Source organism: Ranitomeya variabilis, chromosome 4 (assembly GCF_051348905.1).
Source record: "Ranitomeya variabilis isolate aRanVar5 chromosome 4, aRanVar5.hap1, whole genome shotgun sequence".
NCBI lineage: Eukaryota > Metazoa > Chordata > Amphibia > Anura > Dendrobatidae > Ranitomeya > Ranitomeya variabilis.
In genome coordinates this window covers 720,873,468-721,017,646 of record NC_135235.1, presented here as the reverse complement: position 1 = coordinate 721,017,646, position 144,179 = coordinate 720,873,468, and the positions used below count along the sequence as shown (strand labels likewise).

The window sequence follows — 144,179 nt, the reverse complement described above, 5'->3', positions numbered from 1 at the left end:
TCCTACTCCTGATTTGTTTTGTGCTGACAGGTCTAAATTTCTGAGTTTTAAAAACAACTGTAAACTGTTTTTTGCTTTGAGACCTCGATCCTCTGGTGATTCCATTCACCTAGGTTGGCTGCATTAGTATTATTTGCACCTGTGTATTTGCTATCTTTACTTGGGCCTGGTGCACCCTGGTTAGTGCAATTGTTGGAGGCCTTGAACAGGTAAGCATCTCTGCCTGTTTTCTGGTGTTTTTTTGTCTCAGAGGGATCCTGCTGGTTCCTTGATGAAACCGTGTGCCTTCTTTTCCCATAAATTTTCGCCTGCTGAACGCAATTATGATGTCGGTAATCGGGAGTTGCTGGCTATGAAGTGGGCGTTTGAAGAGTGGCGACATTGGCTTGAGGGAGCTAAGCACCGTATTGTGGTCTTGACCGATCATAAGAATCTGATTTACCTCGAGTCTGCCAAACGGTTGAATCCTAGACAGGCTCGATGGTCTTTGTTTTTTTCCCGTTTTGATTTTGTGGTCTCGTATCTTCCGGGTTCTAAGAATATTAAGGCTGAAGCCCTATCTAGGAGTTTTTTGCCTGATTCTCCTGAGGTCCTGGAACCGGTCAGTATTTTGAAAGAAGGGGTGGTTCTTTCTGCCATTTCCCGATTTACGACGGGTTCTTCAGGAATTTCAGGCTGACAGACCTGACCGCTGTCCAGTGGGGAGACTGTTTGTTCCTGACAGATGGACTAGTAGAGTGATTTCTGAGGTTCATTGTTCTGTGCTGGCTGGTCATCCTGGTATTTTTGGTACCAGAGACTTGGTTGGTAGGTCCTTTTGGTGGCCTTCTTTATCACGTGATGTGCGTTCTTTTGTGCAGTCCTGTGGGACTTGTACGCTGGCCAAGCCTTGTTGTTCCCGTGCTAGTGGGTTGCTTTTGCCGTTGCCGGTCCCTGAGAGGCCTTGGACGCATATTTCTATGGATTTTATTTCTGATCTTCCCGGTTCCCAGAAGATGTCGGTTATCTGGGTTGTTTGTGACCGGTTCTCTAAAATGGTTCATTTGGTGCCTTTGCCTAAATTGCCTTCCTCTTCTGATTTGGTTTCGTTGTTTTTCCAGCAAGTGGTTCATTTGCATGGTATTCCAGAGAATATTGTGTCTGACAGAGGTTCCCAGTTTGTTTCTAGGTTTTGGCGAGCCTTTTATGCTAGGCTGGGCATTGATTTATCTTTTTCCTCTGCATTTCATCCTCAGACAAATGGCCAAACTGAGCGAACTAATCAGACCTTGGAGACTTATTTGAGATGCTTTGTGTCTGCTGATCAGGATGATTGGGTGGCCTTTTTGCCATTGGCCGAGTTTGCCCTTAATAATCGGGCTAGTTCATGCTTTTCATCTGGCTCATCCTGATCGGCCTGGGGGCTCTGGTGAGGGTTCAGTGACCCCTCCTCAAGGGGGGGGTAGTGTTGTGAATTCTGCTTTTGGGCTCCCTCCGGTGGTTGTAGGTGGTAATGCAGTTCTCCCTGAGTTGCAGTCCTGGTCAGGTGTTTCTGCTAATTGCAGTTCTGACTGGGGTATTTAGGCTTGCAGGATTCATTGGTCCTTGCCAGTTGCCCATTGTTTTTGGAGGTTTTGTCCTTGCCTGGTTCCTTCCTGCCTTGCTGCCAAATCTGCAAAGATAAGTGTCTGGTTTTTGTGACACACATGCTGTGTGCTTAACAATTTAGTGCTATTCAGTGTTTTTTTGTCCAGCTTAGATTGTATCAGTATTTTCTTAGTCTTGCTGGATTCTCAGGAGTTGCAGATATACATTCCATGTCTTTAGTTAGATTGTGGAACTTTTTGTATTTTCTGCTGTGGATATTTTTAGAGTTTTATTACTGACCGCTTAGTATTCTGTCCTATCTTTCCCTGTTTAGCTAGAGTGGACTCTTTTGCTGAAATCTGTTTTCTGCCTGTGTGTGTCGTTCCTCTCCTATTCACTGTCAATATTTGTGGGGGGCTGCCTATTCTTTGGGGTTCTGCTTTGAGGCAAGATAGTGTTCCTATTTCTATCTATAGGGGTATTTAGTCCTCCGGCTGTGTCGAGGTGTCTAGGGTTGTGTTAGGCACACCCCACGGCTACTTCTTGTTGCGGTGTTAGTTCAGGGTCTGCGGTCAGTATAGATTCCACTTCTCCTGAGAAAGTCTCATGCGGCTCCAAAGCCACCGGATCATAACACAGAGCAGAACCACATGGTTGCGGAGTGGAGAGTAGAACGGAGCCTCTAGTTGCGGAGCAATGAGCAGATCTGCAAGGAGCGGAGAAAGGCAGAACCGCAAGGAGTGGAGCAAGGTAGAACCGCAAGGAGAGGAGCAAGGCAGAACAATAAGGAGAGGAACTGAGAGCAGAGCAAAGCCGCAGTGTGCAGCGAACAAAGCAGAAGTAAACACAGAGCGGAGCAGAAGGATACACCCAGCAGGGTAGGAAAGGCTACAGACAAGGTTACAAGTACACATAGGTATAGGACTGAGTTCAGACTGGGTCAGGTACAGGAACAGATTTAGGATAGAGGGTATGGGCCAGGATATGCAGCCCCCTGGAGGCGGAACTGAGAGTCATACGTACAGGACTGAGTTCAGACTAGGACAGCTACAGGAACAGATTCGGGATAGAGGGTACGGGCCAGGGTATGCGGCCCCCTGGAGGTGGAAACAAGAGTCACAGGTACAGGACTAAGTTCAGATTAGGTCAGGTACAGGAACAGATTCAGGATAGAGGGTATAAGCCAGGGTATGCAGCCCCCTGGAGGTGGAAACGAGAGACACAGCTACAGGCCAGGGTATGAAGCCTCTATGGGTGGCTAAAACAAGAGACACAGGAATACAGGACCTGGCAACTCAGCAGCAAGACACTAACTGGGAAAGAGCGTTGCTCAGGCATTCCCCTAGGGGTGGGAATGCCTTATGTACCTGAGGCCTCTTGGCAATTGGCTGGGGACACCTTGGGAAGGTGCACACTGACTCTATAAGAACCAGGAAGTGCCAGCGTCGCCCACCTATGCACACAGCCAGGAAGTATGTAAAGAGCAGGCAGGAGACATGCGGCACACAGCATGGAGCCAGCAGAAGACAGAACTCACAGCATGGCCCGGAGTAATGAGTAAGTAGATGTGTAAGGCAGGTAGGGGATGGGAGGCCATGCAGTGATGCCGGAAGGATTGTTACACTGACTACTGTAACCATGTTATCCAGGTTCAGGAAGGAAGCACATGCAATGATTTCTTGTTGGTAGGTCAAATTTACCAATTGCTTGACATGTATTGGCTATGTGATGACATGAAAATTAGGCCCAGACTGTAGACCCCTTGGAAAGGATGATGTGCTATGATAAAAGCCCTTATGCCCTTCCATATATTTGATCTACCCAGCTGGGATCAAGTACTCTGAGATGACCACCTACCCCAGAAGGTAAAAGGGAACTACATACTCCCTGAGGGACCCCATATCTACATAGACACCATTGGAGTCTCACAGGGAATACCTAATGAGTTCAAAGCCAGAAATGAGGTAACAGCTGGATTTGAATCAATCATTCCTATGATTGGGATAAACAAGAATGTAAAATGGATAAACTACCTATACTATAATCGGTAAAGGTTTGTTAATTTTACTAGTATGCTATAAGGGGACTCATTGAGCAACTAGGCCCACATCCATCATGGCCTTCCAGACCAGGATGGCCCTAGACATCATCCTGGTAGAAAAAAGTGGAGTCTTCAAAATGATGGATACTAACTCCTCCACTTACATACCTAACAACACAGCTTCAGATGGGAGCATATCCAGAACACTTAATGGCCTTACTAACCTATCAGAAGAACTAGCAGAAACTCAGGGGTAAAGGATCAATAGAACGTCAGGTTTGGGTGGTGGGATGGGTGGCAAAAAGCACTCACAAAATTTAGAATAGCTATTCTATGTATTTTGATTGTATTAGCCTTAATTCTATGATGCATAGCTCCATGCCTTAAGAAAATTATGATAAAAACCAAGGAAACCATGGTGATGACCATGCACACCAACTTCGATGATCTTCTAGATGAAAGATGCTGCTGTGAAACTGTAAGGAGAAGAATCCAGCTAGGCGTGCTTCCTCTGTGACGGGTCCAGAACCATTGAGACTGTCACATATGTTGCAGTGGGGAAAGCTTAAGGCCCTGGACCGTTCCCGGCAGTTGCGAGAAGGAGGAGTGGTTAAGCTGAGGGAACTGCAGCGTGCGAATAATTTGACAGTTACGGTGTGTATGTGCAGTGTTCAAGAGGTCAGAGTAGAGGCTCCTAATGTGGAGTATCCTGAGAGAGCAGGCCTAGGACTTGAAGGCCAGAGGGTGATAAACGGAGACTGTCGTCAGAGCCTTGTACCAATATCGCTGACACTGCTGACTCTGAGACAAAGGGCCGGGGTATGGGACAAAGCTTCGTGCTTACGCAGACTGGAGAGTCGTATCACCCGTTGTGAGTTTTATCCTCAGAAGCTTCTAAACAGACCCCACATAGGGAAAACCGCCGTGCAGGACAGAGACATTGCCTTGTGTATTCCTTCTCCTTCCAGACCCAAAGCCGGCATCAGGACCACAAGGAAACATTGCCCAACAGGACCCAAGATGCCATCTTCTCCAGGACGCCATTCTCTCCAGGACAATGCCGAATTTCCACCGCACCATTGCCTTGGTGCCTTTTGCACCCACGGACTACACTGAGGACTGCGTCAGATTGATAAGTCTGTTTCCTCTGAACGTACACTCACTGGCCACTTTATTAGGTACACCTGTCCAACTTCTTGTTAACACTTAATTTCTAATCAGCCAATCACATGGTGGCAACTCAGTGCATTTAGGCATGTAGACATGGTCAAGACAATATCCTGCAGTTCAAACCGAGCATCAGTATGGGGAAGAAAGGTGATTTGAGTGCCTTTGAACGTGGCATGGTTGTTGGTGCCAGAAGGGCTGGTCTGAGTATTTCAGAAACTGCTGATCTACTGGGATTTTCATGCACAACCATCTCTAGGGTTTACAGAGAATGGTCCGAAAAAGAAAAAAAATCCAGTGAGCGGCAGTTCTGTGGGCGGAAATGCCTTGTTGATGCCAGAGGTCAGAGGAGAATGGGCAGACTGGTTCGAGCTGATAGAAAGGCAACAGTGACTCAAATCGCCACCCGTTACAACCAAGGTAGGCCTAAGAGTATCTCTGAACGCACAGTGCGTCGAACTTTGAGGCAGATGGGCTACAGCAGCAGAAGACCACACCGGGTACCACTCCTTTCAGCTTAGAACAGGAAACTGAGGCTACAATTTGTACAAGCTCATCGAAATTGGACAGTAGAAGATTGGAAAAACGTTGCTTGGTCTGATGAGTCTCGATTTCTGCTGCGACATTTGGATGGTAGGGTCAGAATTTGGCGTAAACAACATGAAAGCATGGATCCATCCTGCCTTGTATGGAGCATCTTTGGGATGTGCAGCCGACAAATCTGCGGCAACTGTGTGATGCCATCATGTCAATATGGACCAAAATCTCTGAGGAATGCTTCCAGCACCTTGTTGAATCTATGCCACGAAGAATTGAGGCAGTTCTGAAGGCATGTTCCGTTACTACTTCCTACGTGTATGCTGTCTCCTTACAAAACCATGAGATGAATGTCATATCCGCCTCTCCCGGAATATGTCTGCCTGAAACATGCCAAAGAGGGAGAGAGTAGGATCTGACTTCCTTCTGCACAAGTCTGTTAAGAGGGGGGTCTATCTACTAGAGATGGGTCGTCTAATAAGCAGTGAAGAAAACAATTAAAAAAATACATCGTGCACTAGGACAGATCGATAGGCTTGACGAGATTAGGGTTTTGATTTTGCATATCTCCAAAGGGGGGCTGTTAACGATATGTAAAGATTGAAGATATCCAAAAATGGACGCTTTGCTCAATATGTATAAGAATCACAGATATTAATGTGTGTATGTGCTCTAAATCATACCTTTCAACAGGTTATATAACACTCAAGTGGACTCTGATATGACAACATGTCCACTCAGCTAATAAAGAATGAAGTAATACTTAGGAGAAAAACAGAATCATAAAAGCCAATGCATATTAACTAAAGCCCTCCCAAAAGAAGGAGGACTTGGGGGTTTAACCACAGATTTACATTGATAACCTATAAAAGGATGTGCCTTCCGATCAATAAACGGATTTGCTGCTAGTGACTGTGTCGTCAATCACGAGTGGTTTTTCTCCATGCGCGTAAAATATCTCTCAGCGATACAATTTGGCCACAGACAATTAAGATCACACCCTAGCGCGACCCCTTCAACAGTCCTGATGAAGAAGACTGCAGCACTTTGAAATGCGCTGACTGAATAAAGGAAAAACTGCAAATACTTTCTGTCTGGACTTGGATCTATTATATGTGATATCAGCAGTGCAGATTATCAAGCAAATTCTCGTTATCTGTGATTTCTTGGTCTGATGATCTGTTGGACCTGCAGCTGCTGGATTTATAAGCCATAGAAATGTTGTTTATACACAACTAAATCAGGTTAGCATAACCTTATTTATCATCTTCATCTCCTTCCGATTAAACCCTATTGCACCGTTTTTCTCCTTCTAGTTTTATCTACATTCCCTTTGGGAACTGTTTCTGCGATGTCTTGTGGTATGATCAATACAGGTCAAATTATATAAATAGGGGAGGTACACAAGCAAACTAATTATGATAACTGAACGGCAGATATTCTAATGTATACACATTATAAAAAAAATAATATGAATACAAATTTCTCAACTGGAATATTTCATTCAGAGGTACCTAGGATGTGGTATTTCAGTGTTCCCTTTATTTTTTTGAGCAGTGTATAATGATACCATGTAAAACTGAAAATATCAAATATAAGTTCTACTGATGTCTCTTTGTAAAAACTTTGTGTAATTTTAATAAAAATGACCAATTTGAATAAAAATGATCTATTTAAAAAAAAAAAAAAAAAAAAAAGGAATTCGACCTACTGGTAATTCTGTTTCCAGAAATCCCTCAGGACAGCACCATGGAGGTAGTCCTTCCTTGACCTATAGCGTGACATGATCACAGAGAGGTTGAAAGGCCACTCCCTCCTCCACCCTCCAGTGTTTTTTCAAAGTACCGCAGAAGGATGGACGGAAATGGTCTAAACGCGCCCGTACAAACATCTATGTAGGAAACCCTTTAACTACTTCATATTAATATTGAGCCAATTTGACTTGATGGATGAACAAGTTGAGATAGAGAGAGACGGCACTCATACAATAAAAAGGGATCGAAAGCGCTCAAGTAGGGTATACAGACCAAAATATCCAAAAATAGAAAAAAAAATTGGTACTCATATAGCAATAAAGCATGAAAAAGTTTTTTTATTGTGCATCCATAAAGTTAATAGTTGAACACTTTCGGTCCACATTCAGACGTTCATCAGAACTGGTTCAGTAGACAGAATGAAAACCTTGACGTGTGTTGTCATATCAACAGTAGTTTCAAGTTGCCAGGATAGGTCCTGTGTATTTCAGCGCACAGACTTGTGCGACCGAAGTCACGGAGGATATCTTCAGCGACTTCGGTCCCACAAGTCTGCGCGCTGACATAAACAGGACCTATCCCGGGATCCAGGCAACTTGAAATTACTGTTGATACGACAACACACAAGGTTTTCATTCTGTCTACTGAACCAGTTCTGATGAAGGTTCAGATGTGGACCGAAAAACTGTCAACTATTCACTTTATGGATGCACAACAAAAGAAACTTTTTTTCACGCTTTATTGCTATATGAGTGCCAAGTTTTTTTCTATTTTTTGATGGATGAACAATCTGACAGAAAATCGATCTTGTGTAAGCCTAAATACAAACATAGGGGAGGGAAATAAGGGTGCCGTCCTGAGAGACTTCTGGAAACAGAATTATCAGTAGGTCCAATTCCCTTTTTCCATTACGTCCCTCCAGACAGCCCCATGGAGAATACCAAAGAAAAGTTCCCAGGGTGGATACAGAAACCAAGGACCAAAGTTCAAGCAAGAACCAGGCTAGATATAGAAGTGATCTGAAAGATCAAAAGAAATATTGATATCTAAAGAAATCCAAAAAGATAAATCACCGAAGTGAGTGTCTCATATACAGCTCTGGCAAAAATTAAGAGACCACTGCACAGTTTTCTAAAAATCACCATCTCTACATGTCTGACAGCCATTCCATTCCATTTTCAGTTGAATTCCAACCAGAGTACACCTCATTCTACTTAATGTGCTTCTGATTAAGTGATCACATGAACCAAATCGTATTTAACGAAGGAAAATATAAAAAAAACACTGCTGTGGTGTTCATACTCCTCTTGCAATAGGCAAGCTGCATGGCAAAACAAGTGCTAGTAATATCCCAAAAGTAATAGGAATGAAAAAATAACTTTTAACCATGTCAAAGTGGTTGAAAAGTCTTGAGTGAGGAAAAGAAGGGCTCAATTCTGGCTTTACTAGCAGAGGGATACAGTGAGCGCCATGTTACCTCCATCCTTAAAATTTATAAAATGGCAGTCCATTACAAGGTGAAGCAGCAGACATTGAGGACAACAAAGATACAGATCGACAGAGGGCAAAAGTGAGTCTCCAGTGACTGGGCTGACCGTTATCTTATTTGAAGGTCACTCAGCAACCACTCAGGATGACATCAAGTTACCTACAAAAGGAATGGCAAATGGCAGCTGGGGTGAAGAGCATGGCAAGAACAGTTCTTAACAGGCTCCTAGAGGCAGGCCTCAAGTCATGTAAAGCTAGCAAAAGCCTTTCATCAATGAGAAGCAAAGGAGAGCCAGGCTGAAGTTTTCCAAAGACCACAAGGATTGGACCATAGAGGACTGGAATAAGGTAATCTTCTCTGATGAGTCTAATTTTCTGCTTTGCCCAACACCTGGTCATCTAATGGTTAGACAGAGACCTGGAGAGGCGTACAAGCCACAGTGTCTTGCACCCACTGGGAAAATTGGTGGTGGATCGGTGATGTTCTGGGGATGCTTTAGCAAGGCTGGAATTGGGCAGGTTAATCTTTGCGAAAGACGTATGAATCAAGCCGCATACAAGGTTATCCTTGAAAAACACTTGCTTCCTTCTGCTCAGGCTATATTCCCCAACTCTGAGGACTGGTTTTCCAGCAGGACAATGCCCCATGCCACACAGCTAGGTCAATCAATGTGTGGATGAAGGAGCACCACATCAAGACCATGTCATGGCCAGCCCAATCTCCAAACCTGAACCCGATTGAAAACCTCTGGAATGTAATCAAGAGGAAGATGGATAGTCACAAGCCATCAAACAAAGAAGAACTGCTTAAATTGTTGTGCCTGGAGAGGCATAAGGTCACCCAAAAGCAGTGGGAAAGACTGGTGGAAAGCATGCCAAGAAGCATGAAAACTGTGATTAAAAATCATGGTTATTCCACCAAATATTGATTTCTGAACTCTTTCCGAGTTAAAACATTAGTATTGTTGCTTCTACATGAATAAGAACTTGTTTTCTTTGCAATATTTGAGGTCTGAAAGCACGGTTTCTTTATTATTTTGATGATTTCTCATTTGCTGCAAATAAATACAACATTTTTAGCTTTAACGACTTAGTGACAGAGCCAATTTGGTACTTAATGACCAAGCCAATTTTTATAATTCTGACCACTGTCACTTTATGAGGTTATAACTCTGAAACGCTTCAACGGATCCCGCTGATTCTGAGAATGTTTTTTCATGACATATTGTACTTCATGTTAGTGGTAACATTTCTTCGATATTACTTGTGATTATTTATGAAAATAACAGAAACATGGCAAAAAAATTTAAAATTTTGCAATTTTCAAACTTTAAAATTTTTATGCCCTTAAATCAGAGAGATATGACACACAAAATAGTTAATAAATAACATTTCACACATGCCTACTTTACATCAGCACAATTTTGGAAACAAAACATTTTTTTTGTTAGGAAGTTATAAGGGTTAAAAGTTGACCATCGATTTCTCATTTTTACAACAAAATTTACAAAACCATTTTTTTAGGGACCATCTCACATTTAAAGTCACTTTGAGGGGTGAACATGACAGAAAATACCCAAACTTGACACTATTCTAAAAACTACACCCCTCAAGGTGCTCAAAACCACATTCAAAAAGTTTATTAACCCTTTACGTGCTTCACAGGAACTGAAACAATGTGGAAGGAAAAAATGAACATTTAACTTTTTTTTGCAAACATTTTACTTCAGAACCAACTTTTTTTATTTTCACAAGTGTAAAAAGAGAAAATGAACCACAACATTTGTTGTGCAATTTCTCCTGAATACGCTGATACCCCATATGTAGGGGTAAACCACTGTTTGGGCACACAGCAGGGCTTGGAAGAGGAGCACCGTTTGACTTTTTCAATGCAGAATTGGCTGGAATTGAGATCGGACGCCATGATGTGCCTAAACAGTGAAAACCGCCCACAAGTGACCCCATTTTGGAAACTAGACCCCTTAAGAAACTTATCTAGATGTGTGGTGAGCACTTTAAACCCCCAGGTGCTTCACAGAACTTTATAACGTAGAGCCGTGAAAAAAAAAAAAAATCGCATTTTTTCTACAAAAATTTTTTTTGGGCCCCCAAATTTTTATTTTCACAAGGGTAACTGGATAAATTAGACCCCAAAAGTTGTTAGGAAATTTGTCCTGAGTACGCCGCTACCCCATATGTGGGGTAAACCACAGTTTGGGTGCACGGCAGAGCTTGGAAGAGAAGGAGTTCCGTTTGACTTTTTCAAAGCAGAATTGGCTGGAATTGAGATCGGACACCATGTTGTGTTTGGAGAGCCCCTGATGTGTCTAAACAGTAGAAACCCCCCACAAATGACACCATTTTGGAAACTAGACCCATTACCGAACTTATCTAGATGTAAGGTGAGCACTTTGAACCCCTAAGTGCTTCACAGAAATTTATAATGTAGAGCTGTGAAAATAAAAAATCCATTTATTTCCCTCAAAAATGATTTTTTAGCTCGCAATTTTTTATTTTCTTAAGGGTAACAGGAGAAATTGGACCCCAAAATTTGTTGTCCAGTTAGTCCTGAATACGATGATACCCCATATGTGGGGGGAACCACTGTTTGGGCACACATCGGGGCTCGGAAGGGAAGTAGTGATGTTTTAAAATGCAGACTTTGATGGAATGGTATGCGAGTGTCATGTTGCATTTGCAGAGCTCCTGATGTACATAAACAATAGAAACCCCCCACAAGTGACACCATTTTGGAAACTAGACCCCCCAAGGAACTTATCTAGATGTGTGGTGAGCATTATGAACCCCAACGCTTCACAGACGTTTATAATGTAGAGCCATGAAAATAAAAAATCATATTTCTTCCACAAAAATGATCATTTCACCCCCAAATTTTTACTTTCACAAGGGTAACAGGAGAAATTGGACCCCAAAATTTATTGTGCAATTTATGCTGAATACGCTGATACCCCATATGTGGGGGGGACCACTGTTTGGGCGCATGGCAGAGCTCGGAAGGGAAGGAGCGCCGTTTTGGAATGCAGACTTTGATAGAATGGTCTGTGGGCGTTATGTTGCGTTTGCAGAGCCCCTGATGTACCTAAACAGTAGAGACCCCCCACAAGTGACCCCATTTTGGAAACTAGAGACCCCAAGGAACTTATCTAGACATGTGGTGAGCACTTTGAAAGGCCAAGTGCTTCATAGACGTTTATAATGCAGTCGTGAAAATAATTTTTCCCCCCCACAAAAATAATTATTTTAGCCCCCAATTTTTTATTTTCCCAAGGGTAACAGGAGAAATTGGACCCCAAAAGTTGTCCAATTAGTCTTGAGTATGCTGTTACCCCATATTTTGGGGTAAACCACTGTTTGGGCGCACGGCAGAGCTCAGAAGGGAGGGAGCACCATTTGACTTTTTGAGCTCAAAATTGGCTGTCGCTTTTGGAGACACCTTGATGTACCTAAACAGTGGAAACCCCACAATTCTAAATTCAACCCTAACACACCCCTAACCCTAATCCCAACCCAAACCATAACCCTAATCAAAACCCTATCCCCAAAACACCCCTAACCCCAACCATAACCCATCACAACCCTAACGCCAAAACATCCCTAACCCTAATCCCAACCCTAATCAAATCCCTAAACTTAACACACACCTAATCATAATCTCAACCCTAATGTCAAACCTAACCCTAATCCCAACCATATTCTCAATACACCCCTAACCCTAATCCCAACCTTAACCCTAATCCCAAACCTAACCCTAATCCCAAACCTAACCTTAATCCCAAACATAACCCTAACCCTAATGCCAACCTAAACCCTAATACCAACTCTAACCCTAATCCAAACCCTATCCCCAATCCTAACCCTAATCCCAACTCTAACCCTAACTTTAGCCCCAACCCTATCCCTAACTTTAGCCCCAACCCTAACTTTAGCCTCAACCCTAACCCTAGCCCTAACTTTAGCACGAACCCTAACCTTAGCCCCAACCCTAACTTTAGCCCCAACCCTAACTTTAGCCCCAGCCCTAACCCTAACTTTAGCACCAACCTTAACCCTAGCCTTAACCCTAACTTTAGCCCTAACCCTAACTTTAGCACCAACCCTAACCCTAGCCCTAACCCTAAATTTAGCCCCAACCCTAACCCTAACTTTAGCACCAACCCTAACACTAGCCCTAACCCTATTTGGAAAATGGAAATACATACATTTTTTGTATTTTATTGTTTTTTTCCTAACTAAGGGGATGATAAAAGGGGGGTATTTATTATTTTTTCTATTTTGATCACTGTGATAGGATCTCACAGTGACCAAAATAAAACAAGAGGAAGAATCTTCCTCTGCCGGCTGGCAGATCACGGCGGGCGCACTGCGAATGCGCCCACCATTTTCTTCCCGGAGGAAGAAGCCGGCGGCCAGGAGGGGACGCAGGAGGACCCAGGGAAACCGGTAAGTATAATAGGGTCCCCGATCCCCCTATTTCTCTGTCCTCTGATGTGCGATCACATCAGAGGACAGAGAATGACATAATGCTTTTTTTTTGCGGTCGCCGGTAAATGGTTAATTACCGTCGATCGCAAAACAGGGGTCGGTAAAAATCGACTCCGATCATGTTCTTTGGGGTCTCTTCTACCCCCGGCAGCCGAGACCCCAAAGAATTGCCAGGTGCCGGCCGGCAGGCGCTCTGCGCATGCGCCCGCCATTTTTTTCCCGGAAAAAGATGGCGGCGCCCATCAGGAGCCACGAGGAGCATCGGGGTGAATATCGGGGGGTGACCCCATTTCTCTGTCCTCTCACATCAGAGGACAGAAATTAAATGGGAAATCGCTTTTTTTTTTGCGGCAGCAGGTAAACTGTTATTTACCAGCGATCGCAACCCGAGGGTCGGAAAAACCGACCCGAATCATGTTCTCTGGGGTCTCGGCTACCCCCGGCAACCGAGACCCCAGAAAAAATCAGACTCTAGAGGCGCTATACACTTTTTCCACAGCATTAATTAACAGCACTGTGGTTTAAGGACCCTTAACTGCTGCCGTTAAAAGGCGTATCGACGGTCATTAAGGGGTTAAGGTTCGGAGACATGTTTTCAATAGTTTATAGAATAAAACATCAATGTACATTTTATTTAAAAAAAAACCTATAAAGAGAAAAATCAGAGAAACTTAAATTTTGCAGTGGTCTCTTAATTTTTGCCAGAGCTGTAGGTCTATAATGGCAAACTTCAGTATGAATGTGGTAAACAAGTTATGCAGCAGAAACGGAGTGAAACACACCAGTTGTACCCCAACATCAATAATGAACCGCAGTGAGTAATTGCAGTTATTTTGATAGATACCGTATTTTTCGGACTATAAGACGCACTCCAAATTTTGGGGTGAAAAATAGCAAAAAAAAAAGATTTTTATAAGATGGGGGTCCGTCTTTTTGTCCGAATATAAGGTATCTTACCTGAGGGCTGGTGGTGTTAGAGTGGGGTCACAGGAGGCATGGTCCCTTATTCAGGAAGTCGGTGACAGAAGTGGGGCAATGCTATAGTCCGGGGGTATCCAAGCAGTGTGTTGCTGCGTGTCTGGTGTTAGCGGTAAGGCAGAGCAGAGTGCATTGCATAATGGAGCAGGATCCCTTCCTCAGGATGCAGGCGACAAATGTGGCCATGCTGTGGCCCGGTGTCCATGGCGAGCAGAGACGAGTGCATCATTGGTTTCTCAGCAGCCATTTTCCTGAGGCCGCACGTGTGCATATTAAGATCTCAGCGGCACTCGGCTTCAGGAAAATGGCTGCCGAAATCTCAATCTGCGCTCGTGCGGCCTCAGTTGGCCATTTTCCTGAAGCCGAGGGCCGCCGAGATCTCAGTATGCACACGCGCGACCTCCAGCAGCCAGTTTCCTGAAGCACATAGCCTCAGGAAAATGTAGCGTGAGAGGTCAGCCGAGATCTCAATCCGTGCATGCGCCACCTCTGGCAGCCCACGGCTTCAGGAAGGTGGCCCCAGGGAGACCAATGATGCACTGTTCACTGCTCACCACAGACACCGAGCTTCAGCAAACCTATGTTCGGACTATAAGACGCACCCCCCCCATTTTCCTCCCAAATTTTTTGGGAAAAAAGTGCGTCTTCTAGTCAGAAAAATATGGTACTTATAAACACTGCAGCCTCAAAATAGGCCTAAAAAACCTTATTGCCCAGCAAAAGTATGGTTATAGCCATCGCCACAACTCAATAAGGACTGTACAGATCAATATAGGCTGCATGTGCTTAATAACATGGGACTGCTCTTTCATCGGTTCTCCTGGGCTTAGATGAAACCTTGATCACAGACCAGCTTACCAATACTACAAGGAAACAATCAGGACAGAAACCCTGAACTTCTATTCCGCATCCTTAGATGTCTAGGCCTCAAGTAAGGGCGGATATTATGGAAACTAAGGAAATATGCAGTGTAGCAGGTTACATCTCCTGCCATTACCAACGTCGGGCTTCTCTTTAGGACCACTGAAAGGGAAATGTAGATCATCACTCCTTTGTTACACTGTCATGGTTCCCAATGGCAGGGACATAGGCAAAATCAGGACTAGCTCTAGGAAGATGGAATCTAAGCTGACTGCGATGCTGAACCTAACGCACAACTAACAATAGCCGGGGAACGTACCTGCGTTTTATCCCTAGACGTCTCGCACCAGCCGGAGATCTAGCTACCCCTAGTAGAGGAAACACAGACCTGGCTTGCCTCCAGGGAAACCCCAAAAGATGATAGTAGCCCCCAATATATAATGACGGTTAGTTAAGAGGAAAACACATACGTAGTATGAATACAGGTTCAGCAAAGAGAGGCCCACTAACTAGATAGCAGAAAATACAAAAGAGGACTTCGCGGTCAACTCAAAACCCTACAAAATACCATCCTGAAATAACTTTAAACTCCGATATCAACTCATAACACCGGAGTGGTCATTTCAGTTCACTAGAGCTTCCAGCAGCAAGATTCATATAAATGCACGCTGGACAAAAACATTCAAAAAATACAAATGATCCAACTTAGCTGAATCAGCAGACTTTGGAGCAGGTAACAAGCAACAGAGGGACTCTGGTAACATTGATAGCCAGCAATTGAATGACTGAGAAACCAGACTATATAGGAAACTCCCATTTCCTGATGGGAACAGGTGCACCGGAGATAGAAGACAGAAGTCAGCCAGTACCACCAGTAGCCACCAGAGGGAGCCCACAAACAGAATTCACAACAGTACCCCCCCTTGAGGAGGGGGCACCGAAACCTCACGAGAACCACCAGGGCGATCTGGATGAGCCCTATGAAAGGCGCGGACCAAATCAGAGGCATGAACATCAGAGGCAGTCACCCAAGAATTATCTTCCTGACCGTATCCCTTCCATTTAACTAAATATTTAAGTCTCCGTCTGGAAACGCGAGAGTCCAAAATCTTCTCCACAACATACTCCAATTCACCCTCCACCAGAACAGGAGCAGGAGGCTCAACAGAAGGAACAACCGGTACCTCGTACCTCTGCAACAACGACCGATGGAAGACATTATGAATAGTGAAAGATGCTGGTAGGTCCAAACGAAAAGATACAGGATTAAGAATCTCCAAAATCTTATAAGGACCTATGAACCAAGGTTTAAACTTAGGAGAAGAGACCTTCATAGGGACAAAACGAGAAGATAACCACACCAAGTCCCCAACACGAAGACGATGACCCGCACGACGACGACGATTAGCAAACTGCTGAGTCTTCTCCTGGGACAACTTCAAATTGTCCACCACATGACTCCAAATCCGGTGCAGTCTATCCACCATCGTGTCCACTCCAGGGCAATTCGAAGATTCCACCTGGCCAGATGAAAAACGAGGGTGAAACCCCGAATTGCAAAAAAAAAGGAGAAACAAGAGTGGCAGAACTAGCCCGATTATTGAGGGCAAACTCTGCCAACGGCAAAAAGGCGACCCAGTCATCCTGATCAGCAGACACAAAACACCTCAAATAAGTCTCCAAGGTCTGATTAGTTCGCTCCGTCTGGCCATTCGTCTGAGGATGGAATGCAGACGAAAAAGACAAATCAATGCCCATCCTGGCACAGAACGCCCACCAAAATCTAGACACAAATTGGGATCCCCTGTCAGAAACGATGTTTTCCGGGATACCATGTAAACGAACCACATTCTGAAAAAATAGAGGAACCAACTCAGATGAAGAAGGCAATTTGGGCAAGGGTACCAAATGAACCATTTTAGAAAAACGGTCACACACCACCCAGATGACGGACATTTTCTGAGAAACCGGGAGATCCGAAATAAAGTCCATAGAGATGTGCGTCCAAGGCCTCTTCGGAATAGGCAAGGACAACAACAATCCACTAGCCCGAGAACAGCAAGGCTTGGCCCGAGCACAAACATCACAAGACTGCACAAAAGTACGCACATCCCGAGACAGGGAAGGCCACCAGAAGGACCTGGCCACCAAATCTCTGGTACCAAAAATTCCAGGGTGACCTGCCAATGCAGAAGAATGAACCTCCAAGATGACTCTACTGGTCCACTCATCTGGAACAAACAGTCTCCCAGGCGGACAACGATCAGGCCTATCCGCCTGAAACTCCTGCAAAGCACGTCGCAAGTCTGGGGAGACAGCAGACAATATCACCCCATCCTTAAGGATACCCGTAGGCTCAGAATCACCAGGGGAGTCAGGCTCAAAACTCCTAGAAAGGGCATCTGCCTTCACATTTTTTGAACCTGGTAGGTATGAGACCACAAAATTAAACCGGGAGAAAAACAACGACCAGCGCGCCTGTCTAGGATTCAGACGCCTGGCAGACTCAAGGTAAATCAGATTCTTGTGATCAGTCAAGACCACCACCTGATGTCTAGCACCCTCAAGCCAATGATGCCACTCCTCAAATGCCCACTTCATAGCCAAGAGCTCCCGATTACCAACATCATAGTTTCGCTCGGCAGGCGAAAATTTTCGAGAAAAGAACGCACATGGTCTCATCACTGAGCAATCGGAACTTCTCTGCGACAAAACCGCCCCCGCTCCAATCTCGGAAGCATCAACCTCGACCTGAAAAGGGAGTGAAACATCAGGCTGGCGCAACACAGGGGCAGAAGAAAAGCGGCGCTTAAGCTCCCGAAAGGCCTCCACAGCCGCAGAGGACCAATTGGCAACATCAGCACCCTTCTTAGTCAAATCAGTCAGAGGCTTAACAACACTTGAAAAACCAGTTATAAATCGACGAAAGAAATTAGCAAAGCCCAAGAATTTCTGAAGACTCTTAAAGGAAGTAGGTTGCGTCCAATCACAAATAGCCCGAACCTTGACAGGATCCATCTCAATAGAAGAAGGGGAAAAAATGTACCCCAAAAAAGAGATCTTCTGAACCCCAAAAATACACTTTGAACCCTTTACAAACAAAGAATTGGCCCGCAAAACCTGAAAAACCTTCCTGACCTGTTGAACATGCGACTCCCAGTCATCAGAAAAAATCAAAATATCATAAAAAAACACAATCATAAATTTATCCAGATATTCACGGAAAATATTGTGCATAAAGGACTGAAAGACTGAAGGGGCATTAGAAAGACCAAAAGGCATTACCAAATACTCAAAATGGCCCTCGGGCGTATTAAATGCAGTTTTCCACTCATCTCCCTGCTTAATCCGCACCAAATTATACGCACCCCGAAGATCAATCTTAGAGAACCACCTTGCCCCCTTAATACGAGCAAATAAATCAGTCAGTAATGGCAAAGGATACTGATATTTGACTGTAATCTTATTCAACAGCCGATAATCAATACAAGGCCTCAGGGAACCATCTTTTTTACCCACGAAAAAAAACCCTGCTCCTAAAGGGGATGAGGATGGACGGATATGTCCCTTTTCCAAGGACTCCTTAATATACTCTCGCATAGCAGCATGCTCAGGCACTGACAGATTGCACAAACGACCTATAGGAAATTTGCTGCCAGGAATCAAATCTATAGCACAATCGCAATCCCTGTGAGGAGGGAGCGAACTAAGTTTAGGCTCCTCAAAAACATCACAGTAGTCAGACAAAAATGCCGGAACCTCAGAGGGAGTAGATGAAGCAATGGAAACCAAAGGTACTTCCCCATGAGCCCCCTGACATCCCCAGCTTAACACAGACATTGTTTTTCAGTCAAGGACTGGGTTATGAGTTTGTAACCATGGCAATCCAAGCACTAAGACATCATGCAAGTTATACAACACAAGGAAGCGAATCACCTCCTGATGGTCTGGAGTCATACACATAGTCACTTGCGTCCAGTATTGTGGTTTATTCCTAGCCAATGGTGTGGAGTCAATACCCTTCTAAGGGATGGGGACTTCCAGAGGCTCCAGACTAAACCCACAGCGCCTGGCAAAGGACCAATCCATAAGACTCAGGGCGGCGCCAGAATCCACATAGGCATCCACGGTAATAGATGATAACGAACAAATCAAAATCACAGACAAAATAAACTTAGACTGTAAAGTGCTAATTGCAAAAGACTTATCAACCTTTCTTGTGCGTTTAGAGCATGCTGATATAACATTAGCAGAATCACCACAATAGAAGCACAACCCATTTTTACGCCTGTAATTCTGCCGTTCGCTTCTGGACAGAATTCTATCACATTGCATATTCTCCAGTGCCTGCTCAGAAGACACCGCCAAATGGTGCACAGGTTTGCGCTCCCGTAAACGCCGGTCAATCTGAATAGCCATTGTCATGGACTCATTCAGACCTGTGGGCGCAGGAAACCCCACCATGACATCTTTAACGGCATCAGAGAGACCCTCTCTGAAATTCGCCGCCAGGGCGCACTCATTCCACTGAGTAAGCACAGACCATTTTCGAAATTTTTGACAATATATTTCAGCTTCATCATGCCCTTGAGAGAGGGCTATCAAGGCTTTTTCAGCCTGAATCTCCAAATTAGGTTCCTCATAGAGCAACCCCAACGCCAGAAAAAACGCATCCACATTGAGCAGTGCAGGATCCCATGGCACCAATGCAAATGCCCAATTCTGGGGGTCACCCTGCAGCAAGGAAATAACAATCTTAACCTGCTGAGCGGGGTTTCCGGCGGAGTGAGATCTCAGAGAAAGATACAATTTACAATTGTGCTTAAAATTCAAAAAACGAGATCTATCTCCAGAAAAAAACTCTGGTATAGGAATTTTAGGTTCAGACATAGGAGCATGTATGACAAAGTCTTGTATATTTTGAACCTTAGAAGCAAGATTATTCAGATTTGAAGCTAAACTCTGGATATCCATTTCTCAGCAGCTGAGATCTGAGCCATTCAGGGATTAAGAGGAGGGAAAAGCAGCAGACTGCAATTATGGCTAGACAGAACTTCAGAGTAAAAAAAAAAAAAGGTTTCAGAAACTTCTTTTCTCTCTTTCTTCAGCCAATACATTTAACACATTGTGGGCCGGCTATACTGTCAATGGCAGGGACATAGGCAAAATCAGGACTAGCTCTAGGAAGATGGAATCTAAGCTGACCGCGATGCTGAACCTAACGCACAACTAACAATAGCCGGGGAACGTACCTGCGTTTTATCCCTAGACGTCTCGCACCAGCCGGAGATCTAGCTACCCCTAGTAGAGGAAACACAGACCTGGCTTGCCTCCAGGGAAACCCCAAAAGATGATAGTAGCCCCCAACATATAATGACGGTTAGTTAAGAGGAAAACACATACGTAGTATGAATACAGGTTCAGCAAAGAGAGGCCTGTTGTGAATTTGGATTCTGGGCTCCCCCGGTGGCCGCTTGTGGAATTGGACTTGTCATCCTCTTTCCTGTTTCACCTGATTCCATCAGTAGTGGGTGTCGCTATTTAAGCTCATTTCTCTGGTGGTTTCTTGCCGGTCAACAATGTTATCTGATGCCTCTCAGTGCTTGTTCCTGCTTCTAGACAACTACTGATAAGTTGGACTTTTGTCCATGTTTTGTTTTGCCTATTTGTTCCAGTTCGCAGCTGAAGTTTTGTTACTGTGTCTGGAAAGCTCTCGTCGATCAGGGATTGCTACTCTGGCGTTATGAGTTAATGCCAGAGTTTAAGGTAATCTCTGGATGGTGTTTTGTTAGTATTTTTCTGCTGGCCATGAAAGTATACTATCTGTCTTCTGCTATCTAGTAAGCGGACCTCAAATTTGCTAAGACTATTTTCCTGCTGCGTTTGTTGTTTCATCTGAACTCACCGTCATTATATGTGGGGGGCTACTGTCTTCTTTGGAATATTTCTCTAGAGGTGAGCCAGGTCTTATATTTCCCTCTGCTAGCTATTTAGGTCTTAGGCCAGAGCTGGGCATCTAGCGATTAATAGGAAATGCTACCTGGCTATTTCTAGTTGCGCGGCAGGCTTAGTTCATGGTCAGTATAGTTCCATCTTCCGAGAGCTTGTCCTTCTATAGGCTTGCTATGATCTCTGCCTGCAGAGATCATGACAGTTTGACCGGCCAATAAAGTGTTAAAGACCCAGGTTGAGAAAGGAGAGTTATAAGAAGTCTGCTGGAATTTTTTTTTTTTTTTTTTTTTTTTTTTTTCCTCCAGTCTGCCTTGCTGCAGTCTTTTTTCTCTCTCTCCTCCTAATCTCTGTATGCTCTGTGTGCACCTGACAATAATGGATCTCCAGAGTGTAACTGCGGGTTTGAATAATCTCATCACGAAAGTACAAAATTTACAAGATTTTGTAGTACATGCTCCGGTATCTGAGCCGAGAATTCCTTTGCCGGAGTTCTTCACAGGGAATAGAGCTAGCTTCCAGAATTTCCGAAATAATTGTAAGCTTTATTTGTCCCTGAAGTCTCGTTCAGCTGGAGACCCTGCTCAGCAGGTTAGGATTGTGATTTCCTTGCTCAGGGGTGACCCTCAAGATTGGGCCTTCTCATTGCCAGCAGGGGATCCTGCGTTACGCGATGTGGATGCGTTTTTTCTGGCCTTGGGCTTGCTTTATGAGGAACCTCATTTGGAACTTCAGGCAGAAAAAACTTTGATGGCACTATCTCAGGGGCAAGACGAAGCTGAAGTTTTCTGCCAAAAATTCCGTAAATGGTCTGTGCTTACTCAGTGGAATGAGTGCGCCTTGGCGGCAACTTTCAGAGAAGGTCTCTCTGATGCCGTTAAGGATGTTATGGTGGGGTTCCCTTTGCCTGCAGGTCTGAATGAGTCCATGACAATGGCTATTCAGATTGATAGGCGTCTGCGGGAGCGCAAACCGATGCACCATCTGGCGGTGTCTATGGAAAAGACGCCAGAAAGTATGCAGTGTGATAGAATTCTGTCCAGGAGCGAGCGACAGAATTTTAGACGGAAGAATGGATTGTGTTTCTATTGTGGGGATTCTACTCATGTTATATCGGCATGCTCTAGGCGTACAAAGAAGCTTGATAAGTCTGTTTCCATTGGCACCATTCAGTCTAAGTTTATTTTGTCTGTAACCCTGATTTGCTCTTTGTCATCCATTGCCACGGACGCCTATGTTGACTCTGGCGCCGCTCTGAGTCTTATGGATTGGTCCTTTGCCAATCGTTGTGGTTTTGATTTAGAGCCTTTGGAGACTCTTATTCCTCTGAAGGGGATTGACTCCACCCCATTGGCTAATAATAAACCACAATACTGGACACAAGTAACCATGCGTATCAATCCGGATCACCAGGAGATTATTCGTTTCCTGGTGCTGTATAATTTACATGACGATTTGGTACTGGGATTGCCATGGTTGCAGTCTCACAACCCAGTCTTGGACTGGAGAGCTATTTCTGTGTTGAGCTGGGGATGTAAGGGTATTCATGGGGACGTACCTTTGGTTTCTATTTCGTCGTCCATTCCCTCTGAAGTCCCTGAGTTCCTCTCTGATTATCAAGACGTCTTTGACGAACCCAAGCTTGGGTCGTTACCTCCGCACCGTGAGTGCGATTGTGCCATAGATTTGATACCGGGTTGTAAATATCCAAAGGGTCGTTTGTTTAATTTGTCTGTGCCGGAACATGCTGCTATGCGGGAATATATAAAGGAGTCTTTGGAAAAGGGACATATTCGTCCATCTTCTTCTCCCTTGGGAGCTGGGTTTTTCTTTGTCTCAAAAAAAGACGGCTCTTTGAGACCATGTATTGATTATCGGCTTCTGAATAAGATCACTGTTAAGTATCAATACCCATTGCCATTGCTTACTGATTTGTTTGCTCGTATAGAGGGTGCTAAGTGGTTCTCTAAAATTGATCTTCGTGGGGCGTATAATTTGGTGCGGATCAGGCAGGGGGATGAGTGGAAGACCGCATTTAATACGCCCGAGGGCCACTTTGAGTATTTGGTCATGCCTTTTGGTCTTTCTAATGCCCCTTCAGTTTTCCAGTCTTTTATGCATGATATTTTCCGCGATTTTCTGGATAAATTTATGATAATATATCTGGATGATATTCTGATTTTTTCTGATGACTGGGACTCTCATGTCCAGCAGGTCAGGAGAGTTTTTCAGGTTCTGCGGTCTAATTCTTTATGTGTGAAGGGGTCTAAGTGCGTTTTTGGGGTCCAGAAAATTTCCTTTTTGGGGTATATTTTTTCTCCCTCTTCCATTGAGATGGATCCCGTCAAGGTGCAAGCTATTTGTGACTGGACTCAGCCCTCCTCTCTTAAGGGTCTTCAGAGATTTTTGGGCTTTGCCAACTTTTACCGCCGATTTATTGTTGGTTTTTCGGATGTCGTTAAACCACTGACTGATTTGACCAGACAAGGCGCTGATGTTGCTAATTGGTCCCCTCATGCTGTAGAGGCCTTTCAGGAGCTTAAGCGCCGTTTTGCCTCTGCCCCTGTGTTGCGTCAGCCTGATGTGAATCTGCCTTTTCAGGTTGAGGTTGACGCTTCGGAGATCGGTGCTGGGGCAGTGTTGTCGCAGAAAGGTTCCGACTGCTCCGTCATTAGGCCTTGTGCCTTCTTTTCTCGCAAATTTTCGCCCGCAGAGCGGAATTATGATGTTGGGAATCGGGAGCTTTTGGCCATGAAGTGGGCGTTTGAGGAGTGGCGCCATTGGCTCGAGGGGGCTAGGCATCAGGTGGTGGTATTGACTGACCACAAAAATTTGATTTATCTTGAGACTGCCAGACGCCTGAATCCTAGACAGGCGCGCTGGTCTTTATTTTTTTCTCGCTTTAATTTTGTGGTGTCATACCTACCGGGTTCTAAGAATGTTAAGGCAGATGCCCTTTCTAGGAGTTTCGACCCGGACTCTCCTGGTAATTCTGAACCCACAGGTATCCTTAGGGAGGGAGTAATTTTGTCGGCCGTTTCTCCTGATCTGCGGCGGTCCTTGCAAGAGTTTCAGGCGGATAGACCGGATCGTTGTCCGCCTGATAGACTGTTTGTTCCGGATGATTGGACCAGCAGAGTCATCTCTGAGGTACATTCTTCTGCATTGGCAGGTCATCCCGGAATTTTTGGTACCAGGGATTTGGTGGCAAGATCCTTCTGGTGGCCTTCTCTGTCACGAGATGTGCGAGTCTTTGTGCAGTCATGTGACGTTTGTGCTCGGGCCAAGTCTTGTAGTTCTCGGGCTAGCGGACTGCTGTTGCCCTTGCCTATTCCTAAGAGGCCTTGGACACACATCTCGATGGATTTTATTTCAGATCTGCCTGTTTCCCAGAAGATGTCTGTCATCTGGGTGGTCTGTGACCGTTTCTCTAAAATGGTCCATTTGGTTCCTCTGCCCAAGTTGCCTTCTTCTTCTGAGTTGGTTCCTCTGTTTTTTCAGAATGTTGTCCGATTGCACGGTATTCCTGAGAATATTGTTTCTGACAGAGGTACCCAATTTGTGTCTAGATTTTGGCGGGCATTCTGTGCTAGGATGGGCATAGATTTGTCTTTTTCATCTGCTTTTCACCCTCAGACTAATGGCCAGACCGAGCGGACTAATCAGACCCTTGAGACATATCTGAGGTGTTTTGTCTCTGCTGACCAGGATGATTGGGTTGCTTTTTTGCCATTGGCAGAGTTCGCCCTCAATAATCGGGCCAGTTCTTCCACCTTGGTGTCCCCGTTTTTCTGTAATTCGGGGTTTCACCCTCGATTTTCCTCCGGTCAGGTGGAATCCTCGGATTGTCCTGGAGTGGATGCGGTGGTGGAGAGATTGCATCACATCTGGGGGCAGGTTATGGACAATTTGAAGTTGTCACAGGAGAAGACTCAGCGTTTTGCCAACCGTCATCGTCGTGTTGGTTCTCGGCTTTGTGTTGGAGATTTAGTGTGGCTGTCTTCTCGTTTTGTCCCTATGAGGGTCTCTTCTCCTAAGTTTAAACCTCGGTTCATCGGCCCTTATAGAATATTGGAGATTCTTAATCCTGTTTCTTTCCGTTTGGACCTCCCTGCGTCCTTTTCCATTCATAACGTTTTTCATCGGTCGTTATTGCGCAGGTATGAGGTACCTGTTGTACCTTCTGTTGAGCCTCCTGCTCCGGTGTTGGTTGAGGGTGAGTTGGAGTACGTTGTGGAGAAAATTTTGGACTCTCGTGTTTCCAGACGGAAACTCCAGTATCTGGTCAACTGGAAGGGTTACGGCCAGGAGGATAATTCTTGGGTCAATGCATCTGATGTTCATGCTTCTGATCTTGTTCGTGCCTTCCATAGGGCTCATCCTGGTCGCCCTGGTGGATCTGGTGAGGGTTCGGTGCCCCCTCCTTGAGGGGGGGGTACTGTTGTGAATTTGGATTCTGGGCTCCCCCGGTGGCCGCTTGTGGAATTGGACTTGTCATCCTCTTTCCTGTTTCACCTGATTCCATCAGTAGTGGGTGTCGCTATTTAAGCTCATTTCTCTGGTGGTTTCTTGCCGGTCAACAATGTTATCTGATGCCTCTCAGTGCTTGTTCCTGCTTCTAGACAACTACTGATAAGTTGGACTTTTGTCCATGTTTTGTTTTGCCTATTTGTTCCAGTTCGCAGCTGAAGTTTTGTTACTGTGTCTGGAAAGCTCTCGTCGATCAGGGATTGCTACTCTGGCGTTATGAGTTAATGCCAGAGTTTAAGGTAATCTCTGGATGGTGTTTTGTTAGTATTTTTCTGCTGGCCATGAAAGTATACTATCTGTCTTCTGCTATCTAGTAAGCGGACCTCAAATTTGCTAAGACTATTTTCCTGCTGCGTTTGTTGTTTCATCTGAACTCACCGTCATTATATGTGGGGGGCTACTGTCTTCTTTGGAATATTTCTCTAGAGGTGAGCCAGGTCTTATATTTCCCTCTGCTAGCTATTTAGGTCTTAGGCCAGAGCTGGGCATCTAGCGATTAATAGGAAATGCTACCTGGCTATTTCTAGTTGCGCGGCAGGCTTAGTTCATGGTCAGTATAGTTCCATCTTCCGAGAGCTTGTCCTTCTATAGGCTTGCTATGATCTCTGCCTGCAGAGATCATGACAGAGGCCCACTAACTAGATAGCAGAAAATACAAAAGAGGACTTCGCGGTCAACTCAAAACCCTACAAAATACCATCCTGAAATAACTTTAAACTCCGATATCAACTCATGACACCGGAGTGGTCATTTCAGTTCACTAGAGCTTCCAGCAGCAAGATTCATATAAATGCACGCTGGAAAAAACATTCAAAAAATACAAATGATCCAACTAAGCTGAATCAGCAGACTTTGGAGCAGGTAACAAGCAACAGAGGGACTCTGGTAACATTGATAGCCGGCAATTGAATGACTGAGAAACCAGACTATATAGGAAACTCCCATTTCCTGATGGGAACAGGTGCACCGGAGATAGAAGACAGAAGTCAGCCAGTACCACCAGTAGCCACCAGAGGGAGCCCACAAACAGAATTCACAACATTAGACACAGGGAGACTTGACTCTGGAATTGATGAAACTAAGAGGTGGGGGAGGGAGGTTGACACGAGATTATTTGAAACTGCCTCTGTACAAGTCATTAGTACAGACATTATATATGTTTATATATGTGTCAATTATTTATTTATTTATTTTACACAGCCAGGACAGGCTATCCAATCTGTTCTCAGCCGGGGTAAAAAATATAAAGGCCTAAAAAGCAATCTTCTCTGTGATATATATACACCCAGCCTGCTATGGTGCCAGGAACTCTACTCTATAGCTAGAGAAAATTAGGTTTCTTTCCATCACAGAGGGTGATTATCTATTGTGAGGCAGTGGGACTATGGGTTCTCAACTGTAAGAGTCCTGGATACAGATTCTTTATCTTAGGAGCTCTGACTGCTGTAAAAGCAGTGAGTATGGGATCCTCAGCCACATGACGCAGTGCTGCTGATTCGCGACATGGTACAAAGAAGGCCATGATGCCGTCCCTGGTAAACATAATACTTATGGGACAAGAATCTGTCTACCGGATGTTGATCAAGGAAACTAGTCTGATTGCCGTATGTGGAGTCGGAAAGGATTATCTCTTTTTTTTTCTTTCTTTCCATCTCGTGGGATTTCCTGCTCCCAGAACAGTAGTATATCCTTTTATAGGATGATCCCAAAAGACATAAGTCTCCTTTCAAAGCTAACTATGAAAGAGACTTGCCCTTAGCACTCAAGGGCAGTAGCTCACTTGAGATTACTGTTCCAAACAGAAGAAATACTAAATTACTAGGCCAATCTGAGCATAGCTGTTCCCTTGGCCAAGCCCAGTTGCAAAGAATGAAGCAACAGAAGAAGGATCTTGATCCAGAAACACAAGGACTCTATAACTGCAGTTTAGGCCAGAAACAAAATCTGAAGTGGTAGGGCAACGATACAAGGTGCGGCCACACTGCCAAAGTAATGAGCCACAAGGCAGAATCTAAGCCAGAGGCCCACAGCCGAGGCAAAAAAGCACAAAGCCGGAGTTACTATGAAGCACAGAGGAAGTATAAAGCAAAGAGGCACCACAATGCACTATGAAGCACAGAGGCATTATGATGCAAAATGATGCAGAGACACTATGATGCTAAATGATGCACAAAGGCACTATGAAGGACAAAGGCACTATGAAGCAATATGAAGCACAGAGGCATTATGATGCACTATGATGCAATATGATGCACAGACAGACTATGGCCATTCTTGACGGTGCGAAACAAGAGTCCAGGCCCACAGTTACATGAAAGAGAGCAATATATCAGAATTCAGGATAATCCTCCACTCTGAATAATACATCACAATTGTCAGACTGGCCCCAACTGAAAGAGCTAATTAATGAGCTGCAGCTGGAGGGCAGTCTTCATGAAGACAATGTGCTGCATTAACACCATGTGTTCTGCTATGGCTGGAGTAGTGAAGTTTCAGAGAACAGTGAAGCACTTGTTTATTAAACTAAAAAATGGGAAACGTGCTTCACAAGAGTCACTCTGAAGCCCGATCATAAGGCCCTGTGCAGACATGACATGCAACTAACTGAATTCAAGTCGTGAGATGTAGCCCGGGCATATGGCCTTAAATTAGCCTAGAGTTCCTAGGCCTAGCTGCATATATGTGAAATCAAACCTTAGCACATGAGGCTCTAGGCCCAGCTTCAGCACAACGGCATGAGACCAGCATTAGCCCAGAGGCCTAGGCCATGAACACATTCCACCGTGCACTTACTGGTGCTGGCTCTACACCCATTAGAAAAATGGGGGGAGCTGGTAATGCCGAGAGCCCACCATGGAGGCAAGCTGCATCACATCAGGAATGCTGCGTTACTGCCAATGATGCACAGGCTGGCTGTCGGACATCTCTCAGAGAGGTTTCGGCCACGGCCCGCTTGACAGGGGGAAGAGAAGGCCGAGATCCCCCTTAGCCTGTGGACGTTGTATGCAGGGCTGTGAAGTCTACTAAAACACCCAAACTATAGTGCACCCCAAAGGAGTGATAAGGGGGAATATACGGGTGCAGTCATGGGATCCGGAAAAAACGGTTACCGGTAAGTAACCTTGGTGTTTTCCCTTCCCAATGACAGCACACCTGAGAGACTTTTGTAGAATGAAACACCTTAGGGAGGGACCACCACTTGCAGCACCCTTCTACCAAAGGTTAGGTCACCAGAGGATAGATCTAGCCTGTAGTGTTTGAAAAAGATCAAAGGTGAGGACCAGGTAGCGGCCTTACAAATCTGATCAATTAATACCTCAGCCTTCTCTGCCCAGGAGGTAGCCACGACTCTGGTGGAGTGAACCTTGATGCTTTCAGGAACTCAGGAACTGGAATACCACTCACAGAGTAGGATAAACGAATGGCCTCCCTGATCCATCTAGCAATGGTACCTTTAGCTACCCCGTACCCTTTTCTGCTACCCTGGAAGTCTACAAATAGGGACTGATCTTTCATCCACTGACTAGTCATGGACATGTATTGTAGCATGGACCTCCTCACGTCTATCGTATGGAACATTGGCTCCCCTAGGTTCCAAGGATTATTGCAGAATGATGGTAAGGTGATCTCCTGACTCCTATGGAACTTAAGGACTACCTTGGGGAGATAGACCAGATCTGGTCTTAGAACTACTCTGTCTTCAAAAATTTGAGTATATGGAGGGCATATAGACAGGGCCTGTAAGTCACTCACCCTACGGGCCGATGTTAAGGCTACCAGCAATACTGTTTTAAGTATGAGTAACTTTGGTGATAACTCCTGCAATGGCTCAAAGGGGTCTCTGGTTAAAGCCTCCAAGACTAGATTCAGGTCCCAGGGATGGATCTTCGGGATAATGACAGCCTAGACCTACTACAAGACTTTATGAACTGGGACAACCACCTATTGGATGCTAGGTTGCAGTTATATAGGGCCTCCAAGGCTGAAACTTGAACCTTGAGGGTGCTAGTTGCTAACCCGAGTTGCAACCCCACCTGTAGAAATTCTAGGATAGGTCCCACTGGCGCTACATCCCCTAAAGGTTCCCTCAGGAAGTCTAGGAACTTTTTCCATGTTCTACCGTAGATTCTGGATGTGATAGGTTTCCTACTCTTCAACAGGGTGGAGACTAAGCCTGGTGAGAATCCCTGGCGACTCAGTAGTGCCCTCTCAAATTCCAGGCTACCAGATGGAAGCCCTTCACTTGGGAGTGGTCCACTGGTCCCTGGGTAAGCAGGTCCGGAACCTCTGGCAAAATCAATGGATTTCTAATTGACATCTGCCTTAGAAGGGAGAACCATGGCCTCATCGGCCAAAACGGAGCTATGAGATTTACTTTTGCTTACTCTCTGATCTTCTGGACTACTGTTGGAATCATTGCAACCAGGGGGGGGGGAACATGTAGGCCAGTGAGAACTTCCAGGCTATTTGTAAGGCATCTACTGCAAATGGATGTTCCCTTGGATTTAGGGAGCAGAACTTTCTCACTTACCTGTTGTGTGAGGTGGCAAACAGGGCTATCTCTGGTTTGCCCCAAGCTTGCACTATTTGTTGGAAAACCTGAGGGTTTAAGGACCATTCCCCGTCTCAAGTCTCTGCGACTCAGGAAGTCTGCTTGTATATTTTCAACGCCCCTTATATGTAGTGCCGTGAGATATAACAGGTGTTGTTCTGCTAACTGGAATAGTAGATCTGATACCTCCATGAGGCCCCGGGACCTCGCCCCCCGGTGGTTGATATAAGCTACCATTGCTTGATTGTTCATCATGACTCGAGTATGGCAGCCCCGAAGCAAAGGGAGAAAATGTCTCAAGGCCTTTTCCACTGCCCACAGTTCTTTCACAGTCGAACCGTGATTCCTTTCTAGCGAGGACCAGGTTCCTTGTACTGAGTGGGATCTCAGGTGTGCTCCCCAACCTGTACCACTTGCGTCGGTTGTGATAATGTCCTCGACTGTTTTTTGCCACAGGACCCCGATATCAGATGCTCCTTTCCAGTCCATCAGATTAGGGAATCTCTTACGGCCAAGGAAAGATATAGTTTCCTTCTAAATGTCCTTTCAATGATTTTTGTGCTGACAGAACTTCCCACTGCAGCTGTCTTAGGTGAAACTGTGCCCACCCTACAGCTGGTAGACATGTTAACGAACCTAGTAGGGACATTGCGTTCCTCAGTGTCATTGCTGGCTGTTGTATTGCTGTACAAGCCAGGCCCCTTATCTTGATTATTTTGCTCTCTGGCAGGAGGCAGAGCTGTTGCCCGGAATCCAGTATTAACCCTGATTGCACCTTTTCTGGCGCTAATCTTGACTTGGGGGTATTTACTATCCATTCTAACTCTATTATAATTGATGTCACTTCTCTTACTTGATGTGTGCAGTGGGCCTACGACCTCCTTACCACAAGGAGATTGTCCAGGCATGGGACGATCACTATGTCCTGGAATCGAAGGTATGACATTACTTTGGCCATCACTTTGGTGAAGACCCTGGGAGCTTTAGGCAGGCCGAATGGAAGGGCTGTATACTGATAATGTTTGACCTGACCTTGGACATAGAGCGCTACCCTCAGGTACTTCTGATACTCCCGATGGATTGGTATATGATAACAGGCATCTTTTAAGTTTATCACTACCATGAAGCAGTGCTGGAACAAGATTTTTATTGCAGTGTTGATTGACTCCATCTTGAAGGAGTAATTCTCTACCCACTGATCGAGCTTCTTCACATTGACTATGATTCTCCAAGAACCATCTGGTTTTTGTATCAAAAAGAGGGGGGAGTAAAATCCACTTCCTTCCTTCAAAGTCGGGACTTCCTGTAGAACGTGTTTCTGTACAAGTCCCAAGATCTCAGTCTCCAGAGCCAGTTGTTCCTCCTGGGACTTGCTTCGGGGTGTCATTGTAAAATTTTTTACCAAAAAGGAATTGACCATCACACAGGATGGAACACAGTCTATGTTTGGACGGTAAATGCCCCGGACACCCTTTAATCCACAGGGTTCGCCTTGCCGCATTGGACAGGTCCGCTGCTCTGGCTGCTAATCTTTCAGATTCCGCTGAGGAATCTGCTAAGAAAGCTGCTGCTCCATTCACTAAGGTCATATTTGCTAGGATATCATCTCTTGGCACTTTATCTGTTGTGAATTCTGCTCTTGGGCTCCCTCCGGTGGTTGTTAGTGGTAGTGCAGTGGTCTCTGGATTGTAGTCAGGGCAGGTGTTTCTGCTTATTGCAGTTCAATTAGGTATTTAGGTGTGTATGATCCTTCAATCCCTGCCAGTTGTCCATTGTATCTTGAAGGGATTGCATCTCTGTCTGGCTCCTCTTGCCCTGCTGCCATTTCAGCTAAGATAAGTGTCTGTTTTTTTGTTCTCTGTAGCACGCATGCAGTGTGCTTTAATGTGCAGTGCAATCTATTGTGTTTTTGTCCAGCTTAGACTTTGTTAGGATTTTTCTGTCATGCTGGATTCTCTGGAGATGCAGATATACATTCTATGTCTTTAGTTAGATGTAGTATAAAGTATTTTCTGCTGTGGATTTTTCTAGAGTTTAATACTGACCGCTTAGAACTCTGTCCTATCCTTTCCTATTTAGCTAGAAGTGCCTCTTTTGCTAAATTCTGTCTTTTCTGCCTGTGTACGTATTTCCTCTTAACTCACAGTCAATATTTGTGGGGGGCTGCCTATCCTTTGGGAATCTTCTCTGAGGCAAGATAGTATTTCCCATTTCCATCTTTAGGGGTATTTAGTCCTCCGGCTGTGTCGAGGTGTCTAGGCCATGTTAGGAACATCCCACGGCTACTTCTAGTTGCTGTGTCAGTATTAGGATTGCAGTCAGTACAGGTACCGCCTACTCCATAGATAGTCTCATGCGGCTTCAGGGTCACCGGATCATAACAGTACAACTGGCCCACAATGAGTTAAATGCATCTCAGAAGAAGGGAAGAAAAGTGCTGAGCCTTTTTTTTTGCAGTCTGTTTTGTCTTTACTTCCCTCTTTTCCCCTGGGTGACTGAAGAGCTGTGTGCTAGCATGGATGTGCAGGGATTAGCTTCTCGTGTAGACCAACTAGCTGCTAGGGTACAGGGTATTTCCAATTATATTGTTCAGACTCCGATTTTAGAGCCTAGGATTCCTACTCCTGATTTGTTTTTTGGGGACAGATCTAAATTTTTGAGTTTTAAAAATAACTGTAAACTGTTTTTTGCTCTGAAACCTCGTTCTTCTGGTTATCCCATTCAGCAGGTTAAAATTGTCATCTCCCTGCTACGTGGCGACCCTCAGGATTGGGCATTTTCCCTGGAATCTGGGAATCCTGCCTTGCTTAATGTAGAAGCCTTTTTTCAGGCTCTAGGGTTATTATATGATGAACCAAATTCTGTGGATCATGCTGAGAAGACCTTGCTGACCCTGTTACAGGGTCAAGAAGCGGCAGAATTGTATTGTCAGAAATTTACAAAAATGGTCTGTGCTGACTAAATGGAATGAGGATGCTTTGGCGGCAATTTTCAGAAAGGGTCTTTCTGAATCTGTTAAAGATGTTATGGTGGGGTTTCCCACACCTATTGGTCTGAGCGATTCTATGTCTCTGGCCATTCAGATTGATCGGCGCCTGCGTGAGCGCAGAACTGTGCGCGCTGTGGCGTTGTCCTCAGAGCAGATACCTGAGCCTATGCAGTGCGATAGGATTATGTCTGGAGCGGAACGACGGGGATTCAGACGTCAGAATGGGTTGTGTTTTTACTGTGGCGATGCTTCTCATGTCATTTCGGTCTGCCCTAAGAGTACTAAGAGAATCGCTAGTTCAGTTACCATCGGTACCGTACAACCTAAATTTCTGTTATCTGTGACATTGATCTGCTCATTGTCATCATTTTCTGTCATGGCGTTTGTAGATTCTGGCGCCGCTTTGAACTTAATGGACTTTGAATTCGCTAGACGTTGTGGTTTCCCCTTGCAGTCTTTGGAGAACCCTATTCCTTTAAGGGGCATTGATGCTACAACTTTGGCTAAAAATAAACCCCAGTTTTGGACCCAGGTGACCATGTGCATGGTGCCAGCCCATCGGGAGGATTGTCGCTTTCTGGTGTTGCATAATTTGCATGATGCTATTGTGCTGGGTTTTCCATGGTTGCAGGTACATAATCCGGTGTTGGATTGGAAATCTATGTCTGTGACTAGTTGGGGTTGTCAGGGAGTTCATGGTGACGTTCCTTTGATGTCAATCTCCTCTTCCCCCTCTTCTGAAATTCCAGAGTTCTTGTCTGATTTTCAGGATGTGTTCAATGAGCCCAAGTCCAGTTCCCTTCCACCGCATAGGGACTGCGATTGTGCTATTAACTTGATTCCAGGTTGTAAGTTTCCTAAGGGCCGACTTTTCAACCTGTCTGTGCCTGAACATACCGCCATGTGGAGTTATATTAAGGAGTCTTTGGAGAAAGGGCATATTCGGCCATCTTCTTCATCATTGGGAGCGGGATTTTTTTTTGTTGCCAAGAAGGATGGCTCCTTGAGACCCTGTATTGATTATCGCCTCTTGAATAAGATCACGGTCAAATTTCAATACCCTTTGCCTTTGCTTTCCGATTTGTTTGCTAGGATTAAGGGGGCTAGTTGGTTTACTAAGATTGACCTTCGAGGGGCATATAATCTTGTTCGTATTAAGCAGGGTGACGAATGGTAAACTGCGTTTAATACGCCTGAGGGCCATTTTGAATACCTTGTGATGCCTTTCGGGCTCTCTAATGCTCCATCTGTTTTTCAGTCCTTAATGCATGATATCTTCCGGAATTATCTTTTTTTTTATCAATTAGTGTTTATTGAAGATTTCCAAAACAATACAGTACAGTCAAACAGTAATAACAGTAACAGAGGTCAACTAAAAATGACCAGAAATAAGTGAGGAGAAAAACAAAAACAAACAGAAAGGAAGAAGTAGGAAGTAGGGGAGAGAAGCGGAGGGGTAGGTACGGTAGGGGGATTGGGGGGGAGGAAAGGAGTGTAGGCATTCACAAGACATTATCTAGCAGTTCAGTTATAGACAAGGGGTCCTGGCAAACTATGGCAGAATAAGAATATTACAAACACAAAAACAGACATGTCAATTATGCTTACTTATTCCCACACAAGTAAACAGTCAAACAAGGTGGTGCGGGTCAATAGAGGAATGACCGCTATGTAACCAAGGGTGCCAAATATTTTGTCTTTTGGTTTTGGCAGTCATGGAGTGAGCCAACAAGAAATAACCATTAACCCTGTTATTTAAATGGGAGTTGAAGAAAGGCGAGTCTGGGGAATTATGAAGTAGATGACGTATCTGCAAATATTGATAGAAATATCTCCGGACATTCGGGAAGTTGGAGGCCAAGCGGTCAAAGGGGATAAGGCCAGTGATATCAAATATCTGCCGTAATGTTATGATTCCAGCATCAACCCAAGGCTGGAGATTAATAAATGGGATGTGTGTCTCAAGGGCTTTTAGGGATAGGGAGTCATGAGATAATTTAATCAAGGAAGGGACCAGTGTCCTCCAATAGTGGAGCGCGATTTTCATGGTTGGTAAGGCAGGGGAATAATCAGTGATTGCAATAGATTCAGCCTCAAGAATCGTGCGGGTAGATCTAGTTTTGGCATAGTAGTTTTCTATGTGGAGCCATCTATGGTCTTTGTCTGCCTGCCACCAGTCTCTAAGTCCAGTTAGTATGGCCGTTCTATGGTACAGCCTGGGTTCGGCATTGCCAGCCCTCCCCGTTTGTAGGGATAGTACATCAAGGTCCTAGAGATTCTAGATTTTTTGTGTGACCAAATATAATTGTATGTCATAGTTTGTAATTTCAAAATCAAACGTTTGGGGATTTTTAATGGAATAAACCTAAGGAGAAACAGTATTTTAGGCAGGATCATCATTTTGAAAACATTAATCCTGGCAATCCAGGTTGTCATAACTTTGTGAAAATGGTCAAGTTGTGCCCTACCTGTGTAATCAATTTAGAGAAATTCTTCTCAACAATCTGTTCAGAGCCCGTCAATATAACTCCCAAGTACGGGATACCCTCTGTCATCTATTTAAATGGAAACTCAGCCTCCATTTTCGACTTGGCCGCGCATGGAACTGCCACCGGAAACAACAAGGACTTCGTGGGATTCAACCTGTAGTATGACACATTACTGAATTCCCCGAGTTCCAAGGTAATAGCTGTCAAGGATGTCTCCAAGTTGACACAGGATAGAATAACATCATCAGCATACAAGCCAATTCTGTGCTCCATCTGTCCAACCCTGATGCCGGTGATATTAGTAGAGGTTCTTATGCATTCAGCAAGCGGCTCCATGCACAGTGCGAAAATAATAGGAGAGAGTGGGCAACCCTGACGAGTGCCATTCGTGATCTGAAACGGACCAGATAAAAAACCGGACGTCAAGACCCTGGCACAAGGAGTCGAGTACATAGCACAGATTGCTGAGAATATTGGGCCCGACAGTCCAAACCTTTCCAATACTGCCCCAAGATACCCCCAGTGCACCCTGTCAAAAGCCTTCTCAGCATCAAGCGACAGGAATGCACTGGGTAGGCCAGACAGCTCGGCTATTATAATCAGATTCAGCATGCGCCGCACCCCATCTTTTGTCTCACGTCCGGCCACAAAACCCACTTGGTCTGGTGAAATTATAGTTGGGATAATAAGCTTTAGTCTGGACGCTATAATTTTAGTGAATATTTTGACATCCGAATTGAGCAGAGCAATGGGTCTAAAGTCATCAGGGTGTGTGAGGGGTTTCCCAGGCTTGGGTATGGTAGATATGGCAGCTTCCAAACCAGGAGCCGCCACAGTACCCGAGTCTCTATATACCGAGAATAATCTCTGCAAATATGGAGTCAGCAACAGATAAAAGGATTTCTAATAGTCATTCGTCAGCCCGTCTGGGCCTGGGGCCTTATGAGATTTAGTTTGTTTAATCGTCAAGTTAATTTCTACATCTGTGAAGGGAGAATTAAGGTAGTTTAGCTGCTCAGATGTAATATGGGGTAATTTTATAGAGTCTAGATATTTATAAATAGATTGGTGATGCGGTTGGGGAGTAGAAGGGTCATCTTTTAAGTTATACAATCCAGTATAATATTCTGCAAAAGCTTGGACTATGTCCTGAGAGTTCCTGAGGGCCTTCCCATTTTTGTCTAAGATATGGTCCACTCTTGATTTAGCTTCCCTCTTACGTACTCTGCGCGCCAGGAGTGCACCTGCCCTACCACCCACGGCATATAGATTAGTCTTGAATTTCTTCATGTTATGTGCATATCTGGCCAGGAGATTTTCTCTCAATTTAAACCTAATCTGATAGATCTCCTCGGAGATAGAAGGCATGGGAGCAGACTTGTTGATATTGTCTAAATATTGTCTAAATATTGCAGGTGGGAAATAGCCCGGTTCACTATGTATTGATTTAGGCCTTCGCCGGAATTTTTTGGAGAGTCTGAAAACTATACATTTTTGGAAAGGTTATAGTATAAGCAATACGAAAAACAATGTTTCCATTTGCCCCGAGTCCCACGTGACCGCCATATTGGATTTTACAAAATGGCTGACGTAAAACCAATTTTCGTTAATATCTCAGCTTATAAATAACATAAAAATAAAATTTGACAGCTAAACATACATTTTAGGGCTAAGAAATGCAATATTACTAGTTGCAGATGTGTTTTAGATATTTACTACAGCAGTTTTTTATAATTAATTAGTATTGACATAATAATACATAATGACAGGAATCACATGTTTTTTTTTTCTTTTATTACAGGAGTTGAACATGACAGACAAACCACAAGCTACTGAAGTCACTTGTGAAGGTGAGGCACCTATCAACTGGAAGCTATGTATGCTCTGTCAGTCTTCCAATGGCAATGAGAAGTTGGTGCAAAATCCTCGGATACAGTCTTACCAGCGCGTTTTGGACATAGTAGCAGAGAGGGCAAGTTTACAAGATGGCAACTATGTTGATATCCATCGACGGATTAGCAACAGGAAAGACACAATCGCTACACATCAGGCAGTCTACCATCGAAGTTCTTACACAAATGCAATTAACAACGACCAAATACAACGAGCCCGGGACCGTTATGCACATGCATTAGCTACTGGTAGCCACATTACCAAGAAACGAGGATTAAAAAGAGGACGTGCTGAAATGGACGAATCAGGTTCATTAACATCTGACTCTTCATCACCATTCACGAGGTCACATACATGGCCACTGGATAAGGAAAAATGTTTCTTTTGTCAGAACGATGAGAATGAGAAGCTTTATAATGTGAGGACAGTCAACGCAGGGAAATCGTTGAAACAAGCTATTGAAACATCAGATAATTTAACACTGAAAACAAGACTGAACACATGCATTGCACCAGGGGATGCACATTCTATTGACGTCCGGTACCACAAAAGCTGTTGGACAAAGCATGTTTTTCATGGACAACGAGAACGTAGTACCAACAGAACAGACCACAAAGAACCCTTATTACAACGTGCAAGTCTGCTAGAGTTGCTAAACCTAGTGGATATTCAAACACAGAACCAATCATATCTATCTATACAAGATATCGAAACCACTTATTTGAATATGCTTGGTATAGAAGGCGTGGAAAATCACAAACCTACATTCACTAGAAAGTGGCTCAAAGAAATTATAATGAATGCCTTGCCACATCTGAAATCCTGTCTTTCAAAAAACAGAAGGGAATCAGCAGTTCTTTATTCACCAGAAGCCTGTGAGGAAATCATTGTTAATTCTGCAATGGAATGTCGTAGTGATGATGCAGACAACATGCAGACAATCTACAAAGCAGCACAGTTAATTAGGAAAAGCATTGCTAATTTTACAACGGAAGTCAATGATAAAAACACCATAACGGTCACTAGTGACATACACGACGTTCCAGCAGAATTATATTCCGCTATCCATTGGATCATAACAGGGCCGATTAACAGCCTTGAAACTCAAAGAAGGACCAAAATTGTTGACCGAGCAGCACTCACTATGAGTCAGAACATCATGTATGAATTCAAATCAAAACGCCAGGTCAACTACAAGCCAAAAACCGAATCATCAGTATTCAGACAACCCAACGCACGAGAAAACCCACAGGTCCTGGGGCTAGCTCTGACTGTTCATCACACCACTGGCGATAAGAAATTAATGAATCTTCTTAGTTCACATGGGTTTTGTGTTCCCTATGGCCGTACCCTACGAATGGAAACTGCTTTGGCTAATGCTGTTGTAGAAAACACCCGAGAGTTAAAAGGTCTTTACGTGCCACCATTCTTGAAGAAGGGTACCTTTGTGTTCTTTGCAGTTGATAACACAGACTTTGCAGAGGATACCCCTGATGGGAAAGGAACCACACATGGAACTATTACTGCTGTATATCAGCAAGTAGATGCTGTTGGACAACAATCACGAAGAAGCAGACACACTGTTGATCTACCAAGCTGTCTTGGCAACACAACGAAACCCACCGGATGCAAGGATGGTTTTCTTCTCCCCTGATACCGATGTACTGGTGTTGGTCATAGCTAACTATGACCTCATGCTGAAGAATACATCGATTTCAATGGTCTCTGGGATGATCGAGATAGAGCCAATAAGGCGAGTCATAGGGGCAGACAGAGCAAAGGCTTTGACAGCCTTCCATGCATTCACTGGTGCTGACACAACTGGAAGGTTCTCTCGAATTGGCAAAGCAATCTGGCTGCAAGCTTACATGAACGCAACACCAGATGTAATCAGTTCTCTGCAGATGCTTTCGACTGAAAAAGAAGTGAGCGAAACTATGTTGTCAACTCTTGCTACCTTCGTATGTTTTGCTTACTCTCCAAAAGGCATTTTTATTAAGAATATTCCCGAACTGCGATGGCATCTATTTTGCAAGCATATGGCAGAAAGTGACAGGTTACCTCCTACACTCGGAGCTCTAAAACAACATGTCCTCAGAGTCCATATCCAAGCCAGAGTGTGGGGACAAGCTAACATTGCTTTGCAGGATTCTCAGCTGGATCCCGAGAAGAATGGCTATCACAAAGGGTTGGATGGACAGTTGAAACCAACCATGACAGATGTTCTTCCAGCTCCAAAAGCAATAATCGAGATGATTAGTTGTCAATGCAAACATGACTGTTCTTCTTCAAGGTGTTCGTGCCGAAAAAATAACTTATCCTGTACCGATCTTTGTCAGTGTGACAGCGAGTGTATGAATGACGAGGACACTCAGACCAAATATGAAACTGATGATGACAGTGATGGTGGCGATATGTAAAGACACTCTGGTTGTTCAAAAGTTAAAAACATTAACTCTCTGCTTTTCGAGTTCGAAAATTTGTTCAAATATAAACCGATACAATTTGTAGTCGTATATAGAGTATTTATTTAGATACCACTGCATTTCTTAGTACTCAAAATGTATGTTTAGCTGTCAAAATTTAAGTTTTACGTTACTTACAAGCTGAGATATTAACGAAAATCGATGTAAATCAGCCATTTTGTAAAATCCAAGATGGCGGCCACTTAGGACTCGGGGCAAATGGAAACATTGTTTTTCTTATTGCTTATACCATAGCCTTTCCAAAAATGTACATATTTGAAACTCTCCAGAAAATTCCGGCGAAATTACATAGTGAACCGGACTAAAAGTAATACCTCTCTGCCACTCTCCCTCTTCCTTTTCAGGTAGGAAGCTTGTTTAGCTTGTCTAATCACTACTTTATGTGCCAACCATAAGGACTCATCAGAAACCTCTCCATTATCATTTATCTGAAAGTAATGTTCCAACTCTGAAGAGACTCTATCTAACACCTCCCCATTCAGCAGCAATGCGTCATTTAATCGCCACCTAAAGGATGGGTTAGCTTGGTGTGCTAAAGTAAGAGTTAGGGTGAGGGGAGCGTGATCAGACCACGTTATTAAGCCTATAGTTGCGGATCTACATCTGGACAAGGTTGCACTATCTGTTAGAAAATAATCAATACGGGAGTATGTGGAATGCCTGGAAGAGTAAACGGTATAATCCCTCTCAGATGCATGTGAATATCTCCAATAATCATGCAGGTGGAATTCGCCTGTGAGGAGAGTCAAGTCCCCTCTAGGTCGTCTGCTACAAGAAGAGCAATCAAGGTCCACATGCATGGGGAGATTAAAGTCACCACATATTATATTGCTGCCCTTCACATTCACAGAGACTTCATGAAGGGTTGTTCTCAGGAATTTATGTTGTCCCTCATTGGGAGCATAAAGATTTGTCAACGTGTGTAACTCACCATTCAATAGGCACGTGATAGTTAAGCACCTACCCGTGGGGTCATTATTTTGCGCTATCAATTTAAAAGCGATTGTACTTTTCACTATGATGCACACACCAGCCTTTTTGGTTGGGCCATTAGCAAATAGAATGTGTGGGAAGAGGGGATGACGGAGCCTAAAATTATCCTCGGCCAACAAATGGGTCTCCTGCAAGCAGATAATATCTGCCCTCGACCGCTTCATCTCCCTCCACATCATAGATCTCTTCTCAGGGGAGTTTAAACCCCTGACATTCAAAGAAAGAATTTGTAAACTCATGGTACCATTATACTAAAATCTATACTGCTGGTATTACCCAGTGACCCCACTGGTGGTGTACCGAAACTTATATACAAATAACTGCCAGTTCCATAATAACTATCAAAAATCAGTATAGACAGAGAATGCCCGGGGATTTGGAGAGAAAAAACCTGGAGGAAAGAAAGGGGAAGGGCAAGTATGTAGTCGCATCGGAAGAAGACTCTAAATGTATGCCAGACAGAGTAAAAAGAACCAAAAAATAAAAAATAAAAAGTAAAAACAAAGGGAAAAAAAAGCCAAAAACCCCCCAAAACATTGGTCAATATACGAGGAATCCTCGTAGGAACGTCCGGAACAGTCCAGACAGTCCGCAGAACAGAATCTGCGTGGAGGGGTCGAAGTGAAAGGTTCACAATCCAAAGGCCCACTGAGGGGTGCAGTAGGAGGGCTCAGCAATCCAGACACCGTCCGTGTGGCACTGTCAATCCGTAGACCAGTCTGAGGCTATTTTCCTTCCTGTATCCGCAGGTCTGGGAGCAAAGGGTATTTTCCAGGTATTTTCCTCTGCCTGTTTAGGGGAGGAGCAGACGACCGTGCGTCCTTCATAAGTGATAATCAAACGCACAGGATTAAACCCCCATCGGTAACGTATGTTGATGTCCCTCAATGCTTTACAGACATGGGCGTATTCTCTCCTTTTGGCCAGGGTAGCAGCTGACAAATCCGGGAAGACCTGGAAATCCCAGAATTCAGGGGGTAGGTCAGGGGGGCTCCTTATCCGCCGCAGGAATGTCTCTTTAGTAGTGTACAAATGAATCCGTGCAAGGATGTCTCTAGAAAGAGATGGATCTAGATGCTTGGGCTTGGGTGTTCTATGTACCCTGTCCGCCAGTAGATCTCTCGAGGAAAGTGAGGGCAGGACAGCCTGCATAAAATTCTGGAGGAAAGCAGCTAAATCTTTATCTGCAACATTCTCAGGGATTCCTCTCACTCGAATATTGTTCCCCCTGGATCTGTTCTCTAAGTCGTGCAATTTATCAAACGCCCCTGCTAACTTGCCTTTTATAGCTTGGTTTTCATCCACCAGAGCGTTAATTACAGAGACATATTCAGACATTTTGTTTTCCAAATGATCCGTGCGGGCCCCTAAGGAGTTAATGTCTCCTCTTATCTCCTTCAACATGTCCTGCATATCCTCTTTTAGTGAGGCGCGTATAGATGTGAGGAATTCTTTCATATCCCTCTTGGTCATAGGTGCAGAGCTGCTATATTGTGCTCCCGCTGAGGTCTCACCTCTTTCAGAATCCCGGGAGCCGCGGGAGGAGTGTGATGATCTGGCGGGAGAAGCCGCCGCCATTTTCCCTGCGGCAAGTGCGGTTTGAGACCGCGGAAAGAAGTCTGGCAGGCGAGGCGGAGAGGCCTTCTTATGAGATCTGCCTCGGGTCATCATGTGCCCAGTCGTGCTGCGGTGCTAGCGGTAAGCGCCTTAGCGGTCAGGAGAGTCAGTGAAAGCCGGTATGAGCCGCGTTATGTCTGGTGGTGCCAAAGCTCATCACCTCATTTTAGGTCCAGCATGACAAGGTTAGGTGTGGGACCAGCCCAGGACAGTGTACTTGAGGGTACAACTCAGTGATGATGTTGTAGAAGCAGAGAAAAAACATACAGGAAGCACACTGTCTCTGATATATGTCTTATTGTTCTCCTGGGTGCTGCTGCTGGAAAAGGGGTGGGATTCCAAAGAAGTAGTTTATCTTCTCTTATGGAGGAGAGTGACAGTGGTAGAGGATCAGCTGCTGTTGACTAGAAGGGATATTGTCAGCCCCCCTTATCTCTCACACTGGAGTCGTGTTTGCTCAGCAAAGGAGGATCTGTCCTGGCCCCCCCACTGTGAGAACTGGGCTATTGCAAGTGTGTGCAGGCTGTAATCACCTCTCTGCTCAGGGGGAATCTCCTAATAGATCTGGCTGTGAGCAGAAATGGATTAAGGAAACCTCTGGAAGATGATAAAAGAGCTGGTGTTTCTGCTGTTAGATGTTTGGGCAGCGAGAGGTGCAGAGAGCAAATTACAGGCCCTTCTGCACAGGGGAAGCACAGGCCTGTTACACTCACCAGGCCTCAAGGCTCAGGCCGCAGAGATCCCTTCACAGTCTGTAAAAGCTATTTTCTTGTGGTCCACCAAATGCAGCACACTCTCATGGAGGCTTGGACGGTAAGAAAAGATGATTTACAGCAGCAGTGTGGCCGATGGATGTTGATTTCCAGGCTGGAGATCAGGAGCTCCTAGAAGAAGCTTCCTCTCTTGATGGTGCCTAAGCCACCTTCTGGAATTATCTTGATAAATTCATGATTGTATATTTGGATGACATTTTGATTTTTTCCGATGACTGGGAGTCTCATGTGAAACAGGTCAGGATGGTATTTCAGATCCTTCGCGATAATGCTTTATTTGTGAAGGGGTCTAAGTGTCTCTTTGGAGTGCAGAAGGTTTCTTTTTGGGGCTTTATTTTTTCTCCCTCATCTATAGAGATGGATCCGGTTAAGGTTCAGGCCATTCATGATTGGATTCAGCCCACGTCCGTGAAGAGTCTTCAGAAATTTTTGGGCTTTGCTAATTTTTATCGCCGTTTCATTGCTAACTTCTCCAATGTGGTTAAACCCCTGACCGATTTGACGAAAAAGGGCGCTGATGTGACGAATTGGCCTCTGCGGCGGTCTCTGCCTTTCAGGAGCTTAAACACCGATTTACGTCTGCCCCGCTGTTGCGTCAGCCAGATGTTTCTCTTCCATTTCAGGTTGAGGTTGATGCTTCTGAGATTGGGGCAGGGGCCATTTTATCTCAGAGGAATTCTGATGGTTCCTTGATGAAACCATGTGCCTTCTTTTCCCAAAAGTGTTCGCCTGCTGAACGTAATTATGATGTCGGCAATCGGGAGTTGTTGGCTATGAAGAGGGTGTTTGAGGAGTGGCGACATTGGCTTGAGGGAGCCAAGCACCGTATTGTGGTCTTGACCGATCATAAAAATCTGATTTACCTCGAGTCTGCCAAGCGGCTGAATCCTAGACAGGCTCGATGGTCTTTGTTTTTCTCCCGTTTTGATTTCTTGGTCTCGTATCTTCCGGGTTCTAAGAATATTAAGGCTGATGCCCTCTCTAGGAGCTTTTTGCCTTATTCTCCGGAGGTCCTTGAACCGGTCGGCATTCTAAAGGAAGGGGTAGTGTTATGAACCTGGTGGTTAGGAACACTTGAAATGACCTGATAGGTAAACCAGAAATATCGGACAAGCTCTGGGAATGTGGGAACTTTACTGACCGCAACCCTGATCCTATCAACACACACTATAGGCAGCCGTGGAGCGTTCCTGACTCTGCCTAGACGCCTCTTCACAGCCTGAGAGCTAGCTACCCCTAGAGAGAAACAAAGCCTCACTTGCCTCAGAGAAATTTCCCCAAAGTATAGAGAGCCCCCCACAAATAATAACGGTGAGTTAAGGAGAAAACACAAACATAGAAATGAAAACAGGTTTTAGCAAATGAGGCCCGCTAATAACTAAATAGTCAGAAGATAGCAAGGGAACTGTGCGGTCAGTATAAAATACTACAAAATTATCCACGCAGAGAATACAAAAAGACCCCCACACCGACTCACGATGTGAGGGGCGCAACTCTGCACCCCAGAGCTTCCAGCTAGCAAGGAAATAGCATATAAGCAAGCTGGACTGAGCTGATCAAGTACTGAGAAACATTTTCCAAAAGCAATGAGCAAAAATGAACAAGCATAAACTTAGCTTCTCCAGGAGGAGACAGGTCACAAGAGAAGTCCCAGAGAGACCTGAACCAATACTGAATACAATGACAGCTGGCAACAAGTAAAGATCCAGGTGGAGTTAAATAGGAACCAGCATAGCAGAAAACGAGGCAGCTGGGAGCCCAGCTAAAGACCAGCCGTATCACTCAAAGCCACCAGAGGGAGCCCACGAACAGAACTCAACAGAGTACCATTCATGACCAGAGGAGGGAGTCCGAGAACGGAATTCACAACAGTACCCCCCCCTTGAGGAGGGGTCACCGAACCCTCACCAGAGCCCCCAGGCCGATCAGGACAAGACAAATGAAAGGCACGAACCAAATCGGCAGCATGGACATCAGAGGCAACAACCCAGGAATTATCCTCCTGACCATAGCCCTTCCATTTAACCAAGTACTGAAGCTTCCGTCTCGAAATACGAGAATCCAAGATCTTCTCCACCGCATACTCCAATTCTCCCTCGACCAACACCGGAGCAGGAGGATCAACAGAAGGAACCACAGGCACCACATACCTCCGCAACAATGACCTATGGAACACATTATGGATGGTAAAAGATGCTGGGAGGTCCAAACGAAATGACACAGGATTGAGGATTTCTGAAATCTTATAAGGACCGATGAAACGAGGCTTAAACTTAGGAGAGGAAACCTTCATAGGAACATAACGAGAAGACAACCAAACCAAGTCCCCCACACGAAGTCGGGGACCCACACAGCGACGGCGGTTAGCAAAGCGTTGAGCCTTCTCCTGTGACAACGTCAAATTGTCCACTACGTGGTTCCAAATCTGCTGCAACCTATCCACCACAGAATCCACCCCAGGACAGTCAGAAGGCTCAACCTGACCTGAGGAGAAACGAGGATGAAAACCAGAATTACAAAAAAAAGGCGAAACCAACGTAGCAGAACTAGCCCGATTATTGAGGGCGAACTTAGCCAATGGCAAAAAAGTCACCCAATCATCCTGATCAGCAGAAACAAAACATCTCAGATAAGTTTCCAAGGTCTGATTAGTTCGTTCGGTTTGGCCATTCGTCTGAGGATGGAAGGCCGAAGAAAAAGACAAATCAATGCCCATCTTAACACAAAAGGACCGCCAAAATCTGGACACAAACTGGGACACTCTATCAGACACAATGTTCTCCGGAATACCATGCAAACGAACCACATTCTGAAAAAACAGCGGAACCAAATCAGAGGAGGAAGGTAACTTAGGCAAGGGCACCAAATGGACCATCTTAGAAAAACGATCACAAACCACCCAGATGACAGGCATCCTCTGAGAGACTGGAAGATCCGAAATAAAATCCATGGAAATATGCGTCCAGGGCCTCTTTGGGACAGGCAAAGGCAAAAGCAATCCACTGGCACGAGAACAGTAAGGCTTGGCCCGAGCACAAATCCCACAGGACTGCACAAAGGAACGCACATCCCGCGACAAGGAAGGCCACCAAAAGGATCTAGCCACCAAATCCCTGGTACCAAAAATCCCAGGATGACCCGCCAACACCGAACAATGAACCTCGGAAATAACTCTACTGGTCCATCTATCCGGGACAAACAGTCTCTCCGGTGGACAACGGTCAGGTCTATCGGCCTGAAATTCCTGCAGCACCCGCCGCAAATCAGGAGAGATGGCAGACAAAATCACCCCCTCTTTGAGGATACCAGCCGGTTCAGAAACTCCCGGAGAGTCAGGCACAAAACTCCTAGAAAGGGCATCAGCCTTCACATTCTTAGAGCCCGGAAGGTACGAAACCACGAAATCGAAACGGGAGAAAAACAGCGACCATCGAGCTTGTCTAGGATTTAACCGCTTGGCAGACTCGAGATAAATCAAATTCTTGTGATCCGTCAAGACCACCGCGCGATGTTTGGCTCCCTCAAGCCAATGTCGCCACTCCTCAAATGCCCATTTCATTGCCAACAACTCCCGATTACCAACATCATAATTCCGCTCGGCAGGCGAAAACTTTCTAGAAAAGAAAGCACATGGCCTCATCACAGAGCCATCAGAGCTTCTCTGCGACAAGACAGCCCCTGCTCCAATCTCAGAAGCATCAACCTCGACCTGAAAAGGAAGAGAAACATCCGGCTGACGCAAGACAGGAGCCGAAGAAAACTGACGTTTCAGCTCCTGAAAGGCCTCAACGGCCGCAGAAGACCAATTTGTCACGTCAGCACCCTTTTTGGTCAGATCTGTCAAAGGCTTAACCACACTAGAAAAATTAGTGATGAAGCGACGATAAAAATTAGCAAAGCCCAAGAACTTCTGAAGACTCTTCACCGATGTACTGTAGGTTGAGTCCAGTCATAAATGGCCTGGACCTTAACTGGATCCATCTCAATAGTAGAAGGGGAAAAAATAAAGCCCAAAAAGGAAACCTTCTGGACTCCGAAGAGACATTTAGAGCCCTTTACAAACAAGGCATTGGCACGCAGGACCTGAAATACCATCCTGACCTGCTTCACATGAGATTCCCAATCATCAGAAAAGACCAAAATTTCATCCAGGTACACAATCATAAATCTATCCAGATATTCTCGGAAGATGTCGTGCATAAAGGACTGAGACACGGAAGGGGCATTAGAAAGCCCAAATGGCATCACCAAGTACTCAAAATGGCCTTCGGGCGTATTAAATGCTGTTTTCCATTCATCGCCCTGTTTTATACGCACAAGATTATAAGCTCCTCGAAGATCTATCTTGGTGAACCAACTAGCCCCCTTAATCCGAGCAAACAGATCGGACAGCAGAGGCAAAGGGTACTGAAATTTGACCCTGAATTTATTAAGAAGGCGATAATCTATACAGGGTCTCAGAGAACCATCCTTCTTGGCCACAAAAAAGAACCCTGCACCCAAGGGTGACGAGGACGGACAAATATGCCCTTTCTCCAAAGACTCCTTTATATAACTCCGCATAGCGGCATGTTCTGGTACAGATAAATTAAAAAGTCGACCCTTAGGGAACTTACTACCAGGAATCAAATTTATAGCGCAATCACAATCCCTATGAGGAGGTAGGGCACTGGATTTGGGCTCATCAAATACATCCTGGTAATCCGACAAAAATTCAGGGACTTCAGAAGGAGTAGAAGAAGCAATTGACACCAAAGGAACATCGCCATGTACCCCTTGACAACCCCAACTTGACACAGACATTGCTTTCCAATCCAGGACTGGATTATGAACCTGCAGCCATAGCAGACCCAACACGACAACGTCATGCAAATTATGTAACACCAGAAAGCGAATAACCTCCTGATGTGCAGGAGTCATGCACATGGTCACTTGAGTCCAGTACTGAGGCTTACTCTTGGCCAATGGCGTAGCATCAATTCCCTTTAGTGGAATAGGGAATTGCAAAGGCTCCAAGATAAAACCACAGCGCCTGAATCCACAAAAGCCATAACTGAGTAGGATGACAGAGAGCAAATCAAAGTAACAGACAAAATGAATTTAGGCTGTACAGTACCAATGGTGACAGACTTAGCGAACCTTTTTGTGCGCTTAGAACAATCAGAGATAACATGAGTGGAGTCACCACAGTAAAAACACAACCCATTCTGACGTCTGTGATTTTGCCATTCAATTCTGGTCAGAATCCTGTCACATTGCATAGACTCAGGCTTCTGCTCAGAAAACACCGCCAGATGGTGCACAGGTTTGCGCTCCCGCAAACGCCGATCAATCTGAATGGCCAAAGACATTGACTCATTCAGACCCGCAGGCGTTGGGAACCCCAACATAACATCCTTAAGGGCTTCAGAAAGACCCTTTCTGAAAATCGCTGCCAGGGCACTCTCATTCCACTGAGTGAGCACAGACCATTTCCTAAACCTCTGACAGTAAACCTCCGCTTCATCCTGACCCTGAGACAGAGCCAGCAAAATCTTTTCTGCCTGGTCTACTAAATTAGGTTCCTCATAAAGCAATCCAAGCGCCAGAAAAAACGCATCCACATTTAGCAATGCAGGATCTCCTGGCGCCAGGGAGAATGCCCAATCTTGAGGGTCACCACGCAACAAAGAAATAATAATTTTAACTTGCTGAGCAGGGTCACCAGAGGAGCGGGGTCTCAGAGCAAGAAACAATTTGCAATTATTTTTGAAATTCAAAAACTTAGATCTATCTCCAGAGAACAAATCAGGAATTGGTATTTTAGGCTCTGACATAGGACTGTGAACTACATAATCCTGAATGCTCTGTACCCTTGCAGTGAGATGATCCACACTAGAGGACAGGCTTTGAATGTCCATATCTGCAGCTGAGTCCTGAACCACCCAGAGATTAAGGGGAGGAGAAAGGCTAAACACACTGCAGAGAAAAAAAAATGAGCTCAGAACTTCTCTTATCCCTCTTTTGCGATGCATTAACACTTTATGGCCAGCTGTACTGTTATGAACCTGGTGGTTAGGAACACTTGAAATGACCTGATAGGTAAACCAGAAATATCGGACAAGCTCTGGGAATGTGGGAACTTTACTGACCGCAACCCTGATCCTATCAACACACACTATAGGCAGCCGTGGAGCGTTCCTGACTCTGCCTAGACGCCTCTTCACAGCCTGAGAGCTAGCTACCCCTAGAGAGAAACAAAGCCTCACTTGCCTCAGAGAAATTTCCCCAAAGTATAGAGAGCCCCCCACAAATAAAAACGGTGCGTTAAGGAGAAAACACAAACATAGAAATGAAAACAGGTTTTAGCAAATGAGGCCCGCTAATAACTAAATAGTCAGAAGATAGCAAGGGAACTGTGCGGTCAGTATAAAATACTACAAAATTATCCACGCAGAGAATACAAAAAGACCCCCACACTGACTCACTATGTGAGGGGTGCAACTCTGCACCCCAGAGCTTCCAGCTAGCAAGGAAATAGCATATAAGCAAGCTGGACTGAACTGATCATGTACTGAGAAACATTTTCCAAAAGCAATGAGCAAAAATGAACAAGCATAAACTTAGCTTCTCCAGGAGGAGACAGGTCACAAGAGAAGTCCCAGAGAGATCTGAACCAATACTGAATACAACGACAGCTGGCAACAAGTAAAGATCCAGGTGGAGTTAAATAGGAACCAGCATAGCAGAAAACGAGGCAGCTGGGAGCCCAGCTAAAGACCAGCCGTATCACTCAAAGCCACCAGAGGGAGCCCACGAACAGAACTCAACAAAGTACCATTCATGACCAGAGGAGGGAGCCCGAGAACGGAATTCACAACAGGGTGGTTCTTTCTGCCATCTCCCCTGATTTGCGACGGGTTCTTCAGGAATTTCAGGCTGACAAACCTGACCGCTGTCCAATGGGGAAACTGTTCGTTCCTGATAAATGGACTAGTAGAGTGATTTCGGAGGTCCATTGTTCTGTGTTGGCTGGTCATCCTGGTATTTTTGGTACCAGAGATTTGGTTGGTAGGTCTTTTTGGTGGCCTTCTTTGTCGCGGGATGTGCGTTCTTTTGTGCAGTCCTGTGGGACTTGTGCGCGGGCTAAGCCTTGTTGTTCCTGCGCTAGTGGGTTGCTTTTGCCTTTGCCAGTCCCTGAGAGGCTTTGGACGCATATTTCTATGGATTTTATTTCAGACCTTCCAGTTTCCCAGAGGATGTCGGTTATCTAGGTGGTTTGTGACCGGTTTTCTAAGATGGTTCATTTGGTGCCTTTGCCTAAGTTGCCTTCCTCTTCTGATTTGGTTCCATTGTTTTTTCAGCATGTGGTTCATTTGCATGGTATTCCGGAGAATATTGTGTCCGACAGAGGTTCCCAGTTTGTTTCTAGGTTTTGGTGAGCCTTTTGTGCTAGGTTGGGCATTGATTTATTTTTCTTCCGCATTCCATCCTCAGACAAATGGCCAAACCGAGCGAACTAATCAGACTTTGGAAACTTATTTGAGATGCTTCGTGTCTGCTGATCAGGATGATTGGGTGGCTTTCTTGCCATTGGCCGAGTTTGCCCTTAATAATAGGGCTATGTTGTGAATTTACTTTTTGGCTCCCTCTAGTGGCTACTAGTGATTTGACTCTGGGTTTGTCAGTCATTCCTTTTATGCTCACCTGGGTCGTTAGGTCAGGGGTGTTGCTATATAAGCTCCCTGGACCTTCAGTTCAATGCCTGGCAACGTTGATATCAGAGCTAATATGTAGTGCTCTTGTCTACTTATCCTGGTTCCTGCTTGATTAAGCTAAGTCTGCTTTTTTGCTTTTTGCAATTCCTTATTGTTTGCATTTTTTGTCCAGCTTGTATATTATCTGTATCCTGACCTTGCTGGAAGCTCTAGGGCGGCTGGTGTTCTCCCCCCGGGCCGTTAGACGGTTCGGGGGTTCTTGAATCTCCAGCGTGGATTTTTGATAGGGTTTTTGTTGACCATATAAGTTATCTTACTATATTCTGCTATTAGTAAGTGGGCCTCTCTGTGCTAAACCTAGTTCATCTCTGTGTTTGTCATTTCCTCTTACCTCACCGTTATTATTTGTGGGGGGCTTGTATCCTACTTTTGGGGTCCTTTCTCTGGAGGCAAGAGAGGTCTTTGTTTTCCTCTTCTAGGGGTAGTTAGCTCTCCGGATGGCGCGAGACATCTAGCGACCAACGTAGGCATGTTCCCCGGCTACTTCTAGGGTTGGCGTTAGGAGTAGATATATGGTCAACCCAGTTACCACTGCCCTATGAGCTGGATTTTTGTACTTTGCAGACTTGCTGATATCTCTGAGACCCTCGCCATTGGGGTCATAACAGTTTGCCAGGCCAGTACTAAATGTTAAATGCATTGCAGAAGTGGGATTATAAGAAAGAAAGTTCTGAGTTTTTTTTTCTCTCTCTCATTTTTTTTTTTTTTTTCTTTTCCCCTTTACCTTTGAGTGGCTTGTGATTGCTGCAGACATGAATGTCCAGACCTTGATTACAAGTGTGGACCAGCTTGCTGCTCGTGTGCAGGGCATACAAGATTATGTTACCAGAAATCCTATGTCAGAACCTAAGATACCGATTCCTGAACTGTTTTCCGGAGACCGATTTAAGTTTAGAAATTTCAGGAATAATTGTAAATTATTTTTGTCCCTGAGACCCTGTTCCTCTGGAGACTCCGCTCAGCAAGTGAAAATTGTTATTTCTTTTTTACGGGGCGACCCTCAGGATTGGGCTTTCTCGCTGGCGCCAGGAGATCCGGCATTGGTTGATATTGATGCGTTTTTTCTGGCACTCGGTTTGCTTTATGAGGAACCCAATCTTGAGATTCAGGCAGAAAAAGCCTTGCTGGCTATGTCTCAGGGCCAGGACGAGGCTGAGGTGTATTGCCAAAAATTTCGGAAATGGTCCGTGCTGACCCAGTGGAACGAGTGTGCATTGGCTGCAAATTTTAGAAATGGCCTTTCTGAAGCCATTAAGAATGTGATGGTGGGTTTTCCCATTCCCACAGGTCTGAATGATTCCATGGCCCTGGCGATTCAAATTGACCGGCGGTTGCGGGAGCGCAAAACCGCAAATTCCCTCATGGTGTTATCTGAACAGGCACCTGATTTAATGCAATGTGATAGAATCCTGACTAGAAATGAGCGGAAAATTCATAGACGCCAGAATGGCTTGTGTTACTACTGTGGTGATTCTGCACATGTTATCTCAGCATGCTCTAAGCGTCTTACTAAGGTTGTTAGTCCTGTCGCCATTGGTAATTTGCAACCTAAGTTCATTCTATCTGTAACTTTGATTTGCTCACTGTCATCGTATCCTGTCGTGGCGTTTGTAGATTCAGGTGCTGCCCTGAGTCTTATGGATCTGTCATTTGCCAAGCGTTGCGGTTTTGTTCTTGAGCCATTAGAAAATCCTATCCCTCTTAGGGGTATTGACGCTACGCCATTGGCAGAAAATAAGCCGCAGTTTTGGACACAGGTTACCATGTGCATGACTCCTGAACATCGGGAGGTGATACGTTTTCTTGTTCTGCATAAGATGCATGATTTGGTTGTTTTGGGGTTGCCATGGTTACAGACCCATAATCCAGTCTTGGACTGGAAGGCAATGTCAGTGTCAAGTTGGGGCTGTCATGGAATTCATGGAGATTCCCTGCCCGTGTCTATTGCTACTTCTACGCCTTCGGAAGTTCCGGCGTATTTGTCTGATTATCAGGATGTCTTCAGCGAGTCTAGGTCAAGTGCATTGCCTCCTCATAGGGAATGTGACTGTGCAATAGATTTGATTCCAGGCAGTAAGTTTCCTAAGGGAAGACTGTTTAATCTGTCGGTACCTGAACATACCGCGATGCGTTCATATATCAAGGAGTCTCTGGAGAAGGGGCATATCCGTCCTTCTTCTTCCCCTCTTGGTGCGGGATTCTTTTTTGTGGCTAAAAAGGACGGATCTTTGAGGCCTTGTATTGACTATCGGCTTTTGAATAAGATCACTGTCAAATTTCAGTATCCTTTGCCGTTGTTGTCAGACTTGTTTGCCCGGATTAAAGGTGCCAAGTGGTTCACCAAGATAGACCTTCGTGGTGCGTACAATCTTGTGCGCATTAAGCAAGGAGATGAATGGAAAACCGCATTCAATATGCCCGAAGGTCATTTTGAGTACTTGGTGATGCCATTTGGGCTCTCTAATGCACCTTCAGTTTTTCAGTCCTTTATGCATGACATTTTCCGGAAGTATCTGGATAAATTTTTGATCGTTTATCTGGATGATATTCTGTTTTTTTCTGATGATTGGGACTCGCATGTGGAACAGGTCAGGATGGTTTTCAAGATTTTGCGTGAAAATTCTTTGTTTGTTAAAGGCTCAAAGTGTCTCTTTGGTGTACAGAAGGTTCCCTTTTTAGGGTTCATTTTTTCCCCTTCTGCTGTGGAGATGGACCCAGTCAAGGTTCGAGCTATTCATGATTGGACTCAACCCTCGTCAGTTAAGAGTCTTCAGAAGTTCTTGGGTTTTGCTAACTTCTACCGTCGTTTTATCGCTAATTTTTCTAGCGTTGTTAAACCATTGACGGATATGACCAAGAAAGGCTCTGATGTGGCTAACTGGGCTCCTGCTGCCGTGGAGGCTTTCCAGGAGTTGAAGCGCCGGTTTACTTCAGCGCCTGTTTTGTGCCAGCCTGATGTCTCACTTCCCTTTCAGGTTGAAGTGGATGCTTCGGAGATTGGGGCAGGGGCCGTTTTGTCGCAGAGAGGCCCTGGTTGCTCTACTATGAGACCTTGTGCCTTTTTCTCTAGGAAGTTTTCGCCGGCAAAGCGAAATTATGATGTGGGCAATCGGGAGTTGTTGGCCATGAAGTGGGCATTTGAGGAGTGGCGTCATTGGCTCGAGGGTGCTAAGCATCGTGTGGTGGTCTTGACTGATCACAAAAATCTGATGTACCTCGAGTCTGCTAAACGCCTGAATCCTAGACAGGCCCGCTGGTCATTGTTTTTCTCCCGTTTTGACTTTGTGGTTTCGTATTTACCAGGTTCTAAGAATGTGAAGGCCGATGCTCTGTCTAGGAGCTTTGTGCCTGATGCTCCTGGAGTCGCTGAACCTGTGGGTATTCTTAAGGAAGGAGTTATCCTGTCAGCTATTTCTCCAGATCTGCGACGTGTGTTGCAGAGATTTCAGGCTGGTAGGCCTGACTCTTGTCCACCTGACAGATTGTTTGTGCCTGCTAAATGGACCAGCAGAGTCATTTCCGAGGTTCATTCCTCAGTGTTGGCAGGGCACCCGGGAATTTTTGGCACCAGAGATCTGGTGGCCAGGTCCTTTTGGTGGCCTTCCTTGTCAAGAGATGTGCGGTCTTTTGTGCAGTCCTGTGGTACTTGTGCTCGAGCTAAGCCTTGCTGTTCTCGTGCCAGCAGGTTGCTCTTGCCCTTGCCTGTCCCGAAGAGACCTTGGACACACATCTCTATGGATTTCATTTCGGATCTTCCGGTGTCTCAGGGCATGTCTGTCATCTGGGTGATATGTGATCGTTTCTCCAAGATGGTCCATCTGGTTCCTTTGCCCAAACTGCCTTCCTCTTCTGATCTGGTTCCTGTGTTCTTCCAGAACGTGGTTCGTTTGCACGGCATTCCTGAGAATATTGTGTCGGACAGAGGATCCCAGTTTGTTTCCAGGTTCTGGCGATCCTTTTGTGGTAGGATGGGCATAGATTTGTCGTTTTCGTCCGCTTTTCATCCACAGACTAACGGACAAACGGAACGAACTAATCAGACTCTGGAGGCGTATTTGAGGTGTTTTGTCTCTTCTGATCAGGATGATTGGGTGACCTTCTTGCCGTTGGCTGAATTTGCCCTTAATAATCGGGCTAGTTCTGCCACCTTGGTTTCGCCATTTTTCTGCAACTCTGGTTTCCACCCTCGTTTTTCCTCGGGACATGTGGAGCCTTCTGACTGTCCTGGGGTGGATTCTGTGGTGGATAGGTTGCAGCGGATCTGGAATCATGTGGTGGACAACTTGAAGTTGTCACAGGAGAAGGCTCAGCGTTTTGCCAACCGCCGCCGCGGTGTGGGACCCCGACTTCGTGTTGGGGATTTGGTATGGCTGTCTTCTCGATTTGTTCCTATGAAGGTCTCCTCTCCCAAATTTAAGCCTCGATTCATTGGTCCTTACAAGATATTGGAGATCCTTAATCCTGTATCCTTTCGCCTGGATCTTCCGGTGTCGTTTGCCATTCACAACGTATTTCATAGGTCCTTGTTGCGGCGGTACGTTGTGCCTGTGGTTCCTTCTGCTGAGCCTCCTGCTCTGGTGTTGGTTGAGGGCGAGTTGGAGTACGTGGTGGAGAAGATCTTAGATTCTCGTCTCTCCAGGCGGAGGCTTCAGTACCTGGTCAAGTGGAAGGGCTATGGTCAGGAGGATAATTCCTGGGTGGTCGCCTCTGATGTGCATGCGGCCGATTTAGTTCGTGCCTTTCACGCCGCTCATCCTGATCGCCCTGGTGGTCTTGGTGAGGGTTCGGTGACCCCTCACTAAGGGGGGGGTACTGTTGTGAATTTACTTTTTGGCTCCCTCTAGTGGCTACTAGTGATTTGACTCTGGGTTTGTCAGTCATTCCTTTTATGCTCACCTGGGTCGTTAGGTCAGGGGTGTTGCTATATAAGCTCCCTGGACCTTCAGTTCAATGCCTGGCAACGTTGATATCAGAGCTAATCTGTAGTGCTCTTGTCTACTTATCCTGGTTCCTGCTTGATTAAGCTAAGTCTGCTTTTTTGCTTTTTGCAATTCGTTATTGTTTGCATTTTTTGTCCAGCTTGTATATTATCTGTATCCTGACCTTGCTGGAAGCTCTAGGGCGGCTGGTGTTCTCCCCCCGGGCCGTTAGACGGTTCGGGGGTTCTTGAATCTCCAGCGTGGATTTTTGATAGGGTTTTTGTTGACCATATAAGTTATCTTACTATATTCTGCTATTAGTAAGTGGGCCTCTCTGTGCTAAACCTAGTTCATCTCTGTGTTTGTCATTTCCTCTTACCTCACCGTTATTATTTGTGGGGGGCTTGTATCCTACTTTTGGGGTCCTTTCTCTGGAGGCAAGAGAGGTCTTTGTTTTCCTCTTCTAGGGGTAGTTAGCTCTCCGGCTGGCGCGAGACATCTAGCGACCAACGTAGGCATGTTCCCCGGCTACTTCTAGGGTTGGCGTTAGGAGTAGATATATGGTCAACCCAGTTACCACTGCCCTATGAGCTGGATTTTTGTACTTTGCAGACTTGCTGATATCTCTGAGACCCTCGCCATTGGGGTCATAACAGGGCTAGTTCGGCTACCTTGGTTTCGCCCTTCTTTTGTAATTTTGGTTTTCATCCTCGTTTTTCTTCAGGGCAGGTTGAGCCTTCTGATTGTCCTGGTGTGGATTCTGTGGTGGACCGGTTGCAACAAATTTGGGCTCATGTGGTGGACAATTTGGTGTTGTCTCAGGAGGAGGCGCAACGTTTTGCTAATCGTCGTCGGTGTGTTGGTTCCCGGCTTCGGGTTGGGGATTTGGTCTGGTTGTCTACTCGTCATGTTCCTATGAAGGTTTCTTCCCCTAAGTTTAAGCCTCGGTTTATTGGTCCTTATAAGATTTCTGAGATTATCAATCCGGTGTCTTTTCGTTTGGTCCTTCCGGCATCTTTTGCCATCCATAATGTTTTCCATAGATCTTTATTGTGGAAATATGTGGTGCCCGTTCTTCCCTCTGCTGATCCTCCAGCTCCTGTGTTGGTTGATGGGGCGTTGGAGTATGTGGTTGAGAAGATTTTGGATTCTCGTTTTTCGAGACAGAAGCTTCAGTACCTTGTCAAATGGAAGGGTTACGGCCAGGAGGATAATTCTTGGGTTTTTGCCTCTGATGTCCATGCTGCTGATTTAGTTCGGGCCTTTCATCTGGCTCGTCCTGATCGGCCTGGGGGCTCTGGTGAGGGTTCGGTGACCCCTCTTCAAGGGGGGGTACTGTTGTGAATTCTGCTCTTGGGCTCCCTCCGGTGGTTGTTAGTGGTAGTGCAGTGGTCTCTGGATTGTAGTCAGGGCAGGTGTTTCTGCTTATTGCAGTTCTATTAGGTATTTAGGTGTTTATGATCCTTCAATCCCTGCCATTTGTCCATTGTATCTTGGAGGGATTGCATCTGTCTGGCTCCTCTTGCCCTGCTGCCATTTCAGCTAAGATAAGTGTCTGTTTTTTTGTTCTCTGTAGCACGCATGCAGTGTGCTTTAATGTGCAGTGCAATCTATTGTGTTTTTGTCCAGCTTAGACTTTGTTAGGATTTTTCTGTCATGCTGGATTCTCTGGAGATGCAGATATACATTCTATGTCTTTAGTTAGATGTAGTATAAAGTATTTTCTGCTGTGGATTTTTCTAGAGTTTAATACTGACCGCTTAGAACTCTGTCCTATCCTTTCCTATTTAGCTAGAAGTGCCTCTTTTGCTAAATTCTGTCTTTTCTGCCTGTGTACGTATTTCCTCTTAACTCACAGTCAATATTTGTGGGGGGCTGCCTATCCTTTGGGAATCTGCTGAGGCAAGATAGAATTTCCCATTTCCATCTTTAGGGGTATTTAGTCCTCCGGCTGTGTCGAGGTGTCTAGGCCATGTTAGAAAGGAACAGATGAATGACCTCGGGGAGACCAAAACATCCAACACTGCGGAGACACCATCACGTGTTTTTCAACGCAGTGATCCAGAACACTGCCCCCATCCCTTATGGGAAATATGCAAACGCATGTAAAGTAAGCTGCGGAGACACCATCACGTGTTTCTCAACGCAAGCAATGAATAGCCAGGCCTTTCTCCGGGAAGGAACAACCACGGGAAGGGCAGCATCCAATAAAGGAGAATATCCAATAAAGGAAGACCACCTATGCCAAGCATGGTATCCATCCACAAACAGCTGTTTTGGGGTTTTTGCCCCTCATCAGTGTGGAGTAGGAAACTGGCTATTAGGAGCAGTGCCTGGTGAAAGGCTATGAAGGAACAGATGAATGACCTCGGGGAGACCAAAACATCCAACACTGCGGAGACACCATCCCGTGTTTCTCAACGCAGTGATCCAGAACACTGCCCCCATCCCTTATGGGAAATATGCAAACGCATGTAAAGTAAGCTGCGGAGACACCATCACGTGTTTCTCAACGCAAGCAATGAATAGGCAGGCCTTTCTCCGGGAAGGAACAACCACGGGAAGGGCAGCATCCAATAAAGGAGAATATCCAATAAAGGAAGACCACCTATGCCAAGCATGGTATCCATCCACAAACAGCTGTTTCGGGGTTTTTGCCCCTCATCAGTGTGGAGTAGGAAACTGGCTATTAAGAGCAGTGCCTGGTGAAAGGCTATGAAGGAACAGATGAATGACCTCGGGGAGACCAAAACATCCAACACTGCGGCGACACCATCACGTGTTTCTCAACGCAGTGATCCAGAACACTGCCCCCATCCCTTATGGGAAATATGCAAACGCATGTAAAGTAAGCTGCGGAGACACCATCACGTGTTTCTCAACGCAAGCAATGAATAGCCAGGCCTTTCTCCGGGAAGGAACAACCACGGGAAGGGCAGCATCCAATAAAGGAGAATATCCAATAAAGGAAGAACACCTATGCCAAGCATGGTATCCATCCACAAACAGCTGTTTCGGGGTTTTTGCCCCTCATCAGTGTGGAGTAGGAAACTGGCTATTAGGAGCAGTGCCTGGTGAAAGGCTATGAAGGAACAGATGAATGACCTCGGGGAGACCAAAACATCCAACACTGCGTCATGCGGCCATGTTAGGAACATCCCACGGCTACTTCTAGTTGCAGTGTCAGTATTAGGATTGCGGTCAGTACAGGTACCACCAACTCCAGAGATAGTCTCATGCGGCTTCAGGGTCACCGGATCATAACATTTATCCCTCAGCTGATCTTCTATCTACTGTAGCCAGATCATGAGAGCATGGGCAGTACATGTCCCAGCTATTGCTGGTTTTAATCCCCCTGCTGTCACTTCCCACATGTGTCTTAAAAAGCCATCTGCCTTTTTATCAAGTGGGTCCTTTAGTACGCCTGAGTCCTCTAATGGCAGGGATAATTTTTTTTTAAGACCTAGCCAATTTTAGGGATTTTTTTTCCCAAGCTTCGGAGTCTTTCTCCTCAAATGGGTACCTCCTCTGATGAAGAAGGTAAAGTACCCCACCTCTCTGGCTTTTTCCATTCCTTATCAATTAATGCCTTTATTTTCGCATTGACAGGGAACGTGCATTTCCTTTTTTCCTCCACACCTCAGAACATAACATCCTCTAATGACCTAGGTGTTTTTATCTCAAGGCCCATTGCAGACCTGACTGCTTTGACAAGTCTCTCTACATCCTCAGTTGGGAAACATGGTCGGCCCGCTATGTCACTGTCCGAGGAGGATTCTGAGGACTGGGGAGAGGAGGAGGCAGAGGGAGACAGGATCTTTCCCGACCTTCCTGCCCTAGAGAGGCCTCTGAATCAGTAGGCACCTTGCGGCTCCTTTTTTCAGCTTTTTTAAGGGCTTCCTTTAAGGAGCCTTTTACTTCTGCCTGTATTATAGCCCTAAAGCTAGTGGTGAAATCAGGGGTCTATTCTATTCTATGGTCTTATTGATAAAGTCAGCACAGAGATCTTTATGCCACTGGACTGCCAGCGGGATTTTGCAAAGGGCACATTCTCTGCTTTGTTTTACAGCTAGACTTCCTCAACCCCTAGTGATCAAGCAGAAAAATGGACCCTGTTACCATAAGGGTGACATTCACATAGATCACTCACCACTGCTGTCAGTCTAGGGTACCGGTTTCTAAAGCTGATCAGATGCGCGTACATTGTCCCTTCTGGACATTGAGGAGTCTTGCCGGTCAGGACGACTGCCGCTCCTACCACTCAAGCTGCTAATTCTCCTGGTATGCTGTTTGCTCGGCAAGGCATCTGGTGAGAGCTCATGCTGCTGTTGCTCTTGATGCACCACTTCCATGATGCCTGCGTCTTCTGTGGTCATCCCTCTTTATGAGGGATCCACTGCACTCACCTCCTCCGATGCCCATCGATTGTCCCTTCCCCAACACGCCGCCAGGATAGTTTTAGCCAGATGGTGTTTACTCCATGGGGGCTTCCATCTTGGATCCGATGCCCACTCGATGTCACGCGGACACACCCATTCCCAGCATGCCTTGCGTGTGACGTTAGACGTGCGTGACCTGGAAGCGGCCGCCCCTCCTGGAGCTCGTGGACACCGGCAGAGGGGGAGGGTGGCGCGGCAGCCACGGAAGAGCCCTGTACTCCTGACCGTGCTGCACCCACATCCGCTCGGACGCTGAGGCCACGGGACCTGTGGACAGCGCCTCCATCACCCGAAGACCAGCGCACAGGCCCTGCCTGTTCTTCCTCGCCAGGAAAGGAGTGGGTAAGTAGACTTGTGACTGCCGTCTTTAGCACGAGGGTCCGTGTCAGGACAGGAAACCCAACTGAAACAAGGGAGAGGTACTGCCCTTTTATTTTTCAGTAGGTTCTTGTCCTGACAGGGTGGATCCCCTCTCTCAGGTGTGCTGTCATGGGGGAAGGGAAAATATGATGTGAAGCATTTAGTGAGCTGTACCCTGAGACAAACCTGACATTGAAAGTTCAGAGTAAAGCTATCTAACAACATATTTTACAAACTTTATTCTTATTTGCCACCAACCCAAGTTAGTGTAGAGAGGTTGTTCTCCAGCCTTAAATTAATTAAGTCAGATTTGAGGTAATCTATGAAGGAGGATCTGATGGAGGTGATACTATTTCAAAGAACAAATTCATAGACTGCACAAATGTTATTTTTTTTGTTGAAAACTTTTTTCCCCACTTACTTCATAGTGTATATATATATATGTAATATATTAAAAATATGTAAAAGTTTGTGTTCTTAAGTTGTATTCCTATAAATATATTTTACGTTCTATCTAAATGGTTTGATTATTGTATCAGAATTATTAAAAGCCTGATGTAACCATTTTACTACAGTAAATTTATCACTTAAACATGAGCCATGTATGAGCGAGTCAAAGTTGTGGAGTCGGAGTCATGGAAACTGAGGAGTCAGGGTATGTTTCCACGTTCAGGAAACGCTGCGTAGAGCCGCAGCGTCAAACACGCAGTGTTACAGCATAGTGGAGGGGATTTCATGAAATCCCGTCTCCACTATGCATTAAAAGAAGCATGCGGCATACCCGCGGAAACGGACATGCGGCGCGTCCTTTTAAGAACGCAGCAGCATGTCCTTAATTGCTGAAACAACGCAAGAAAAATGCAGGTGACCTGCCAGTGACCTCAGGTGCAGATTTAGTCAGGATTTTACCTGCATAAAATCCTGACAAAATCCTGAACGTGGACACATACCCTGAGTTGGAGGTTTGGCTTACTGACTCCACAGCCCTGGTTGTACAGACTATCTTCACTCTAGCAGCAACCTCTCATACAACCATCCCCTGTAAGGACAGGAAAAAAAAACCTGGAGGGTGGAGCATGGAGGGGCCTTTTAAACTCTCTACAATCCTGTCCTGCTACAGGTCAAGGAAGGACTACCTCTACAGTGCTGTCTCAAGGGGCGTAATGGAAAAGTGTGTCTTATAGTCCAAGAAATCTGATTTTAAGTTCTAAAATAATTTTTACTTTCTTATTCAATAATAAGTCTGGCTGTTCTATGTTTTTGTACAATTTGTCAATAACGTATATTGCTACTCTGAGTTATTTTTGATGGTCAACAACATAATATTTTCCAGTAATTCATATTTTACCCTTCGCCATGACAGCACCCACTGGAGAGATAGGGATCCGCCCCAAGGAACAGGAAACCTACAGAGAAATAAAAGGGGCGGTCCCCCTCTCCTCAGTTTAGGTTTCCTGTTCCCAGGGGACAGGATCTCTGGATTCTCCGAAAACTACAGAAGACTATACCTGGGCCAGGAGCATCTACCTGTGCGGTCTCTGCGCGAACGGCAGGGGATGCGGTCCAGATGCAGGGTCGGGGGAGATTCCGTTAGACGGCTCCCCCCTCGTCTGTCCGGCACACGTGTGGCTGGGTCCGGGAGGGGCCGACCGGTCTCACGGGTCAAAACGCTGCGGATGCGTGGCCAGAAGGAGGCTCCAGACACCGACCGGCATTTGGGGGTCCGGGATCTGTGGCACAGAGGCAGCAGCCGGTACACATTACTCCTGAGCGCGGGCCGAGGTGAGATCGTGGCCGCGCATGCGCAGAGTGGTGTAATTCTCCATTACTTGCCCAGGAAGTGCTTATAGCACTTCCGGGTCACTCAGCACAGCGGTGAGGGAAAGCGCGGTTTCACGCATGCGCAGTAGCACCGCTAGGGAGTGAAAGAAAAAAAAAACGGATTTAAAAAAAAGGGGAGGCCTATAAATGGGGGATGGTTGCGAGCGCACAGGCGATGCAACATGTCATCCCCAGGCAAGACGGTGGACCCAGCAGGAGAATTTGCCAGCAGAAGGTCCTCGGACGCCAGCCATAGGAACGATGCCGTGGATTCAAGATCCAGAGCGGCGTCTCGGCCACCTGATCCGGTATAGTACAGCTTCCCTGGGTGATTGTGAAATCCCTCTACCTATTAAGCTGACACTCTTTTTCCGCATACATTTTTCCCCCCAGGCCAAAAAGAAACAGAAATCCAAGCACAAACAATGTGCATTATGTGATCAACACCTCCCCGATTCCTACTCTAAAAAACTCTGCAAACAATGTATTAAAGACACCATGCAGAGTCCATCTATGTCCATCACAGATATACGGGCCATAATTAGGGAAGAGTTACAGGCCATCACCCAAGCCAATGTACCCCCTAAAAAAGCTAGTAAAGAAAAAGTATTATCTAGCTCTGAGTCTGATGAGGAAGGCGTAATATGTTCGGACGACTCCTCACATGTGTCATCTTCATCTTCTGTACCATCTGATATTGAAGGTCGATCCTGTTTTCCCCTTGATGGTGTCGACAACCTAGTAAAATCCATCAGAAATACGATAGGTTGTGAAGATACAAGGGATGACCAGACAGCGCAGGACATTATGTTTGCAGGGTTAGCAGAGAGGAAAAGGAGAGCTTTCCCGGTAATCCCTGCGGTAAAAGTATTAATCAAAATGGAGTGGGAAAAACAGAACCAGAGAGGTTTTCTTCCATCAGCCTCCAAAAGAAAATACCCCTTTAGTGACGATGAGCTGACATCATGGACTAAGATTCCTAAAGTGGGCGCAGCAGTCGCATCCACTTCAAAGCAGTTAGCATTACCAGTGGAAGATGCAGGTCTACTCTCTGATCCTCTGGATCGGAAAGCGGAGACGTCTCTAAAAAGATCATGGGAAGCTTCCACTGGCATATTTAAACCAGCAATTGCAAGTACATGCACCGCAAGATCCATGCTGGTCTGGATTGATCAATTAGATCAACAAATTGAGCAGAAAGTCTCCAGACAACAATTACGGGATGCGATACCTCTGATTAGAGGAGCAGCAGCCTTTATGGCAGATGCTTCAGCTGATACTCTACGCCTTGCAGCAAGATCAGCAGGCCTAGTAAATAATGCTAGGTGATCCTGATGGATGAAAAGTTGGAAGGGGGATACACAGTCGAAGGCCAAGATCTGTGCTATCCCTTGTGAGGGTGAGTTTTTGTTTGGAAAAGCTTTGGATGAGATCCTTAAAAAAGCAAAAGAAAGGAAAAAAGCCATCCCTGACCCCTCAATTCCTTTCTATAGGAAGACCTTTAGAAGAAGACCATTTGGCAAAAGGAGACAGAATGAAAGACCTTCGCGGTGGGCAACAAAAGAAGAGAAACAGAGGGGTACTATGTTTAAAGGCCCCCCTTCCGTAGAGACAATAAGTATTAAAACACCAGTCACCCCAGTAGGGGGTAGGCTAAAACAATTCTTTCCTCAATGGGAAAAAATAACATCGAATTCCTGGATCCTAAACATCATTAGAGAAGGGATTAAGATAGAATTCCTCCAAATTCCCCAAGATTCTTTCATTATAACAACCCTCAGCTCACCCATACAACAAAAGGCCCTTGAGCTTGAGATCCAGACTCTCATTCATAAAAATGTCTTAGTAAAAGTGCCAAAGGGGCAAGAGGGTAGTGGGTTCTACTCTCCGTTATTTTTAATCCCTAAACCCGACGGTTCTTTCCATACAATTATAAATCTTTTAAGATTAACACGTTTATTAGAAATTATAAGTTTAAGATGGAATCCATTAGATCAGCCATTAAGCTCTTTTATCCAAATTGTAAGATGGGGGGTATTGATTTAAAAGATGCTTACTACTATCTCCCTATCCATGCTAGATATCAAAGATACCTCAGAGTCACGGTAAAACTCGAAGTGGAGATTCATCATTTCCAATATACGGCCATGCCAATTGGTCTCTCCACGGCACCAAGAATCTTCACCAAAGTGATGTTAGAGGTGATGGCCTATCTTCGTCAAAAAGACACTTTAATCATCCCCTAATTGGATGACTTCTTAGTTGTAGGAAACTCATCCCTTCAATGTGCAGAACGGTTAGCTGACACTGTCTCATCTTTACAGGATCTAGGCTGGATCATCAACTTCGAAAAGTCCAGACTTATTCCACTTTCCCTCCAAACATTTCTAGGGTTCCATCTAGATTCTACAAAACAAAGATGTCTGCTCCCTCAGGTAAAAGTATCTTTAATAGTGGGAAAAGTAGCTGCTGCCATTCAAAAACCCCGAATGTCCCTGTGGGAAGGGATGTCCTTATTAGGATCCCTTTCTTCTTGTACTCCAGCCGTCCAGTGGGCACAATTGCATACCCAAACATTACAACATCAAATTCTTCGGGAACAGAAAAAATGTCTTGGTCACCTCGAATCAAAAATAATATTATCACAGGAGGTCCTAGCTTCCCTATTATGGTGGCTAGATACTAAACATTTGACGGGGGGTGTCCCTAGGGTAATAACACCATCCCACACCTTGACTACTGATGCTAGTCCCCACGGGTGGGGCGCACATATGGGAGATAGTTTTTGCCAGGGGATATGGAATGAAGAAGAGGTTCTATATTCATCAAATCTAAAAGAACTGAATGCAGTAAACTATGCACTGCGTCAATTTCTCCCACAGCTTCGAGGAAATCACATCAGAGTCTGTTCAGACAACACTACGACATTGACCTACTTAAACAAACAAGGAGGTACTCGATCGGACGCTCTGATGTCTTCCGCAGAGAAAATCTTGATCCTGGCCGAAAAACATCTGTTGTCTCTCTCTGCGATCCACATCAGAGGAGAGAACAATCAACAGGCAGACTTTCTAAATCGACACACTCTACATCAAGGAGAATGGTGTCTGAATCCTCACATTTTTTTTACAAGATAACACTACTATGGGGCCGGCCCCAGATAGACCTATTTGCGACAAAACAAAACCGACAAGTACCAAAATTTGCATCCCGATCCCGTGCAGATCACCCAGACATATTAGATGCTCTTCAGATACCTTGGCATTTCAGTCTGGCATATGCTTTCCCTCTGATAATTCTGCTTCCACAAGTCATAAGGAAGATCAGAGAGGATCAGACCAGAATAATATTGATAGCACCATTTTGGCCCAAGAGACCGTGGTTCTCGAGCCTGCAATCCATGTCGGTGACGGATCCATGGGTCCTTCCCTCAATCCCAGACTTGCTCTTTCTCTTTCAGGGACCTTTCTTCCACCCCCAAGTGGACAGTCTCCATTTGACAGCCTGGAATTTGAAAGGCAGATATTAAATTCCAGAGGGTTTTCAAAAGGTCTCATTGATACACTCCTGCTTAGCAGGAAACCATCTACTACGAAGATCTATACTAAAATATGGAAAAAGTTTCTTCAGTTTCATACAAGTTCAAACCCCTCAGAAGTACCAATTAAACATATCTTAGAATTTCTACAAAAAGGGAAAGAGTTAGGTCTGTCGGTTAATACTCTAAAGGTCCAGGTGTCCGCTCTGGGTCCCCTCTATGGGCCATAATGTTGGTGGTGATAAATGGGTGTCCCGTTTCATCACGGCCTGTGAACAAGCTACTACTGTCCACATACCAAGAGTAACTCCTTGGGATCTAAACCTAGTCCTAGACTCTCTAACGGAACCTCCATTTGAGCCTATAGATACAGCGTCTCTAAAACACCTATCGTTAAAATCGGCCTTCTTAGTGGCACTAACATCGGCCAGAAGAGTCAGCGACATTCAGGCCCTATCAATAGATCCACCTTTCCTTCTAACATTTCAAGACTAATTTTAAAACCAGACCCCTTATACCTTCATAAGGTAGCAGGAAAATTCCACAGGTCACAAGAAATACACCTTCCCACTTTCTTTAATGATCCCCGCACTCCTGAAGAACAAAAGTTTCATACTCTGGATGTCAGGAGAATAGTTTTACAATATATTAAAAAAACTAGTACTTGGAGGCAGAGTAGGGCTCTGTTCATATCCTTCCAGGGCAAAAAGAAGGGGTATGGAGTCACAAGAGCCACGTTATCCCGGTGGATAAAAGACGCTATCCGGTTGGCCTACTTCAAAAAAAATAAGGAACCTCCAGAAGGCATCAAAGCACATTCCACCAGAGCCATGGCTTCTTCCTGGGCCGAAAAGGGGAACGTTCCAATTGAGGACATATGTAAGGCCGCAACATGGTTGGCTCCTTCTACTTTCTATAATCACTATAGGCTTGATCTGTCATCAAATTCTGACCTACACTTTGGCAGGACTATCCTCAGCACGGTGGTCCCCCCCTAGGTGTTGGTCTCTGGAAATCTCTCCAGTGGGTGCTGTCATGGCGAAGGGTAAATAGCCGGATTACGTACCGGTAATGCTCTTTTAATGAGTCCATGACAGCACCCAGTCACATCCCTCCCTAATAAATTAAAAATCAATTGAATTACTTCTATGAAGTTTATAACCTTATGATATATCGTAAATATTTGACTAATACTGGCAGTCCTCCGGGTACTCTGAAATTAAACTGAGGAGAGGGGGACCGCCCCTTTTATTTCTCTGTAGGTTTCCTGTTCCTTGGGGTATGTTTTAGAGCAAGGAAAACAACACTAGTAAATATAACTTTTACTCCAAAAAAATTAGGCAGTGTTTACAAAAGTATATAAAATATATTATAAAATGAGACAATTATCGTACATAGAATTACACAATAAAAGGGATTATAGATGAAAATAAACTTACATTTGTCTTATATCATGGCTGGCCATGCGGTGTGGGGGAGGGGAGATACATCACAATGCATCACAGAGAGTCTCTTAGCTAGCTCCCTGGGCAAAGACTGAAGCAAAATGAGGTTGCACCGTCTTATACCCCTCGTCATGAAATCACTGAGTGGGCTGATTTATGGAATGCACCTCTACTTTCCAAAGAGACTCAGAACTTTATTAAAACTCATATCCCTCATAGCTTACACTGAAAACCTTGTAGAGAGACTACGAAAGTATTACATGTCTTCTCACAAGGTTAGCTTCCATTTAAGTCTAAACATCAAGTAGGAGTATGATCCGATTAAGTAGAAATCTATATCTCGGATTCTGTTGGTACCGGAAATTAGAAAACGCACTGGTGTGTAAGACTATTTGTCAACATTCAGAATATGTAACTGTTATATCTCTATCACTAATTGGGGTCAAGTTATTCCCTACTATTAAGTTTTTACATGAACAAAAGAGCACGTTTCTACAACTGCCTTCAACCAGCTGCATCCAGAGGGAGGGGGATGAGTGGTTTAAATTACACAGTGGTTGAATTACACAGAGCTGGCACGCAGAGGAGAAGTGTATTCACCCACAGGCAGCTGGGGGGGAAGAGAGGGGAGTCATAAAGCCCACAGCGTGTGTCTGTAAAGCCATGGAGCCTTCTAGAAGTATACTCATAATATGGCATTTATAGTATTGATAGATTGCCTTGTGCAGGCGTGTACTACGGAGGACAGAGAATGAACTTCAATCCAATATTGCAGCCAGCGGGTAAGAAAAGGGTGAATCAAACACCCGAAAACCCCACCCCTATGGCTGAAAATTGTTCCCTCCAAATTCAGGTGACAGAGTCCCTTTAAAACCCTAGAACGCATGACGTTAAAAATATACATATTAACGTATTGGGGGCCTTTTAGGCCCCCATGCACATAATGTAGAAAAATACACTTAAATAACTTTCACAAGTTTATTTCAAAATTGCTCAATAAAATATGAATATTGGACACAATTTTAATTATAATTTTTCACAGAAAACACCAAAAAACATTTTTTTTTCCCAAATTTCACACAAAGACATGAAAACACACAAAAACGCATAGAAATCTATAGCAAACTAGCTGCAGCTACATTTTTATTCTAACTTTCTTTTCTATTATATTAGTCTTCCAAACAATTCTGACATGTTATTTTTTCAGAAGAGTGTTCTTTGCAAACAGTTTCCTTACAAGTGGAACAATATCGCTCAGTTTTCCTCTCTATGTTTCTTGGACACATGAAACAACGCTTTCGTTTTCTTTCTCCTGGCTCTGGAATAATCTGAAACTGTACGCCACACCGTTTCATTGCTTCTTTAGTTTGCTTTGGCAAGCATTTCAAGTCGCTTCGCTCTATCATGTGAGGCATTACAAGTTCATGACAAAGGTCCTTCAAGAATATACGTCTCCTGTCCTTCCTCTGTGCATGAAATTCCGGATGAGTTTCTGTATAAATAATGAATGAATTTAGGGCTGCTACATCAAGCATATTTGAAAATAGTACTACAGGCCATCGTTTTGTTTGCCTCTTACACGAATATTCTCCCACCATCTCATCCAATTTATCTACACCTCCTTTTGTTGTATTGTAATGCAGGATGATTTCTGGTTTCAATTTTTTCATTGCTGTCAACACTGCAATGGTGATGCATGGTACTGAGTAAAATTACAGATTTCTCCTTCTTCGCCTTGTAAGATACCAAAGTCGCTTTGTTATTGAATCCAAAGACACTCTCATAAAGTGCTCGCTGACGATTGTGTTTGAGTGCTGCTGGAATTTCTCGTCTGTTTTGCTTTATAGTACCAACAAGTGTAATAGCTTTTGCAAGCAGAAAATTGCCTAGTTCAACATTGGTGAAATAATTGTCCATGGTAATGTTTCTACCTGAAATGAATATTGGAACAGCAAGAGTTTTGACTATTTTAGACCCCAGATCCTTCTGTACTGGTGCACCAACCTCTTTGCCACAGTAGATTACGCCATTTATGCCATAATAATTTGCAGAATCACACATCCAGAAGATTTTTATTCCATACTTGGGTGGCTTGCTGGGCATGTATTGTATGAACTTGCAGCGTCCTCTGAACGGTACAAGTTGCTCATCTACAGTAACATTAGTACTAGGATTGTAAAGTTTTGTGCAATTTTTGATAAATATGTTCCAGATATAACTGATAGGGGCTAATTTGTCTGTTTCAAACCTCGCTGCATGAGTTCGCTTATCATCAAAGCGAATGATTCTTCTAATTTCCTCATATCTGCCCACTGACATTGTCGCCTCAAGCCTTTGCAAGCTTCTTAGGGTACCATCACACAGTGGCACTTTGATCGCTACGACGGTACGATCCGTGACGTTCCAGCGATATCCATACGATATCGCTGTGTCTGACACGCAGCAGCGATCAGGGACCCTGCTGAGAATCGTACGTCGTAGCAGATCGTTTGGAACTTTCTTTCGTCTCTGGATCTCCCGCTGTCATCGCTGGATCGTTGTGTGTGACAGCGATCCAGCGATGCGTTCGCTTGTAACCAGGGTAAACATCGGGTTACTAAGCGTAGGGCCGCACTTAGTAACCCGATGTATACCGTGGTTACCAGCGTAAAAGTAAAAAAAAACAAACCGTACATACTCACCTGTCGGTGTCCTTCAGGTCCCTTGCCGTCTGCTTCCCGCTCTGACTGTCTGCCGGCCGGAAAATAAGAGCACAGCGGTGACATCACCGCTGCGCTCTGCTCTCACTGTACGGCGGCACTCAGTCAGAGCAGGAAGCAGACGGCAAGGGACCTGAAGGACACCGACAGGTGAGTATGTACGGTTTTTTTTACTTTTACGCTGGTAACCACGGTAAACATCGGGTTACTAAGCGCAGCCCTCGGCATCGTTGGTCGCTGGAGAGCGGTCTGTGTGACAGCTCCCCAGCGACCACACAACGACTTTCCAACGATCACGGCCAGGTCGTATCGCTGGTCGTGATCGTTGGTAAATCGTTATGTGAGACGGTACCCTTAGAAACAGAAACTGAATCAGATTTCCTCTCAACAGATTATCTTATCACAGTGTATACTGTCCTCAGTACGCTATACACAGCTCATTACTGTGTTCCGAAGGACCTGAGGTGATGTCATGGCCTTATCACTCCCTCCAAAAATCACATGACATCCTCACATGTTATTATCCACACCCTGGCCCCTCCACCAGCATTACTGAGTACAAATAAAGTAACTTGAGACACAAACACTACTGAGAACATGAGACACCTAAACCAAAAATGCCCTCTCGGCCAGCAGAGGGCATACCTCTAAGCCAAAACATATAAACCTATAAGAACAACCTGGATAAGGAGATGGGATAACAGATATATACAAAATATATACACAGAGTTCGCAACCAGGCAGAAGAGGTATCAAAAAACACATTTTTATTATTAAAGTATCAAATACACAATATTACAATAAATGCATATGGACAAAAAACGGTGATTGGAAAGGCGTGCCAACAACATCACCAGCATAAAAGATGTAACTAGATGCTGGGAAAGGGCACACAAAGTCCAGGCGTCCTAACTGCCCACCCACGCCGGGATATAACCCTAGTTCACAAAATATAAAAAGAGAAAAAATAATAGTAAAGAAGAGGGTTACACAGATGGTCAGCGCTCCAAAAGAACATCATAACAAGAAAGGGTATAAGATAAATAGTAACCCCATGGAGTTAGTCCAACAAGATAACATGGAACCTTATCTACAAATATAAAGGTACCTTCACATTAAGCGACGCTGCAGCGATAGAGACAACGATGCCGATCGCTGCAGCGTCGCTGTTTGGTCGCTGGAGAGCCGTCACACAGACCACTCTCCAGCGACCAACGATGCCGATCCCCTGGTAACCAAGGTAAACATTGGGTTACTAAGCGCAGGGCCGCGCTTAGTAACCCGATGTTTACCCTGGTTACCAGCGTAAAAGTACAAAAAAACAAACACTACATACTTACCTTCCGCTGTCTGTCCCCCGGCGTTCTGCTTCTCTGCACTGCGGCCGGAAAGCACAGCGGTGATGTCACCGCTGTGCTGTGCTTTCCGGCTGGCCGGCGCTCACAGTGCAGAGAAGCACAATGCCAGTGGACAGACAGCGGAAGGTGAGTATGTAGTGTTTGTTTTTTTTTACTTTTACGCTGGTAACCAGGGTAAACATCGGGTTACTAAGCGCGGCCCTGCGAATACATCGCTGAATCGGCGTCACACACACCGATTCAGCAATGTCTGCAGGGAGTCCAGCGACGAAATAAAGTTCTGGACTTTCTGCAGCGACCAGCGATATCACAGCAGGATCCTGATCGCTGCTGCCTGTCAAACTGAACGATATCGCTAGCCAGGACGCTGCAACGTCACGGATCGCTAGCGATATCGTTTAGTGTGACGGTACCTTAACTGTGCTCAATCAGAACAGGGCATAGAGGTGTGTATGTCACCGGCACATCCAAGTCCTAGTAAGGATACATGCATGCTGTTGATGGTAAAGGAACATTACCTTGGGACATGGTAGTAGCCAAAAACCGGCGTGGTGTGAGCAAAAGAGAGCCTCGACGTACGTTTCGCCGTTGCGGGCTTTCCCACATTAAGAACATGAAAAAGGCTTCTCCCCTGTGTGAGTTCTCTGGTGGCTAGCCAGATCAGTTTTATGGTTAAAACATTTCCCACATTCTGAACAGGAAAAAGGCTTCTCCCCTGTGTGAATTCTCTGGTGGTAATCAAGAACCGATTTTCGGTTAAAACATTTCTCACATTCTGAACAGGAAAAAGGCTTCTCCCCTGTGTGAGTTATGTGGTGTATAACAAGATGTGATTTCTGGTTAAAACATTTCCCACATTCTGAACAGGAAAAAGGCTTCTCCCCTGTGTGAATTCTCTGGTGCTTAAGCAAATCTGATTTCTGGTTAAAACATTTCTCACATTCTGAACAGGAATAAGGTTTATCCCCTGTGTGAGTTATGTGGTGTATAACAAGATGTGATTTCTGCTTAAAACATTTCCCACATTCTGAACAGGAAAAAGGCTTCTCCCCTGTGTGAGTTCTCTGGTGGCTAGCCAGATGCGATTTACGGTTAAAACATTTCCCACATTCTGTACAGGAAAAAGGCTTCTCACCTGTGTGAGTTCTGAGGTGGCTAGCCAGATGTGTTTTACGGTTAAAACATTTCTCACATTCTGAACAGGAAAAAGGCTTCTCACCTGTGTGAGTTCTCAGGTGCTTAAGCAAATATGATTTCTGGTTAAAACATTTCCCACACTTGGAACAAGAAAATCTATTGTCTGCTGTGTGAATTATTTGATGTTTAAGAAAAGACTTTTCAAGGGGAAAGCTATTTCCATATTCTGAAGGTGAAAATGGCTTTTTTGATTTAGGAGCAGTTCGTTTTTTAATGCTTATTTTACTAATTTGCTGTTCCTTAGTAGTCGGTAATGAATCAGAAGACAGGACCTGTTTCAAAGGATCAGATGACAGATCTTTGCTTTGAAGGGATGATGGTATATCTGGAGTAATAGCATTCACTTCAATTGTATCCTGTGGGATTTCAAGATTATCTGATTTCAAAATTGAAGATGTCAGCTGTCCCTCTGATCTCCTGGTACAGTTATCTGCCAAAAATAAAACCAATTATTTTTCAATAAATATCCTCAAACTTAATATTGAAAAACATTTCAATTTAAACTGTCAGTGGAAATGGCAAATTATGTAAAACATTTGAATTATTCACCAAGAAAATGACAGTTCTCAGTCTAATAGAAAACCTCATAGGATGAACCAGTAGAGCATGATGTTCAACTGTTTCTTCATTCTGCCTCCCAAATATGGAATAAAAAGCCACCAAACAATGTTATGTAGAAAAAAATACTACCAATAAAAATTTCTACTCATCTTACAAAAAACACAAGTCCCCACTCAGGTCCATCAACTGTCAATGGAAAAAACAGAGGTTTCCACAATATTAGTGGCTCAATGGCTTTTTAGAAATCAACATAGCTTCCATAAACCAATTCAGCAAAATCCGCTCTCCCAAAGTCAAATTTCCCCCTTGCTTCAGAGTCTTGCAGCGTACCCAAACCACCTTTAGCATCAATGTATTTGGCATTTACATTCTAGAAATGGAGTGCTCACTGTTGAATGGGTGCTCTGGAGTAAAAAGTAAATAGATCAAAATGGTAGAACTCCGGCACACGATTAAAATATATCTAACGTTTTGCTGTGCTGAAACAAGAAAATCCACAATTTCGGATAATAGACACATATGAATACAGATGTGTTTAAATCATCGATACTATGGTGGGAATCTGCCTCTCTCAAGATACATCTGTTTTTACAAATTCAGGGTCCCCGAGTGGTGGAGTAAGGTGTCCATGTGCCATGTGGACACCAATGCAGATGGACACCTTAGGCTGGTTTCACATTTGCGGTTGTGTCCGCAGCATTTTTGACGCATACAGCTGCATGTGTCTTGATTTCATATCTTTAACATTGTAGACGCAGGTACATGCGTTCGCCCGCATTTGGTTACGCATGCGTATTTTTGCAGTGTGCGGCTGGGCACGGCTGACGCACCATGTTAATATTTTGTGGCGGCAAATTTCCACCGCCATATGCATGCGGACACTTGCGGAAGGAGTGCGTCAAATAAACGCATTACAGTCTATGGGAATGCATGCACGCACGGACATGCATACGATTGCATTTACATACGCATGCGATTTTATGAGTAAACATGTCTAGGAACTTGCTTTAAGCCACCCCCCAAACAAAGCTTATAAAAGAAGGTGTGGGCAGTGGAAGTCTAGTACTCAAGATTCTGGAAGCGATACAAGCCTTGCAGCATCAAGTTTGGAAGACTATCAAAATCTAAGTATACAAGCTATATGTCTGCCTGTTTTTCTCCCTGCAGTCTTTAATCATTTTTGTCTCTCTTGCAGCATTCCTCATCATGTCCTCCACTGAAGACCAGAGCCCACATAGTAGGAGACTGTAGTGAGTACATTTGCTCCTGATTGGTAAGTATTTACTGTCACTATTTTACACATGTGGCAAAATATTTATTTTTCTTTTTACAGAACCATTCCAGTGCAGAAGAACAGGAGCAGCAGGTTAGGGCCCAAGTTTCGGTGGCATGATGGCGTGTAAGTATTCTTGACTGTTTTTAGTTATTCTTGACTTTTTTTTTCTTTTTGACGGTTTTGTTTTAAGTGTTTTATCTTTACAACATTACTGTCTTTGTTTCATTTCTAGGTCCAACAACAGGAGGAGGATTTTATAGACAATGACCTCCTCATCACCTTGGTGCACGAGCGAGCTCCATTGTGGGACACCCGGGAGCATCAACACTCGGACGCTGTGGTGATTCAGCAGTTGTGGACTGAGGTGACCCAAGCGCTGATGGAGGACTTAAGGGGAACCTGTCACCTGAATTTGGCGGGACAGGTTTGTGGTCATATGGGCGGGTGTTATGATCCTGGTGGTTAGGATCGCAAGAACTGACCTGATGAGTAAACCAAAATATTAGGACGAGCTCTGGGGATGTGGGAAACTTTACTGACCGCAACCCTGATCCTATCGACACACACTATAGGTAGCCGTGGAACGTGCCTGAAAATCCTAGACGTCTCTTCACAGCCTGAGAAACTAGCTACCCCTAGAGAGAAAGCAAAGCCTCACTTGCCTCAGAGAAATAACCCCAAAGTTTAGATAGTCCCCCACAAATAATAACGGTGAGGTAAAGGGCAAAAACAAACTTAGAAATGAAAAACAGATTTTAGCAAATGAGGCCCGCTAACACTAAATAGACGGAAGATAGCAAGGGATCTGTGCGGTCAGTATAAAACCCTGTCAAAAACCATCCACGCAGAGAATGCAAGAACCCCCACACCGACTACGATGCAAGGGGAGCAACTCTGCGCCCCAGAGCTTCCAGAAAGCAAGGAAATCACATATAAGCAAGCTGGACAGAACTCATCATATACAGAGAGATGTTTTCAGAAACATAATGAGCAAACATGAACTAGAAAGACTAAGCTTCTCAAGGAGAAAACAGGTCACAAGGAGTCCAAGAGAGATCAGAACCAGTACTGAATACAACGACAGCAGGCACTCAGTAAAGGTCCAGGTGACCTTAAATAGGAGGCCAGACTAGCAGATTACAAGGCAGCTGAGCCCAGCTACCAGCCAGCCATAACGCTAAAAGCCACCAGAGGGAGCCCAAGAACAGAACTCACACAATACCACTCACGACCACAGGAGGGAGCCCGAGAATGGAATTCACAACAGTACCCCCCCCCCCTTGAGGAGGGGTCACCGAACCCTCACCAGGGCTCCCAGGGCGATCAGGATGAGCCGAATGAAAGGCACGCACCAAATCGGCCGCATGAACATCAGAAGCGACAACCCAGGAATTATCCTCCTGACCATAGCCCTTCCATTTAACCAAGTACTGAAGTCTCCGTCTCGAATCCAAGATCTTCTCCACCACATACTCCAATTCTCCCTCGACCAACACCGGAGCAGGAGGATCCACAGAAGGAACCACAGGCAGCACATACCTCCGCAACAATGACCTATGGAACACATTATGAATGGTAAACGATGCTGGGAGGTCCAAACGAAATGACACAGGGTTGAGGATTTCTAAAATCTTATAAGGACCGATGAAACGAGGCTTGAATTTAGGAGAGGAGACCTTCATAGGAACAAAATGAGAAGACAACCATACCATATCCCCCACACGAAGTCGGGGACCCATACAGCGATGGCGGTTAGCAAAGCGCTGAGCCTTCTCCTGTGCCAACGTCAAATTGTCCACTACGTGGTTCCAAATCTGCTGCAACCTATCCACCACAGAATCCACCCCAGGACAGTCAGAAGGTTCAACCTGACCCGAGGAAAAACGAGGATGAAAACCAGAATTACAAAAAAAAGGCGAAACCAAAGTAGCTGAACTAGCCCGATTGTTGAGGGTGAACTTAGCCAATAGCAAAAAAGTCACCCAATCATCCTGATCAGCAGAAACAAAACATCTCAGATAGGTTTCGGTCTGATTAGTTCGCTCAGTTTGCCCATTCGTCTGAGGATGGAAGGCCGACGAAAAAGATAAATCAATGCCCATCTTAGCACAAAAGGACCGCCAAAATCTGGACACAAACTGGGATCCTCTGTCAGACACAATGTTCTCAGGAATACCATGCAAACGAACCACATTCTGAAAAAACAGTGGAACCAAATCAGAGGAGGAAGGCAACTTAGGCAGGGGTACCAAATTGACCATTTTAGAAAAACGATCACAAACCACCCAGATGACAGACTCTGAGAGACTGGAAGATCCGAAATAAAATCCATGGAAATATGCGTCCAGGGTCTCTTCGGGACAGGCAAAGGCAAAAGCAATCCACTGGCACGAGAAAAGCAAGGCTTGGCCCGAGCACAAATCCCACAGGACTGCACAAAGGAACGCACATCCCGCGACAAGGAAGGCCACCAAAAGGACCTAGCCACCAAATCCCTGGTACCAAAGATCCCAGGATGACCTGCCAACACAGAAGAATGAACCTCGGAAATAACTGTACTGGTCCATCTATCTGGGACAAACATTCTCTCTGGTGGACAACGGTCAGGTCTATTGGCCTGAAATTCCTGCAGCACCCGTCGCAAATCAGTCAAGACCACCACACGATGTTTAGCCCCCTCAAGCCAATGACGCCACTCCTCAAATGCCCATTTCATAGCCAACAACTCTCGATTACCAACATCATAATTCCGCTTTCCATTTCTTGAAAAGAAAGCACATGGCCTCATCACAGAGCCATCAGAGCTTCTCTGCGACAAGACAGCCCCTGCCCCAATTTCAGAAGCATCAACCTCAACCTGGAAAGGAAGAGAGACATCCGGCTGACGTAAAACAGGAGCTGAAGAAAACCGATGTTTCAGCTCCTGAAAGGCTGCCACGGCCGCAGGAGACCAATTTGTCACATCAGCACCCTTCTTGGTCAAATCCGTCAAAGGCTTAACCACACTAGAAAAATTAGTGATGAAACGACGGTAAAAATTAGCGAAGCCCAAGAACTTCTGAAGACTCTTCACCGATGTAGGTTGAGTCCAGTCATGAATAGCCTGGACCTTGACTGGGTCCATCTCAATAGAAGACGGAGAAAATATAAAGCCCAAAAAGGAAACCTTCTGGACTCCGAAGAGACATTTAGAGCCCTTCACAAACAAGGCACTGGCACGCAGGACCTGAAATACCATCCTGACCTGCTTCACATGAGATTCCCAATCATCAGAAAAGACCAAAATATCATCCAGGTACACAATCATAAATTTATCCAGATATTCTCGGAACATGTCGTGCATGAAGGTCTGAAACACTGAAGGGGCATTAGAAAGCCCAAAAGGCATCACCAAGTACTCAAAATGGCCTTCGGGCGTATTAAATGCTGTTTTCCATTCATCGCCCTGCTTTATATGCACAAGATTATAAGCTCCTCGAAGATCTATTTTGGTGAACCAACTGCCCCCCCTAATTCGAGCAAACAGATCGGACAGAAGTGGCAAAGGATACTGAAATTTGACCGTGATGTTATTTAAAAGGCGATAATCTATACAGGGTCTCAAAGAACCATCCCTCTTAGCCACAAAAAAGAACCCTGCACCCAAAGGGGACGAGGACGGGCGAATATGCCCCTTCTCCAAAGACTCCTTTATATAACTCCGCATAGCGGCATTTTCTGGTACAGATAAATTAAAAAGTCGTCCCTTAGGGAACTTACTACCAGGAATCAAATCTATAGCACAATCACAATCACAATCCCTATGAGGAGGTAGGGCACTGGATTTGGGCTCATCAAATACACCCTGGTAGTCCGACAAAAACTCAGGGACTTCAGAAGGAGTAAAAGAAGCAATTGACACCAAAGGAGCGTCGCCATGAATTCCCTGGCAACCCCAACTTGACACATCACTTTCCAATCCAGGACTGGATTATGGGCCTGCAGCCAAAGCAGACCCAACACGACAACATCATGCAAATTATGTAACACAAGAAAGCGAATCACCTCCTGATGTGCAGGAGTCATGCACATGGTCACTTGAGTCCAGTACTGAGGCTTATTCTTGGCCAATGGCGTAGCATCAATTCCCTTTAGTGGAATAGGAAATTGCAAAGGCTCCAAGATAAATCCACAGCACCTGGCAAATGACAAATCCATCAAATTCAGGGCAGCACCTGAATCCGCAAAAACCATAACTGAGTAGGATGACAGAGAGCAAATCAAAGTAACAGACAAAATGAATTTAGGCTGTACAGTACCAATGGTGACAGACTTAGCGAACCTTTTTGTGCGCTTAGGACAATCTGATATTACATGAGCAGAGTCACCACAGTAAAAGCACAACCCATTCTGACGTCTATGATTTTGCCGTTCAATTCTAGTCAGAATCCTGTCACATTGCATAGACTCAGGTTTCTGTTCAGAAAATACCGCCAGATGGTGCACAGGTTTGCGCTCCCGCAAACGCCGATCAATCTGAATGGCCAAAGACATGGACTCATTCAGACCCGCAGGCGTGGGGAACCCCACCATAAAATCCTTAAGGGCTTCAGAAAGACCCTTTCTGAAAATCGCTGCCAGCGCACACTCATTCCATTGAGTGAGCGCAGACCATTTTCTGAACTTCTGACAGTAAACCTCAGCTTCATCCTGACCCTGAGAGAGAGCCAGCAAAACCTTTTCTGCTTGGTCTACCAGATTAGGTTCCTCATAAAGCAATCCAAGCGCCAGAAAAAACGCATCCACATTTAGCAATGCAGGATCTCCTGGCGCCTGGGAGAATGCCCAATCTTGAGGGTCACCACGCAAGAAAGAAATAATAATTTTAACTTGCTGAACAGGATCACCAGAGGAATGAGGTCTCAGAGAAAGGAATAACTTGCAATTATTTTTAAAATTCAAAAACCTTGATCTATCTCCAGAGAATAACTCAGGAATTGGTATTTTAGGCTCTGACATAGGACTGCGAACTACATAATCCTGAATGCCCTGCACCCTTGCAGTGAGGTGATTCACACTAGAGGACAGACTCTGAATGTCCATGTCTGCAGCTGAATTCAGAACCACCCAGAGATTAAGGGGAGGAGTGAGGCTAGACACACTGCAGAGGAAAAAAAAAATTAACTCAGGATTCCTCTTATCCCTCTTTTGCGATGGATTAACTCTTTAAAGGCCTGCTGTACTGTTATGATCCTGGTGGTTAGGATCGCAAGAACTGACCTGATGGGTAAACCGAAATATTAGGACGAGCTCTGGGGATGTGGGAAACTTTACTGACCGCAACCCTGATCCTATCGACACACACTATAGGTAGCCGTGGAACGTGCCTGAAAATCCTAGACGTCTCTTCACAGCCTGAGAAACTAGCTACCCCTAGAGAGAAAGCAAAGCCTCACTTGCCTCAGAGAAATAACCCCAAAGTTTAGATAGCCCCCCACAAATAATAACGGTGAGGTAAGGGGAAAACACAAACGTAGAAATGAAAAACAGATTTTAGCAAATGAGGCCCACTAACACTAAATAGACAGAAGATAGCAAGGGATCTGTGCGGTCAGTATAAAACCCTATCAAAAACCATCCACGCAGAGAATGCAAGAACCCCCACACCGACTACGATGCAAGGGGAGCAACTCTGCACCCCAGAGCTTCCAGCAAGCAAGGAAATCACATATAAGCAAGCTGGACAGAACTCATCATATACAGAGAGATGTTTTCAGAAACATATTGAGTAAACATGAACTAGAAAGACTTAGCTTCTCAAGGAGAAAACAGGTCACAAGGAGTCCAAGAGAGATCAGAACCAGTACTGAATAAAACGACAGCAGGCACTCAGTAAAGGTCCAGGTGGCCTTAAATAGGAGGCCAGACTAGCAGATTACAAGGCAGCTGAGCCCAGCTACCAGCCAGCCATAACGCTAAAAGCCACCAGAGGGAGCCCAAGAACATAACTCACACAATACCACTCACGACCACAGGAGGGAGCCCGAGAACGGAATTCACAACAGGCGGGGTTTTCGGGTGTTTGATTCACCCTTTCCTTACCCGCTGGCTGCATGCTGGCCGCAATATTGGATTGAAGTTCATGCTGTGTCCTCCGTAGTACACGCCTGCGCAAGGCAAGATTGCTACCTCCACCCTCACCTCCCAATGTGTCTGTGTTGTCCAGTTTTTCCTGTCCTTTCCATTGCGTCTCTCCCATCTCATGCTTCTACTCCTAATGTGTCTACTTCCATTCTTGACCTCTCAGACCCCACAAGTTTAGTTACCCCTTCCCCTGGAACCCCTTCATCGTCCACCCGTAGCCAATCCTCCCAGCTCCACACCCCCCAGGTCCATAACATTTCCCCCTCATCTGTTAGTAAATTTTTTATTTTAAATAAATTTGTGATGTTTTTCCCCAACCACTGCTTCATCTTTGTCTCTTTCGTCGCCGTGTACACACACCCACCGCGCGCCGACAACACACGTCGCTGTGTACACACTTGGTTTTGTGCCACCTCATAGCTCCATGACACAATCTATTGCCTCTCTTTATTTGCTTTACACTGCAGCTTTGGAAAAATATTTGTTTATAATTAAAGTACTTGGATCCAGTTCCATACGATTTGGTAATCCGGATATGTTTTCCATCCACTGCTCCCAAACAGTTGGGGAAATTACAAACTTAAAATACTCAAGCTACTTACTGGTAGCGGTATTTTTCAGGAGCCATGACAGCACAGACAAGAGAGGGGATCTGCCCTTCAAGAACAGGAAACCTACAGACATAAAAGGGCGGTACCTCTCTCCCGCCTCAGTTGGATTACAGAGCATGAGAGGACCACCCCGGTTAGTTAGTACATAAATAATTTACACATTTCACCCGTGTGACTAAATTTAAAAGAAAGATTTCTATATAAAACAGTGATGTCAAGCCATAATAGTATAAAGGGAGGGAATATAAGGGTGCTGTCATGGCTCCTGAAAAACACCGCTACCAGTAAGTAGCTTGAGTATTTATTCAGTCGCCATGACAGCACAGACGAGAGATTTACAGAGAAAGAGAATCCTAGGGAGGGACTACTGCTTCCAGCACCCTTCTACCAAACGTGAGATCTGAGGAGCCACCCAGGTCTAGTCTGTAATGATTAAAGAAAGTAGATGGAGATGACCATGTGGCCGCCTTACATATATCTTCAATCGACACCTCCGATCTTTCTGCCCAGGATGACACCATGGCTCGAGTAGAATGGGCTCTTATACCTTCCAGAACCTCTAGGCCACCTGCTGAGTAAGCCAAAGATATCCCTTCCCTAATCCATCTACCTAAGGTATTCCTAGACACCCTAAATCCTTTTCGGACTCCCTGAAAAGACATGAATAAAGAACTATCCTTTTTCCAAGGGTCTGTTACCTTAATATATCTAAGCAGACATGTTTTAACATCTAATGAATGTAGTTTGAGTTCTTTCTTATTTGTGGGATTAGGACAAAAGGTGGGGAGATTTATCTCCTGCAGTCTGTGGAATTTTGACGCTACCTTTGGAAGGTACAGAGGATCAGTCTTTAATATTACTCTATCATCTCTAAACTGAATGTATGGGGGTTGTCTAGAGAGGGCCTGTAGGTCTCTAACCCTCCTTGCTGATGTGAGGGCGACTAATAGTGCTGTTTTAAAGGACAGAACTTTTATAGAAGCAGAATCAATCGGCTCAAATGGGGCTTCAGTCAAAGCTGTAAGTACCAAGTTTAAATCCCACGGAGCTATTATTTTCCTAACCATGGGTCTGGACCTAGCCGCTGCCTTGATGAATCTAGCGATCCAATAATTACTAGCTAAATTACGATTATATAGCGTTCCCAAGGCCGACACATGGACCCTAAGGGTGCTTGTAGCAAGACCCATTTCTAGACCTCTCTGCAGGAACTCTAGAATCTTAGTAATACAGAGCTTTTGGCCAATCTCTAATCCTGAATTAGCCAAGAATTTCTTCCATATTTTAACAAATATTTGTTGTAGAAGGCTTCCTGCTTCTCATTAAGGTATTAACTAGTTCCTGCGAAAAACCTCTTTTTTAGTAATGCCCCTTCAAATTCCAGGCTGCTAGATGTAAATTGGACACTCGTGGATGGAGGATTGGACCTTGTGAGACGAGGTCTGGAAGTTCTGGGAGAATCCAAGGCTGAGAAACGGACATCTTCCTCAGCCAAGGAAACCACGGACTCCTGGGCCAGAATGGCGCTATAAAAATTATTCGAGCTTTGTCCTCCCGAATCTTCCTCAGAACTAACGGAATCAAGTTCAATGGAGGAAACGCATAGGCTAGATTGAAGTGCCATGGGATTAAGAGTGCGTCCACTGCGTACGGGTTTTTTCTGGGGTTTAGGGAGCAAAACCGGTGAGTCTTTGTTTTCTCTGCTGGCGAAGAGGTCTATGTCTGGACATCCCCATAGAAGTCTGATCTGATTGAAGACGGTCTGATTGAGAATCCAATCTCCTTGTCTGAGTTTTCTGCGACTTAGATAATCGGCTATGACGTTGTGTTTTCCCTTAAATGAAGAGATGTGAGTGACAGTAGATGAGCCTCTGCTATCTGAAAAATACAACCCGCCACTTCCATTAAAGATCTGGACCGAGTTCCCCCCTGATGGTTAATGTATGCTACTGTTACCTGGTTGTATGAGAAAAGCCTGACGTGTCGGCCCTGTAGGGACATAAGGAAATGACTTAGAGCTCGTTCTACTGCTAAAATCTCTTTAAGGTTGGAAGATAAGGTTTGTTGTTTGTGACCAACTCCCCTGGACCCACATATCATCCATATGTGCCCACAGCCCTTAGGGCTGGCATCTGTCGTCAGTACTCGAGATATATTATTTGTCCAGGGAACCCCTGTACGCAGGTTTGGTAAGTGTAACCACCAATGTAGGGAATGTATAGAAGATTCAGACAGGGAAAATTTATTATCAAAGTGGCCATCTAACCGACGAGTATTGTACAGTACATCTCACTGTAGGACTCTGGTGTGGTACTGGGCCAAAAGTACCGCTGGGATGCATGAAGTGAGTGAGCCCAGCAGCGACATTGCACCTCTTAATGTGACTGATGGATTATTGACTACTTTGAGTGTTTGCCGATGAATTTTTTCTACTTTTGTGTCTGTCAGACGACATTCTTGTAACCCCAAGTCTAGGATGAGCCCTAGGAATTCCTGTACTTTTAACGATTGTAAACGTGACTTTTTGAAATTAATAATCCAACCTAAATTCTGTAAGGTTGAGATTACTTTGGCTAGTTGGGTTGAGCAGTGTGAATCTGAGAGTCCTACGATCAACCGGTCATCCAGATATGGTACCACTAGAATATCCTGTTCATGAAGATGCGCCATGACTTCCACCATTATTTTCGTAAACACACGGGGGGGCCACAGCTACTCCAAAGGGGAGTGCCCTATATTGAAAGTGTTCTATTATCCCCCCCCCCAGTGAAACTGCTACCCTTGAGAACTTTTGGTGGTCTATATGTATGGGAACATGATAATAAGCGTCTTTCAAGTCTAAGACGACCATGAAACACTTGTCAAATAATAGTTTTATTGCTGTTTTTACAGACTCCATTTTGAATGATTGAACCAGTAAGAATTTATTACAGCCCTTAAGGTTGATAATAGTACGAAAATAATTGTCTGGCTTCTTAATCAAGAAGAGGGGGGAATAAAACCCCTTACCTCTTTGTGCTTCCAGAACTTTTACCAATACACCTTTGCGTTGGAGTTCTTGCACCTCAGATTCTAATGCCAGCTGTTCTGTAGGTGAAGAACGGATAGGCGTTAAAAGAAACTTATTCTGAGGAATTTCATGAAAATCAAATTTTAGTCCTGACCTAATAATGCTTAGGACTATTGGAAATTTTTATCCAAGCCGGATAGAAGGCTAAGAGCCTGCCTCCCACCTGGTCCAACAGTCATTGTGGTTTTTTGTTGTCCCGGAAGGAGTTGAACATAAATCCTCTACCTCTTTTCTTACTGGCATCGTATCTGGGTCTATCTCTGTTAGATCTTGTACGGTCAAACCATCTTCTGTTAGTACCCAGTCTATAGAAGGGTCTACCCAGGTAAGGGAAACGCTTCTTACTATCTCCCGCTTTTTCCAGAAGCTCATCCAGAACTGGACCGAACAAATGCGCCCCTTCACACGGAATATTGCACAGTTTTGACCTGGCCTGCATATCGCCCGGCCAACATTTTAGCCAAATGGCCCTACGGGCTGAATTAGAAAGGGCCGCAGATCTGGCCGCTAGCTTCACAGAGTCTGCCAATGCATCCGCAAGGTAGGCTGCTGCTCCCTGAATCATAGGAAGGGAGGCTAAAATCTCATTTCTCGGAGTTTTGTTCTTAGGCCGGGGACACACTTAACGTATAAAAAAACGGTCCGTTTTTCACGGCCGAGAATCGCACAAATGTTTCAAAAACAGTGATCCGTGTGCAGTGCGAGGATGCGATTTCCTCGCATCAAATGATCCGTGTGACATCCGTGTGACATCCGTATGGCATCCGTATGCCGAGATTTTCTCGCAGGCTTGCAAAATGGACATATAACGGTTTTTCCACCTGGAAAAATTTAAATCATCACCCAGAAAATTATTTAAGGGCCTGAAAACAGGTGGCAGCCACCAATCAAGGCAGCAGAGTCCCTGGTTGTGTTGGTGCACTTCTGCTTGATGAGCAACATGTCGGATCTACTGACTTTTAACACCACAGAGCGTGTGCTTTACAACTGGGTACTTTCCCAACGTTTTGGAGAGCCATACCCAGTAATTGTTGATCCGAGGAGGCGTAGACGGATGTGGGTACATCCACTTATGAAACAACGGATCAAGAAAGGCCATTTCAAACGTCTGTATGCTGCTCTGAGGACCAATCCAGACAAGTTCTTCAACTATTGTCGGATGCGGATACAAACGTTTGATATTTTGTTGGAGATTTTGCAACCAGGGATTACCAAGAAGGACACCAGGATGCGAAAATCCATTTCCGCAGAGGAGCGCCTTATCCTTACTTTACGGTATGTATCAATCCACTGTTTCAAAAAAAAGATTTGTGTGTAATGCTATTACCCATTGTGCAAAGTAGCTATTTAAAGGGTTCCGAAACTTCAACATACCCGTATTTTCCGGCGGATAAGACGACCCCCGATTTAAGCAAATCTAACCTCAAAGCCATCGCTTGTCCTTAATGTTTGAGGAATCATGCCATATTATTTAGATAATTGTAGTTTTGGCCCAGATACCACTGTAATGTTTTAAATTTGTATTGTAAACAAATTATCTTGTTTCTTTTAGCTTCCTTGCCACTGGACTATCATATGCGGCCCTGCATTTAGAGTTTTTAGTCGGGAAATCTACAATTTCAGGAATTGTGCGGGATACATGCACGGAAATATGGAGAAGACTCCATCAAGAGGTGATGCCTGAGCCGAAAAGGTCCGATTGGTTACGGATTGCCCAGGGATTTCAGGACACCTGCCAGTTTCCGCACTGTATTGGGGCTCTGGACGGAAAGCACATCCGTGTGCGTAAGCCGCCGGGCTCAGGGACCCAATTCTATAATTATAAACAGTTTTTCTCTGTAGTGCTGTTGGCCCTGGTCGACAGCAACTACAGGTTTATAATTGTCGATATTGGGGCCTATGGGAGAACTGGAGACTCTAGAGTCTTCAGTTCTTCCTTAATGGGTCGGCGGCTGCGCACCAATGATTTGGATCTCCCACCCCCAAGTAACCTACCAGGGGCGAATTTAGATGCGGTGCCTTACATGATGGTAGCAGATGAGGCGTTTCAATTATCCAGGAACGTCATGCGGCCATATCCACGGAGAGGCCTGGACTACCGGCGTCGAATTTTTAATTTGCGCCTTTCACGTGCCCGCCGTCTGGTAGAGTGTTCATTTGGCATTCTCACTGCTAAATGGCGGGTACTTCAGTCCGCAATACAACTGAGTGAAGGCAATGTCAATGGTGTCATCAAAGCATGTGTTGTTCTTCACAACTTTACTAGATACCATGATTGCCCATCATCTGCTGCTGGTGAAATTGATTATGCTAATACTGTATTGCCTACTCCACGTGTTCTTCCTTCTCGTCGTCAGCCCTCAGGCCTCAAAGTTCGTGATGTCTTAACAAATTATTTTGTGTCACCAGAGGGAGCGACTGATTGGCAAGACAATGCTGTTGTGCTTTAAAATTTCATGATATTGTTAGTTAATAAATAGCTTAATGTTCATGTGTGAATTGTATATTATGTTTCTACTTTTCCTTTCCCAAAAAGTTTGGAAGTTGCCACATCATCTTTGTAGTCCTAAGAAGACACAACACTTATATTTGGACCAACATTTTTACTGATCAAAGCATATATATCTTTGCCCAAAACATATTAACATCATATGTAATTTTCGGCCTAATAACCAGAGTCAACCAGAACAAAGAACAGGCCAATGGTGCCAAAAACAAAAAGAAATAACATAAATGACTTCCCGAAACTTTTGGAACCGAACTTACAGGTTCTGGTAGGTTGGGGGTGGCGATGGTGATGGCGGGTGTCCAGCATGTGCTGAACTTGGCCTAGGTGGTGGACCAACCAGACTGTCAACCTGTGGTATGGCAGATATATATGAAGGGTGTTGGTGCAAGTTTCGATCCTGAGTGTGCGGTACAACTGGATGTTGAGGATAGAACGGCATAAAGTCCTGTGTACTGTATTGACCCATTTGGTCATACCCCCCAATATGGCCATGTCGAGCAGACACATGTTGGGACCAGCCTCCAAACATGTGTCTGTTCAAGTGGTCAGATTGGGCAGTGGATGGATAATCATTAATTGGCCTGTTTGGTTGTTGTTGTGTGTTTTGGGCAGGCTGTTGTTGTGGAGCTATACGTGGCAAGGGGGGTGCTGCAACTGTTGGGTTGGGTTCCTCTGGAAGGTCTTGCACCGCCAGAACATTTGTAGGTGACATTTGCCACTGTTCTAGGTAGTTGAACAAACGAATGGGGTTGTTTGGGGGTGTTGCCGCATCAAGAACAATTTGGAGACAACCTCTGGTCCGCAGCCTGAGCGAGCGTGGAATGGGCCGTAAATAGCGGGCAAGACTGCGGAAGTACGCTTCCTCCCCATCGTCATGTGCAGCCCTTGACAAATAGTCCAACACCCCTGTATCCACTTGCCTCCTGGTGCCAGTGTTAGAAGCCACCCTTCTGCGCCGCCCACGGTTTGTTCTGGTAGTAGGCTGTGGTGATGTATCCAGAGCCAAGGTTGGACTGCTGCTCTGGCCTCCTTCCTCAACCTCTGGATTGGCCTCCTGTGTGGCAGAAGACGCTGCTGCTGGTTGTGGTTGGTTGCTGCTTGGTGCTTGCCCTGATGGTCCAGCCATTTCAGAATCTTCACCAATGGGGTCAATCACCACCTCCGAGTCAGATGTAGTCTCTCTTTCTGTCAGATTGGACTCTGTTCTGTATTTCACAAATGATTAGAGAGGAAAAAATTAGAAACATATTCACGTTAGAAGATGTGTATAATTTTTTGGGACATGCATCCACTTACGGTCTGAGCTCCATCACCGGGGCAAGAAAATTCAGCCTATCAAAATAAAGATATTTTCTTTTTTTCGGTGCTGCATCACCACTCCGCCCAGAAACTTGACGTTCCCTCCGGTATTGATCCCGGCAACTCCGCCAGCGTCTAGTGACATTCACTGCAAAGAAGCAAAAGTTGTTTGTGGAATACCAAATAATAATAAAGAATCTTTAGTTTTACATAACGATTACATATTCTGCAGTTTGAAAAAAACATTATCATTGCTGTCACCCAATATAAATTCCCGATGAGTTTGTCTTTGGATTGTGGGAGGAAAGCGGAGTGCCCAGAGGAAACCCACGCAAACACGGAGAGAACATCCAAACTCTTTGCATATTTTGTCCTTGTTGGAATTTGAACCCAGGACTCATATCCACTGAGCCACCATGCTGGCCAAGCACATAACTACAACAGGTCCAGGGTTTGCAAGCACACACAGGCCCTGGAGCCTAAGAGGACATAAAACTCCCTTGGTAAGATCTGAAAGGACTCTAGCTACTATATTGGAACCATATTGGTGTGTCTTGTTAATGTTTTTGTATCCTCAACCAAGAGCTTGGAACATTTACATCACTCCTAAACACACCACATATGATGTGTTCATGCCTATTTTTATCAAGACAAAAATGTTACAGCACATTTTTGGGTAAAGGATGGTACTTACAAATTTCTTGCTGAACCGCTTGCGGTCGCTCATCAAAATCAGGGAACATGTGGCGACAGATTGCCCTCCATGCTGCGTCTTTTCGTGCGCGGTCAGCATAATGTGCGTCGCGTTGGTCCCATAACTCTGGTCTATCATGGACCAGAGCAATCAGCATCTCAACATTAATATGCCTGGCCATGCTGCTACACAGTACACTCCGTGGAGGCGTGCTTCCTGCTTTGCAATCCAGCGTGGGCCATAAATTAGCATGCCAAAGCTTCCTGATGATGGATGATTCAATTTCCTGTCACCTGGAGAAGTCTTCCGTATTTCTCGCAATGCACACGCATGGTCCGTGTGTAATCCGATTTTTTCTCGCACCCATAGACTTGCATTGGCGAGTCTCGGCCGAGATACGCTGACAATCGCAGCCTGCTGCGAGTTCCCTCGGATCCGAAATACGGTGGAGAAAATATCGGATGATGGGAGCTGCACCATAGATTAACATTGTGCCGAGTGCTATGCGATTTTTTATCGCATAGCACTCGTCCGTATTATGCTCTAGTGTGACCCCGGCCTTAAGTTGATCCTCTAAGCTGTCCAGCCAAACCATCATAGAACGTGTGCTGTGCAGGTGGCTGTAATTGATGGTCTGAGAGCCCCCGCTGATGTTTCCCAAGCTCTCTTTAGAAATACATCAGCTCTCCTGTCCAGCGGGTCCTTTAAAGTTCCCAAATCCTCAAAAGGTAGCGAGGATTTCTTGGAAGCCTTAGCCACTGCAGCATCGAGTTTTGGGGCTTTATCCCATGCTGAAGATGCCGCTTCTTCAAAAGGATATCTCCTCTTAAAAGATGGTGGAAGAGAACCTCTCCTCTCAGGTTTCTTCCATTCTCGTGTGATAAGAGAGCTCACTTTGTCTACCACTGGAAAACATCTGCGAGCTTTCCGGTCTAGCCCCTTAAACAGGACATCCTGCATAGACTTCTCTGATTGGGTTTCTTCAATCCCCATGGTATTATTTACCGCTTTGACCAGTCGGTCTATCCGGTCAAAAAAAAACAAGAATGACCGGCTTCAGTGTCAGAAGATGATGATGATGACTGAGAGGAATCTGATCTTATCTCTCCTGAGTCACTGTCCTCAACTGAAATCGGGGATCTAGGCTCTCTTCCCCTACTTTCTCTATCCTGAGACAGGGATTTAACTGAACCCCTGACCTCTTGTCTGATCATGTGCCTTAGGCTGGATGTGAAGTCTGGCGTCTCCTCCGCTATTAAACATTGAATGCATGGTCCACATAGCTTCTTTATGTGGTCATCCGGGAGCGGAACTCCACATTCAGCACACTGTTTATGCTTAGTTTTAGTGGACCGTTTTTTCCCCTGATAGACAAGGAGAGGGAATGTAAGGGAAGACACACATCACTAAGTGAACTTTCTCGGCGATCACTTACCCCTATAGAAAACTGAATGGTACCGTAGATTGTGAGGGTATCCTCTCAGCTGGTGTATCATCATTACGGCTTGAGGACTTTCCGGCTCTAGATCTTTGACCCGATCTGTCTCCTGCCGGCCGACTACTATCACTAGATCGCCGCTGCGTATCCCTTACTTGAGGTTTCTCCAAAGGCTGATCCTGCTGCTGTAGCTGTACCAGCTCTTGCTCCTGTGACTCCATTATGGATAGGAAGCATGTGTCGCTCGTCAGGATTCCTTAAACCCCCTTAGGTACCTCCCCAAGCCGGGGACAGCAGGTTCCTCCAATCTCATCATTTTGGTACACCTGCCTTTTGGGAGGCCCCCTCCCCCCCGAGACCGCCCCCCAATCAGAGGTCAGCCAGCCGGCTGCCGTATCACCTGCACATCGCAACCGCATCAGCACCCGATATCTCGCCGGTCATCTGTGATGTCCCAGGATCTTCCTCCTGTTCACCGCCACGGCCCGTACTGCGCATGCTCGACGCGTCATCAAACCACGCCACTCGCGAGGGAGCGCCCCTTCCGGCGCGTCACTTCCCCCGCCCGAATTATGGAGTGTGTAAGATTGCTAGTCATCATGCCGCCCGATATGCGTGCCTTGCCGGCCCGTGACCGACACCCGCCGCTAGCTTCATAGTATCACACCGGCTCCCGTGTCACGCCGGCATGCGCCCCGCTGGCATACCGACGCTAGCCAGCAAGCACAGCACCCGACTAGACGGTCCTGGAGAGCAGGGCCCCCCATGGCTATACATACCGGTACCGGAAAAGGACGCCCAAGTCAGCACTCCCCTTGAAGGCTGCTTTTCCCTGCTGCTGCCCACCCCCACAGCCGTCTGTGGTGTAGCACCTCCAGTATATCGGACCTGACCGCGGAAGGGGCCCTCCCGCTTCCTGAACCGGCCTGCCGAGCCTGGGTATCACTTCTTGTCTTCACCTTCTTCTTAAGGTAAGCCTGCAGGGTCCCCTGTCAGGGACAGGAAACCAACTGAGACGGGAGAGAGGTACCGCCCTTTTATGTCTGTAGGTTTCCTGTCTCTGAAGGGTGGATCCCCTCTCTCGTCTGTGCTGTCATGGCGACTGAATTTAAAAAAAAAATCCTGCAGTTTGCTGCCAGATTTCCATGGTGGGTAAGGGGATAAATTCCGCACAGAGAACATTCCACAAAGCCTGGCAGGTGTCTGCGACAATCCCAGATAGTGTTGAAATTCCTATCCGGAACTGGAAATGGAGCGATGATAGGCTCTCTCCGGTAGCCAGGAATCTGCCGAACAGAGAAAGAAAAAAATAAATCAGAACAATAATATTTATGACTGGGGTTTTGCTAAACAAAGAAAGAAAAAAAAAAAAGAAAAAGAAAGAATATGGCTTTTATAACAATAATATTAAGCACAGAGTTTTAGAAAATGAAAAAAGGGGAAAAATATTAAGTACATTGCCGAACAATAATAATTATGACCGGCGTTAATGTTTAAATATTATTTACCTTAGTGTCACCAGCAGGAATTGCTCTACGGAGCTGGGTGTCCTTCCTGCTGATGGCTCCTTGTACACAATCCAGCAATTCCATGAAGCTGTCTTGAGACATCCTAGTGTACTCAAAATATTTCTCTGGGTTTTCACGGAGCTTACTGAATAAGGAGTGGTAGGCTCCATGGCTCTGTCGGAGTTCAACAATCGGGTGCTAACAAATGCGCCGACACCGTCTTCTCCGTTTTTCTCTTTTCTATTCTTGCTCACAAGCAAATGCAAAGGAAAGAAACAAGTTGACATCCAAATCCAGATTCCGATAGAAACTCTCCATGCAAAGATCCATCTTGACATGGGAGCAAAATGTGAGGATTTCAGCTGTACAAGGGTTTATATACAGAAATCCCATGAGCCACGCCCAATGTGAGTGGCTTGTGTCACAGAAATCCTCCTTGAAAACATTTTTCCTATCAAACGCATGTGCAAAAAACATGCGAACGCATGCAAACGTTGCGTTTTTTTATCCGTCATGCGTAAGTTGATGTGGATAAAAAAAAAGCAGCGTTATCATGTGTTTTGCCATGTGTTTACATACGAAACGCTGCAGACTCATCCGCAAATGTGAGCCTAGCCACTCCACCATTCGGGGACCCTGAACCTGTAAAAACAGATGTATCTTTAGAAAGACAGATTCGCACCGAAAAGTTGATGATTTAAACGCATCTGTATTCATATGGGTCCATTATCCAAAATTGTGGATTTTCTTGTTTCAGCACAATAAAACGTTAAAAATGTATCTATCGTGTGCCGGAGTTCTACTATTTTAAAGTATTTGGCAACACTATAGCGAGAAGAACCCACTTAAATTTATGGTGCGTGTGTTTCTGGAGCACAATCTGGGCACTGTGTGTTGAGTAATAAAGTGGTATATTTTCAATTCTTACTCTCCAACATCCACTATGTGCTAGTTACCGGAAAGTGGCTGTGGAGTCAAAATTGTCACTACTCCTATAGATTAACTCACTGAGGGTTAGACTGTCCAAAATGGAGTCACTTTATAGGGATTTCTATTGCTCTGATTTTCTGACGTTTTGTCATATTAGGGCTTTTACAAATGCTGTGTCCCATCTCCTCTGGGATATGACGTCTGCATATTCATTCTGCAGGGGGTGCTGGTAATGGAGGAGACATCACAACCAGAAGCTCTGGGGGTGCAGACTCTGTGCAGCCACTAAGATTAAGGTGCCTGCGACCTGTGGTACCATCCATTCTGGCAGTTTGGGTGTGTACGCTGTCCAGTTAAAATAATCTGCTCCCTACTTCAGCCAATTGGAAATCACTGCACCCTACTAAAGCTCGAAACATTTTGCCGGAAGCTGTGAGATAAAGGCTTGTTTTCCTCTGGTTCTGTCCTCTGTACTTAGCTCCCAGCTTGTGCATTTGTTTCCTGTTGTGACCCTGGCCCGTTTACTGACTACTCTTGAGTCTTCTGATTTTGTATATTTTCTCTGCCCTCCCAGATGCGGCCAGACTACCTGACTATTCTTCTTGCCCATCTCATACTACAGAAAAGCAAGTTTCAATGTGGCCCAAGCCTAGGGGTCTGTGTGTAAGTCCAGATGTAGAGGGGTTAAAGAAGTTAAAGGATGATAGGCAAAACTGTGACTATAGACAATAACACATCTACTGAAATAATCAAGCTGAACAGTCTTTTTAAAGTATATAAAAAAAGTTTAACTAATGGTAAAACCTCTTAGGGGTTATTAGAGTGTGGGTGTCAGTGGCTCTTGGCAATACACTGTGTGCGGAATTATTAGGCAAGTTGTATTTTGATTACATGATACTTTTTATACATGTTGTCCTACTCAAATCTGTTCAGGCTTGAGAGCCAACTACCAATTAAGTAAATCAGGCATCTCTGTAATGAGGAGGGATGTTGTCTAATGACATCAAAATCCTATATAAGGTGTGCTTAATTATTAGGCAACTTTCTTTCCTTTGGCAAAATGGGTCAAAAGAGAGATTTGACGGGTTCTGAAAAGTCCAGAATTGTGAGATGTCTTGCAGAGGGATGCAGCAGTCTTGAAATTGCCAAACTTTTGAAGCGTGATCACCGAACAATCAAGCGTTTCATGGCAAATAGCCAACAGGGTCGCAAGAAGCGTGTTGGGCAAAAAAAGTGCAAAATTGAGGAAAATCAAGCATGAAGCTGCCAAGATGCCATTTGCCACCAGTTTTGCCATATTTCAGAGCTGGAGTAACAAAAAGCACAAGGTGTGTGATACTCAGGGACATGGCCAAGGTAAGGAAGGCTGAAAAACCACTACCTTTGAACAAGAAACATAAGATATTACACGGCCCAGTCTTGACGTATTATCTTAAGACTGACTTTTCAAATGTTTTATGGACTGATGAAATGAGAGTGACTCTTGATGGGCCAGATGGAGGGGCCAGAGGCTGGATTAGTAAAGGACAGAGAGCTCCACTTCGACGCCAGCAAGGTGGAGGTGGGGTAATGGTATGAGATGGTATCATCAAAGATGAACTTTTGGGACCTTTTCGGGTTGAGGATGGAGTGAAGCTCAACTCCCAGCCCTACTGCCAGTTTCTGGAAGACAACTTCTTCAAGCAGTGGTACAGGAAGAAATCGATATCGTTCAAGAAAAACATGGATTTTCATGCAGGACAATGCTCCATCACATGCCGCCAACTACTCCACATTGTGGCTGGCCAATAAAGGTCTCAAAGAAGAAACAATAATGACATGGCCCCTTCTTCACCTGATCTGAACCCCATAGAGAACCTGTGGTTCCTCATAAAATGTGAGATCTACAGGGAGGGAAAACAGTACACCTCTCGGAACAGTGTCTGGGAGGCCGTGGTGGCTGCTGCACGCAATGCTGATCGTAAACAGATCAAGCATCTGACAGAATCTATGGATGGAAGGCTGTTGAGTGTCATCATAAAGAAAGGTGGCTATATTGGTCACTAGTTTTTTGGGGTTTTGTTTTTGCATGTCAGAAATGTTTATTTCTAAATTTTGTGCAGTTATATTGGTTTACCTGGTGAAAAAAAACAACTGAGATGGGAATATATTTGGTTTTTACTAAGTTGCCTAATAATTCTCCACAGTAATAGTTACCTGCACAAACAGATATCCTCCTAAGATAGCTAAATCTAAAAAAAACCCCACTCCAACTTCCAAAAATATTAAGCTTTGATATTTGAGTCTTTTGAGTTGATTGAGAACATAGTTGTTGATCTATAATAAAAATAATCCTTGCCTAATAATTCTGCACACAGTGTATAAACTGTCGTAAAGGCCAATATTTTCTATCAGAGTTTCAACAAGAAATATACTTTTAAATAGAACTATTTATAATAGTGCAGAGCCGACATGTGATAAATTTAGATTTTAAGCATTTGGAAGAGGCAATGGAGATTATTTTTTTAACCCCTTTACCCCCAAGAGTGGTTTGCACGTTAATGACGGGGCCAATTTTTACAATTCTGACCACTGTCCATTTATGAGGTTATAACTCTGGAACGCTTGCATGGATCCCAGTGATTCTGACAATGTGTTCTCATGAAAGATTGTACTTCATGACAGTGGTAAAATGTCTTTGATATTACTTACGTTTATTTGTGGAAAAAATGGAAATTCGGCGAAAATTTCGCATTTTTCTAACTTTGAATTTTCATGCCCTTAAATCAGAGATATGTTACACAAAATACTTAAAAAAAATATTTAGAATTGAGAGTCCTCAGTGGTTGATACCTTTTAATGGCTAACTGAAAAGATGGTAACAAATTGCAAGCTTTCGAGACTACACAGGTCTCTTCATCAGGCAAAGACTAAAACAAATTCTGAAGAATCAGATATTTATGCACAACATAGCAGAGAAAAAAAAAAGGGAAAAACCATGGATAAGACAGGTGACATGAAGCAGAATTACCATGGGTGATAAACAGTTATGTCCATAAATATTGGGCCAGTTCTTAGCAGTTCTTAGATAAGGATTGTTTTATTGATGTCTCGTTCTGTTGTGATGACCCCACATGGCCTGAGGGGCAAGTTCCTTAGTTGATGTAAAAAGACATAAATCCATGCGACACATTCATTCCTGCAGTGAAAGTGTCAAAGGTCGTCATCAGTTTATGTTCCCAGACTCTTCTGTCTCTCTGAGATTTGAAGCTACCTTTTAACACAAATAATTTCATGTCCATAATGTTATAATTTGGGAGACAAATGTATTGCCACAGGTAGATCCATTCTTTTTTCTCTTATTGTGTGGTGGTGAGAATTCATTCTTGTTCTAAGCTTTTGCCTTGTCTCCCTCACATACAGACCCCCAGTAGGACATTTAGTACAAATAATTAGGTACACCACATTAGAAGTGACGCAGCTGAAAGTACCTTGTATCTTGTAGTCCTGATGTGAATTGGGGATCTTTATCTTGTCCGTGGTCATTATAAATGGACAGGTTTTACATTTTTCCTGGTTGCAATGAAAGGTTCCTGCAGCTGTTGGGGAGGACAGGGAGCTCTTGACAATGATGCTTCTTAGATTTGGGGGCTGCCTAAAACACAGTAGTGGGGGGTCTGGAAAAATGGATTGTAGTCTGGAATCTTTTTGCAGTAAAGGTTGTAATTTCCGTGCAGCTCCCCTTAGCACCTCCAGATTTGGATTGTAGGTGACTACTAGAGGTACCCGGTTATTTTCTTCTTTAGCTTTGTAATGTAGCAGGTGATTCCTTGATATTCTGGTGGCTCTTGTAATCTGGTTTTCAATTGTTCTTGGATGGTAGCCCTGATTCAAAAAGGTCTTTCTGAGGCGACCAAGGTGTTCATCCCTATCCATGGGGTTGGAACATATACGATTGTATCTGATGGCTTGGCTGTAGACAATGGAGTTTTTTATGTATTTTGGATGGAAACTGTCCCATTTAAGGTATGTTGGACGGTCGATTGGCTTCTGATACAGGGATATCTCTATTTTATTGTTCTGCAGCTTAATGATGGTGTCCAAAAAGTTTATTTCAGTACAGGAGTAATTGAGTGTCAAGTTGATGATAGGATGAAATTGATTAAACTGTTCATGGAACGTCTTTAGCTGTGGCTCAGACTCCGTCCAGATGATTAAGATGTCATCAATGTAGCGGTAGTACGCCAGAGGCCTGGTGGGACATGAGAACAAAAAGTCGCTTTCAAGCTTGGCCATGAAAAGATTTGCATACTGTGGGGCCATTTTACTTCCCATTGCTGTGCCAGTCTCCTGTAGATAGATGATCTTGTCAAATTTAAAGTAATTGTGGGTGAGGATGAATTTTATAAGTTTCACCACAGAATTTGCATCAGTCCCTGTGTTTTCCAGGAAGAATTTGCAGGCATTTAATCCATCCTGGTGTGGGATATTGGAGTACAAAGATTCCACATCCATGGTGGCCAGGATGGTTCCTTCTGGTAGAGGACCTATTGCTGATAGTTTATTCAATAGGTCAGTTGTGTCCTGAATGAAGCTGGGTGTATCCTTTACCAGGGGTTTAAGAATACCCTCTACCCATCCAGATACCTGCTCAGTAAGGGTGCCCACACATGAAATAATTGGTCTTCCTGGATTTCCAGATTTGTGGATTTTGGGAAGCATGTAGAATGTCCCTGTTCTTGGACTTTCTGGTATCAGGTCATTGGCTCTTATGGATACGTTGGGCAGACAAGATACCAACTTGTTTAGTTCCTTGTAATAATCCTGTGTAGGATCCGACTCCAATTTTTGATGAAGAGACCTGTGTAGTCTCGAAAGCTTGCAATTTGTTACCATCTTTTCAGTTAGCCATTAAAAGGTATCAACCACTGAGGACTCAATTCTAAATATTTTTCAATCTACTGGCTAACACGGTACCCAGATATATTTCTTTCCTGTAACAAAATACTTAAAAACTAACTGTGATGGTAGGATGTGTTATGTGGGTATCATTTTGTGTATATTTACATTTTATTGATTATCATGGTGTTCTCTTGTAGGAGGAGTTATTTGCCTATTGATGAATTGCTGTTTTTTGCCATCTGATATTCCCCCCACAGTCCTGTACTGTTATCTTTCACCAGGGTCAGTGAATAATATTTGCTAATATGCTAATGACATATTGAACTAGCTTGTTGAAACACTGAGCCCCTGCGACCCACCCCCGTAACTTGTGAATGAGGAGGGGGACTTGTAAATATCACATAGGTGACACACAGTCAGTCCTGTGTGTAACCATGATGTGAAGACAGCACCTGAGAGAGAAAGAAGCATATATGGACTGTTATCCTCTGCTGGATTGTTGGACTCTCATCTCCCAGGGCTTTTGTCTTCTTACTGAACTGCATTCAGTTTCTGGACTATTTTATCCTTTGTGTGGTGGATTATATATAGTTATTGAGGTTGAAGGAAGACTGTAAGTCCATCTAGTTCAACCCATAGCCTAACCTAACATGCCCTAACATGTTGATCCAGAGGAAGGCAAAAAAACCCATGTGGCAAGAGTAACTCCACCATGGGGAAAAAAATTCCTTCCCGACTCCACATACGGCAATCAGACTAGTTCCCTGGATCAACGCCTTATCAAGGAATCTAGTGTATATACCCTGTAACATTATACTTTTCCAGAAAGGTATCCAGTCCCCTCTTAAATTTAATTAATGAATCACTCATTACAACATCATACGGCAGAGAGTTCCATAGTCTCACTGCTATTACATTAAAGAATCCGCGTCTGTTATTATGCTTAAACCGTCTTTCCTCCAGACGTAGAGGATGCCCCCTTGTCCCTGTCTCAGGTCTATGATTAAAAAGATCATCAGAAAGGTCTTTGTACTGTCCCCTCATATATTTATACATTAAAATAAGATCACCCCTTAGTCTTCGTTTTTCCAAACTAAATAGCCCCAAGTGTAATAACCTATCTTGGTATTGCAGACCCCCCAGTCCTCTAATAACCTTGGTCGCTCTTCTCTGCACCCGCTCCAGTTCAGCTATGTCTTTCTTATACACCGGAGACCAGAACTGTGCACAGTATTCTAAGTGTGGTCGAACTAGTGACTTGTATAGAGGTAAAATTATGTTCTCCTCATGAGCATCTATGCCTCTTTTAATACATCCCATTATTTTATTTGCCTTTGTAGCAGCTGCCTAACACTGGCCACTGAATGAGTTTGTCATCCACCCATACACCCAGGTCTTTTTCATTGACGGTTTTGCCCAGAGTTTTAGAATTAAGCACATAGTTATACATCTTATTACTTCTACCCAAGTGCATGACCTTACATTTATCCCCATTAAAGCTCATTTGCCATTTATCAGCCCAAGCTTCTAGTTTACATAAATCATCCTGTAATATAAAATTGTCCTCGTCTGTATTGATTACCCTGCAGAGTTTAGTGTCATCTGCAAATATTGAAATTCTACTCTGAATGCCCCCTACAAGGTCATTAATAAATATGTTAAAAAGAAGAGGGCCCAATACTGACCCCTGTGGTACCCCACTGCTAACCGCGACCCAGTCTGAGTGTGCTCCATTAATAACCACCCTTTGTTTCCTATCCCTGAGCCAGCTCTCAACCCACTTACACATATTTTCCCCTATCCCCATTGCTCTCATTTTATGTAACAACCTTTTGTGTGGCACCGTATCAAAAGCTTTGGAAAAGTCCATATACACTACGTCCACTGGGTTCCCTTGGTCCAGTCCGGAACTTACCTCTTCATAGAAGCTGATCAAATTAGTCTGACATGAGCGGTCCCTAGTAAACCCGTGCTGATACTGGGTCATGAGGTTATTCCTCTTCAGATACTCCAGTATAGCATCCCTTAGAATGCCCTCCAGGATTTTACCCACAGTAGAGGTTAAGCTTACTGGCCTATAATTTCCGAGTTCAGTTTTTGTCCCCTTTTTGAATATTGGCACCACATTTGCTATACGCCAGTCCTGTGGTACAGACCCTGTTATTATGGAGTCTTTAAAGATTAAAAATAATGGTCTATCAATGACTGTACTTAATTCCTGCAGTACTCGGGGGTGTATCCCATCCGGGCCCGGAGATTTGTCAATTTTAGTGATTTTTAGACGCCGCTGTACTTCCTGCTGGGTTAAGCAGGTGACATTTAATGGGGAATTTTTATCACTAGCCATTTTGTCTGCCATGGGATTTTCTTTTGTAAATACTGATGAAAAAAAGTCATTTAGCATATTGGCCTTTTCCTCATCCTCATCCACCATTTCACCCAGACTATTTTTAAGGGGGCCAACACTGTCATTTTTTAGTTTCTTACTATTTATATAGTTAAAGAATATTTTGGGATTATTTTTACTCTCTCTGGCAATGAATCTCTCTGTCTCAATCTTTGCTGCCTTGATTTTGCCTAAATAAAGGTCTTGGAATTGTTTACTATACTCTAGCTCTGTTGATTGTGTGATACCAAATTGATTGATTGATACCAATTGAGTGATTAATACCAATTTGGAACTACATTTTTTTTTTCTGTTAGGGAGTTAAGGGTTAAAATTTGACCAGCGATTTCTCATTTTTACTACACATTTTTTTTTTAGGGACCACATCACATTTGAAGTCACTTTGAGGGGTCTATATGATAGAAAATATCAAAAAGTGACGCCATTCTAAAAACTGCACCCCTCAAGGTGCTCAAAATCACATTTAAGAAGTTTATTAACCCTTCAGCTGCTGCACTGGAATTTTTGGAATGTTTAAAAAAACAAACAAAACACAACGAACATTTAATTTTTTTTTCTAAAAAAAAATTACCGTATATTCTCAAGTATAAGCCGACCCCCCCCTAATTTTGCCACAAAAAACTGGGAAAACTTAATGACTCGGGTATAAGCCTAGGGTGGAAAATGCAGCAGCTACTGGTAAATTTCAAAAATAAAAAGATACCAATAAAAGTAAAATTAATTGAGACATCAGTAGTTTAAGTGTTTTTGAATATCCATATTGAATCAGGAGCCCCATATCAGGGGCGGACATACCGCCGGTTCAACCGGTGCAACCGCACCGGGGCCCAGAGCGGGAGGGGGCCCCCGACGGCGACGGACATACACGGCATTGTTGTGATACACTGTGTGTATCCTGTAATGAGTGGTACCAGGGGCGGCCCAGTGGTGTGGGGGGGCCCTGGGCTACCGCACAGATTGCCCGCCGGCCGCACAGATTGCCCAGGGCATTATTATACCCGTCCCTTACTGGTTTATGGCCCCCCCCCCCCGTCAGTTTCATAAGCCGCAGCGATGTGAAGAGGGAGGAGGAGCGTCACTGTGACAGATGGCTGTGCTGAAGCAGCCAGTGCTGAGCGACAGGAGGGCGGGACTCCACCGTCCAATCCCTGCTGAGCGCGGGCTCCGTGCAGCATTCTCTCTCCACAGTCAGTGAGCCGCGCAGCCCCCGGTGAGTGTGTGAGCAATGCATGTGCTGGTGACACTGGTGAGGTGTATGGACGGTGTGAGGACAGGCTGCAGTAGTCCAGTCCCTGCAGCAGACGCATCATCAGTGAGCTGGCCGCTGTCCATACTATCAGCACAGGAGCCGCTCACTGAGGATTACTATGTCCTGACCCCTGTCTATAGATGGAGATAAGAGCACAGCGCAGTCTGTGCTGCTGGTGACCCCCTCCCCCACCTCCTGCAGAGAAGCCTAAGGCTGCTGAGCCCACTCTGCCCCTCAGGACACAGCAGCGCTCTCTGAAGATTCCCACAGGTGTCTCTCCAAACTGCTCTGAAAAACGTTCAGACTGGAGCTGCTGAGTCCTGTCAGGGGGCAGATGGGACACAGCAGCCTCATCCTTCTCTGCAGGGGGTCAGTAGGACACTGCATCAGGCATTATAGCTGAAGAATAGGCTCATCTTCCAGAGATATGTCACATCACCACACACTATGTATAGATATCTATCATACGTATCACACGCACTGTATATTGCAGGGGGAATAAAGGCTCTTAGGGTATGTTTCCACGTTCAGGATTAGGGTATGTGCACACGTTGCGGTTTTTGACGTGGATCCGCAGCAGTTTTCCATGCGTTTACAGTACAATGTAAACCTATGGAAAACAAAAAACGCTGTTTACATGCTGCGGAAAAAACCACGCGGAAACGCTGCGGTTTATTTTCCGCAGCATGTCAATTCTTTGTGCGGAATCCGCAGCGGTTTGGCGCCTGCTCCATATTAAAAATCCGCAGGTGTCTAAAACCGCTGTGAAAACCGCGATAAATCTGCAGTACTTTTTGCACTGCGGATTTAATCAAATCCGCTGTGGAAAATTCCGCAACGGAATCCACAGCGTGTGCACATGGCCTTAGGCAGCGCTTTGGACGCAGCACATGTCCGCGCTGCCGACTTTTGTACGCGCGGTGATTCCAGATGTGTTCACTGAACCGTGTGGAATCACTGTACCCTATAAATTAGACTGATATTTATCTTGCGGAGACTGATCGTCTCCACAAGATAAATAGACATACTGATGTCTATAAAGGCGCACCGCACGTGCGTATACGCAGGGAACCCGTGGGCATCTGTACACATATAGTGGAGACGGGATTTCTTGAAATCCCCTCCACTATGCTGGACGCTGCAGATTGGACGCTGTGGCTCTACGCAGCATCAAATCCACAGCATTTACTGAACGTGGAAACATACCCTTAGTCGGCGCTCACACTAGCCTAGAATACGGCTGAGTGCTATGTGATGTATATACTATGGACACACTGGGGGCAATGCTGGAGGACACACTGGGGCAGATGATTGCTGGACACACTGGGGCAATGCTGGAGACACTGGGGCAGATTGCTGGACACACTGGGGGCAATGCTGGAGGAGACACTGGGGCAGATTGCTGGACACACTGGGGGCAATGCTGGAGGACACACTGGGGCAGATGATTGCTGGAGACACTGGGGCAATGCTGGACACACTGGGGCAGATTGCTGGACACACTGGGGGCAATATGCTGGAGTCAGACACTGGGGCAGATTGCTGGACACACTGGGGGCAATGCTGGACACACGGGCAGATTGCTGGACACTGGGGCAATATGGTGGACATACTGGGGCAGATTGCTGGACACACTGGGGGCAGGACTGGAGGCATGGGCAGAATGTAGATACGGGGCATAATTGGAGAGACGGGGCAGAATGAAAGACATGGGGCAGGATTGGATCATGGGGCAGGATGGATACGATGGAGACAGATGGGGCAGGATGGGGAGATCATATGGGGTAGAATGGATACTCATGAGGGCAGGATGGGAGAACATATGGCTGGAGCCAGGAATTAAATAAACGGGGCCAGGATGGGGAATATTATTACCATAGGGGCTAATTAAGGGATATTATTACTGCAGTGATGTATTTATTTTATTTTTTTGAGTATACTGTTTTAAATGGGGGGGGTGGTCCGTTACTGTGTAGAGTGACACTATGTCACCTTTTTTTCTTCATGTGGTGTAATGTAGAAGTTGTGAAAAATTAAGTAATGTGTTCTGCAAGCGGAGCTTGAAATAACTGTGTTATTTCCTGCAGAAACGAGTCCTGGCTGGAAGAATTGATGGTGGTCTGTGCTGGATGAAAGATGAAGGACTTCACCTAGAGACATCACTGGTGAGTCAGTGTTATCTGTACACTGACACTATACACTGTATACTATATACAGAGGTCCTGTGTACAATGTCACCAGTAATCACTGTATCACCTATATATTATATACAGAGCTCCTGTGTATAATACCACCAGTGATCTCTGTATTACCTCTACACAGACACTGCATACTAAGTACAGATCTCCTGTGAATACTGGCACTTGTGATAGTAATGTGTTTTTTTTGTTTGTTTTTTTTACTGATCAGTATTGTAGTATTCAGTCACTATGTGGTGGTAATATGTGGTCTGGAAATGGTGTTGTTGTATTTGTCCCTTGTATGTGCTGTTTGGTCACCAAGTGGTGGTAATATGTGTTCTTGACATGGTGCGGTGGTATTTGTTCCTTGTATGTGATATTATTCGATCACTGTGGTTGTAATTTGTGGTCTGGTCATGGTTCGGTGGTATTTGTTCCTTGTTTGTGGTATTGGTCAAAATATACCTAAATTGTACTGCATATTTTAACAAATATTTAATAGGTTACAGTAGAGTAGGGCCCGGCCATTTTTCTGGAATAATCTGGTTCAGGTATCACATGACCCCCATCACATGACCCCCGTCACATGACCGGGGGGGGCCCACAGTGTCTGAACAGCCCGGGGCCCTGGCTACCCTTAATCCACCTCTGAGCGGTACCCAGTGACCGCTGGTGAAGAAGCTGCCGTGCCCGGAGTCTGCGGAGACCATCTGTCCACAGTCCGGGAGAAGGAGCCAGGGATGCCGGGAGCAGGTGAGTATCATATTTACCTGTCCACGATCCACACGCCGGGCACCGCTCTGTCTTCCGCGTCCTCTGCTGTGACTGTGCAGGTCAGAGGGCGCGATGACGTATAGTGTGCGTGCCACCCTCTGCCTGAACAGTCAGTGCGGAGAGATGGGATGGTGAGGACCAGCGGGCAGAGACGAGAGTTGAGTATGTCATTTTTTTTTTTTATTGCAGCAGCATTTATATGTGGCACAGCTTTATATGGAGCATCTATGGGGTAATAATGAATTGTATGGAGCATTATATGTGGCGGCACAGCTTTATATGGAGCATCTATGGGGCAATATTCAATAATGAATTGTACGGAGCATTATATGTGGTGGCACAGCTTTATATGGAGCATCTATAGGGCAATAATGAATTGTATGGAGCATTATATATGGCACAGCTTAATATGGAGCAACTATGGGGCAATAATGAATTGTATGGAGCATTTTATATGGTACGGCTTTATATGGAGCATTTATGGGGCCATAATGAACAGTATGGAGCATTATATGGGGCTCCTGATTCAATATGGATATTCAAAAACACTTAACCTTCTGATGTCTCAATTAATTTTGCTTTTATTGGTATCTATTTTTATTTTTGACATTTACCGGTAGCTGCTGCATTTTCCACCCTAGGCCTATACTCGAATCAATAAATTTTCCCAGTTTATTGTTGCAAAATTAGGGGGGTCGGCTTATACTCGGGTCGGCTTATACTCGAGTATATGCGGTAGTTTAAGAAGGGGTTCTCTAGTAGAGGACAACCCTTTTAAGCACCTACATGCATCTGACATACCTGTTGATATGTTGTGGTGTTTATGCCCCTTTTTATTGTTTATAATGCAATAATATATCTGTTAAATAGTCTGTAATATTACAACCTATATGTTTACATAACTTTGTTGCGGTATGGGGGGGGGCCCAGGAAGATTTCTTGCACAGGGGCCCTCTGCAGTCTGTGTCTGCCCCTGCCCCATATAATGCTCAATACAGTTCATGATGGCCCCATAAGATGCTCCATACAAAATACGCCCCATTTAATGCTCCATACTGTTCACACTGGGCCCCATAAGATGCTCCATATTAAAATATGCCCCATACAATGCTGCACAAATGCGGATTATGGCCCCATAAGATGCTCCATAGAGATATTTGCCCCATATAATGCTCCACAAATGCTGATTATGGCCCCATAAGATGCTTCATAGAGATATTTGCCCCATATAATGCTGCACATGGCCCTATAAGATGCTCCATACAGATATTTGCCCCATATAATGCTGCACATGGCCCTATAAGATGCTCCATACAGATATTTGCCCCATATAATGCTGCACATGGCCCCATAAGATGCTCCAAACAGATAATTGCCCCATATAATGCTGCACATCGCCCCATAAGTTGTTCCATACAGATATTTGCCCCATATGCTGTTGCTGCGATTAAAAAAATAAAAAATTACATACTCACCTCTCAGGCCCCTGGCACTTGCTCTATTCACCTGCTCCCCGTTCCACTGCTGAGCGCCGCTGTGTCTTCCCCGTCCTCCACAATGACTGTTCAGGCAGAGGGCGGCGCTCACACTAATCGCGTCATCGCGCCCTCTGACCTGAGCGTCACTGCAGAGGACAGGGAAGACGAAGCGGTGCTGACGGTGGAAAGGGGAGAAAGTAAATATCGCGCACTGCGTTATACTCACCTGCTCCTGGCGCGGTCCCTGCACATCTGTTCCCCGATGCCGGCAGCTTCTTCCTGTAGTGAGCCGTCACATGGTACCACTCACTACAGTAATGAATATCCGGCTCCAACCCTATGGGAGTGGAGTCGGGTCCATATTCATTACTGTAATGAGCGGTACCATGTGACCGCTCTCTATAGGAAGAAGCTGTGGCGCCAGGGAACCAGGGATGTGCAGGGACCATGCCAGGAGCAGGTGAGTGTTATAACACAGCTGCCACACCCCCTCCCCTGCCAACCCCTGGGTATGACTCAAGAATAAGCCGAGATGGGCAATTTCAGCCTAAAAAAATATAAAAAAAAAAAAATAGGCTGAAATTCTCGGCTTATACTGGAGTATATACGGTAATTCAGATCCAATTTGTTTTATTTTCCCAAGGGTAACAGGAGAAATTGACAGCAAAAGTTGTTGTCCAATTTGTCCTGACTACGCCGATACCCCATATGTGGGGGTAAACCACTGTTTGCGTGCACGGCACAGCTCGGAAGGGAAGGAGCGCCGTTTTACTATTTCAACGCAGAATTTGCTGGAATTGAGATCAGACGCCATGTCGCATTTGGAGAGCACCTGATATGCTTAAACAGTGGAAACCCCCCCACAAGTGACCCCATTTTGGAAACTAGACCACCTAAGGAACTTGTCTAGATGTGTTGTGAGAACTTTGAACCCCCAATTGTTTCACTAAAGTTTATAACGCAGAGCAGTGAAAATAAAAAAAATAATTGTTTTCCCCACAAAAATGATTTTTTTAGCCCCCAGTTTTGTATTTTCCCAAGGGTAACAGGAGAAACTGGACCCTAAAAGTTGTTGTTCGATTTATCCTGAGTACACTGATACCCCATATGTGGGAGAAAACTACTGTTTGGGCACACATCGGGGCTCGGAAGGGAAGAAGTGGCATTTTGGAATGCAGACTTTGATGGAATGGTCTGCGGGCGTCACATTACGTTTGCAGAGCCTCTGATGTGCCTAAACAGTGGAAACCCCCAATTCTAACTCCAGCCCTAACCCAACACACCCCTAACCTAACCCTAATCCCAACCCTAACAATAACCCTAAACCTAATCCCAACCCCAACACACCCCTAACCCTAATACCAACCCTAACCATAACCCTAACCCAACCATCAACGTAATCCAAACCCTAACCCCAACCCTAACTTTAGCGCCAACCCTAACGGGAAAATTGATATAAATACTTTTTTTTTACTTTATTATTTTTCCCTAACTTAGGCTACGTTCACATTTGCGGTGTGCGCCGCAGCGGCGTCGCCGCAACAAAACGCATGCGTCGTGCGGCCCTATCTTTAACATTGGCGCCGCATGTACATGCGTTGTCATGCGTTTTGGTGCGTTGTACGCCGCATGCGGCGTTAGGGCGCACCTGTCAGGGCGCGGCCAACGCAACATGTTGCATTTTTTGGGCGGCGCAGACTTTTTAAAAAACGCATGCGTCGTGTTTGCGTCGTGTTTGCGTCGTCGATGCGCCTTTTTTCCCCATTGACTTGTATTGACAACGCAGACGACGCAAGTACTTGCGTCGTGGTGCGTTGTACGACGCATGCGTTTTCCAATAAAAAATGCAAAACATTGTCTAGACTTTGTCTAGACACAAAAAAAACACTATATATATATATATATATATATATATATATATATATATATATATATATATATATATATATATATATATAAAAAAAAAAGGGGGGGTTGCCATTGTCTTTCACAAGGCTATCAGAGCAGACAGAGAGAGGATCTGAAGACAGAGAGAGGAGCAATCTGCTTTCAAAAACTGTAAGTATATATATTTCTCTTTGCATATTTTTTATTCTGTGTTTTATTTCTTGATTTTGATTTAATTTGTGCAATGTTTGGTCTGTGCTATTGTACGGTTATGGCACTGTGGGTTGTTATTGAAAAATTGTTTTTTTAAATCTGGTTCTGGCGTTATATGATGGCGTTTCTTGTCTTCGGCCTTGCTTGGTTTTGGATTGGTTTTAATGGATTTTTGGTTGTTCTGGTGTCATGCGGTTGTTCAATGTAATTTTTTGGGCAGATTTTTTATTGTTAAATTTCTGTTGCATGTCTTTTTCTGGTTTCTATCATTGTTGGCGGTAACCGTATGGCATTTTCTTGGCTCATGTCTTGCTGTGTTTTATTATGCTGTTGGCATTTTTTTTTCTTTCCTTGAGTGTCTTTTCTTGCTGGTGGGGGGGCTACATTTATGATGTTTCATTTGTATTGTATTGTTCCGTGCGGCAATATGCCATTCTATTTTCAATTGTATTTTCCCTTTTTTTTTTTTTTTTTTATCTATGATGGTTACGTCGTTTTCCGTATGGCTTCCGTATCTCTTTCTTGAATGTTTCCATTGCCAAGTGTGTAGTATAATGGATTTTTTTTTTTTTTTGGTGGGGCCCTTTTTTTAAAATTTCTTGTGTTCTCTTTTCTATTTGACTATGGTTTATCTTTTGGGTTGCTGTATTTTGAACAGCGGTTGTCCCGTAATGTTTATTGCTTATTATCTAGAATGGTATTTATCGCCTTTTTCTGATGTATTTCTGTGGTTATATGTCACCAGATGGTGTTGTTTTGGATCATGTCTTGTTGTAATTGTAAAGTATGGCATTCATTAGTTTGCTATTTCATTGTGCCTTTTTTTTTCCTCTAAGGTTTATTTTTTAAGTTTTGTTTTTTTTAAATTTGGACATAGGTGTCTATTTTTGCTTAATTTTGTTTGGGTCTATTCTTGTATTGTTTCTTCTATTGTCTTCTCTTGCAATGTATGGCGTTGTGGTGTCGCTTTTTGAGTTTGCATTGTCCTATCAGTCAACAGTCAATTGTGGTTGTTTTAATTTTTTTGGCCTATTTTATTGTATGTGGCATTGTTAGCTTTGGATGTGATTTTTTGCTCATTTTTTCATTGCAGAAGAAACTTTAAAAAATAGCGAGTCAATCTGAACATGACTCAGAACATAGCCAATCGGCGCGGGGGAGTGCGGTGAGTAATTATGTCCAGTTGTTTACTATTCACTGTCATTTGTAGCATTGACAATAATTTTTGTATACAATTTTTACAGGCTTCTTCAAGTGAGGGAGAAGGCGCTCAGCGGGAGCAGAGAGGTCGGGGCCAAGATGTGTCGTCAGGCCGGCGAGTGAGTATTTTTTTTTTTTTTATCTTTTTTTTTTGAGTAGCATCCTGCTGGGAGGAACATTAGGAGCATCCTGGTTTCACTAGGGATGTTTACTAAGCTTAATTACATTATAGCTTTTCAGGGCAGCAAGTATTGGGGGAAGGTAACATACAGTTGAACTCCCTGCACACAAACATTCCAAAATACAGGTGTAGAAACCATCAATATACATACATCAAATGGCAAAGGATAGGGCAAAGGTACATATCATGCCAGGTGCTGGTGGTTGTTAATATTTTCATATTTGTAACCTTTTTGTTTTCTAATTATTCTAGGTTTCACAACGGGACCAAGGAATAGATGTGAACCTGCTGATATCCTGCATCCAGGAGCGTGGCCCGTTGTGGGACAGCCGTGACCCCCGGCACATGGACCAGGTGGTGTTGCGGCGTTTGTGGGCAGAGGTGGCAAAGGATGGCTTTGACAGTGCCTCAGCGAAGGACAAAGGCAACTTTCGTGAGTATTGCTGAGACGCTGCTATGACCCATCTTGCCAGGATAAACACAACCGTGCGTGATGCGATCAACGCCTAAACTTTGCATCGCACACGGTTGTTTTATCCTTTTAAAATGCTAAATATGTAACCTTTTTTTTTTCTTTACATTCACAGTTAAAAAGTTGAGGACCAGATGGCGATCCATGAAGGACCGTTTCAATAAGGGGCTCCGTGCTGAGGAGGAGCAATCGAGGAGTGGTGCTGCTGCGGCCAAGTCGGTGCCCTACAAATATAACAGGGCACTACAGTTCCTAAGACCGATCCTTGGCCGCCGACAGTAAGTATTTTGTTCACATACCATATTGCACAGCCACATTGTACATTGCCCAGACACATAGCATATTGCACAGCCACATAGTACATTGCCCAGCCACGTACATTGCGCATCCACATAGTATATTGGCAGGCCACTATATCGCAGCCACATAGTACACGTTCTAGCCACTTATCCACATAGTATATTTCCCAGGAACATAGTGTATTGGCCATCCATGCAGTCAGCGTAGCATATTGGCCATGCTTTTTCCCTAGTGGAATGGTATATAGCCCATTAGTAATTTTTTTGGTTAAGCGTGAGTCCTTGTAGTCCATGACAGGTTACGTTCTGAGTCAGGGTAGTTCTGATCGCAGGAATAATGATGATGTCTCGATCACATGATCCTAACGTCATGGCCGTTCCTGCGATCAGATCAGCAAATTCACGGTGTTTTTTTTTCTTTTTTTTCTTAATTTTATACTATTTTTGCGCCATAGGCAGCATCAAGATAGATTTTTTGAAAAATTTTTTTTTAAAACGATGACAGAGGTATGCATTGGCTTTGGCAGCGTGAAGGAACAGTCATTTTCTGCCGTAGGTATGTCCATGATTGTTATCGTCAGCCCTAATGGTCAGCTGGCGATAACAATCAGCAATTTATTATAGGCCACACAGACTGAGAGACAGGGGATTGTAATGTATTGATGTGTCATGTAATGTTAATTTTATTACAGGAGTTGGCGTATGTGATAGGTTATAAATTGAAGACTAATTTTTTACTTATCTTTTCACAGGACACACAGCAGCACCCTCGAGAGAGCTCGCCCCGCAGGAGAGGACCTTCATGAATCGCCATCTGACCCGTCACAGCCCTCCCACAGCGACAGCAGGCTTGCACCACCATCTGGAGAACCGGCAGCCGGGCCATCAGGTGTTCCCCTGCCCGAGGCCTCTGGCGCACCTTCGTTCGGGAATTCCCGACAGCGCCAGCGTGCCTCGGACAGGCCAGCCATGCCCGAATTTATGCATTTGAGCACGTTTTTCCAGAACTGCTTCAAGGCGCTGAACGATAAAATGGACACTCGTCTGTCCAGTATCGAACGGCGCCTTGAAAATCTGGAAACCGAGCTCTCGAATCCGGCCAAACATTTTTTAAGTACAATTGCTAAAGGCATGGTGGAACACCTTACGCCGGAACTCCAGATTTCGGTGATGCAGTCCTGCAACAATGCCTACGTGAGGGCTCTGCAACAGGCTCGGCTCACGCAGTCAGCGACACTGCCCGTAGTGCCGTCGCTGGCTAGCGTGACTCCGACTCCTGCTGCAGAGTCACTCCAGCCACCCCACCGAGGTCCACGTGCCGAGCGACGGCACCACAGGCACCATACCATTGTGCCGCCGACTCCTGCTCCTGCCAGGCCCTCATCCTCCCGCAGGAGTCATTCTGGGGGAGCTGCCGCAGGAGGGAAAAAAAGGAAGAGGAAGAGGAGACACACAGAGGCACACAGTGAGGCTCTGGCTGCTCCAGTAGAAACACCAAGTGCGCGTCGGGGCTCTAGCCGCAGCAGGAGCAGCCAGGGCCAACCAAGAACCTCCCAAAGGCTCGTGTTGCCTCCTCCCTCCCCTACAGAGGTGGCGGTTTCTTCCCCAGTCTACCCTGCGGAGGGTTTGGACCTGCCATCCAGCCTCCTGGATTATAGGTCCTCATCCTCCTCGTCGTCATCATCCTCATCTTCCTCTCCCCATTCCCTTCCGAAGAGGTATATACCATTCCCCCATGGTGGCAGAGGTTGATACCCCCTAAGTTTATTTCCCCTTTTTTTTTCTGTTTCCCCTCAATAAAAAAAAGTTTGGTTTACAACAACAATATTGGTTCTTATTTTACAGTATACTTCTCGGCAAGTCACACCGTGCGCCGTCTACACATATTTTGTGCTTCAAACACCTCATATATGCAATGTCAGACACTATTTTTACAATTTTTATTTTGCCTTTTTTTGGGTGTCTCTCATTGCTGTACGAGGTGTTTACAAACAATAAAGTGTATGAGGTGTTTTCAAACAATAAAGGTACCTTCACACTAAACGATATTGCTAGCGATCCGTGACGTTGCAGCGTCCTGGCTAGCAATATCGTTCAGTTTGACAGGCAGCAGCGATCAGGATCCTGCTGTGATATCGCTGGTCGCTGCAGAAAGTCCAGAACTTTCGTCGCTGGACTCCCTGCAGACATCGCTGGATTGGTGTGTGTGACACCGATTCAGCGATGTCTTCACTGGTAACCAGGGTAAACATCGGGTTACTAAGCGCAGGGCCGCGCTTAGTAACCCGATGTTTACCCTGGTTACCAGCGTAAAAGTAAAAAAAAACAAACACTACATCATACTTACCTTCCGCTGTCTGTCCCCCGGCGTTCTGCTTCTCTGCACTGTTAGCGCCGGCCAGCCGGAAAGCACAGCACAGCGGTGACGTCACCGCTCTGCTTTCCGGCCGCTGTGAGTGCAGAGAAGCAGAACGCCGGGGGACAGACAGCGGAAGGTAAGTATGTAGTGTTTTTTTTTTTTTACTTTTACGCTGGTAACCAGGGTAAACATCGGGTTACTATGCGCGGCTCTGCGCTTAGTAACCCGATGTTTACCCTGGTTACCAGGGGATCGGCATCGTTGGTCGCTGGAGAGCTGTCTGTGTGACAGCTCTCCAGTGACCAACTATGCCGAGGTCCCCGGGTAACCAGGGTAAACATCAGGTTGCTAAGCGCAGGGCCGCGCTTCCGATGTTTACCCTGGTTAACAGTGTTAAATGTAAATAAAACAACAGTACATATACTCACAATTGCGTCCCCCGGCGTCCGCTACCCTGCACTGACTGAGTGACGGCCCTAACAGCAGAGCGGTCACATCACCGCTGTGCTGTGCATTCACTTTACGGCCGGCGCTCAGTCAGTGCAGGAAGCGGACGCCGGGGGACGCGAAGATGAGTATATGTACTGTTTGTTTTTTTTTTAAATTTAACACTGGTAACCAGGGTAAATATCAGGTTACTAAGCGCCGCCCTACGCTTTGTAACCCGATATTTACCCTGCTTAACATTGTAAAACATCGCTGGTATCATTGCTTTTGCTGTCAAACACAACGATACACTGCAATCTGACAAACAAATAATATGTTATATGGTATGGTATAAATTTATTCTTTGAAGCAGTGTAGAAAACTTAGAGAAATTTTTTATTAAACAACAACATTTTTAAAAACAAAGGGTTCCAAGTTTTTTACATAAGGCACATGACATTTGTGAACTATAGGTAGATGCCAAATCTGACATAACCAAACCAAACTAAACGGATTACATTTATTGCACATTTATCCGGAGAATTAGTTTGTTATTATATTACATTTTTAGCACAGTCACAGTAGAGCTATTTATTGGTGTAGTTAAAACCAGAACACAGTCCAAAAGTAACATTATTACTACACCATTTGATCTTGCCATGACACACGGCCAACATCTGACACAAAATAGGCCGCAAAACGATCCCTCATCTGCGCAATTTCCACACTTGTCCTCAGAGGATGATCATGGAAATCGGGCAATGGGTTGGCTATGGGTTCATCGAGTTCCGCATTCAGTCTCTCTTTGGCCATAATGTAATTGTGGAGAACCACACAAGCCTTCACCACCTCATCCACTGTCTCAGTTTTCAGATTAATGGCGGATCCTAATATCCGCCATTTGGAGACAAGGATGCCAAAGGCGCACTCCACAGTCCTTCTGGCCCTGGACAGTCTGTAATTGAAAACCCTTTTTGTATGGTCCAAGCCCCGACTGGAGTAGGGTTTCAATAGGTTGGCAGACATTTGGAATGCCTCATCCCCAACCACAACAAATGGCATCGCAGGGCCTTCGGTGTGGGGAAGAGGTCGTGGCTGGGGGAAATTAAAATTGTTCCCATATAATTTTTGGCCCATATCCGACTCCTTAAATGTCCGTGAGTCATTTGCACGGCCAAACGCACCAATGTCCACTGCAAGAAAACGGCAGTCGGCACCGGCAATTGCCATGAGCACAGTGGAAAAGTATTTTTTATAGTTGTAGAAAAGGGATCCACTTTTCCCAGGCTTGGTAATCCGAATGTGCTTTCCATCCACCGCGCCAATACAGTTTGGAAACGAACGCACTTGGTCAAATTTCTGTGCGTTGGCCTCCCAGATTTCGCTTGTAGGGACGGGTAAAAATTCCTCCCGGAGATTATCCCACAAAGCGCGGCATGTCTCAGCAATAATTCCGGAAAGAGTGGAGACTCCAATCCGGAACTGAAAATGAAGGGATCTCAAGGTCTCTCCGGTAGCCAGGAAACTGCCAAGAAGATAAAGAAATTACATTAAAGTACATTGTAATTTATAAAAGTACATTGACCATACCAACCCCCAAAAAAAATTAAAAAAAAAAAAAAAGAAGGGAAGAACATATCACAGTCATTCAAACAGCTACGTACCGTAGAGTCACCAGCAGCCGTTCCTCTGCGGAAATAGCTCTCCGGAGCTGTGTGTCCTGCCTGCTTATGGATCCTTCCACCCGACGCAGAAGATAGCGGAAGCTGTCCTGAGACATCCTGGTGTATTCGAAATATTTCTCCAGGTTGTCATTCAGTTCGCCAAACAAGCTATGGTATGCTCCACGGCTCTCCCGGACTTCCAAGATAGGGTGTATCCAAAAGCGGCGACGACTCCATCTCCGTTTTTCCCTTTCCCTTTGATGACAACAGGCGACAGCATAGGCATGAGCCAAGGCAAATTCCATCTCCATATCCATGATGATACTGTCCATGGGATGCTCCATCATGAATACCAGCAAAATGGAATTCATGTCTGCCAGGGTATATATACACAAATTGGTGGACCTTATCTATTGTGTAGACCCTTTTTTTTTGGGAGGGGGGATGAAGAATGACTCAATGCACAAAAAACGCATGCGGCGTAAAACGCTGCGTTTTTTTGTTCAAAACGCAACTGCGTTTCCAAAAAACGCAGCGTTTTACGCCGCATGCGTTGAATGCATGCGGCGCAAAACGCAGCGTTGTGCATGCGTTTTGCTGCGTTTTTGTTTGCGTTGTGCGTTGCGGCGCCGACGCTGCGGCGCACAACGCAAATGTGAACGTAGCCTAAGGGGGTTATAAAGGGTGGTTAGATTTACTATTTATAGCAGGTTTTTATGTTTGGCTGCTGTCACACACTAAAAAACGCTTTTTATTGCAAAAAATAGTTTTTGCGTCACCATATTTTGAGAGCTATAATTTTTCCATATTTCGGTCCACAGAGTCATGTGAGGTCTTGTTTTTTGGGGAACGAGTTGACGTTTTTATTGCTACCATTTTCGGGCACATGATCGCTTTTTATTCCGATTTTTGTTAGGCAGAATGACCAAAAACCAGCTATTCATGAATTTCTTTTGTGGGGGCGTTTATACCATTCCACCTTTGGTAAAATTGATAAAGCAGTTTTATTCTTCGGGTCAGTACGATTACAGCGACACCTCATTTATATAATTTTTTTGTGTTTTGGCGCTTTTATACAATATAAACTATTTTATATAAAAGTAACTGTTTTTTCATCGCTATATTCTGAGAGCTATAACTTATTTTTTAGCTGATGGCGGCTCGTTTTTTTGCAGGACAAGATGATGTTTTCAGCGGTGTTTGTTTGATCGCAGTGTTCCAGGGGTTAATGTGCCAGGAGTGGTCCGTGACCGCTCCTGGCACATAGTGTCGGATGTCAGCTGTGATAATCAGGCGAGACCCGGCCGTGATCCCCCGTGAGCTCGGCTTATCGCATATGACGTACTATCCCGTCGATGGTCATACGGGCCCAGGTCACCTCGAGGGGATAGTACATCTAATGTCAGAAAGGGGTTAAGGACTACCACGGAGTAAAAGACTCATACAGTCATGGCCAAAAGTATTCACACCCCTGCAATTCTGTCAGATAATTCTCAGTTTCTTCAAAAATCACTAGAACTGGTTTGAGAGAAAGCACTGGAGACTTCTAAGGTGGCCAGCAATTAGTCCAGACCTGAATCCCATAGAACACCTGTGGAGAGAATGGCAGTTTGGAGAAGGCACTCTTCAAATATCAGGGACCTGGAACAGTTTGCCAAAGAAGAATGGTCTAAAATTCCAGCAGAGCATTGTAAGAAACTCATTGATGGTTACCGGAAGTGGTTGGTTGCAGTTATTTTGGCTAAAGGTTGTGCAAACAAGTATTAGGCTGAGGGTGCCAATACTTTTGTCTGGCCCATTTTTGGAGTTTTGTGTGAAATGATCAATGTTTTGCTTTTTGCTTAATTTTCTTTTGTGTTTTTTCATTTAAGACAAATTAAATGAAGATAATAATACCAAAGAATTTGTGTTTGCAATCATTTTCAGGAAGAAACTGAGAATTATCTGACAGAATTGCAGGGGTGTGAATACTTTTGGCCATGACTGTAACTGAGGCAGGGCGATCCGACCACAATCAAACTATCATACAGATGAACATTTAAATAAAATACATATTTTTTTATTCTAATACATCCCCAACAATAATGTATGTATGAGGGGAGAGCTCCAACACTTAACCAGAGTTGCACTCATTTATGGTGGACCATTGAGCCACTATGAGTCCTGAACAGAAGAGTAGAGAAATTATTAATGCTCCCATTTTAGGAGAGATTGTGCAGTAATCTGAATTCCACAGGATCGAAAACATAATGTCATTTATGATGTGGAGTGAATCCATGAAACCAGGGCTCGAGCCATGCCAACACATCTCCTGCAGGGGTGAATGAATGTATATTACAGCCAGAAAGGAAAACTCTGTTATTGTACAGAAATTCTCACTTGGCCTCACTGCACATTTAATGTTGTTGATTATAAAAGTGAAGTTTGTCCAGAAAGACTGGACCTGGGCTTGTAGGGACCATATGATCATATTCAGCAGCACAGAAGGGGGAGAAGGTAGATTCATCCAATAAGATATCAGAGATCTAGGAAGTCAACAGCATCATTACCCTCCGCTTTATCTTACAGGCCTATTATAATAATTTTCCTCAAGTGATTTTCTAACTTGTCCAAACTTTCTACGTACGCAGTTTGGCTTTGTAGTTTACAGATCTGGGCAGATAAGTCAGCGTCTCCTAAACCAAGGGGGTAGGTGGATCCTCCAGGCTATACGTTCTATAGAAAAGGGCTTTTAATGCCCAAAGTGATTTTAACAGTTTTGGGAGGAGGAGAATGTTATGGTGTAGAGGCAAAATGGTGATCATGGTAATACAGCCGGACTACACCACCGATAAAGCAGCCACAGCCGGTGACTGAGAAGAATCTGTGACTTCTCTGCATTTAGTGGTCACTACTCACCTGGGTAGTCATATGTAGGAATCTCCTCCTTACACCGCTCATCCCCCCTCACATATGTCTCTGTAGCATTAACATGGGTCAGATCTTCACCCTGAAACATATATTGTAAAAGTCACAGACAGATGGAGAAGTCACATCTATGATCAGCTCTAATCCTGCCATCTCCACCGTTCTCATTACACAAGTATAAAACATATAATACTGGTGGATAAAACAAGACTGAGTCAAGACCTTCACAGCCGTCAACACATCATAAGGGAGATCTCATGACACCTTCTCTCCATCTACCTGATGATCATGAGGAACACTGAGGTCTCCTTGTTTACAGTCCTGTGGAAGAAGACGATGGGGACATCTCTCTGGTGTTGTCCTCTTACTAGATATAACTGGAGGAAACACATACAGGGACTGAATTTTTTCTTTACATACAGATAATTAAATGTTGTGTGTACCTAGTCCTGTCCATTACCTGATGATGTGAGGAGCTGGGGAAAATCCATCATGATGTCCTTGTACATATCTTTGTGTCCTTCTAAATACTCCCACTCCTCCATGGAGAAATAGACAGCAACATCCTGACACCTTATAGGAACCTGACACATACAATGATACCGTCATCCCCTGATCCCTTTATAGTGTTACTGTATAATGTCCCAGCAGTCCCAGCAGTGTCACCTCTCCAGTCAGCAGCTCAGTCATCTTGTGGGTGAGTTCTAGGATCTTCTGCTCATTGATGTCCTCATGTATCAGAGGGAGAGATAGAGGCTCCGTGATTGGGCTCAGGGGTCTTCCCCATCCCTCAGACACAGGGTCCTGACAGCGCTCACTAGAGGTCTTCTTCACTACTGTGTAATCCTGGTTATGGAGAGACACATTAATAAATCTCACTACAGACATTTCCAGAGTCCTCACCTCTCCAGTTCTGTCTATCTGTTATTCCCATAGATAAGAATGATGTAATGTGACGTCATCAGAATCTCTCACCTCTCCAGTAAGCCGGAAAAGGATCTCTAGGGTGAGGTGTAATATCCTCTCCGCCATCTTGTCTCTGTCCATATCCATCCTTGGTGGGTAAATCAGGAAAATTCTCTTATACAGAAGATCTTCACTGAGAGGATCCGATATTGTAGAGACCTGAATGAGAAGGAGATGAGCCAATGTAACATCATAAGAATCCTGTGTAATAATACAATTACTGGGGATAATAAGGGAAACATATGAGGAGATTTATTATTTTACAGTATTTAGTTTTCTTCTTTACATCTACTAATAAAACCCACCGTATTTTTCGGACTAGAAGACGCACTTTTCTTCCTCCAAATTTGGGAGGAAAGTGTGGGTGCGTCTTATAGTACGGATATAGCATGTGGGGAGGGGGGCAGCAGCGAGTGGGATCGCACGGTTATCCCACTTCAGGATGTCCCCTGTTGTGAACTCTGTTTTCGGGCTCCCTCTTGTGGTCACGAGTGGTACTGTGTGAGTGTTATCTTTTGGCTCCCTCTGGTGGCTTTCTTTGTCATCCTGCGGGTCTGTGGCTGGGATCAGCTGTCTCGTTATCCACTAGTGAGGTTTCCTATTTAACTCAGCTGCACCTTCATTTGTTGCCTGCTATCGATGTATTCAGTGCTACTCTGATTTCTCCTGACTACATTCGTTTCCAGTCTCTCCAAGAGAAGCTAAGTTCTGTTTGATCATTTTTTGCTCATCAGTGTTCAATATGTTTCCTGCATATGATGAGTTCAGTCCAGCTTGCTAATATGTGATTTCCTTGCTTGCTGGTAGCTCTGGGGTACAGAGTTGCTCCCCTCACATCGTTAGTTGGTGTGGGGGTTCGCGCATTCTCTGTGTGGATGTTTTGTATAGGGTTTTCTACTGACCGCACAGCTCCCTTTCTATTTTCTGCTATCTAGTGTTAGCGGGCCTCATTTGCTAAATCTGTTTCATTTCTACATTTGTACTTTCCCCTTAACTCACCGTTATTATTTGTGGGGGGCTTTCTATATCTTTGGGGTTAGTTCTCTGAGGCAAGTGAGGTCTTTGCTTTCTCTCTAGGGTAGTCAGTTTCTTAGGCCGTGAAGAGACGTCTAGGATTTTCAGGTAACGTTCCACGGCTGCCTATAGTTGTGTGCGGATAGGATCAGGATTGCGGTCAGTCCAGTTACCACATCCCCAGAGCTAGTCCTATTTTCAGTTACTTAGCTGGTCAGACTTACGATCCTAAGCCACAAGGATCATAACAGTCCCCGCTGCCCAGAATCAGCTGCTGGGGAAGCCACGTGGCCCCGCTGATTAAGTGCAGTGAATATTTATTAGCTGCTCCACGACCACCAATCAGCTGAGCGGTGAGCCGGGAGCAGCAAATGAATGCTGCACTTAAGTAGCAACACACAGTTTCCCCAGCACTGATTCCGGGGAGAATCTGTGTGTCCAGGGGAGGAGGCAGCAGCAGGGGCCAGGAGATCGCTGCCTACCTGCCTGTGCTGGACGCTGACTTCTGTGGTGCACAGGGAGGACCTGTGATGTCAGAAGTGGGCGGGCTGGAGCATCACATGGCAGCTCAGAGCCCTCCCTCTTCTGACATCATCACAGGTCCTTCAGGCTCCCACCTAGAATCTGCAGCTTCCTCTTATGTCCTGCGCTGTGGAAAGGCAAAAACAACAGGGGGGTCTCTGTGTGCAGCCATGGGATGCTCCAGCTTTTACCTCACCACAGTGTGGCTGGCTGCCACAATTAAGAGGTCAGTCTTTACAAAACACTATAAAGCACTCTGCCCCTCCTTTGGTGAACTATAACTCCCAGCATGTCATAGGATCTGCAGGACATGCTGGGAGTTATAGTTCTCCCATGGGATTTTAAAGCAGCACTCCAGTGTTATTTTGCAGTGCTGGAGTGGTGCTTTCACTATAAGCCCTGTGCACCCATTCTTAGGGCTCATTTCAACATGCGAGGCACACGTCCGTATCTCGCATGTGGAAACCAAGCTCTGGTGCCGGCACTCCAGAGCAGAGCGTGCGGCCGCATACGAACACATGGAGCTGCACACCTCCGCTCCAAAGTGCCGGCGCCAGAGCTTGGTTTCCACATGCGAGATACGGACGTGTGCCTCGCATGTGGAAATGATCCCTTATACTCACCCTCCAGCATCTTCATATCGTACTTGACAGACAACACACTGGTCCCGCAGCTTCCAACATAATAACATACTATTATATATAATAACACCACATATAATAGTATGTTATTTATGTTATTAAATATTTTACTACATTTTGCTTTAAATATTTTTTTCCCTACTTTCCACCTCTAAAACCTGGGTGCACCTTATAGTCCGGTGCGTCCTATAGTCCGAAAAATACTGTATATATTTTAGGCCACAGACGACAAGCAGTTTCTCCCTCGGAGTCGGCAGCTGAATACGTTCCTCATAGACTCATCTTCCATAACGCTAATTCTCGTCTCATTTACCAACCCTGGAATCGGCATTAGCAATACTGCAGGAGATATTCATTACATGGGACAGGAGAAATAACGACTTCATGATGAGGACGACATCTTCATATTCTACTACGGCTCTAGAAACAGATTTGTTCAGAGTCGGTCACTGACTCCATCCCCACCGGCCTCTATATGAAGGTTTCCCGTCTTCCCCGCACTGTAATCTTCTATCACGTTAGATCTCAGCTCTGATTCACACACAGAAGTTTGAGGCTTTTATAAAAGATTGTTTGTAAGAACAACAAGACAGTTGTCTCCATGTACAGTGTTTTGATTTTTTAGCACTTTTGCTTTGGATTCCATATAACGTATATACTCAAGTATAAGCAGAGGCACCTACTTTTGACACGAAAAACTGGGTAAGCTTATTGACTTGAGTAGAAGCTGGGTATGCGTGGCTCCCCAGTCCCTGTCCTAGTGTGCATGACTCTTCCTGTACTGAACGATCACGTGGCCCTGCTCATTAAGGTAATGAATATGCGCCCACACCTATGGAAAATAAAGCAAACACAACAGGCAATAATACAAATATAAAGTCATGCTACTATAGGAAAACATCCCATATATCGGGCCTGTAAATGGAGATGTGTAGGACACACTATTACTTACTACAAGGAAAAGACTAAATAAAATTAGTGCCATAGTCCAAGATATATGCAAGTCATAGAAAGTTTATTATAAATACAAAAAACAACAAAGAATATGGACATAAAAACAGGGGGTACGTGGCAGCATACAGCATGGAAGCAAGGAGCAGGGAGGTAAACTCTGTGTATGACCTGAGTACGTAATGCCAGGTAGAGTGCATCCGGCTAAGTGCATACAAGGATCCATACTGACAGCAATGAAATAACAATTAATCCATGTTGGGAAAATACCATACGGAACCCAAGTGTAAACATACCAGTGTACGCAGGAGACCAAGCTGACTCCAACCCACCCCGACGCGCGTTTCGGTACAATACTTCTTCAGGGGGACACCTATGGGAGTGGAAAGATGTGCAGGAAGTATGGTGGCGTCTAAAAATAACTAAAATTGACAAATCTCCGGGCCCGGATGGTATACACCCCCGAGTACTGCAGGAATTAAGTACAGTCATTGATAGACCATTATTTTTCATCTTTAAAGACTCCATAATAACAGGGTCTGTACCACAGGACTGGCGTATAGCAAATGTGGTGCCAATATTCAAAAAGGAGACAAAAACTGAACTAGGAAATTATAGGCCAGTAAGCTTAACCTCTACTGTGGGTAAAATCCTGGAGAGTTTTCTAAGGGATGCTATGCTGGAGTATCTGATGAAGAATAACCTCATGACCCAGTATCAGCACGGGTTTACTAGGGACCGATCATGTCAGACTAATTTGATCTATGAAGAGGTAAGTTCTGGACTGGACCAAGGGAACCCAGTAGATGTAGTGTATATGGACTTTTCAAAAGCTTTTGATACGGTGCCACACAATAGGTTGATACTTAAAATGAGAATGGGGATAGGGGAAAATATGTGTAAGTGGGTTGAGAGCAGGCTCAGGGATAGGAAACAAAGGGTAGTTATTAATGGAGCACACACGGACTGGGTCGCGGTTAGCAGTGGGGTACCACAGGGGTCAGTATTGGGCCCTCTTCTTTTTAACATATTTATTAATTACCTTGTAGGAGGCATTCAGAGTAGAATTTCAATATTTGCAGATGACACTAAACTCTGCAGGGTAATCAATAGAGAGGAGAACAATTTTATATTACAGGATGATTTATGTAAACTAGAAGCTTGGACTGATAAATGGCAAATGAGCTTTAATGGGGATAAATGTAAGGTCATGCACTTGGGTAGAAGTAATAAGATGTATAACTATGTGCTTAATTCTAAAACTCTGGGTAAAACCGTCATAAAATAGGGGGCCCCCCCAAAAAAAAAATTAAGTGGGGTCCCGTATATTTTATAGCCAGAAAGGCTACGCAGACAGCTGCGGGCTGATATTCATAGCCTAGAGAGGGGCCATGGATATTGCCCCCCCATGTCTGCAAATACCAGTCCGCAGCCACCCCAGAAATGGCGCATCTGTAAGATGCGCCAATTCTGGCACTTAGCCCCTCTCTTCCCACTCCCGTGTAGCGGTGGGATATGGAGTAATAAGGGGTTAATGTCACCTTGCTATTGTAAGGTGACATTAAGCCGGGTTAATAACGGAGAGGCATCAATAAGACGCCTATCCGTTATTAATCCAATAGTAAGAAAGGGTTAATAAAACACACACACATTAGGAAAAAGTATTTTAATATTCTTCATTTCACCATACTTACTATACTTCAGCGCCTGCAAAAAACTTAAAATAATAAACCGTATACTACCTGTCCGCCGTAGTCCAATTAATAACGAGTGACCCATCTCCCCTGTAGAACAGTGACATCTTGTGAGGTCACTGCTCTATAGGACCTTCAGTGACACACTGACAGGAGACAATGGCTCCTGCAGTGCATCACTGAGAGTTTACCTTAGGACAAATCTCACTTTATGGCAAAAAGCTGCCTGGGAAAATTTCTCATACAGCAATGGCATAAAGTGAGACTAGGGACTTTTTTTTTTTTTTAGCAGCGGAGGAATACAGTGGTGGAAAGATACCTACCTGCCATCATTGTGTTCCTGGAGCCCCTGGAGAGCAGTCGCATTATCTGATGCTGCTGCTCTCCATGGGAGATCTGTTGTGAATTCCGTTCTCGGGCTCCCTCCTGTGGTCATGAATGGTACTTTGGTGAGTTCTGTCCTTGGACTCCCTCTGGTGGCCTTGAGTGGAACGGCTGGTTTTTGAGGTTGGTTTTCTCAGCTGCCTTCGTTTATTGCTATGCTGGCTTCCCTATTTAACTCCACTCAGATCGTTACTTCATGCCACCTGTCAATGTCTCAGTACTGGTTCAGATCTCTCTTGGACTTTTCTTGTGACCTGTCTACTCCAGCAGAAGCTAAGTCCCTGCTAAGTTCATTTGTTGTTCATTGCTTTCTGAATACATGCTAAGTTTTTTAGTCCAGCTTGCTATCATGTTATTTCCTTGCTAGCTGGAAGCTCTGGGGGTGCAGAGTTGCACCTCCACACCGTGAGTCGGTGTGGAGGTCTTTTTGCACACTCTGCGTGGTTTTTTATAGTTTTTTGTACTGACCGTATAGTTCCCTTTGCTATCCTCTGACTATCTAGTAAGACTGGCCTCCTTTGCTAAAACCTGTTTCATTCCTGTGTTTGTGACTTTCCTCTTAACTCACAGTCAATATTTGTGGGGGGCTGCCTTTTCCTTTGGGGAATTTCTCTGAGGCAATGTAAGGCTTTATTTTCTATCTCTAGGGGTAGTTAGCTCTTAGGCTGTGAAGAGGCGTCTAGGGAGAGTTAGGTACGCTCCACGTCTATCTCTAGCGTGTGCGATAGGATCAGGGTTGCGGTCAGTAAAGTTCCCACTTCCCCAGAGCTTGTCCGTGATTTCCAGTTTAACCATCAGGTCAGTCCGGGTGCTCCTAACCACCAGGTCCATAACAGTACAGCTGGCCACAAAGTGTTAATGTATCTCAAAAGAGGGATAAGAGAAGTTCTGAGGCCATTTTTTTTCTTTGCTGTGTGTTTTGTCTTTCTTTTCCCCTTAAACTCTGGGTGGTTCAGGACTCAGGTGCAGATATGGATATTCAAGGTCTGTCCTCTTGTCTGGATCAGCTCACTGCAAGGGTACAAAGCATTCAAGATTATGTAGTTCAGAATCCTATGTTAGAGCCTAGAATTCCAATTCCTGATTTGTTTTCTGGGGATAGATCTAAGTTTCTGAATTTCAAAAATAATTGCAGACTGTTTCTTGCTCTGAAACCCCGCTCCTCTGGTGACCCCATTCAGCAAGTAAAAATTATTATTTCTTTGTTACGTGGCGACCCTCAAGACTGGGCATTCTCCCTTGCGCCAGGAGATCCTGCATTGCTTAATGTAGATGCGTTTTTCCTGGCGCTTGGATTGCTTTATGACGAACCGAATTCAGTGGATCAGGCAGAGAAAATCTTGCTGGCTCTGTGTCAGGGTCAGGATGAGGCGGAGGTATACTGCCAGAAGTTTAGAAAGTGGTCTGTGCTCACTTAATGGAATGAGTGTGCCCTGGCAGCAATTTTCAGAAAGGGTCTTTCTGAAGCCCTTAAGGATGTTATGGTGGGGTTCCCCACACCTGCTGGTCTGAATGAATCGATGTCCTTGGCCATTCAGATTGATCGGCGTTTGCGTGAGCGCCAAGTTGTGCACCATTTGGCGGTGTCTTCTGAGCAGAGGCCTGAGCTTATGCAATGTGATAGGACTTTGACCAGAACTGAACGGCAAAATCACAGACGTCAAAATGGGTTGTGTTTTTACTGTGGTGACTCCACTCATGCTATCTCTGATTGTCCTAAGCGCACTAAGCGGTTCACTAGGTCTGTCACCACTAGTAATGTACAGCCTAAATTTCTCTTGTCTGTTACTTTGATTTGCTCTTTGTCGTCCTACTCTGTTATGGCATTTGTGGATTCGGGCGCTGCCCTGAATTTGATGGACTTGGAGTTTGCCAGGCGCTGTGTTTTTTTCTTGGAGCCTTTGCAGTTTCCTATTCCATTAGGGGAATTGATGCTACGCCATTGGCCAAGAATAAACCTCAGTACTGGACTCAGTTGACCATGTGCATGGCTCCTGCACATCGGGAGGATATTCGCTTTCTGGTGTTGCATAATTTGCATGATGTGGTCGTGTTGGGTTTGCCATGGCTGCAGGTTCATAATCCAGTATTGGATTGGAAATCAATGTCTGTGTCTAGTTGGGGTTGTCAAGGGGTACATGGTGATGTTCCTTTGATGTCAATTTCTTCTTCCACTCCTTCTGAAGTCCCTGAGTTTTTGTCGGATTACCGGGATGTATTTGATGAGCCCAAATCCAGTTCCCTACCTCCTCATAGGGATTGTGATTGTGCTATAAATTTGATTCCTGGTAGTAAGTTCCCTAAGGGTCGACTTTTCAATTTATCTGTGCCAGAACATGCCGCTATGCGGAGTTATATAGAGGAGTCCTTGGAAAAAGGGCATATTCGCCCGTCTTCGTCACCATTGGGAGCAGGGTTCTTTTTTGTGGCCAAGAAGGATGGTTCTCTGAGACCCTGTATAGATTACCGCCTTCTCAATAAAATCACGGTCGAATTTCAGTACCCTTTGCCTATACTGTCTGATTTGTTTGCTCGGATTAAGGGGGCTAGTTGGTTCACCAAGATAGATCTTCGTGGGGCGTATAATCTTGTGCGTATTAAACAAGGCGATGAATGGAAGACAGCATTTAATACGCCCGAGGGCCATTTTGAGTACCTGGTGATGCCATTCGGGCTTTCTAATGCTCCATCTGTGTTTCAGTCCTTTATGCACGACATCTTCCGACAGTATCTGGATAGATTCATGATTGTATATTTGGATGATATTTTGGTCTTTTCGGATGATTGGGAGTCTCATGTGAAGCAGGTCAGGATGGTGTTCCAGGTCCTTCGTGCTAATGCCTTGTTTGTGAAGGGGTCTAAATGTCTCTTCGGAGTTCAGAAGGTTTCCTTTTTGGGCTTCATTTTTTCCCCTTCTACTATCGAGATGGACCCTGTAAAAGTTCAGGCCATTTATGATTGGACTCAACCTACGTCTGTAAAGAGTATTATTGAAATCCACCGCACTCCCTGTGTGGAATATCTTAGAAACAAAATCCTTTTGTTTCTAAGATATTCCACACAGGGAGTGCGGTGGATTTCAATAATACTGATACTAGACCTTACGGTCTGTCTCACCAGCACCCCGATCTAAATTTAGAGTGCAGGCCAAATTATATTTACATTTACGTCTGTAAAGAGTCTTCAGAAATTCCTGGGCTTTGCTAATTTTTACCGTCGCTTCATTGCTAATTTTTCTAGTGTGGTTAAGTGTTATGATCCTTAGTGGCTGAGGATCACAGATTATACCAGCTAAGTTACTGAACATAGAACAAGCTCTAGGGAGGTGGTAACTGGACTGACCGCAAACCTAATCCTAACCAAACACACTAAAGGTAGCCGGTGAACGTGCCTAAAATCCTAGACGACTCGAAGAGCCTGAGGAACTAGCTACCCCTAGAGAGAAAATAAGACCTCACTTGCCTCAAGAGAAATAATCCCCAAAGATATAGAAAGCCCCCAACAAATAATAACGGTGAGGTAAGGGGAAAGCACATACGTTGAAATGAAAACAGATTCAGCAAATGAGGCCCGCTAATGCTAGATAGCAGAAGACAGATAGAGAACTGTGCGGTCAGTAGAAAACCCTACAAAATATCCACGCTGAGAATTCAAGAACCCCCACACCAACTAACGGTGTGAGGGGAGAAACTCAGCCCCCTAGAGCTACCAGCAAGCAAGGAAATCACATATTAGCAAGCTGGACAAGAAACATAATGAACACTAATGATCAAAAAATGAACAAACGGAAACTTAGCTTCTCTTGGAGAGACTGGTAGCAAGGTAGTCAGAAGGAATCAGAATAGCACTGAATACATTGATAGCAGGCAAGGAACTGAGTATCCAGGTGAGCTAAATAGGAAACCAACCAACAGATAACGAGACAGCTGATGCCAGCCACAAACCTGCAGAAAGACAGCACTCACACAGTACCACTTGTGACCACAAGAGGGAGCCCAGAAATAGAGTTCACAACAGTACCCCCCCCTTGAGGAGGGGTCACCGAACCCTCACCAAGACCCCCAGGGCGATCAGGATGAGCCGGGTGGAAGGCATGAACCAAATCATCCGCATGAACAACCAAGGAATTATCCTCCTGACCATAGCCCTTCCACTTCACCAAATACTGAAGCCTCCGTCTAGAGCAGAGGTCCCCAACTCCAGTCCTCAAGGCCCACCAACAGGTCATGTTTTCAGGATTTCCTTAGTCCTGCCCAGGTGGTAATTGCAACACCTGTGCAACACAAAGGAAATCCTGAAAACATGATCTGTTGGTGGGCCTTGAGGACTGGAGTTGGGGACCTCTGGTCTAGAGATACGAGAATCCAAGATCTTCTCCACCACGTACTCCAATTCGCCCTCAACCAGCACCGGAGCAGGGGGCTCAACAGAAGGAACCACAGGCACCACATACCTCCGCAACAAAGACCTATGGAACACATTATGAATGGCAAACGATGCTGGGAGGTCCAAACGGAAAGACACCGGGTTAAGGATTTCCAAAATCTTATAAGGACTGATGAAGCGAGGCTTGAATTTAGGAGAGGAGACCTTCATAGGAACATACCGAGAAGACAGCCATACCAAATCCCCAACATGAAGTCGGGGACCCACGCAGCGACGGCGGTTGGCAAAGCGCTGAGCCTTCTCCTGTGACAACTTCAAATTGTCCACCACATGGTTCCAAATCTGCTGCAACCTATCCACCACAGAATCCACCCCAGGACAGTCAGAAGGCTCAACCTGACCTGAGGAAAAACGAGGATGAAAACCAGAATTGCAGAAAAAAGGCGAAACCAAAGTAGCAGAACTAGCCCGATTATTAAGGGCAAACTCGGCCAAAGGCAAAAAAGTCACCCAATCATCCTGATCAGCAGAAACAAAACATCTTAAATAAGTTTCCAACGTCTGATTAGTTCGCTCGGTTTGGCCATTAGTCTGAGGATGGAAGGCCGACGAAAAAGACAAATCAATGCCCATCTTAGCACAAAAAATCCGCCAAAATCTGGACACAAACTGGGATCCTCTGTCAGACACAATATTTTCAGGAATGCCGTGCAAGCGAACCACATTCTGAAAAAATAACGGAACCAAATCGGAGGAGGAAGGCAACTTAGGCAAGGGCACCAAATGGACCATTTTAGAAAAACGATCACACACCACCCAGATGACAGACATTCTCTGAGATACTGGAAGATCCGAAATAAAATCCATGGAAATGTGCGTCCAAGGCCTCTTCGGGACAGGCAAAGGCAAAAGCAAACCGCTGGCATGAGAACAGCAAGGCTTAGCCCGAGCACAAATCCCACAGGACTGCACAAAGGAACGCACATCCCGCGACAAGGAAGGCCACCAGAAGGACCTAGCCACCAAATCTCTGGTACCAAAAATCCCAGAATGACCTGCCAACACCGAAGAATGAACCTCGGAAATAACTCTGCTGGTCCATCTATCCGGGACACAGTCTCTCTGGTGGGCAACGGTCAGGTCTATCCGCCTGAAATTTCTGCAGCACTCGTCGCAAATCTGGGGAAATGGCAGACACAATCACTCCCTCTCTGAGATTACCAGCTGGCTCCGAAACTCCTGGAGAGTCAGGCACAAAACTCCTAGAAAGAGCATCAGCATTCACGTTCTTTGAACCTGGCAGGTATGAGACCACGAAATCGAAACGGGAGAAAAACAACAACCAACGAGCCTGTCTAGGATTCAGGCGCTTGGCAGACTCGAGATAAATCAGATTTTTGTGATCAGTCAAGACCACCACATGTTTAGCTCCCTCGAGCCAATGTCGCCACTCCTCAAATGCCCACTTCATAGCCAACAACTCCCGATTACCAACATCATAATTCCGCTCGGTAGGCGAAAATTTTCTTGAAAAGAAAGCACATGGCTTCATCACAGAGCCATCAGAGCTTCTCTGCGACAAAACAGCCCCTGCTCCAATCTCAGAAGCATCAACCTCGACCTGGAAGGGAAGAGAGACATCTGGCTGACATAAGACTGGAGCTGAAGAAAACCGGCGCTTCAGCTCCCGAAAGGCTTCCACGGCCGCAGGAGACCAATTGGTCACATCAGAACCCTTCTTGGTCAAATCCGTCAAAGGTTTAACCACGCCAGAAAAATTAGAGATGAAGCGACGGTAAAAATTAGCAAAACCCAAGAACTTCTGAAGACTCTTAACAGATGTAGGCTGAGTCCAGTCATGAATAGCCTGGACCTTGACTGGGTCCATCTCAATAGTAGAAGGAGAAAAAATAAAACCCAAAAAGGAAACCTTCTGTACTCCGAAGAGACATTTTGAGCCCTTCACAAATAAAGCATTAGCACGCAGGACCTGAAACACCATCCTGACCTGCTTCACATGGGACTCCCAATCATCAGAAAAGACCAAAATGTCATCCAGATACACAATCATAAATTTATCCAGATATTCTCGGAAGATGTCATGCATGAAGGACTGAAACACAGAAGGAGCATTAGAGAGTCCAAAAGGCATCACCAAGTACTCAAAATGGCCTTCGGGCGTATTAAATGCTGTTTTCCATTCATCTCCCTGCTTAATGCGCACAAGGTTATACGCACCACGGAGATCTATCTTGGTGAACCAACTGGAACCCTTAATCCGAGCAAACAGATCAGACAGTAATGGCAAAGGATACTGAAATTTGACCGTGATTTTATTTAGAAGACGATAATCTATACAAGGTCTCAAAGAACCGTCCTTCTTGGCCACAAAAAAAAAATCCTGCACCAAGAGGGGAAGAGAATGGGCGAATATGTCCCTTCTCCAAAGACTCCTTTATATAACTCCGCATCGCGGCATGTTCTGGTACAGACAAATTAAAAAGTCGTCCCTTAGGGAACTTACTACCAGGAATCAAATTTATAGCACAATCACAATCCCTATGAGGAGGCAGGGCACCGGATCTGGGCTCATCAAATACATCCTGGTAGTCCGACAAAAACTCAGGGATCTCAAAAGAAGTGGAAGAAGCAATAGACACCAAAGGAGCATCGCCATGAATCCCCTGACAACCCGAACTTGACACAGACATAGCTTTCCAATCCAAAACTGGATTATGGGCCTGCAGCCATGGCAGACCCAAAACGACAACATCATGCAAATTATGCAGCACAAGAAAGCGAATCACCTCCTGATGTACAGGAGTCATGCACATGTGTTGTGAATTTACTTTTTGGCTCCCTCTAGTGGCTACTAGGGATTTTACTCTGGGTATGTCTGTCATTCCTTTTATGCTCACCTGGGTCGTTAGGTCAGGGGTGTTGCTATATAAGCTCCCTGGACCTTCAGTTCAATGCCTGGCAACGTTGATATCAGAGCTAATCTGTAGTGCTCTTGTCTACTGATCCTGGTTCCTGCTTGATTAAGCTAAGTCTGCTTTTTTGCTTTTTGCAATTCGTTTTTGTTTGCATTTTCTGTCCAGCTTGTATATAATCTGTATCCTGACCTTGCTGGAAGCTCTAGGGTGGCTGGTGTTCTCCCCCCGGGCCGTTAGACGGTTCGGGGGTTCTTGAATCTCCAGCGTGGATTTTTTGATAGGGTTTTTGTTGACCATATAAGTTATCTTACTATATTCTGCTATTAGTAAGTGGGCCTCTCTTTGCTAAACCTAGTTCATCTCTGTGTTTGTCATTTCCTCTTACCTCACCGTTATTATTTGTGGGGGGCTTGTATCCTACTTTTGGGGTCTTTTCTCTGGAGGCAAGAGAGGTCTTTGTTTTCCTCTTCTAGGGGTAGTTAGCTCTCCGGCTGGCGCGAGACATCTAGCGACCAACGTAGGCATGTTCCCCGGCTACTTCTAGGGTTGGCGTTAGGAGTAGATATATGGTCAACCCAGTTACCACTGCCCTATGAGCTGGATTTTTGTACTTTGCAGACTTGCTGATATCTCTGAGACCCTCGCCATTGGGGTCATAACACACATGGTCACTTGCATCCAATACTGAGGCTTATTCTCAGCCAATGGTGTAGCATCAATTCCCCTCAGTGGAATAGGGAATTCCAAAGGCTCGAGGACAAAACCATAGCGCCTGGCAAACGACAAATCCATCAGATTCAGGGCAGCACCCGAATCTACAAAAGCCATAACCGAGTAGGATGACAAAGAACAAATTAAAGTAACAGACAAAATGAATTTAGGCTGTATAGTACCAATGGTGACAGGTTTAGCGATTTTTTTTAAGCGCTTAGAGCATGCTGATATAACATGGGTAGAATCACCACAGTAAAAGCACAACCCATTTTGACATCTGACTTTGCCGCTCAATTCTGGTCAGAATTCTGTCACATTGCATAGACTCAGGTCTCTGCTCAGAAAACACCGCCAGAGGATGCGCAGATTTGCGCTCCCGCAAACGCCGATCAATCTGAATGGCCAAAGCCATAGAATCACTCAGGCTTCTAGGGGTGGGAAACCCCACCATAACATTCTTAATGGCTTCAGAAAGACCTTCTACAATACACCTCTGCTTCATCCTGACCATGAGAGATAGCCAGCAACGCCTTTTCTGCCTGGTTCTCAAGATTAGGTTCCTCATAAAGCAGTCCAAGCGCCAGAAAAAACGCATCCACATTCAGCAATGCCTGATCTCCTGGCGCCAGAGAGAAAGCCCAATCCTGAGGGTCGCCACGCAACAGGGAGATAACAATTTTAACTTGCTGAGCGGAATCACCAGAGGAACGAGGTCTCAAAGATAGAAACAATTTACAATTATTCTTAAAATTCAGAAACCTAGATCTATCTCCAGAAAACAACTCAGGAATAGGTATTTTTGGCTCTGACATAGGGCTATGAATAACAAAATCCTGAATGCTTTGCACCCTTGCAGCAAGATGATCCACACTAGAAATCAGACTCTGAGTATCCATGTCTGCAGCTGAGCTCAAAACCACCCGGAGATTAAGGGGATGAAAGAAGCTAGACAGACTGCAGCAAAGAAAGAGGACAAAAAAAAAATTGTACTCAGGGCTTCTTTTATCCCACTTCTGCGATGCATTAAACACTTTTTGGCCTGCTATACTGTTATGATCCTTAGTGGCTGAGGATCACAGATTATACCAGCTAAGTTACTGAACATAGAACAAGCTCTAGGGAGGTGGTAACTGGACTGACCGCAAACCTAATCCTAACCAAACACACTAAAGGTAGCCGGTGAACGTGCCTAAAATCCTAGACGTCTCGACGCAGCCTGAGGAACTAGCTACCCCTAGAGAGAAAATAAGACCTCACTTGCCTCAAGAGAAATAATCCCCAAAGATATAGAAAGCCCCCAACAAATAATAACGGTGAGGTAAGGGGAAAGCACATACGTAGAAATGAAAACAGATTCAGCAAATGAGGCCCGCTAATGCTAGATAGCAGAAGACAGATAGAGAACTGTGCGGTCAGTAGAAAACCCTACAAAATATCCACGCTGAGAATTCAAGAACCCCCACACCAACTAACGGTGTGAGGGGAGAAACTCAGCCCCCTAGAGCTACCAGCAAGCAAGGAAATCACAAATTAGCAAGCTGGACAAGAAACATAATGAACACTAATGATCAAAAAATGAACAAATGGAAACTTAGCTTCTCTTGGAGAGACTGGTAGCAAGGTAGTCAGAAGGAATCAGAATAGCACTGAATACATTGATAGCAGGGTCATTCCATGTCAAGTGAACCAATGATTTTTACCACTATATTTTTAATTCTTTTGAGATTTTGTTATTTGGTAATAGTGTGTGAGAGAATGCAAAATGTGAAGAAGAAAAAAATTTGTTTTTTTTTTTATTGATTTTCAAAGTTCGGAAAAAGTGCGAATTTCGGTGTTGCCTGCCTTTACATTTCTCCCCATAACTCAGGCTAGAAAAGAGATAGAGAAACAAAATAAACAATATTCTACTCAGAACAGTACAGGCTTTCACCAGATATGTCACAAGAGTATCTTTGATAATAATTTACCTATGCGAACGCAAGCGCAAAATTTTAAAACGCATTTCCGAAAAAAACGTTTAATTTAAAAATTTCAAAAAACTGCACATGTGCCTGCTATGCTCCTATTCACAACTTTACCAAAATACAAGATGGGATCATGATGGGATCATATTTTAAAAAATAAAACTATTACAGTGTCAGTTCAAAAATCTTGATTTCAGATCTGTTCAGCCTGTGGTCTAACAGTGTGGGGTCTAGATTTACCAAATAATCCATGATTGTTAGATATTACTGTATTATTTTATTATGTTACCACTTAGAAGCAGGAGAGGACAGAGGAGAAGCTTTGTTAGGGCTGAGGATGACAAGGGGTAGACGGTGACTGCAGAGCAGATGACAGGCCGGCAGCTCGGGCCTCCACAGACCGTACTCACACCAAATCTTAACACCCAGGAAACTCCTCAAATGGAGGGAGAAAAATACTCTTAACATCCAGTTCATGTATTGTACAAACCAGGACTATGGGGAGGAGCAGAGTTTGTTATAACATCGGTTACAGGAAGCCGAACCCATCACAGGGACTCGGCAATACCGGACTGTCATCCCATGTAGTGGAAATAGACAGTGACGTCCATGAAGTGGTAGAAGGCGGCACAAGATCGGCAATGGATGACACAACTGGCTATGTGACCTGTGAATATGATCAGCGCTGGTGGCTACTGGACTCTCCAAAGATTGTGAAAATGAAGAAGTGACTTTTCTGCACCTTCTGGTCCAGCGCCATCCTTTGTGTATCCAAGAAAACCAGACATTGTAAAAGTGAACAAAAATCAGATATAACTCAGGTGGAGCCGAGCACCATGACAGCCGCACATACTCTGACACAAAAGGAAACGGCCATTGCTAGTGAGCGCTTATGGACAAGATGACATTTCACCCACTAGAAGGGACACATGATAGAAGGCCAGTGTAAAAACCTGCTATTAATTGTTTGATTAGTTCATATTTTATAGTACGAGGGGATTTAACTACTGGACTATTCTTAAACACTTCAGAAATGACATGTTTAGTGATATAGTAGAAAAAAAATTGTTCCATGTATAAATAGGTGGTAGAAATATTGGTTCTTTTAATATTGTTTTTAACATAATTAGGACGAGACTGTATTTAGAAAACCACACTTGAGGATATGATCACCTTTTGTCTTTTGGCTTGTTCTATGAATTCAGGTTGAAAATGCTGAGCAAGTTGTGTTATGATGATTAAGGCTACTTTCACACTAGCGTCGGGCTCAGCCCGTCGCGGTGCGTCGGGCCGAGGTCCCCGATGCTAGCGTTGTCTCCGCCGCACAATGGGGGCAGTGTATGCATTTTTCCAGCGCATCCGCTGCCCCATTGTGAGGTGCGGGGAGGTGGGGGCAGAGTTCCGGCCGCGCATGCGCGGTCGGAAAAAGCGGACAGTCGGCAGCAAAAAACTTTACATGTAGCGTTTTTTGGTCCTGACGGTCCGCCACAACATGGCGCAACCGTCGCACGACGGTTGCGACGTGTGTCAATCCGTCGCAATACGTCGCTTAATGTTAGTCAATGGAGAAAAAACGTATCCTGCAAGCACTTTTGCAGGATGCGTTTTTTCGGCAAAACGACGCATTGCAGCGGATTGCAGTTAACGCTAGTGTGAAAGTAGCCTTAGATGTAATTATTCTGGCACTTCGGTATTTGTTTTTTGTGTTTCTTTATTGTTACATATAAATGTTGAATGCATTCAGTTGTAATTTGACAAGAAAAAAGAAAAAAACTCACACAAACATAAAATCAGATGATTCAAGGCTTAAAAAAAAAATACAAATGTGACAGATCCCAAGTTGAATCTCTGTACAAATATAAACAAGGACACAAGTAACACACATGCATGTTTTCACAATTTTAAAACATACGTTTTTTTCAGAATTGCGCATCAAAATTTTTAATTTGATTTCTCCAAAACAAAATATAAAGAAACATAGTCTTGTGACATATCAAATGAAAGCTGTTACCGTTCTAAGAAAAATGATGCCTCTCCCACCTCTATATCTTAATTCTAGCCCGAGATATGATAAAAAATGTAAAGCCATACCAGGCCAAAATCCATGCTTTTTCAAAACTTTAAAAATCTGTAAAAAATTAACTGATGAAGAGAAAAATTCTAAACTTTTAATTTGTAATTAACTAAAGTTGTACTTCATAAAAACAAAAAATAAAAAAAATCTAAAGGCGTAAGGTAAAAAAAATATTCAGATTTGGATCACTTGATATGGAATGACCCAGCAGGCATGGAACTGAGTATCCAGGTGAGCTAAATAGGAAACCAACCAACAGATAACGAGACAGCTGATGCCAGCCACAAACCTGCAGAAAGACAGCACTCACACAGTACCACTTGTGACCACAAGAGGGAGCCCAGAAATAGAGTTCACAACAGTTAAGCCTTTGACTGAATTGACAAAGAAAGGTGCTGATGTGGTGAATTGGTCCTCTGCGGCCATTGAGGCTTTTCAGGAGCTGAAACTTAGTTTTTCTTCGGCTCCTGTGTTGCGTCAGCCAGATGTTTCGCTCCCTTTTCAGGTCGAGGTTGATGCTTCTGAGATTGGAGCAGGGGCTGTTTTGTCTCAAAGAAGTTCTGATGGCTCTGTGATGAAGCCATGTGCTTTCTTTTATAGAAAGTTTTCGCCCGCTGAGCGTAATTATGATGTTGGCAATCGGGAGTTGCTGGCTATGAAGTGGGCATTCGAGGAGTGGCGACATTGGCTCGAGGGAGCCAGACATCGCGTGGTGGTCTTGACGGATCACAAGAATCTGACTTATCTCGAGTCTGCCAAGCGGTTGAATCCTAGACAGGCTCGATGGTCGCTGTTTTTCTCCCGTTTCCATTTTGTGGTCTCATACCTTCTGGGTTCTAAGAATGTGAAGGCTGATGCCCTTTCTAGGAGTTTTGTGCCTGATTCTCCGGGAGTCCCTGAGCCGGCTGGTATTCTCAAAGAGGGGGTGATTCTGTCTGCCATCTCCCCTGATTTGCGGCGGGTGCTGCAGGAGTTTCAGGCCGATAGACCTGACCGTTGTCCAGCGGAGAAACTGTTTGTCCCTGATAGATGGACCAGTAGAGTTATTTCCGAGGTTCATTGTTCGGTGTTGGCTGGTCATCCTGGGATTTTTGGTACCAGAGATTTGGTGGCTAGGTCCTTTTGGTGGCCTTCCTTGTCATGGGATGTGCGTTCTTTTGTGCAGTCCTGTGGGACTTGTGCTCGGGCCAAACCTTGCTGTTCTCGTACCAGTGGGTTGCTCTTGCCTTTGCCGGTCCCGAAGAGGCCTTGGATGCATATTTCCATGGATTTTATTTCTGATCTTCCGGTCTCTCAGAGGATGTCTGTCATCTAGGTGGTTTGTGATCGCTTTTCTAAGATGGTCCATTTGGTACCCTTGCTTAAATTACCTTCCTCCTCTGATTTGGTTCCATTATTTTTTCAGAATGTGGTTCGTTTGCATGGCATTCCGGAGAACATTGTGTCAGAGACAAAGGTTCCCAGTTTGTTTCTAGGTTTTGGCGGTCATTTTGTGCTAAGATGGGTATTGATTTGTCTTTTTCTTCGGCTTTCCATCCTCAGACAAATGGCCAAACCGAACGAACAAATCAGACCTTGGAAACCTATCTGAGATGCTTTGTTTCTGCTGATCAGGATGATTGGGTGACCTTCTTGCCATTGGCTGAGTTCGCCCTCAATAATCGGGCTAGTTCAGCTACTTTGGTTTTGCCTTTTTTTTGTAATTCTGGTTTCCATCCTCGTTTTTCTTCAGGGCAGGTTGAGCCTTCTGACTGTCCTGGTGTGGATTCTGTGGTGGACAGGTTGCAGCAAATTTGGACCCACGTAGTGGATAATTTGACATTGTCCCAGGAGAAGGCTCAACGTTTCGATAACCGCCGTCGCTGTGTTGGTCCCCAACTTCGTGTTGGGGATTTGGTTTGGTTGTCTTCTCGTTATGTTCCTATGAAGGTTTCTTCTCCTAAGTTTAAGCCTCGTTTCATTGGTCCTTATAAGATTTCTGAAATTCTCAATCCTGTGTCATTTCGTTTGGACCTTCCAGTTTCTTTTGCCATCCATAATGCGTTCCATAGGTCATTGTTGCGGAGGTATGTGGCGCCTATGGTTCCTTCCGTTGATCCTCCTGCTCTGGTGTTGGTCGAGGGAGAGTTGGAGTATGTGGTGGAGAAGATTTTGGATTCTCGTATTTCGAGACAGAGGCTTCAGTACCTGGTTAAATGGAAAGGCTATGGCCAGGAGGATAATTCCTGGGTTGTTGCCTCCGATGTCCATCCTGCCGATTTAGTTCGTGCCTTTCATTTGGCTCGTCCTGATCGGCCTGGGGGCTCTGGTGAGGGTTCGGTGACCCCTCCTCAAGTGGGGGGTACTGTTGTGAATTCCGTTCTCGGGCTCCCTCCTGTGGTCATGAATGGTACTTTGGTGAGTTCTGTCCTTGGACTCCCTCTGGTGGCCTTGAGTGGAACGGTTGGTTTTTGAGGTTGGTTTTCTCAGCTGCCTTCGTTTATTGCTATGCTGGCTTTCCTATTTAACTCCACTCAGATCGTTACTTCATGCCAGCTGTCAATGTCTCAGTACTGGTTCAGATCTCTCTTGGACTTTTCTTGTGGCCTGTCTACTCCAGCAGAAGCTAAGTCCCTGCTAAGTTCATTTGTTGTTCATTGCTTTCTGAATACATGCTAAGTTTTTTAGTCCAGCTTGCTATCATGTTATTTCCTTGCTAGCTGGAAGCTCTGGGGGTGCAGAGTTGCACCTCCACACCGTGAGTCGGTGTGGAGGTCTTTTTGCACACTCTGCGTGGTTTTTGTAGTTTTTTGTACTGACCGCATAGTTCCCTTTGCTATCCTCTGACTATCTAGTAAGACTGGCCTCCTTTGCTAAAACCTGTTTCATTCCTGTGTTTGTGACTTTCCTCTTAACTCACAGTCAATATTTGTGGGGGGCTGCCTTTTCCTTTGGGGAATTTCTCTGAGGCAAGGTAAGGCTTTATTTTCTATCTCTAGGGGTAGTTAGCTCTTAGACTGTGAAGAGGCGTCTAGGGAGAGTTAGGTACGCTCCACGGCTATCTCTAGCGTGTGCGATAGGATCAGGGTTGCGGTCAGTAAAGTTCCCACTTCCCCAGAGCTTGTCCGTGATTTCCAGTTTAACCATCAGGTCAGTCCGGGTGCTCCTAACCACCAGGTCCATAACAGAGATCGTCGTGAGACACTCATGGATTTCTGCGGACAGGGAGTATATTGGTTGTTTGTTTTTTTCATATTTTTTACAGATGACACTGGCTTCGGGGAACAAAATGACAAGTAATGGTGAGTATGTAATCTATGTTTAATGTACTGTAGGTAGCTAGCATGTAGGTAGCATGTATGTAGCGAGTATTTTTTTTTTTCCATTCAACACGTTAGCTGGATAATGGGACTATTACTGTCCCATCATTGGCTAATGTGTCAATCACTGTCAGTGTAGCAGGCATAGTCCGATGGGACTTGTAGTCCCATCGGACGATGCTTGCACACACGCATAGAGCCCCCCCCACGCCGCACAGAGACCCCCCCACGCCGCACAGAGACCCCCCCACGCCGCACAGAGACCCCCCCACGCCGCACAGAGACCCCCCCACGCCGCACAGAGACCCCCCCCCACACCACACAGAGACACCCCCCCACGCCGCACAGAGAGGGAGAGTGACACAGGGGGAGAGTGCAGCTTACCGGAGATCACTGGGACTGTGTGCAAGTGGGGAGGCGGAGACAGAGCAGGAGAAACACACAGGGCAGCATGTGAGAGGAGAGGATGTCTGCCCAGAACTTGCAGTGCCTGGAGTACAGAGGAGCACAGAGGTAAATCACCTGCACTCCCCACTCTCCTGGCTCCAGTCAGCGCTTCTGTCCTGCGATAAAGAGCAAGTGGAGCTCGGCAGATAGCACTGAGCTATAGTAAAATTGCGGCTAGTCACACTTACAGCAGTGAGTTGTACAGCCCACAGAGGCGTGCCCAGCTCACTGCTAATGCTGCTCCAATGTTGGAGATAGGAGATAATAGACTGGCGCTGACCCTATGTCCATGGGGTGCCGTATTCTGACACTGATAGTGTCATGCTACTGCTGTGAACACAAGATGTCTGCCCCCAGTTCCTTCTTTCTACTCATATAACACACGAAATCTGTTTTACATGCGCTCAAATCTTGGTTATAGCAGCATGTTATGCTATATTACATTGATTAATTAATGATCTACAAACGCGGTACCTTCCCTTTAAAGTCTTCCTTCAACCTTAATAACTATGTAACTATATTAATTACCTTAATGAGCGGTGCCATGTGATTACTCGGCAGGAAGAGCTCCAGGCGTTGGCGGCAGATACGAGATGCAGTGCCAGCACAGACAAAGCGCCGGTAGGCGAGTATGATGTGTGACTGGAAGCCGGCTCCTGCCTCTGTGACCCCCTGCTCCGCCACTCCCCCTCCGGCTTTCTGGGACCGTGACTTGTGTATAAGCCGAGGGGGGCGTTTTCAGCACAAAAAAATGTGCTGAAAACCTCGGCTTATACACGAATATATACGGTATTACATGAAAAACACCAAAAAATAAAATATTGGATGGATGTACTGGGGGAACCAAGAAAGTGGCACTGTAAGGCATCAAGAATGGGGATAAGGGAGGATTTATTATTATCTAGTGGTTTGGGTGGAAGCAGATTGAGTGGGGCTTCTTGTATTACTAGAATGTGTGTGGAAGATGGTGGTAGTGTGGGAACATTGTGTCCGGGGGCCAAAAAAGAGGCCCCGTACTATGAGAGTAATAACGGTTTCCTTGGTTCCCGTCTTTCATAGTTGGGTCGTTTGTATCTATCAGCGGAAAAGGAACAAAACCATTGTGATTCTTAGGCCGGAGACACACTGGTGCGAGATACGGCCGAGTCTCGCTGGTTAAAAGCAAGCTGTGGCACCTGCACTCCGGAGCGGAGCGTGCGGCTCCATAGCAATACATGGAGCTGCACGCTCAGCTCCGGAATTCAGGTGCCACAGCTTGCTTTTAACCAGCGAGACTCGGCCGTCTCTCGCACCAGTGTGTCTCCGGCCTTATAAGGAGACAACACAAAACCCCCCTAAATATAACATTTCTATAACAACTCCACAATCTGTGACTCTTCAGGGTAAATCGCTCTCTCACCATTGGATTAGAGCTGATACTATGGAGCTAAAGTGACTAAACAGACTTTCTGTCACCTCCATAAAGGGGCACTTTTCCGTGTTTGTCAGAACTGTCCGAGGATTATTAGAGGTGATAGTTTCCCCCAATTAGAAGGGACACCTGTGGATATTGGGGTCTTTACCTGCTACAGTCCTGGTGTGGACCCTCCACCTGCAGAGCCGCACTCCACATACACGGCTGCTCTGTGCGCACAGGACCTGTGATGAGGTCACAGGAGGGGAGGAGTCAGGGGTCACATGGTCAGGGGCCTCAGTGTATGCAGGACTCTGCTGTGCTGGTTGTCATGGTGCTGGATGAGGGGAAGTTTATGTGTGGGGTTAGGAGGGGTTTACAGTGTGGATGTAGCAGAGCCGTGTGTTTATGAGGTGTACGGAGCAGAGCTGTGTGTGTACGAGGTGTATGGAGCGGAGCCGTGTGTGTACGAGGTGTATGGAGCGGAGCCGTGTGTGTACGAGGTGTATGGAGCGGAGCCGTGTGTACGAGGTGGATGTTGCAGAGCCGTGTGTACGAGGTGTACGGAGCAGAGCCGTGTGTGTACGAGGTGTACGGAGCAGAGCTTCATGTGAACAAGGTGTACGGAGCAGAGCCGTGTGTTTATGAGGTGTACGGAGCAGAGCTGTGTGTGTACGAGGTGTATGGAGCAGAGCCGTGTGTGTACGAGGTGTATGGAGCGGAGCCGTGTGTGTACGAGGTGTATGGAGCGGAGCCATGTGTACGAGGTGGATGTAGCAGAGCCGTGTGTACGAGGTGTACGGAGCAGAGCCGTGTGTGTACGAGGTGTACGGAGCAGAGCTTCATGTGAACAAGGTGTACGGAGCAGAGCCGCGTGTGTATGAGGTGTATGGAGCGGAGCCGCGTGTGTATGGAGCGGAGCCGCATGTGGACGAGGTGTACGGAACAGAGCTGTGTGTGTACGAGGTGTATCGAGCGGAGCCGTGGCTATAATCAGCCTTTGGAGGTAATTGGTTTTCTAACCTTGCCCTTAGAGGGTCTTACAATTTGATGCATCATGAAGGGCGATCAGTGGAAAACGGTGTTTTTACCGTCTGAGGATTATTGGGAAATCTCATCCGGCCATTCGGAGTCTCCAATGCACCAACAGGATCTCACTAGTGATGAGCGAGCATGCTCGCCACTAATCGTTACTCGCCCAAGTATCACGGTACTCGGCGAGCACCGAGCATTTCCGGGATTATTTGGCTGGAGTTCGGGTCTCCGCCCTGCAATTTTGGCGGTCTTTAGAGCGCCAGTAAACATGCAGGGATTGTGTGCCATGCACTGTAAGGCTATGTGCCCAGGTTACAGAATGTAAGCAGAATTTTCCTCATCAAAATCGGACTCCCTTAGCAGGAAATCCGCTCGCGTTTCTCTAGCGTTTTTTTTGCGTTTTTTCCCATGCTTCCCAATACAATTATATAGCGGCAAAATCACCGAAATTCTGCAAAATTAATGAACATGCTGCGTTTTTTCCACGACAACAATGCGGAATTCCACTAAAAATCATGGAATGCGTTTGGTAAGTGTTTCCGCAGAGAAAATAGGCAGAAAAAACGCAACATGTGCACATAGCCTAATACCGCAGCAATCTTTGTTGTGGTATTAGGGTATGTGCACACGCTGCGGATTCCATTGCGGAATTTTCCACAGCGGAATTGATAAATCCGCACTGCAAAACAGCTGCAGTTTTTGCTGCCGATTTACCACGGTTTCTATTGCGGTTTCCTCTGCGGGTTTTCACCTGCAGTTTTCTATTGGAGCAGTTGAAAACCCACAGCGGAATCCGCACAATGAATTGACACGCTGTGGAATATAAACCGCTGCTTTTCCGCGTGTTTTTTTCCGCAGCATGTGCACTGCGGATTTCGTTTCCCATAGGTTTACATTGTACTGTAAACTTATGGGAAACCACTGCGGAAACGCTGCGGTTCCGCAGCGAAATCGGCAGCGTGTGCACATACCCTTACAGCGATTGGCTAGCTGCACAGTGTCATCAGGTCTATAAGAGACCCGACGCCGCCCTGCTCGCCGCAGTCTGCTCCATCAAGAGGCCCAATTACTGTCTGCTGCTGCCTATTTTATATACACCTAGCTGCAGTTATCTGTGATTACATTTTGTTGGCACCTGAATCCTGTTAATTTTATTACAAAGCAATCCAAACCCCCTTTTTTTTCTACATTTATTTGCTTGGTCACACTGCAGACTACAGCCAGGTCATTTTAATACAATAGCATGAAAATCTAGCAAATTAAAACTGCTTTTTTTTCCCCAGGCATCAGATGTGAGTACGCAGAAATATCTGGTCTTTTTTTTTTTACTGTAGTTTTTTTGGAGTGTCTTACATTTTCGGACATCTTTTTACTAGCACTTGCTGTTTACTAATATTTTCCGCAACAGAGTATTTTATGGTTTTACTGTGCCTTTTTTGTGTTTCAGTTTCTTGGTAGTGTGATCAGTGTCCCTACAGGCTTGTTCACCATGTGAACGGCTCATGTGTTTGTTTTAACCAATTGTTTCTTGTTTCTACAAGACTAGGGAGGTTCCCACCCCTCCTTGTGAGCCGTACACATAAAAGCCAGTCCATCCTACGTGTCCACATTGGCTATTTCCTTTCTGAATCCTGCTCATACAGGTACCATACATATGATAGGGATTACATACATTAGTTAGGACTGCTCTAATACGGGTATACCTTGACGTTTGGTAGAGTGGCTTCATATACATTTTTTTGCAAAAAACATATTAACCAAATACCCGGTCTTTTTCTATCTTTTTACTAGCACTTGCTGTTTACTGATATTTTCTGCAACAGAGTATTTTTTGTTTTAATGTGCCTTTTTTGTGTTTCATTTTTGGACACCATTTTATTTGACCAAAAATCTTAATCTGGCAAAAAAATATTTAGCTACAGTTCTTATACAGGTCCTTCTCAAAAAATTAGCATATAGTGTTAAATTTCATTATTTACCATAATGTAATGATTACAATTAAACTTTCATATATTATAGATTCATTATCCACAAACTGAAATTTGTCAGGTCTTTTATTGTTTTAATACTGATGATTTTGGCCTACAACTCCTGATAACCCAAAAAACCTGTCTCAATAAATTAGCATATCAAGAAAAGGTTCTCTAAACGACCTATTACCCTAATCTTCTGAATCAACTAATTAACTCTAAACACATGCAAAAGATACCTGAGGCTTTTAAAAACTCCCTGCCTGGTTCATTACTCAAAACCCCCATCATGGGTAAGACTAGCGACCTGACAGATGTCAAGAAGGCCATCATTGACACCCTCAAGCAAGAGGGTAAGACCCAGAAAGAAATTTCTCAACAAATAGGCTGTTCCCAGAGTGCTGTATCAAGGCACCTCAATGGTAAGTCTGTTGGAAGGAAACAATGTGGCAGAAAACGCTGTACAACGAGAAGAGGTGACCGGACCCTGAGGA

The 144,179-nt window shown here is 44.9% G+C and overlaps 2 protein-coding genes across 4 annotated transcripts; one reads left to right on the top strand and one right to left on the bottom strand.

Moving 5' to 3' along the window:
- Window positions 1-70,890: 70,890 nt before the first annotated feature.
- LOC143766636 (uncharacterized) lies at window positions 70,891-140,932 on the bottom strand. Of its 3 annotated transcripts, none has more exons than XM_077254444.1 (8): window positions 140,850-140,932; window positions 118,271-118,420; window positions 117,962-118,141; window positions 117,756-117,879; window positions 117,575-117,672; window positions 117,287-117,377; window positions 88,146-88,296; window positions 86,932-88,054 (listed from the first exon to the last, which is right to left on the bottom strand). In XM_077254444.1, the coding sequence occupies exons 2-8, from the start codon at window positions 118,346-118,348 to the stop codon at window positions 87,103-87,105; spliced, it is 1,674 nt and encodes a 557-aa protein (XP_077110559.1). In that variant the 5' UTR covers window positions 118,349-118,420; window positions 140,850-140,932; the 3' UTR covers window positions 86,932-87,102. The 3 variants fall into 3 exon arrangements, with proteins under 3 accessions (XP_077110561.1, XP_077110559.1, XP_077110560.1); XM_077254445.1 differs by lacking the exon at window positions 140,850-140,932 and adding an exon at window positions 121,122-121,270; XM_077254446.1 differs by lacking the exons at window positions 86,932-88,054; window positions 88,146-88,296 and adding an exon at window positions 70,891-73,129 and having other exon boundaries at window positions 140,850-140,919.
- On the top strand, window positions 108,825-111,824 carry LOC143766638 (uncharacterized). Its single transcript, XM_077254451.1, has 4 exons — window positions 108,825-109,106; window positions 109,421-109,601; window positions 109,756-109,918; window positions 110,692-111,824. The coding sequence occupies exons 1-4, from the start codon at window positions 108,963-108,965 to the stop codon at window positions 111,689-111,691; spliced, it is 1,488 nt and encodes a 495-aa protein (XP_077110566.1). The 5' UTR covers window positions 108,825-108,962; the 3' UTR covers window positions 111,692-111,824.
- Window positions 140,933-144,179: the final 3,247 nt, after the last annotated feature.

Bases quoted from the DNA above. Each gene is read 5' to 3' on its own strand.
- LOC143766638 (XM_077254451.1), top strand. From the start codon at position 108,963: ATGTCCAGTTGTTTACTATTCACTGTCATTTGTAGCATTGACAATAAT. The intron at 109,107-109,420 runs GTGAGTATTTTT...TAATTATTCTAG, and splicing joins ATGTGTCGTCAGGCCGGCGA to GTTTCACAACGGGACCAAGG. The intron at 109,602-109,755 runs GTGAGTATTGCT...TTACATTCACAG, and splicing joins GAAGGACAAAGGCAACTTTC to TTAAAAAGTTGAGGACCAGA.
- LOC143766636 (XM_077254444.1), bottom strand. From the start codon at position 118,348: ATGGATATGGACAGAGACAAGATGGCGGAGAGGATATTACACCTCACC. The intron at 118,142-118,270 runs GTGAGAGATTCT...CTCCATAACCAG, and splicing joins TTTTCCGGCTTACTGGAGAG to GATTACACAGTAGTGAAGAA. The intron at 88,297-117,286 runs GTGAGTAGTGAC...GCTTCTTTGCAG, and splicing joins TCCTACATATGACTACCCAG to TGAATGTCACTAGACGCTGG.